At 41.3% G+C, this 135,886-nt stretch overlaps 3 protein-coding genes across 6 annotated transcripts; all 3 read left to right on the top strand.

Annotated features, from left to right (window-relative positions):
* The first annotated feature begins 17,089 nt into the window (after window positions 1–17,089).
* On the top strand, window positions 17,090–34,686 carry LOC139282471 (sodium-coupled neutral amino acid transporter 3-like). 3 transcript variants are annotated; one of them, XM_070902203.1, is made up of 16 exons: window positions 17,090–17,226; window positions 18,353–18,385; window positions 18,609–18,693; window positions 18,807–18,922; window positions 24,149–24,222; window positions 24,389–24,481; window positions 24,701–24,782; window positions 28,851–28,933; window positions 30,380–30,438; window positions 30,837–30,983; window positions 31,871–31,950; window positions 32,408–32,508; window positions 33,045–33,169; window positions 33,313–33,457; window positions 34,022–34,125; window positions 34,585–34,686. In XM_070902203.1, the coding sequence occupies exons 1-16, from the start codon at window positions 17,090–17,092 to the stop codon at window positions 34,684–34,686; spliced, it is 1,566 nt and encodes a 521-aa protein (XP_070758304.1). The 3 variants fall into 3 exon arrangements, with proteins under 3 accessions (XP_070758304.1, XP_070758303.1, XP_070758302.1); XM_070902202.1 differs by having other exon boundaries at window positions 18,600–18,693; XM_070902201.1 differs by having other exon boundaries at window positions 18,344–18,385; window positions 18,600–18,693.
* Window positions 34,687–39,286: 4,600 nt separating this feature from the next.
* LOC139283058 (guanine nucleotide-binding protein G(i) subunit alpha-2-like) lies at window positions 39,287–94,155 on the top strand. The gene is made up of 9 exons (XM_070903001.1): window positions 39,287–40,074; window positions 77,778–77,820; window positions 83,065–83,206; window positions 86,134–86,294; window positions 89,175–89,303; window positions 91,680–91,809; window positions 91,934–92,087; window positions 92,761–92,981; window positions 93,212–94,155. Exons 1-8 carry the CDS (start codon window positions 39,957–39,959, stop codon window positions 92,949–92,951), a joined length of 1,068 nt encoding a protein of 355 aa, XP_070759102.1. The 5' UTR covers window positions 39,287–39,956; the 3' UTR covers window positions 92,952–92,981; window positions 93,212–94,155.
* Window positions 94,156–99,391: 5,236 nt separating this feature from the next.
* LOC139282776 (PAK4-inhibitor inka2-like) lies at window positions 99,392–102,356 on the top strand. 2 transcript variants are annotated; one of them, XM_070902652.1, is made up of 3 exons: window positions 99,392–99,528; window positions 99,633–99,666; window positions 101,242–102,356. In XM_070902652.1, the coding sequence occupies exons 2-3, from the start codon at window positions 99,649–99,651 to the stop codon at window positions 102,235–102,237; spliced, it is 1,014 nt and encodes a 337-aa protein (XP_070758753.1). In that variant the 5' UTR covers window positions 99,392–99,528; window positions 99,633–99,648; the 3' UTR covers window positions 102,238–102,356. The 2 variants fall into 2 exon arrangements, with proteins under 2 accessions (XP_070758753.1, XP_070758754.1); XM_070902653.1 differs by lacking the exon at window positions 99,633–99,666 and having other exon boundaries at window positions 99,399–99,528.
* Window positions 102,357–135,886: the final 33,530 nt, after the last annotated feature.

The raw sequence follows: 135,886 nt of genomic DNA, 5'->3' as shown, positions 1-135,886 counted from the left end.
AGGAGGCCACAAATCAAGCTCCATACTTGTGAGGGAAGCTCCTTAGAAAAGCAGAAGATAGTTTTAGGACAGTAAATATCATGTCAGTTTTAAATTTGATCTCATTGACGGCAATCAAGTGGAGACTAGACAGATGTTTTTTTGTTAGGGTGCAAGATAATAACAGACTTGGGAAAAGGAGAGGATATTCCTCCCCTTTAGAAATAATAGGCTAGTTTTATTTTTTTTCCTAGACCTTCCTTTGAAAAGTCTAAATCCACTTATGTATTAACCACAACTACCAAAGTTATAAGCTCTTGTATTGTTATGCAGGTTTGCCCGACCTCCCAGAAGTCACAGGCTCACATTGTTTTCAGAAATCCATTCAAAGCTGTTCAGAGGGCTGTAATTCTTTGTTGATGTAATACATGAGGTTCAATAGTGTGTGTGTTGCAGTTTGTACAAAGATGACTAAACGCTTTTTTTATGAATGCAAACCACCAGATTCTTTTGGCGAGATAAAGACAAAATTAAACTGCTTTTGATCAACAAATCATGAGTTTTTGTGACAAAAAGACAGGGATGTCAAAAATAACTAATAACATTTTATCAAAACTAGAGCTAATATAAATGTGTAATGTGAAAGTGGCATTGAATTGACCATATGTGGAGCAAGGTGTCTATTAAATGTGTATTTCTTACTTTTTAAAATGATCTTCCTAACCACACTAAACTCATTTTCCTGATATCTGAAAGAAAAACCGTAAACAGTTTCAACCATTCTGAAAAGTACAAGTTTAAATTAAACTAACTTTTAACAAACCTTCAGGTTTTGTGACAAATAATGTGATCTCATAAGAATGAGTTGGCATTTCAAAGGAGTCCTACTGTAATCTACCTAGTACACATGTTGATGCAAAATTTGCCAAAGGGCATGTTTTTAAAGCAGAAATAAAAATAACAAACATTGCATTAGTGTGTGATTTCTCAGAGTCAGAGTTTTCTGTATTATACTGTATTAATTAGTTAGCAGGACGTTAGTTTCATAGGATAAAAGAAGAATCCGTCTGATCATTATGCAAAATAACCAGCCAACAAACTGCAAGACACTGCATTTCTTTTTAGCTTATTGTGAAAACAGTGCTGTCTAAAACTGAGTGATATGTCTCTGCCGGCATTTCTATTGGCAAGCAATTAAATTAGTTGATCAAAGTTCACCTGTGATCGCTGCACAAAGACCAAAGGAATGCAGTCAGAAATTATTTTTATTAACCTTTTGTGTGCCTTTCAGACGAAGTCAATGAGGACAGTAAATATTACATTGCATGTTTTCATCCGTGCTAAAAGAGAATGGCCCTGGTGATGGCCATGTTGGTTATCTGGTCGGTCGGTCCACCACTTTGGTCCAGAGTGAAGTAACTCAAAGAATATTTGATGGATTGCCATCAACATGCTAGCATCGTCATCGTGAGCATGTTAGCATGGTGACTTTATTATTTAGCTCAACACACCAAGCCAAAGTACAGCCTGACAGAGCCACTAGAATGACTGTAGTCTTGTTGATTTCAGTTTTATATTTCTTTTTGTTATGTTATGTGCATAACATTAGAACAGCCATGTGTTGCTACCTGGAATAGATATTCATCTATCCATTTCAGTGTAGTTACTTGATTTAATTGGCTCCTAATGAACCATGGAAGTTACCCTGGCATATGTCATTCGTGAGCTAAAACACATGAATTGCTGCCATACTTTGTCAGTCATTTAGCATATCTGCTCATCTAACTCGTGTTGCAGACCTTTGCTACACCCAGTTTCTATGGTTACACCTTGCCGTGCACTGCTCTCGGCGGTCAGAAAGTCCATGCATCACCTTTCAAGCAAGCCGACAGATAGACGAAGGCAAGGTGAGGCACCATTAAGAGAAGAAAGAACAGGGGGAGTTCACACAGCTGAATGAAAACGCTGTGCCTCCAGAAGCAGTTGCCAGATGTCCTTTGCGTTCACCCTCTCCTTCCTCATTAGTTGACAGTGCTTAAATTAGCACACCAACGTGATATTTGTGAATAGGAGTAGGAGCAACCAGAGCACAGTGCTCTGAGATGAAACCACAGATTTAAAGCACTTGCAATTCATGCACTTGAGAGTCCGTCTTTGAACTATAGCATACATCTGTTGAGCTCCTCTGCTGACCTCTGGGACACGCCAGCCACTTTCTCAGCATCTCTGGCCCTCTCCTCTATGGGTAGCGCTCCCCCACTGTGTCAACCTCAGAGCAGATGCTGAGCTTATATGTCCCACAGAGGTTAAATGTCCTCTGCTTTCCACAAGGTCAGCCTGACTGCGACAGCTTCAAAGGAAATTGTAGTTGCTGGTCAAGAGGAGAGATTGTGAGAGAAAATGCAGAATGTCTCAGCTACTTTTAAATGCATTGCTGGGGTAATGCATGATGATGGTGATTACAGATGGATCACAGGTTTTAATATGACTGCAGGTGTGTGTGTCTTCCTCTGTGAATATGAGCTCGAACAGAGAGAAAAGGAGACGATCCCCGGAGCGGTGTGACATCAAAACGCGCTACCGCCGATGACCTAGAAATGGAGCGTGCGTATCCTATGTGCGTAAGCAACTGTGGGCTTCTGTGGCACATGGCTCAGGCAGCTGTTTACGTTGGTTATTGCGTGTCAAAAAAAAAAAAAAAAGACATTGCAATTGGATCGATTTTTTCTGAACGTTTTCCCACGCGAGTTATAATTTTGCACGCGATTAAAGTTGAAACAAAACAGTAGAGGGGGGAAATGCGTGGCGTGAGTGGTCTCCTCGCGGTCATTCACTGAGTCTCATTGTCTCATGACGCGCGCTCAAGCACGACGATAAACGAAACAACACCATCGACACCATCACCGCGTGACGCGACAGCCACATCTCCAGCATGTTAAAAGCACCGGACACGACCTTTCAACCGACTGACTGGTATCAAATCTAGCGCGAGCGAGTCATCATTTCCAAACGATTAAAAAGGCGCGTGCCAAATAAGGGGTGGGGGGGCCTCTAGTGCCCCTTGCGCGCGCGCTGGCTTCACAACATAGCATACACGCACAACAATCATTTGATTGGAGTCGCTGTGCGTGCGGTAGGCGGATCCCCGGCCACTCTTCAAATCCTACTTTTGAGAATATTACGAGTTTAGTGGGGAAACACATGACAGTAACGCAGCTCGGAGGGAAGGCGGACGGACGTAGAGGGACAGAGGCAGGACGACACGCCACGGGGTCGAGGCAGAGCCGAGCAGCGAGCGGAGGCATCAGATCTGTGTGGAGATATTTGGAGTTGCAGGAGGACGCTGGTACTTCCCTGGTGAGGCTGCCGCACGTTTTAACGCTGTTGTGTAGCCCTCAAAAGGGTATTTAAAATTATTAAGGGGACCTAAATATTTGCCATATATAATATTATCCTCGTGCATGTATGTGCAGCACCCACCTGCTTGATCAGTCCGCGTGTGACATTCAATAGACGAATAGAGTTAAAGTAAAAGTCAAGTCGAGATAACGCTGTTAGGTTGTTTCATTCTAGCGACATCCTCGGTCGCCAGATAACCAGCCGTAGGGAGGAGAGAGGTGACATTATAACCGTGCTGATCTTAATGTGTGTGAGCTGGGCAACATACCATTGACATTCAGTGCCCCCCTTTGGACTACACAGACCCCTTTCGTAAGTACTTTCTTCCCTGGGACTTATCTGAGAATCTGCAGGAATGACTTGCTACAGGATGAATGTTTGCTGTGTGTGCCAGAGGATGAGTGTTGAGAGTGAAACCTCTGATTAAAACAGCTACCCTAGTGTCAGCCTCTCACTGCCATGATCAAGCGGAGTAGCTTAGTGAGATCCAACTTGGGCATTGGAGGGACCTACTGGAAGCTCATCCATGACCCTGTGGACCCTGACCCCCCCTGCTTCTTAGTGTGATTCTCATTTTTCATTTCATTTTTTCATTCATGATTTAAGCCCAAACAAACTCCAAACTGAACACTCTTTTTTTCTACTTTTACTGCATGCATGGCACTCAAGGCCAGGAACAACAATGTGTCAGCGATGCGCGTATGAGGCATTCAGTGACTGAGTTGCCACAAATCCCGGCTCCTGCAACTGCATCGCACAGTTTAGAGCTTCATTTGTGGATTGCCTGTCATAATTTTTTAAGTCGTGCTGGCGGAGCATCCCCAGCTGGCTCACACCACGTCACAGCTCGGCTACAGGTGCCATCTGGTCTTGGTGATCTTGCATAGTCTGAGGGACATACCCAGGCTTTTGGTCGGATGCCAAGTCTCACTAAGAAGGGGGCAAAGCTTTCAAATCATAATGTACATCATATACAGATATATGAACATATATCTATAGCACTTGAGCATTACTTTTGTCTGATTTAAGGCAATACATGTACTGTATTTTCTAACTAGTCAACCAGATTGCATGCATAAAATGACATTTAGCAAGTGTATTTATTTGTCCAGCTTGGCTAGGTGCAAAACACCCCATAGACTGGATAACACTCTAACAGCAGCATCTTTTCTGGAGTCACCTTCAGCAGGAAAAGTCCCAAGTCATTCCCTCCTCCACAATGAGTCATCTCAAGGGCTTGTGGGCAGCAGGTGAGACTGTGACTGCGGGACTTGACAGGCCGGAGCTGATGAGAGCTCATGTCTGGCCCCGCTTGGCCTCTGCTGTTATAATTGACCGACTCCTCTCCCCGGCCCCATGTGCTGCCCCTCTCCTACCCCACCCCAGAGTGAAGTCACAGTGGGAACTGACTGGTCCAGCCTCAGCCAGCATTGGGTGTGCTGAGCTTTTTGATCTGGTGTGTGATTAAATCATGCATTTGTGTGTTTCAGATTGCATTCGTGCACGTGTATGAGAGTGAAAGCATGTGTGTGGTCATGCAAATGCATGCTGAATACTGGAATGGAGATGGAAAAGATATTGTGGTATAAATGTCATTGCCTCTCGAGTTAATTACAAAATATATCGATTGACAAGAAAAGTGGGAAAGAGTGGGGAGTACTGTGCAACAAAGGTCACACCCCTCATTCTCAAATAGAAATGTTTCTCTATTATAGAAAGTGAAAACAACCTGAAGCCATCACATTTAGCCAGGAGAAAAGAAGCCATCAATAGTCTCCTTTAGTATTTTTTTTTCTTCTCTTTCAATCTGGAGGAGAAAAGTTCATGGCTCCTTCCCCGGCCTCTCTTCTTTTCTTCACTATTGGATGAGACATGGACACAGAGATCCACTAAGATACTATTTAATTTAATCAAAGCTCTGTGTCCATGTGAACTATATTCTGATCCTGCAGCGGTCTTGGTTTACCTCTGCAGGAATGAAAAGAAAACATGAAGGGATGGTTCAGTCTTAGAGTGCAATGTAGTTCACTGTGAGAAGAAAGGAACACCCTGCTGTGACTTTGTCGATGGTATTAAACTATGAAAGGACTTCAGATTTTTTTTTTAACAGGGATTTGATTTTGGTCTCTAAAAAGGCAAATCTTAACCCTTTCCTCTCTCTGGTTATAAAAAGGCAATGTTGTATTTGCACGTCAAACGTATATATTTTGTCATTTTTGTAGACGTTCTACTTTGTGTATGTATAAAGACTGAAAAGGATGGGCCAGGCCCTGCCTGATGATAGCTTTAGCTATTGACTATAGCCTGATCAGGCAGCCGAGGTTACGTATCAGGCTAATTGGTGCCAAGGGAAGCTGATCAGTAAATCAAGAAAAATACATACTTAGACCCACAGATTACATTTAATAGTAGTTTCAGTCTGGTCTATCTATCATTTTGAGGGCAAGCAGGCTCGTTTGCTTGTCTAGTCATATCACATTATTTTTACATTTTCTAAGCGCAGACTGGCTCATGAAAGACTTGTGGTATCTGAGGACGTACTGTGGGATATCATAGATGAATTGCAGCTTGCATAAGGTCATACCACTTAGGATAAATGCCAGCCTATTGGTTAGATGAGCTCTGAGTATTATACCCTCAACACTGTGCTGTCCAGTAATCAGCTGTAGACTGTCTCACATCCATGTCTTATGGTAACAGCTGCCTAATGTAATTGAAACTTCATATTGGCTGAAAAATGTACATGTACTGTTTTAACAAAGTGTGATTGCATGCATAATGCCATATTGATATAAATTGTGCAGTGGTTCCTCAAGGGGTCCATATCTATAAGCTGTGAGCACTTCAATTAAAGAGTCTTTTTTCCTTCTTCTTGGATTGATTGATCAGGAAAGTCGTGAACCACTGCCATAGGGCATTTCCTTACTTGCCCTCCTCAGAATAAACGGTCGGTTGGTATGAGTCTCTCTTGATTCTTGTGGGGCTTGATTGAATTGCCCAAGACACTTCCTAGAAGAAGTAACCCTAACCCTTACACACCTCAAAGTCTGAATTCAATCTTCTAGTCTCAGCTCGAGCTGCATTTTTGCTCATTATCCATCGTTGGCCTGTTGTACAATTTTTAGTTCCTATAAGGGATTTGATACTTAAGCCTTACATTGATCAGCTTACAGTGGGTGCCTGCTGTGCTCAGGAGTTCTCTGTCAGTGGATTGGGATTTGGACTTCCGTGGTGCTGCGGCATGTGACAGAGTCAGCAGTGCAACATCCACCATGGTGGTCACACACTGCGTGAGTTGTACTTCCAGCTGAATGAATGCATTCGCCCCCACGATGCACTCTCTTTTTGTTGCCCTCCTCCCATGTGATGAGGAGGAAACAGGAGGGAGAGACGGGTGGCAGATGCCAGGAGAGGATGGCACTTTGTTTTAGGACACATGATTGAGAGAAGACAGAGCTGGCATTGAACAATGTGGTATTGAGGGAGGACTGTCTGGAAGGAAGGCCGGTTAGCTGATTGCATTCTGTCCTATTGTTCTAACTAATACACAACTGGTATACGGTGTCCTCATAGAGGCGGTGTCCTTGACTGTGGCACTGATGTCCTTTATGTTCAGTCCCTAGACAACCTGCTTTTGGAGCCACGGTGCAAAATAACCACAGTTGACTATCTGGAGGAGACAAATGCCAAACAAGACCAACAATGAGTCATTTTTAATCAAATATGCATAAACATTTGATGATTTAACTTCTTGGTCTTACATTATAGTAAGCTGAATATTTTATTATATTGAAAAAATAGTCCGCAGATGAATTGATGATAAAAGTAATTGTTGGTTGTTGCCCTCTAAACAGGGACTTCTTAAAGATAGATCTCAGATGTCCATCCAAAGTCGAGAGACATGGATATTAAGATGTCTTTCATACTAACAACCACATATTACTAACCAACTTGTATTCTTGCCATTATTAAACAGCCTAGTATAAACATACTGTACAGGAAAAGAGTAATGCGACCTCTTAGTCAATTTTACATCATTCACCGTCAATACACCATCACCTGCAGTGTGTTGGCAGCGTCGAGTGATAAGTTGTTTGTCAGATATTTTTGGTTTACATTCATGTAGCTTTACTAAAAACATCTTGTTTTGAAGAGTCCCCTCATGACTTGCAAGCTTCTTCACCCGGCTGTGAGTGTGCTGGCATTCTCTTACAGGGCTGTGTTTGACAGCAATCTGACAACAGGCCAAATTTGATTTGGCATTACCATGTCAGCATTGTGTTACTGTCCAGGCCAGTTCTTATCACCTGTACTTTATTCACTTTAACATGAATGGAAAACAAGTGGCATGTGAATATTTTACATGTCCTCTTTGGCAAAGAAAACAAAAAAGGCAGTTACATCCATCCCAGAAACTTGCTGCTGTGCTAATTTATCTCAGCACTTTTCCATATATTCATCCTGTTTCTCTAATAATGATAGTGGTACTTCAATTCATATAAAGTGTATTAATGATGTATTATTACATGTGTGAATATCTAACTTTGTCTGACTTTTCTCTCCCCCCATGATTCCCTTCTCTGATTGTCACATTATGGGATCATGTTTTTTTGCTGGTTTATTTGTATAAGCTGAGGCAATGCAATGATGTTAAGTCGAGTGTAATCCAATTTTTTTTAGACACAACCTGACACGTGCTTGTTAACAGTTAATTTAAAAAAAAGGCCTATTAGGCTGCACAGCACAGTGTTACTGTGTGCTGCGCAAAGGTGATGAAGGCAGCTCGTGAGCCGGGGAGCCACAGGGCTGAGATCACAAGTCAAGTGAGTAATTTGTTCTACATACACAGTATGTTGTTGAAGCAGATGTGTGAGACTTAACAGAATCTCAATAACCTGTCAAATATTTGAAGCAGCTCATCACCTCAAGAGCAACATGGCATTCGGCATCCTTGCTGTAACCAGTTTTTGTATCCACACTGTTGTTGCCTTGAATGACTGGACTTCTATGCACTTCAGTGTGTGGTTATGCTGCTGCTCTACTGTCTGTGGGGTGTCCAATGTTAGAGTTGAGCCAGAGTGACAGAAAGTGTTGCATGGTTCTATAAATAAATCACATTTTCAGTGAGTCACCAGGCTGGTGCTCCCATGCAGGCGTGTCACGAGACACTAAAGACAAACCTCGCTGCCTCATGGCTCACTCTTTCCTGGGTCCATCCCCACGTTGTAGGGCCGGCCCCCCGTCAACCTCGAGCTATAGCACGCCAGTCAGGCCAGGAGACAAAACGGCAGACTTTTGACCTCTATGAGTCTCGCAGAGGAAATACGTTTGAGCCACCAAACAAGTGACTACCCAAAATCGACAAATGCAGTCTTAAAGAGGAGGTATTATGGAAAACAACAATTGTCTCGTCTTGTTTGGTTATTTCCAAATGTAAATTATAAAGAAATGTCTCTTTCTGATAATGCTAATCTTGTGCATCCGTATGTCGTGTGTTGCGAGTAGATACACAATGCCCAGTGGGAAGAGGGAAAGAAGCTAATGCATTGTATTAGCCTAGCAAGCAGATGGAATAAAGTGAAATATAGCTTTGGGTATCGGTGCAAGTCTCAAATTGGCAATACCAGTCAGGTCCAGGCAGAAAACTGAGACCTGAACACGGCCGTACCTGCATATTTCAGGCCTGCACAGAACTGCATGGTTGTGATGTTGAAGTTATTCTGTTCCCTGTTTCACCAACTTTTTGAATACAATTTTTTTTGTCCATTTTTGCCTTTTTGGACAGTTGGATGATCATTGGACAATCGTAAGGCCCTCGCACAGAACCCAGTGAAGTGGAGCCTGAGGTGGAGCCTCAGTGTGATGATGAAATAGGCTGACAGTTGTCTTCCTGCTTGAACTGAAAGCTTCATTAGAAACGTGTGGCCTGTTTCATTAGAGCAGGGTGTGGAGAACCGAAAATAAACTCTTTCTGGTAAAACTGAGCAACCTTTTGATGGAACAAATGTCACCAACATGCTTTAAAGACATACAGTTGTTTTTACCAATTTTAACAAAAACTTTTTTTACGCATTCTGTAATAGTCAAATAGCATAACTTGGAAGTTATTTAAAATCGGACATGCATTATATATGATTGACTATAGACAGCCGTGTTTTTATGTGCAAATATTTGAGTGCGGTCATCAGAAGATATGTGAGGTGATGTGTATGTGTGAAGCCAGATAACGGTTTCATTGACAGTGTACCATGCTATTCACCATTCCATACAGTATATGCACACTTCAGCATCCATTTGTAAAGAAATGTACGTTACCAAGTCATCAAAGGAAATTGGAGGGCAAATTATTATTATAATCTTTTTTTTTTTTCTCCTTTGAACATACTGAATAATCCCGATTAGAGACTCTGTCTGAAACATTTGACTTGCTGTGAGATAATACCTTCCACCTGATAGTGGATATTTAAATGCACTGCCAAGCCGAGACCACACCCTGCATCATTTCATAGTCTCTGACGTGGGAATCTTACAGCAGCTTATAGGAACCCTGGAGATGAGGAGCATCTCAGAAGCTGACATACAAATCTCTTAGTCAGAAGTTAATCTCCTATTCTCCCTGCTGGCGAATCACAGTGGTATTCAGGCCCTGCAGCAGAGAGGGAGAGAGAGAGCAGCAGAGAGAGAGAGAGAGAGAGAGAGAGAGAGAGATGGCAGGACACACTGTAAGGAAAGGGAAACAGAGGATACTGAGGCCCATAGGTTAATGTCTAATGAACAGTTACAGGAGAATTCTACTGTTTGTAGCGATAAAAGTAAACTAAAACTGAAATAAACTGTAAAAGCTAGTCAGTCAGAGTACAATAGCCCCCCCCCCCCCACACACACATTTCTTTTAAAGGCCCAGTACACCCTGATTCTCCCAGCTTTGTTGGGGGGGGCAATTATACTTTTATCATTCTTTATACGTGTGTGTGTGTGTGTGTGTGTGTGTGTGTGTGTGTGTGTGTGTGTGTGTGTTTGTGTGTGTGTATATACAGTTTTCTTCTGTGGGGCATTAGATTTTTTAAGCCTTCTTTAGAAAGTCAACAGAGGGATTACAAGAAATAATGGGAGAAAGATGGCGAACAACATGCATCAAAGGTCCTCAGCCGGACTTTGAATGGTCATTTGTTGCAGTTCATAGCAGATGCCTGAAATTCCCAGGCCATCAGGGAGCCCCCACCTTTACCATTCTTATTAGTACCTGGAGTCCAGTAACTTCACCTACTTCCCAGCATAGCTCTGCACACCTGAGCAGAGGTCTAATTAGCAAGAGTGATTGCCTACAGAGCCTTAAATGAAACCTTCAGTGTTCCTCAGCATGAATAACAAACTCCTCCTGGATAATTTAGCCATACCTAAAGGTTTATGTTACGGCCATTAGTTTAAATTACTTAACGTCAAATTTCCATCTGTTTGGTAGCTATATGTGGCTCTAAATACAACACTACCCATGAGCCTCAGCCACCATTGCTGTGAAGAAGAAGTCAGTTCAGTGCTCTAACACAGTGGCTCATCCTTTGTACTGCTAAATCAACTGGAATAGTTTCATGCCCATGCTAACATTGGCTATGCAGAAAATAACAAGACTTTTACTTCAGGAACCCTGGATACCCAAAATAATTCCTCCCACTTTGCAACTCTATAATTGGAAGACTGACTCAGCGGACTTTAGCATAGTAAACTTGTTGTTGATGCTAAACATGTAGGCTCTTGTCATATACTCAAAAAGCCATCCATGGCTACATGCATTATTGTTTCCCTATGCATTATCTGTTAAATTGCATATAAATGTGCTATAGATTATTAGCATGTTTTAGTAGATGTTAGTTAGCTTTTTTAGGTTAAAAAAACAAACTGATGAATTGTTGAAATACAGTAGCATCTCCTTTATCTTTTTGTCTCATAGAAACAGAAGATCTCACATATTGCAAACATCTTGGTTCTAAAGCGTAGTGTAATTCTGCAGCGGTCTCAGTTACACATTTTGGCAATGATGATCGCTTTATTTTCTGCCTGGAGCTGTTTGAGCTGTTTAAGTCATTCAACAACAGCATGACGTTTTCCTGTAATTACACTGCATATGTCTATCTGTGTGTGTGTGTGTGTGTGTGTGTGTGTGTGTCATCATGTGTATTCATGTGCATGTTCACCCCTGTGTGAAGAACCAGAACACAGACAGATGGTTGTTGCAGTGTTTACTGCTTATTTCAGGCAGCTGCTGTGTTCAGTGGCACATGCAGCAGCACTTAAACACAGCTTTGAGAGTGACATGACGTGGGGTCACAACAAGGCTATTCACTCCTCTGCAGCTATTTTTATACCGGCGCAAGAGTGTATGGAGTGACCTGAACTGTTTGATTCTGATTTCCTGCTTGTGCGAGATGGGGCCCTAATCTGATCTGCTCTATCATCCTGACTGTCAGAGGTCGAGTCTCAACTCACTGTTTTACAATAAAATGATAGATCTATTAGCTGCTCAGCAGTGAAATTGTGGGCATGTGTAATCTCTTAATCTGCAGGAAATCTCTTCCTGTTCATGGACGGAAAGGGAGGATGAGGAATTTAGATGCTGTCTGTCATATTTCCAGTACAGCAACTGTTAAAAAGCAGGCAAGACAGTTTTGGCAGCTACGGTGCCATAAAAACTATCCTTTAGTAAGTGAGCTTTCATTTTCATTTTGCAGAATTGCTGTGGTGAGATATGTTTGCTGTCTTTCAAAGACGTGATGATGCTGTGGAGGTTTTAAGGATATTTCATATGAATAAAAGGGTTTTAAAGGGCTCTGCTTTTACTGCATCCACGGACCTGAGTGTGAGAAACAAGAGTGAAAAACAGTCAATGATTGTCCACATGCACTCCAGCAGATTAAGAGTCTCAGAAATTACAGTGGAGACTCAATTAAGAAGGCTTATATGGCCAGAGGCCTATGAGAATGTCATTAAGTAGTGTCAGAGGAGGCAGTATTACAATTTGAGATTACTCATTGCATAAACTGCACACACACACACAAACAAAGCCACACGTTTAATTATTCACCGAATGAACTACAAACACAAATGCGCCCATGCATAGCAATAAGTGAGGATGAATCTGCAGGCACAGTGTCGCTTGGCTCAGGTATCAGTTTAAGAATAACAATCAGTGAGGCCGGCTGGCTCAGTTTGCCTCCTTGTGAGATGACGTCTCTCAGCAGAGTCGCTCACGTCAGAGCCAGCGAGCTGAGGCGCATGCACTCGCTGTGTGTTGGCAAACTGAGGTGATGTTTTGGATGAGGGCTTGAATAAACATAGCCTCTGCTGTTGCTGTGAAAAGACTCATTTACTCCCACCAAGAGCATCACAATGTAGCTTTAACTCTTTCATAGGATTCGGAAGTTTGGATATCCGTGGGGAAACATTGGATTTCTAATGACGTTTTTCCATCTAATCCTGCTGTTGTCTCTTCTTTTTCTTTTTCCTAAACTACTGTTGTTTTATTCTTTGTTATGAAGCTTTGTAAAACTGTGATTCTGCTCTTGGGAAATGGGGTTTATTGAAATTATTTTATCTGTAACAGATGGCACAACTGAGACAATCGGACTGTAGAGGAAGATTAATTATCAGACTGTCGGCCTGTCAATGAGTGCGTTTACATGCGCACTTGTGTCCTGGTTATGATAATTGTTTTGGAGTACAGGCGCATGCGAACATCATATCCTGGTTTCAGAAACCTGGATATGCTACCTGGAGACTGTGACATGTAAACACCTGATCCAGGTTTAAAGAACATAGTGACTGAGATGACGAACTGCTCGCAGATGATCAGAAACCTGAATCTGAATAATCATGTAAACGCCATGTCCCAAATAAGATCCAAACCAGAATAAGGCTCAAAACCAGTATTACTAATGAGCATGTAAATGTTCTGTGATGTTGCATTATGCAAGTAGGAAAATAACCACATTCACCACAAATAAACCCATGTTATTTATGCGGATTCTCTCTTGACAATGTTTTTGTTTTGGATACAAGATGTTTTGAAATCAGGGTAAACTGTTTGTGCAGAGAGTTGCACATGTGTTTTTGGATGACATAGTGTCTACAGACTACAGAGCATTTCAGTTTTGCTGAGCATTTCCTTACGGACACACAACTCTTCCTCTGTTTCATGCCACAATGGTGCTATGGTAACTGGTGTTCAAGCCTGTGAGGCTGAACTCAATTGCTTTTGTGCTCGTTTCTTATTTTCCTTAAGTTTCTTGGTTATAATTACCAGATAGTGGTATTAAGATTTTGGCCTATTATATAGTTCGACTTTATGTAAATGCATTTCATGAAATTATATATGTGCAAATAATCTTTACAATATTATTACATAAATAACCATGCATGTCAGTGAAAGTCGTGAGAGCCAATAGGTCTCCGTTAAATATTTCCATACAGGATTTTTCCCACATCATTTATATCTTCAACGGAATCTGTATTATTTTAGTACATATATCTTTATTTAGCAAACAACACCTGATATCCTGTTAATATTTGTGCTGCCAAAACCTTGTCCTAATTTTAAAGGAGCATTTTCCCCACAGTGTTTCAGCTACCAATGCTTCAAACTTGGAGGACTGGAGAACAAGCTTTCTAAAAATAAGAGTTTCTGAATTTGTGTGCTTTCACTCAACAATTTCCAAGGATGTCGTGTATTGCCTTTGTTATTGAACATCATTTTTTGGCTCATTGTAGGAGCCACAACTCTGTCCAATCAGGTCTGCTCTTTCAAGCTCCACTGCTCGAGGCCATAGAAGAGGCACCCTTGTAGCCGGACAGCCCCTCGTGTATTGTCCTTGAATGGCTTCCCCCAACCTCCTCGTGATTTGTAGACTATCTGAGTGGCAGTGTGGTTCTGTGCAGTGATTTGTCCCACGAGAGGGGCCCTGCCTCTGCCATTGCTACCGTCAGCAACTCTGCTACAACTGTGCATGAATACAGGATACTGGCATTTGCTGAATTCAAGGTGGCGTCTTTTCAATTAGAGCCCAGTGAAATACCTTTTCAGCCTCTCGAGTGGCCTGGCGGACTATGGCCAAGGGGGCCCCGGCAGTATAATGATGCCTGGCACAATAGTACCACTGTTCTCCAACCCGTTCCCAGGAAACCGCACAACATGTGCCATTGTGCACTGTGCTTTGCTGCCCAACCACGTTGCCTGGCTTTAGCCAGAGACACCGAGAGGCCTGGCTGTGCAGTGAAGCTCACAGCAACGTGGTTGGTAAGACAGGTTCAGAGGACTGCTAGATGAAGATCAGGGTTTGTTCACCTCACACTGCGTTTGATGTGTTTAAAATAATATTACAAAAAGCTACATTTAAAAGGGCAGGCTGTGAAGCGGAAGAAGCCTGAGGGAAAAGGACAGCTGAGTGGTTGCCAGGAATGGTAGTACAGAAAACCCTGAGCATTGTTGCTATGTTGAACCCTCCTCAATAAAGGAGGAAACCAAGAGAAAAGTGACAAGCAGAAAAATGGAGGCACAAAGACGGCTAGAACTGGTTCGTAGCTGGTCCTAGCTGGTTCTTCTCTGTTTATCTCAATGCTGGGGGTTCAGCCGTTTGTGTGTGAGTTCCTCCTCTATGGCCCCCAACGTGCTCTCCATTATAGCCTCCACTGCTGTTTATGCAGCAGAGTAAAGGAGATCATTGAGGGCCAGCCAGATAGGGGGCTTTGGTCAACAGCATCCAGGAGATACATGTCACGGGGAGCCTTTCTGGGCCCCACAAGCCAGCTGGTCAGTAACGACGCCACAACAGGATACCCAGAAAATAGAGGCCTGACGCAAAGCCCAGTGTGTCATGGTTAAGTGAAAGCTCTGTTTCCTCTGAGCGTAGACCTGTCACTTGATGTGTCAATTATTCATGGGATTTGCCAAAACATCCATTTATAGTCAACTCTATATTTTGACTAACACAGTAGGAGTTGGTGTTTTTGCTTTAGGTTGCAAGTGTTTTAGTCTTACTGTCACTCTGAGCTCAATGTTTTATGATCAGGGTTTCACAAAAGAATTACACACAATTTTCATCTAAATCCCCGAATGACATGCTCTAAATGGGGACAGTTTGAATCTTAATTTTGTCTATGTAGCCTATGTATTAGCCTAACTATATAATTTAGTCCCTTAATTACTTTAATAGGTGTGCAAGGAATTTTCTGTTGTCATCTTCTCTGTCAGCTTTCATAAAGTGATTAGGAGTTCAGTCATGTCTCTGTTGGGCCATAAGGAAGATACAGACTCCCTTGAATGCCCTCAGGGTGGCCTCCTTTATCTCCCCACGTGTCTCTTATTGTTGGAAACCAGGAATTAAAGCGTTGTTATCTCCAGTCTCAAGCATCAATTTGTTGTTATTTATTGTTGCTATCCTAAGAAAAGTATGTATCTCCAAAATGTCAACTTTCCACAAGCTAAGAAAAACGGCTCTGTTTTCAGCTTTGTGACAATGCATTTTTCTCACACAGTCAGGTGTAATACAGAGAATAAAGACATTACAGGTGTTTTCACTTATTCTGGTTGAGACCTCTGCTCAGGTTGGAGGTGGGCAGAGCTGTGCTGGCTATTACGTGAGGTTATCGGACTCTGTGTGCCAATAAGAATGACAAAGCTGTAATTTGTCCCACCCGAGCAGGTACAACAAAGCTATCAGGAGAGTGAGGGAGATGTCAATTGAAGTCTGTCCACGTCCACGCAGTCCCTGAGAAGAGGTCTAATCAGCCAAGTGAAATCAATCTGTTAACAAGTTTGCAATTTAAAATATGTATTAAATATGCCTTCAATTTATTAAACAGTGGTATTTATAATGTACTGAATATCAGTGCTGTCCAGGGAACACTACAAATATCTAAATTTCATGATTTTGAATTGTCAGGCTAAATTGATGGATTATGCTTTGAGAACATCTGCCTATTTTTTATGGGACACCAACCACTTAAAACCTCAGTGGACTAACTGACAAATGCATTGTCACAAAACTGTACACAGGGCTTTCATGGTTCATGGTTTCACAGGAGATAATGTGACGATACATTCGAACAACTCTTTTCATGAGATTTGTTCCGAGGAAAGGTCACAAAACATAACCAGTGTTTGTAGTCCTTGTGAGATTAGTTACTATTATGATTGTATTTAATCGTTTGAGAGAGAAGTTCTGGTTGTTGATTTAAAAGACAAAATTTCTAAAAAGATTCAAAAGACTAAATACATGCCAAAACATACTTGCTCAGAGCTTTCTCCAAGGGGGGGCGAGAAGGTAGTCGTCATTGTAAGGGAGAGGGAATTATAAAGTTTCAAGGCAAAAATAATGGTACTCAAGAAATGATGATATGAATCACTTTTCACAATTTCACAGTTCTGTTTTTAGAAAACACACTCGTCATTACATGAATGATGAAATGAGATGGCCTGCTGGTTGACACGAGTGTGATTGTTCTTAAATGTTCCTGTGTTTTACCTGTGCTCTCAGGGCAGGAAAACGCCTCTTCCATTGCAAAATATTATGCTAATTGCCCATATCTCTTCTTCCACAGATCCCAGGAGGAAAATAAAACCGTCACTCTCGGCGCACTTTTCGAACATTGACGCAGCCTCAAACATTTACACATTTCAACAGACTCATTATTACTTACACACCAAGGCACCAGAGCAGATATGAGCGAGGATAAACCAGCCGAGACTGTGGAAACTGCCCCTGCTGAGGCGAACGCTATTCCTAATGGGAAAGGCCACGAGCCCGGGGAGGAGATCACAGCATCGGCCAAAACACCACCTGCAGAGGACGGTGAAAAGTGAGTATAGCCCCACGTAACACACTCTATGTTGATCTATTGATCTCTTAAGATCAATGTAATAAGTTTATGTCAAGAAACACATGTATTGTAGTTTTTCCTGGCATGAATTTAGGAGGTCACAGTAATCTCTGCAGTATTGTGTCTTAACAGAAATCTCAGGTCTCAAAACCTCTCACAGTAAAAATATTTGCGTGGCAAGAAGCCACACTGGAAGAAAAAAATGCTTTTTGTGAAATACAAACGCTAAATAAATGATAAACAAGCTGTCCGTTTGAGAATCTCTTTCATTTGAACATCCCGTCCTCTCTTAAACGCCTGTTGCCACTATTTAAACAAGGTGATTTGATTCACTGGGTGCTTTCACTTGTCGTCTTAACGTGCCACTTAGTGAAGGTCTCGCATGTCTTCTCTCGCATGCCTCACATCACATTATACGCCGTGTGTTAACAGCACATCAAGGGAAATGGGTGTCATGTGTAGCTTGCCTGTGCCTGTTTCTAATCACGAGGTTACCTCCATCAGCACAAGAAGGACCTGACCCTCACTTATACAGGCAAGATATAATGTACTTTTATTTGGCAGGAATTCAGTATACATCAGCTTGACGGATTATTAAAATATCACTTGAATGGAAGGCCTCAATGCTCACAATACGTCAGGGAGAGGGATGAAAAAAATTGCAGCTAATTGTGTGTGACGTGGTGAGACTGATTAAGTCACGCTGCTGCCTGCAGTGGCAGTTCAGCCTTGCCACTAGAGTGACTCCATAACCGCAGACTCAGTAACAGCAAATACTGTGTGTCCATTAACTGCCTGGTGATGTGCCTTTGAGCAGGACATTTACCTCCGACCTGCTCGCTCATTGCATCATTTGTGCTAGTATAATGGAGTGAGCTAAATGTCTAATTATCTTGTCAATGGTTGTCTAGCAATATTTTTTTGTGTCCTCATTCTATGTAATAGATGGTTTAATTAAAATGTCTCTCTGCGGGATACAGATGATAATTTATAGATGGTCCCTTCACTGTATTATTTGCCTTTATTATATTATGACTGAGAGTCTTGTTTTTCCACTTTGTGCTCTCGTTGGGTGATGGATGGCCTCTCTCTACACTGCTTGTAGGGAAACTGTACCCAATAGTACCCAGAATGCTAGGTATGTATGTTTTGATAATGAACAGAGAAAGTGTTTCAGATTCAGTGTGCTGTCTGTAAGAGTTGTGTCCTCTGTAGAAATGAGCGCAGATGCACAGGAAAGAAACTTGTTCTAAACCAGGAGAAAAGAAATGACATAGTTTCTGATGAATCTTGAGTGTTATTGTTTATTGTGGTGTTACCTCAAGTTCTTTGACAACGTTTCTTTGCATTAGTCCCCACAGAACTGAGAATACAGAGGCCAACCTCCCAGAGAGCCAGGAGTTCTTATCAGACATGGAGGACAAGAAGGCTATACGCTTCACAGATGTAAGTTCAAACGCAGCCTATTGGCTTGTCTCAATGGTATCATATACATATGCAGTGCTTGCATGTACTATTAGATGATCTAACATCTCTCCTCTGTCTTGCATTGGTTATAGTTTGAAGGGAAAACCTCGTTTGGGATGTCCGTCTTCAACCTGGGCAATGCAATCATGGGAAGTGGAATCCTAGGACTGGCGTACGCCATGGCCAACACGGGGGTCGTCCTGTTTTTGTAAGTTATACAAATGCATCTGATACATTAAATAAATAATCATGGTAACTCATGTTTACAGATTGGAAGCATTAGAATGAAGAGTGAATCACGGCTCACAGATGTTGTGTGACTCATTTTCTTCCCGCTAAGGTTTTTTCCAGTGGAGGTCTGCGTACATAAATAGCACCTAATTGTATTGTAATTGTCTTGTTTTAACCAGGCAGCAGTCCCTGTTTATGACACAGGGCACATTTGTTTGATAAATAAAGGCTCAGATTAATAGCATACTGGAAATCATTTACTCGCATTTGCAGTCACAGATGCAGAAAATAACCACGTTGTTTTCCTGTGGTTGATTCTGTGCCTTCAACCAGTGGGCGTATGTACGGCATACATCAGGGGCTTAACATTTTAAAGCCTCCGCAGCAGCATTGTCTGTCAGGATAATGACGTAGTCGACTGCATCTTCCAGGTCGATCATTTATGTCTTCATGCAGATGTTTTTTCCCACCTGATTTAGATGCACTGGAAGTCTTCGAACCTTTGAGCTGCAGTGAGTTCTCACACCTTGACTCTTGACTTCATATAACCCCATGTTGAGGGAAAGATATTGTAGCCTTGTTTCTGGTGCTGCCCTTCTCTGACGTGGTTTACCAAGGTTTTTCCTTCAGACCAGTTAAAGATGGTCCCCAAATCTTGTTGAACTTTTCATCAGAGCCCGTTCTCTCATAGCAAACTTTCTCCAGGTGTAGTGAGCAAGTATTGCGTCTAACTTGTGTTTAAAAGCAGGCGGACAAGCGGCTTTCCATATTGTCAAGAGAGGTATTTTGCCTGTGACCAAACATAAGAGTTTTCTGTACATTTAAAGGTATTTACACTGTATATATATATAGTCTTAGTAATTTCCTGAAACAGCTGGGCACTGTAGTTTTTAGCAAACCTTACTTAAACTCAAGTAAATAGTTCATTTGTTTTGGACTGTTTAAGGATTAAGACACATTTGATGCTCATCAGGACGTTGTATGTGGATTCGACTCAAAATAAACTACAGTGCCATTGTAATGTTCATCATAATGCGAGGAACATGTCTGCCAGGGTAACGGTGTGGCTCACCGATGTGTTTTTTTTTAACAACACTGGAGCTCCATGGCACAGAGAAATAAGCTATATCAGGATTTATTTCTTTAATACTTGTTAGTAGCATCAATTAATTCTTGGTCTTTTTATGGTGATCTGTTGACAGTGAGAAAAAATACAGAACATCTTCAGCCGTGTCCTTTTTAAAGCTTGTAGGCCGGCTAATAGCTTGCTTTCAGGGAATTCTTCTGGCATTACCATTTCATTGTATGCGTGTCATGTACTGTTGTGGCTTAATCATCAGCAGTTTTGTTGACCATTCAATCAGTCTCAGACTTATCCTGCCGGAATCTCCTGCCGTCGGGGGGAGAGAGCAGGTCTACTCTGCTAGATATTACTCACATACTGTGCCATCATTTAAGCTAGTGGGCATAGTTTTGATTTACGGTGGCTGGATTCTGCATAAACATAATGAAGCTCTGTGGTGGAATATAATTCAAACTTGATGGTGGTATAATATGGGAACGATGAACGCTCATTTAGATCTTACATCCTCGTGTTCTTGCAGTCAAGATTTGCCATTGCCAGCTGTTAGGTTTATCTGTTTTGTTGCTTGTTTCTCAGAAATACTCAGGCTGTGTTTTTTTTCCAGAGGGTGATCTCACCAGATAGAACTGGCCTCATCAACACTTTCACCCTTCCTCGTGCTGTTTTGACACCTCTTTCTGATGGTGCTAGATTGTAAGGTGGCTGGTGCTGAAGCTGGCTGATCTAAGTATTTTTCTGTGGAAGATTAAAGGGCGCCGCTGTAAGCTCCCCAGTATTGCATTTCTTTTAAGATTGAGGCAGTGCTGTTTATTTAACTAAGCATCCCTCAATTAAATTACAATGCATCTTTAATTTATGTATCTCTTGGCTTGTTTTAAGTGTATTTGTAAGTGTGGTGAAAAACCAGCAGAGGCAGTTCCTTTGCCAGCAAACTCTAGCAAACAGAAAGGTTGTGGCGTATTAATGTCGGCATCCAAGATTCAAATCAATCCAGCAGAAATGTGAAGCTAGTTTTAATATTTGACAACTGCCACTGCCCTAAAATATTATTCAAGGGCGTTATTTTCTTTTCTGAGGCAGTCATGTCTGGAGGATTTTCCCTCGAGTTAGAGAAAGCTTCTTATTTTTGAGCTGAGTTGTGTGACTGTGGTGTTTCAAGCTGTCTGCAGTCTGGACTGGCTGAACCCTGTGTCACCGAACGCCAATGTCTTTGACACTTGAGCTGAAATGAACTCTAGCTGATTAGTCTACATTTCACTTTGATGAATACACGTAATCGCGTGCGAATGAACTGTACGTGACTGAATGCAACAGAGAGCGTGTATTTATCCACCCTGTTATAGATGAAAGGCTGTGTCTTTGTGTCTTTGTGTGCATATCTGCATGATCTTGTATAAAACAATAGAGTAGCTACTGAGAAATGCATGCAGGGTCAGGGACATACAAAATTGCTAGTATTCTTTTGCCAGATTTGTGCTCCACATTGGACTCCAGGCTGGTGATCGCCTCAAAAAACATTTCATATGTTTTCCTAGCAGTGTACTGTGTCATTCTGAACCCTGGGTACTGATCCTAAAGGGGACAGAAGACCTAAAAATGAGGCTCAAACACAGGGAGGTAAACAAAGGCAAAATAAATGCCTAGAGTGAAAAATATGCCTGTTGCTGAGTATTTGTGTTGTATAGGTCATTCTCATTCTCTCATTCCACTGAGTGGGTCAGTGATCTTCTGCCCATTGAACCTTGAAGGATTATGAAGCCTTTCATTCATCCACTTCAACCTGCACACTGATTTGAGGCAAGATGCATCCATTCACTCCACATACAGTGCGTCAACATCTGTGCGTCATCGTTTATGTCCATTGATTGATAACCAACTATAACTTTGAATATATTCTCAGAAGAAAGAAAATCTAGAGTGGTGTTGTTGGTTTATTGTTCGGGATTAGTTGAACAATGGGCATGTTTATGGTTTATGTGGCACTGAGTACACTCTGGCACTCTGTTTCCCTTATGGCCCGATGTTTCATATCGCACAGATTTTTGTTGGCGGGTGCAGAGGCTTCAGCGGGTCAGTGGCCCCGGCCCGGGCAGGAATGCAGTGGGGTGGAAAGCTGTGAGCAGAGCTACAGTGACCAAAGTGTGTCAGTCTGTCTGATTGTCAGCAGATCTGTCCTCCCACTGCCACTTGACTGACTGAATCCTCCACCGCAAGTCAACCCAGCATTCTTTCACATAGTCTGAAATTAAAAAAAAGGCAAACAAGGAAAGGCAAACAAAAAAAAACCTGTTTAACTGGCCAAGAGTTGAAGTCGAGATGAAAGACGTGCTGTCTGGCTTTTCCAAAAGGAGAGAGGAATGAAGAGGGAGTGTGTGTGTGTGTGTGTGTGTGTGTGTGTGTGTGTGTGTGTGTGAGAGAGAGAGAGAGAAAGTTAATGTCGCCAACGTTAACAACAAAAGAGGAAGGAAAATAGTTGGAATGAGGTCGACTGGGTCAGGGAAAGTCAGTAGATCAGGGACCCATTCACAAAATCTCTTCATTGCTGCGGATTCTAATAGAAGTCTCAGAATTGTGATGTTTCTTGAACGTCTCCCTTGAAAATAAATATTAAATCCCAGTAAAAGATGTGACATGTGCCTTGCAAAGAATTAGCAACTTTTCCCAGTCTCGTTGTTTGGTCATTGATATGAGAAATTTCATCATCATCAGCAGTGTGCTCACAGTTTAACATATTTATGAAGGTTTGTGGATACAGTTAAGAAATCATATTAATTAGTCAGTATCTTGAATAGTTATTTTTCAATACTAGTGCCAATATGATTCTTGAAATACCAAAACAATACATTTTTTGAAACCTCACTTTGAGAAATATAAACATCTCGTTCAGCAAAACTCTTTTTTTCTTCTAATTAAAGAAGCCAAAGGTCTAAAATGTTAAATGCCATCTTAACACAAGCAGCCAAGCTAGAACTTTTCTTAAATACTATACAAAAAATCTGCAACATTTTGATTTAAATCAGGAACTATCTGATCAGGGAATCTGTGAAAAGATCATGAATCTGAGCAGACATTTGAAGCTTTCAGTACTCAACAGTTTTCAATAGACACATTTTGGTTACGTCCCAAAAAGTATTGAGGTTTGAGCCCTCGTGTTAAAGCACTAAGTACGCGAACTGTTAAATTAAATTGATAAAGTACCACAACCTCATACATAAAAGCATCATTAATCAGCCTATGAAGCCAAATAAATGCTCGTTGAGTCTGTGGTTGCAAACATTTTGCCAAAATGATCAAGCCTCTCCAGGGATTTTATATTATTATTATTATTATTATTATCATCATTATCATTGTGCTTGTCTTTTATGTGCACATTCAGGAAGACTTAAGTTATGAGCTCTCTGAGGGTATTTTCAGGATGTTTGTGAATATGGCCCCAGGTTTCTTAGCTCGAGCCACTCCGGATGTTTGATTACGTTTGAAAAATGTAGATCTTGCTCATATTCTCATCTGGAAACATTTTAATGAGAGCCACAGTAGAACATGATTTGTGAGTGGATTACAATTATTCCAGGAATCAAATGGATCCATCAAATGGAAAAGGTAGAAGCTTATCACTGTGGCAGAATGTGTGAAGAGGAATAACATGTAAAAATGGTGAAAATGAGTCACTGGAAAGAGTGCAGTCCCTCTTGAGGAGACACCTCTTACTGAAAATGGAAGAAATGACTGCTGTTGTGACTGAAGTGGGTTATTTCACCACTGAGGAACAAAGAGAAGATTAATGTTTACAAAGGATTTTCCTCATTCTGTCAATCTCAACATTGCATTGGAAACATTTCTTTTGAAACTGCCCATCTGGTATGTGTGTGTGTGTGATTACTTACTGTGGCAGAGGGCAGAGGGGCTGACAGGGCAGCCTCCTTGGCTCATCTTAAGTAACAGTCTAGGGTAAAGGAGAGCCTCAGGGGCTCTGTTCTTCCAACACAGTCTATGTGTCTAAATGTACGCCAGTGCTGCAGCTGTATAAACAGCCTACAGGGTATTCAGTGTATATAGAGAGAGATTTTAGTCTCAAAAATATGTGGTGATTAAAATGTCTGTTTTCGTCTGTCGTTTCAGGGTGCTTCTAACAGTGGTGGCAGTCCTCTCGTCATATTCCATCCATTTACTGCTAAAATCATCTGGTATTGTAGGTATGTATGTAGCCTGATAAGAGGTGATGTTTCCTGCAAATTAGCAAAACCTCAGATGATAAGATCACAATGTGTGAACCCCTAATATCCTATGAGCTGCTACACAACAAGACTTTATGAATTTAGCACATTGATAAAACGCTTTTGTCTGGCATTTGTGGCTCAGGTATTCGTGCGTATGAGCAGCTCGGCTACAGGGCCTTTGGGACCCCGGGGAAAATGGCGGCGGGTATTGCCATCACGCTGCAGAACATTGGAGGTGAGGTCACACCTGTCCTCACACTCACACTCAAGCACACATATTATTAAAATGTCCTCTGATGTTCCTGGAATAACACTCATGGTATTCTGTGATTTGATGTTCGGGATTAATATGTGCGTGCTTATGTGTGAGGGTGCTTTCCTTGTTGTACTGAACATAAGCTTCAGTGTAGTTTAATACTAACTCATCAGTGTGTTTGTATCTCCTTTTCCACAGCCATGTCCAGTTACCTGTACATAGTCAAGTATGAGTTTCCTTTGGTCATTCAGGCCTTTCTGAAGGTGGATAAACCTGCAGGGTGAGTGGTCAATGCACAACATTCATACTATGAAATAACAGTGAATTCAGATCCAGGGAACACATACTGATATGATGTATGGTAAGGAGTACATGTGTGTAACTTAAAAGTATTCAGAGTTGTAATCCTTAAGATTTACTGTAAATCCTGGTTGATTAGTGACACCCATGGTTACTGGTGGTAATAGCAAGTGTAGTTTAACACTACAGCAAACACTCTTTGGACAGCTACTTTGTTAGAAATACAACACAGGAGAAACTGATGTATCTGTTTACAGCGCAGCCAAACAAACTTACATTGTTTTTGTAAAGATGTCGGGCAATAATTGTCCTTTTCTGCAAACTTTGTGCTGCACACAGCAGGAGAAAAGTTAAAGGAGTTTGTTACCTTGCTCAGGAGTTGGAGGTGTGCAGTCCGTTTGCCTGCAACTCTTCAGGTCACTGTGGCTACTCCTTCTTTCTCAATTACTTCCTGCAATGTGGGGGATGGTGGGAATGGCAGACTCCGCCACTAACAATTTGAACTACTTCATAGAGAGGTTGATAACAAAATGTAAACACATTGAAGGCCATTGCTGGAAAAAAAATGCAGATCCTGAATTGTGTCAGTGCTGGCTTGTGTTCAAAGATTTTATGTATGTATGCACAATTAGGTGGTGTTTTTCAGTTAGAAACATATAGTCCACCTGAAATACTGCAGGATGTATTTTTGTACTTAGAGTAAAAACATAACATTTTGAAATAAAAGTGATTCTACACACTTACTACTGTAAATACATCTGGTTCAGTGTAACATTTGTATGCACTGCCATGCCTCCTAAAGACAAAAAAAATTACCTGCTTAAGTTAAAGAAAAAGCAGTGTGATATTCCGTCACTTCTCATGCAGCCATCCAAAGATTGTGTACACAGATTTCAGCCTCCACAGAAGAGTTCTGTCAGGCCGTGCCAGTTGGCCGGCCTGCTGCTGCTCTGGATGTACTGAGAAGCTGGCGTGAGAACAGCTGTGATAGTGACCCTGGAGGAGGAGAGCAGCACGGCCACCGAGAAACACTCACATCAAAACACAGCTAGACTCCACGGCTGAAAACGTAAACCATGGGATATCACTGGCCAGTGCAGGTGGCCTCAGAGACAAACAACGCTCACTTCCTTGGAGGAGATTTGGAGTGTGATGTTACCCCCTTACTCGTTAACCCTTACTCCAGTTAGAGCTTCTCCTCATCTACTTTTCAGTTTTGAGGGAAGTGGGTGAAGAGGAGGAGGGGGGGGGGGGGGGGGGGGTAAGTCTATGTCTACACAACCCTGTATAAAATGAGCAAAAGAGTTTCAAGGAACATTTTGCCACAGAGGGTTTATCCCCGCATATTAAAATACACAGTGGTGTAACGAAACTTTGCCACTTCTCACAAATATTACAACGGAGGTAACTAAAGAAACAAGAGGCTACAGAGAATGAAGACTACCACTATCATGTCTGCTCATGAATGTTCAGATTGATGTGTGCCACCACATGCAGTCACTATTGAAGTGATATACCGTGACAACATGTCCACATTGTTTTCTGGTGTCAGCTCCGTCTTCTCTGTGTAGCAGCGCGTGCTGCTGTTGGCCATAGTCAACAATCACTGTTTATTTGAAATGACAGACTAGATTGTCCCAGTGGCATTTCATTCTGTCAGTGGGTGTGTGTTTATATTGCTAAACTGTACAGGGGGTGGACAAAATAACAGGGGCACCTCACAATCAGATGCAATAGATTACAATAGCTCTGCAACGAATACCACTTTATAATGGAATATATAATGATAGTATAATGACAGAGCTTATAAAAATAAAAATACGTTAAAAATAATTTCAGTTTACAGTGTTCAGTTTTTGTTGACTGCATCTATGGATATGATTTTCATTAGATAAGAAATTCATCTCCAGGAATCTGTTTATTTTGAATTTTCTAAAACCAGATGAAAAATAATCAATAATCCAGAAATCCTGGTGTAATAAATAATAAAACAATACCATTTGCAGAGCAAACACTGACTGTTATTTTATTAATTTGACGGACTGGTGGTGCATAATCACAAGCTGATTTGTATTTTCCCCATTTTCTTTTCTTCACTTTCTGCTTCTGGAAAGTATATAATGTACAGTGTCTGTATCTGCATGTTTTACTGTGAAAATGAGTAAAACGGAAAAGAAGATCCTTATTAACAGTGTCATAGGTTTTAGTTAAACTCTGTGGTGCTCTTGTACTGGCACACTGACACAGTGTCAACAAAGATAATTGTTGTTGCATGACTGTTTTATTGTATTATATGCACAAGGTTCCTGTTATTTTGTTCACCTACTATATGTGTACACGCATGGGTGTGTGTCTATTTGTCTCTGGATGTGTGTCGTTTTTAACAAACCTGACCGTGGTCAGCTCACATGCACAATCAATGACCACCTGAGGCTGTGTCTGTGTGTTTGTGTACATGTTTGTTCAACCAGTCAACCTATCTGAGAGCTGCTGGTTTTTCAGTGTGGAGAGTGCTATATGCATATTTGTATATTTGCTAATCAAGTTTCTGTCACTGTTTCTGATTATTGGTGATTGTGCATTTGTGTGTTTGTAAAGTACTGCATGTTTGTGTGTATATGTGTATCAGTGTTGGTGAGATATTGCGTGCCCGGGCCAGATGGCCAGAGGGCAGGATGACAACAGGATAGATGAGCCTCTTCTTTTTTTTGAGATGTTTGTGTTTGTGTGTGTGTGCGTAGCCAACAGATGTTGCATCTCTGCAGCGTCTCCCACCTGATAGAAGATAAGAAATTAATCACCCCTACTGTGTCGATCTAAAAATAGCCCATAGAGGTTTGTTTCCTAGACATGGCTATGCATGAGACAGTAGCATGTGGTAGGTTGTGTCAGTGGAGTGTGTTTGTCATATGTTTTGCCAAACATCTCATATTCATGTCCTCCATTCAGTCAAAATTGTGTTTTTTAGTTTGGCAGTGGAATGTAACCACACTGCCTTTGCACCATGTTTAGTTTGCATGTTCTCCCTGCGCCTGTGTGGGTTTCCTCCCACTGTCCGAAGACATGCAGGTTAGGTTCATTAGTGACTCTAAATTGCCAGGTGTGAATGTGAGTGTGTTTCTGTGATTGACTGGCAACCTCTCCAGGGTGTACCCTGCCCCTCGCCCAATGTCAGCTGGGATTGTCTCGAGCCCCCTGATGACCCTCAAGGATAAGCAGGTGTAGCTAATGTATGGATGGATGGTTGTATTGGGACAATGTGGGCAAAATTGCAAATCAATCTAGAGGACTGATCGATGAAAATATTGGATTTTTATATAATAGTGTGATTTGTCTGGTATTTCCTTTGTCTAGCGTTTGTCTGGTTATTTCCAGGAAATGCATAGTATCGCAATACAAAATAATGTATTATCTATAGTCTGTAAAATGTTTATTTTACTCTTTTTTTGTTTTTAAGCAAATATAACCAAAGATGATTGTCGAAATGATGGTTCAAAGCCTTCTCCACACTGACACTACACCAACACTGAGACTTTTGTTTTAGTCATTTTTGCTGTCAAATATCAAATGTAAAGATACTGAGTCTAGATTAAATACTCAAATCGGCCACAAAAAACTACCACGTGTAATTTGTGTGTAATATAACTTAAAACCTAAAAACATTAACAACACTGAGGACATGACCTCTGTGTCGCAGCTACAGCCACAGTTCTGAGGGTCCAGTGGTACAGTGAGCAAAGAGGCTTATTTTTTCTACTCTAGATATTTGATTTTGTGGCAACCGGTTAGTTTCTGTTCAGCTGTGAATAAAACGACTTGGCATAGTTGTGGCGATATAGAATAATCCTTACCTCTGCTCTTTCCACCACCTAAGCCTTATTTGTGTGCACCTCATTTTCTAGCTGTTCACACACTTTTCTCCTGTGTCTTCTCAATCGATATCTGACACACACAAATGCTTAACAGAGTTAAGATTGAGAGGAGTGTTTGGGCCAAGTAATTCAGAATCAATACATTTAATTCTCTGTGTCTTTCTGCCTCTCTGCAGTGAATGGTACATGAATGGGAACTACCTCGTGATCATTGTGTCTATTGCAGTAATATTGCCGCTGGCTCTCATGAAACAGCTAGGTGAGTGTGTGATATCATGTCCCTCTTACAGTGGGATACCCATCTCATTAGTGTGTCAGCCTGGGCTTACTCTTAAATCCTGTTTTGGGTTAGGTTTTTGCATTATTAGGTTCAAGCGGAACGTTTGCTGAACAGCAGCCACTGTAGCTAAAAATGACAATGATGAGATCATGTTAAATGCTGAACTACTGGTTAGCATTTAGCTAAAATGCTAAGCTATTGCAACAAAATGCTAAGCTATTGTAACAGCAGTGCAAAAGAGTAATTAATTCAGCCAACTGACTAATGTCAGCAATATTTGCCTTAAATTTGCTAACATTAGCCACCATCTGTGAATATGTCAAAAGTTGCATAGTGTTGCTTCAACAAAAGTAAAAATACTTCTGAAAATACTTCAAGAATTCTGAAAAATCCTTAGATGTAAAAATATTGGAATGAAGCTAGAAATGTATGTTTATAAAAAGTGGTGCATTACTGGTCTCTGTGGGGAAATTCTTCACTTTTCTTTGCTTGCCAACTTACTTTTTCCCATGGAGCTCATAGGGTTTTACGTAGTGACTTGGTCAAGGGCACGTCATCCAAGGGGATGTTTGTCACCATCAAGGCTTGAACCTTGGTCTTTGTGCTTGAATAGTAGTTTCTCTACCCTTCAAACCTTGGTGGCCTCCTAGTCACCTTGGAAATTTGAACTAATGCCATGCCTTGTATTTCGAAATCTTTAGGGGTGGTATTACAAAGATTGGAGACTCACACATGGATGTTTTAGTTTTTAAGGGCTTATTTTAGGATTTTTCAGAACTAAGTGAAACTATTGTCTGTCTCCTCCCCTCCTTTCTTCTTCATCCGTGACCATTTCCAGTTGTCCTCCTTAGTACATGGCTCATGCCCCTGCTTCTTTTAAGTCACAATTGTGTAGCCACACACTGCTAGATTGACAAGAGTTCACTCACTTTAAAATAATTAGTCTTTGTTGCTCTTGTGACACACACACACAAATCCGATGTGTGTCTGCATTGCAGCGCTTCAGATGAGTGAGTACATGAAACAGCACAGAGAGAAAGAAGAAGAAAGCAGGGAGAGCCAGTTTGGAAGTGAGAAAGGGAGGCGTATTGGCTGACCTCTTGTAAGAAGTCTGTCTCCTGCCGAGACATCAAGGACAACAGAGCCAGTCGGTGCAGTCCAGTAATGAGCTCCGACTCCCAGCACATTAAATCAGTCTAATCCACCACAAGGCTTGAGGAACATACAGCAGAAGATACAGTTTAACAGGAGGATGCTGCTTTACCTCACTAGTGATTAGTTGGTAGAGTTCAGCAGAGAGGGGAGATATTATACTTAACTTAAATTAGAATTTTCTACATGTTAGCCTCAGTGCAGTATATTTCAGATTAAGCATGACGATGTAATCCCGGATAAGAGAAATGCTAAGGAATGTTTGTCTTTCAGGATACCTGGGATACACCAGTGGCTTCTCTCTGAGCTGCATGGTTTTCTTCCTCATTTCGGTATGTCCTCTTGACTCTTGATATACATACATGTAAACTCGACATTTCTTGCTTCGTGTTTCTTGTCTGTTGGCAGAAACATCAAGGCAGGATATTCAGATACACTGGGATCAATCTGTAACAAGATTTCCTTTTTTCACCTTCCCACCATCTCTTTAGTATTCCCTACTCTCGCTACTCATTGCCATGGACTAATGTTTGCATGCTGCGGTTCCAGGCTGTGTTGGTTCTCTGTCTTTCTCTGACCTAGTTTTGGCTGTGCGAGCTGTAATCCATGCATCTCTCTCTCTCTCTCTCTTTCTCTGGCTCTCTCAGTGCCATAGTTTCTGTCTGTCTGTATGCTAACTGTGTCCCACAGCCTTTGTTTCTTCTTAACGCCTCTGCTCTGCACTGTACAGGTCATCTACAAGAAGTTCAACACCCCTTGTCCATTTGTGGACTTCGCATTCAATGGCACTGCCAGCGTGCTGAATGTCAGTGCCACCGACCCTGGTGGGGAGGAAAATCCTGCCTGTATTCCCAAAATGGCCAATCTCAACTCACAAGTAGGTTTACGCATGTCACTCAGTCTGAAACTGCAAGTCCACCTCCACTGCCATGGCCACTGACAGACACCCACTTATGTCATAGTCATCTTAAGCATGTTGCCAGTGACAGTTCACAATTGAAGCATGAAAATCACACTTGGTTTGAAGCACTCAGTTGCAATCAGGAGGAGATCAGGGCTTTTATCCAGCAGCTGATGAAAGACAAAAGTCTGCGATTAATGCAAGGCTCAAAGAAGGACAGAGACCCCTGAGCTGTCTGCTTCTGTCAGCAGAGGAATAACAAATTGCTTTGGCATTCTGTTGCTCACAGTGAGATCATCAAGTCTGCCCTTTGTGGGCCAAAGAGATAGGTAATGAGCGAAATGGGAAAAACCTGACATTTCTTCAAGTACTCGTCTTTTTTACACACATACCTTCACAACAGGAGAGGACTCCTGAAAGACTCTTAATCACAGCTAGCTGCTTGCATTTGTCTGATTGTGACATTACTTTATTATTGTTACTATTTACTATTATTATTATTATTATTATTATTGTTGTTGTTGTTGTTTTTAAATCATTTTACTCTACAGAGCAATGCTGATGCTGTTGTTCCTGATTTTTACGAAATCCTATCAAGTGTTCATTAGCATCCCTTAAAGATGTATGAGACTTTCCTAACCGGGTCTAGTAAGACCAATCCCTGCTGCTTAGCAGCTTATAAGTAAGGCATTCTTAAATAGGCTAAAGCTGGTCTGCTGCCAGGCCCAAGTTAATCACAGGGAAACAATTAGCTCTCTGTGATGTGTCTGAGGGAGTAATGGGCAGTAAAGCGCGAGGTTGGTGGTAAGACGTCTGGGATGGCACTGCTGTATCTATGGTGACCTGTTGGGGTTCATTTTCAGACGGCCTACACCATCCCCATCCTGGCGTTCGCCTTTGTGTGCCACCCCGAGGTCCTGCCAATCTACACAGAGCTGCGCAAGTATGTTCTTACGATGGAAAGCTCCGGCTAACTTTTGGACAAGAAGTCAGCTCCATAACAAAAGGGGAGAGCTACTATGTCTGATTTGTGCTTGGCTGATCATAACCTAGTCACATGCACTGCTTTCACTTTATTTTGAAATGCGTTGGCACTGCTTGTATGATGTAGCATGTTGTTAGTTTAAATGTATCATCCTGCTTTGAACCACTGTTGCTTGTGTTTCCTAAGATTAATTGTGACGTGTTTTTGAAATTCCTGCAATGAAAGTAGCCCCGCAGCTGAAGATGGTATTTTACAGTAACTGGGCTACATGCTTTTTATATGAGCATATACAGTAATGTGACAGTGGATGCCCTGATGTTATGTGTGTTTGTTTATGTTTGTGTGCGTGTGTGTGTGTGTGTGTGTGTGTGTGTGTGTGTGTGTGACATCACATGGCAATATCTTCTGATTTCAGTCCTACCAAGAAAAAGATGCAGCATGTGGCCAACATCTCCATTGCAGTCATGTACAGCATGTACTTCCTGGCCGCCCTTTTTGGATACCTAACTTTCTATGGTGAGGCCTGGTCCTCCTCCCACTGCAGAATATTCTGTCTCTCGCTTCCTCTTGCTTGATCTGTCTGTCCGTCTCTCTCTCTCTCTCTTTCTATCTATCTATCTTTCTAACTATCTATCTTTCTATCTATCTAGTCATTTTTGCTACACTGCCTAATGTTGCTTCTTTATTTCTTTATTCATGCTTCTAATTAGTTAATTGTAGCAATGTCCTATATTTGTTTTCATATTGGCACATTCTGAAGACTGAATCTCTGTCATAGCAGCACAGTAATCCTGTCGGCTGACCCCCTCTAGTGGTCATATTGTAGATCTTACAATAACCATTTTTACTGATAACATAATCTACTCTACTGAAAAGACATCATGATTTATGAAGGTTTTATTAGATATAGTAGTTATTTTAACTATATTTAGGATGTTAATAAAGCATGATTTCTGCATGATTCTCATTACTATTTGTTATGATATATACTAGTTAATATTAAGGAGTGCTTGTGGACCTACTCTATTTTCCTCTCTTTTGATCTCTTTCAGGTGAAGTGGAAGCAGAGCTGCTTCACACCTACAGCCGTATTGACCCGTATGACACTTTGATTTTGTGCGTGCGCGTGGCTGTGCTCACTGCTGTCACACTCACTGTACCCATTGTGCTCTTTCCTGTAAGTACAGTTCCAGCACATTAAGTTTACACACGGCAAATTATAATAACTTTTTCTTTTCTTTTCTTCATGCAACGACTCTATGTCGTTTTGAAATACAGTGAAACAATTGAAAATGACTTCTTTTTTTTTGTTATGATCAGGTACGGAGAGCGATCCAGCAGATGATGTTTCCCAACAAGACCTTCTACTGGCCCCGTCACATCGCCATCGCCTTCACTCTGCTCACTTTCATCAACCTGCTGGTCATCTTTGCCCCCAACATCCTGGGCATCTTTGGGGTCATTGGTAGGTTAGAGCAGCCCTGGGACAAGGGTGGTTTTAACACATAAAGCACCAACATTTAGACAGACTCAGTTACTAGTAGAGGCACCCTGACAAATCCTGAGAAGCTGTCATGATCCCTTTAAAGTCTTTATCTGTGGATTATGCAAGTTTGCATATTTCATATGTACACTCTCTTATATATTATTGCACAATCAAAAGAACAGTTCTTATAGTATACCTCCGCCAGAGTCTCACAAGTTAAAGACTGCTGAACTTGAATGGAAGAGAAAAAGAAATAGACATATACAGCAATTAAACCCAGCAGTACTGTTACAGATACAGAGTCCGACAGGCTCATTTACACTTTGAACATTAAATTCAAAAGACTCATATCATCACTATTCACGTCTGGTGGTGGAACCAAATAAATATAAACAGATTATTTTCCCCCCTTTTCTACCAATTTCCAGATCATCACTACAGTGCTGTCAGACTGGCTGTAGCACTTAATGAGAGCTGAAGGGAGTGAAAGTTCACAGAGAATTAGTTTCATGAATAATTTGTTTTTTTTTGTCTGCTTTCCAGGTGCCACATCTGCCCCTTGTCTCATCTTCATATTCCCTGCTGTCTTCTACATTCGTATTGTACCCAAAGAAGAGGAGCCCCTGCGCTCGGCCCCCAAAATCATGGTAAGCATCTTATGAGAATGACAGAAAATTAAATTCAGTTTAGTTAGGTTTATGTGAGGTTAGGTGAGGTTATATAAAGATGATCTGTCTAAAAATATAGCATCAACTGAGAACTGACATTTAAAGTAATGAATTATATACTATAATGCAGCATTTCTTCAGCTGTTCCAAAGTAGTGACAGTTATTTTGAGTTGTCGGGTGTTGATTGGAGCCTTTGTCAGAGGTTTTTAAAGGTATCTAAAATCAAAAATAGTATTGGTTTTGATTTTCACCCCCATAGGTAAAGTAACACTGACAAATTTCTCATTCACATATTCAATGATTTGCTATAGAAGTAAATATCATGGCACTGCCTGAAAGTGATGCATCCAGTCAGTGTCTCTACGATGATCTCTCTGACTTCTGGTCTCTGTCCTTCTGTTTAACTCAGTCTCTCCCTCTCTCTTCTTCTCTTCTAGGCTGCCTGTTTTGCTGGGATAGGCGTCCTGTTTATGATAATGAGTCTCAGCTTTATCATCATTGATTGGACATCGGGCAACAACGTCAGCAGTGGTCACTAGGCACCACCTTCCCTTTTTTTTATACCTATAGACCTGTGTTGTAATGTTACTGTTTTTACTTTGAATAATGTGTGATGTTGAAGATGCCCATTCTTTTCCATTAGAGGAATAGTAGCCACAGAGGAGGAGTCTAGAGTTGAGGATGGCTCTCTTATTTCTGCGCTAAAGCTCTCACTCTAATGACGTTACATTGTACTGTGCATCCTGCCAAACAGCGACTGCAGATCCAGGCCAGTAGACTTTCTCGGAAAGTTGACAGTGAATTTACAAAATAAGCCAGGTGCATAAAGACTGATGTTGATATTTGGAGGCTGTGCCTTGTGAGATGGATGTAAAAAACAGAGGAGTAACACTAGAAAGCTGCTGTCTTTATACACCTGTCCCACCCCTACCTATCCCTCTTGTCCTCAGATCATCAATGATCTGCAAACTGCTGCTCAGATAACAATTTGAGGCACCTCCCTTTTTAACTGTTGAATGACAGAAATGTATTGAATGATAGACAATTATTTTATGATTTGTATGTCTATTATTAATATTATTATTATGATTATTCTAAGTTATTTGAATAACTACGTCTTTGCCATTCTGTGCAACTGCAGAGGAAAGTGATAGTACAAGCTATTGCACAGAAAGAAAGATAGGTTAAAGGAATAGTTCAACATTTTCGGGAAATACACTTCATGTAGAGAATTAGATGAGAAGATTGTTACCGCTCTCATGTCAGGACAGCACATTTTAAGCTACAGCCAGCAGCTGGTTAGCTTAGTTTAGCATATACACTGGAAAATGTCAAACTGTTCCTTTTAAGATGAGCTCCTACTCCACTAACTTGTGCTGCTGCTGTGTATTTTAAGGTTTGGAGGTGTTAACGGTCTCCCCTCTGACAGAGCAAGGTGCAAAACCACAGAAGGTATGTGGTGTGTGTGAGCACATTTATCATAACATTCCTACACAATATGATCTAGATGTATATTTTTGTTATTAATCACTACCTGATTAAAGCCCCAGAAGATGCAGTATGCACTGATGACATGATCCTCATGAGGCGATCAATATCAGAGAGGCAGGTTTCAGGTTGGGAGCATGTTTATATGGATCCTGGCCGCCCAGATCACTATGTAAAAGACTATATTGTGCACAGAGTTTTCTTTTCAGTATTATCGCGTAAATGACAGCGATAAATGGTACTGAAGACCTCATCAGTGGGATTGTACAGATCAGTGTGATAAATGAAATGAAAAGACGAAGGTTGCCACTCTGTTTTTTTACCTGGAGGATTTGATGTGTTGTTTCTGAACATTTACTGGAAGTAATCAGAGATAACCAAAACATGTATTAAAAAACAACAACAACAGGGTCACTTCATGAAGTGGTTAGTAACAGTTTGGTGCCTGTAAATATTTCTGTGTCCAGCACAAGCTTGATCCCTGACAGAGATGACGGACATGGGATTACTGTGTCTTTAACAATCTTGAAAAAGTTGATGGTTAGCAATAGCACTTTCCTTTGATAAGCACAACCTCTTGTAGCCATTAATAAGTTGAAACATAAGCAAATGATTTGTGAGAAATTCACGTGTTTGATAGATGTGATTTAAGGGCATGTCCCTTTTGCGTAACTAAATCATTGATAAATGAATCAATCTCATGTAGATTACGAGATAATTAGCAATGTATCAATGGTGTGATATGGATGTCTTCTCAAACACTACTTGAAATAACGTTATAAGGTTGACTTTCCAATGAGCCCCTGCCATCATTAGTTTCCTCCTCTGGTCCGTTCTGTAGATAAAACGACAAATTAGTTGGATGTACTGTTGGAGGTTTTTAAGTGTCCGTGTTGTTTAAAAAAGGAAAACATGGCTCCACTGTATTTGAACTATAGTATATATATGCATTTGTGTTGTTAAACCTGGACCTATACTCCGATCAGAAGTATAATTCAAGTGTTCGTCTCCTACCATTGATGGATCAACTGTTCTTCATGTTTAATGTTTAATCGGCCGTATCAGTTGAATCTGATTCAGTGATGAAATGCAAGATGCAAAACCTGTTAATGATTGATTTTTTTTCTTCTATTTGTCTTTTATAGTCAGTGGTTTATCATCAGTGGTATAGTTTGGGTCATTTCGGACTTCCTTGCTGCTTCTTGGCAGACAGTAACCTACTAACTTGGAGTTGTTAGTGAGCTGGTATACTTGCCTACGTGTCATCGTTTTTTTAAATTATAAATTCTGTTACACCAGACTACAGTGAGTGCTGTATGGGTAAGTGAGTATTGTCTTGTCAATTTGTTACACAACAAACCTCTTTTAATCCCTTTTTTATTTTCATTGTATCTAGATATTTGGTTGTCTTTGTGTCTGTATGCAGAGGGAATCATCTGAATCAGCCACTGGGGCATAACTTAGTGTTTGTTGTGGTTTAACCAATGCAAGGGTTAAATTCATCCACAACTCCCTGCTTCTAGTTTGACCTTAGTTTTTGGCTTTATGGATGATAAAGCCATTCGGTAAATCTAATGTGTCATAAACAGTTTTTCAATGGTGCACACACACAAAAAACACTTCAAAACCTCACAACACGCAAAAAAAATATAAAATAAGATGCAACAATGTGAACGGATACACTGTGTTAGTGGCTGATACGAGATGATCTCTGAGGACCTCTATTTAGATCATGGTGTTGTTAGTCTCCCTCTGTGTGTGATTTATTGAAATGTGTATGATTGAATAGTAACATATTAAATATTGACATCGGCCAGCATTTATAAATAATGTATATAAATGTATACCCTTTATATTCTATATGCATATCTAGTTTGTACAATGTAAATAGCAATTAAAGTTTTAGCCCAATTAAAAATATAAATGTAATCATTTTCAAAGTGCTTTTAAACCTTTTTGTCCTTTGATTCATGTCGATTTTTCTTGTATCTCTATATATTTTAATATGTTGCTGGCAGTTATTGTACTGTAAACAATGTTGCAATAAAGATAATGAGGTAACAAAACTTTTTTCTCCCATTGTCCTCCACCTCATTAAATGCTCTTGGAAAGAGGCGATTGGACTGCCTTCTAAGACTCCGTCACTCGTCTACATTATCATTTCTAACTGAAACACTTAATTAAAATGCTACAATTCCGTGACATTGAATCTATAATGCATAATTCAGTGTATTGTGTAGATTATCTGAGCGAATAAGCAGAATAATAACAGCTTTAATTGGACCACTATGGCTGTTAATTCTTCTCTTGAGAGTCAGGAGCCTGTCCACAAGGTGACACTATAGAGCTGTGGAAGACATTAGCTGTGGCGCTGTGACCATAAAGTAACAAGACAAGTTAGGGTTTTTATAGAGCATCTACTTAAAGCATTAATTATCTAGTTTGTATTGGCTCAGTTTAATATTTATTCATCAAAATTGGCTGCTATTCTAACAAGTGCTTTAAATAACAATCCTACTCAGCTATTTGTATAAACCAATTTGGATTACCAATATTAAAAATACAGCGACCACTAATGCCGTAATTTTGGTTTTTCTGTCGCCTTCAAATGCTCATCATAAGCTCCTGAGGTTGAAAGTCCAACATCCAACTTAATGCTTATTATATGTTTTTAGACTAATATAGAAACAAATCAAATGATACAATCTGCAGACTCGTATTTAAGTGGTGGACAGTAACTAAGCACATTTAATCATTTACTGTACTTAGGTACACTTTTGAGGTACTTGCACTTGACTTACTTGTACTCCACTACATTTATGAGGGAAATATTGTATTTCTTATCCTACAACACTTATATGACAGCTATTATTGATTACCAAGCTGACTGAGATTAATTCCAAGATTAAACATTTAGATAAACTTATCATCTTAGAAAATATGAAGCATTGTTATAGCAGATTAAACGACCCAACAGTGTATAAAGTAGATGCAATTGCTCCATCTCTCAACCAGCTACAACATTAAAATTGTACTTACATATTATTGCATCAATAACAATAATTAAATATGAATATAACATTTTTGAGAGGGACCACTCTGCATAGTGAGTACTCTTATTTTTGATACTTCAAGTACAATTTACAGAAAATACGTTTGTAGCTACTTGTAGTGAAGTAAAATTCTGAATGCAGTACATTCACTTGAAATGGAGTATTTTTACACAGTGGTATTTCTGCTTTTACCTAAGTAAACAATCTGAATCGTTTTCTCTCTACCACTGTTCTATTTTGTAGGCAATGAAAAGGGTGAAATCCACACAAGACATGGACCAGTTATTGGTGCTATGCTAGCTATTAGCTTGAAATTAAGCCTATTAAAAAATAAACAAACAAAAACGTCTCTTATCTCTCGTATCACATAAGCCCCCGATGTTGCCAGTTGGAACAGTATTTGATATGAACGCGAATGCTGAAGGGCTATTTTCCGACAGCTCTTGAAGGGAACAGTTGACTACATTTCCCATGAAGCACTCGGAGTGGGCGTTTTTTTTTTTTTGTTTTTTTTTTACACTGGTGAAGGTTGGCCCTGCTGCTGCTGTTGAGTTGGGAGGTGACGGCGCTGTCTCGCTGTTTGTCGGGCGGAGGGGAACTTCACGGCGGCTACGGGTGTGGCTTCAAACGTGATAAATCTCAACGCGGGGGAAAGAATGCGTAGCGGCAATAGGGATTAAAACAAAACAAAAAAAGATATAAAGCGGCAAATATACGTACATATAAATGGTTAGTGTGTGTCCGGTAGCCTAACTGGCAGCAGGAATCCGTGTGCTCGATTTTCAACAGCTGGAATACTTTTTTTTGCTGAACTTCGTGGCCCGTTTTCGTGTGTTTAACCTGCGCCGATGGTCTCCTGTAGGAACAACCGACTTAGCTAAAAGTACCCGAAAAAGTTCCCCAAGCTTTCTTTTTTTTCCCTCTCCGGTCTCTGGACAACTTCTCCTCTCTCATAAGAAACCCACCAACGCTGACCAACTGACTGAACAACCGACGAGTCTTTGGGGATTTTCGCACGTTAGAAATCCAAGTTCACATCGCAGAAGAAACTCGTTTGTTTGTTTTTTCTATGATTTTCGTCCCCTCTCGCGAATGAGCTGACTCCGTCACGTTTGTCGCCACTCATCAAAAAGGGAAGTCGCCATACTCAACTTCATCCCTTGTTTTTTTTAAAATAAGGGGTTTTCGGACTCGGCCGTGAATTATTATTTTTTTCCCAGGTGATCTTTTCCCACTAAGCAGCAGTCCTGAAGCGCGCTCTAGGAACCATGGGTTGTACAGTTAGTCAGGAGGATAAAGCGGCGGCCGAGAGGTCTAAAATGATTGATAAAAACCTGAGAGAAGATGGAGAGAAGGCGGCGAGGGAAGTGAAACTGCTGCTGCTGGGTGAGTAGTCTGTCACAACACTCAAGACTGACTTGCAAAAGGGTCATATTAATGGTTACTGACGGATTGTGCAACAGCGTGAAATACTTGACCATTCGTACAAATATGACCAAGTATAACAGACAAAAAGTCTTTAATTTAGCTGCACCAGAACTCTTTGAATAGTTCGGGCTGAGTGGTCACCCACCTCCCTGAAGGGACAAACGTGGCAGCAGCAATACCACCAGAAAGGCAGTTTTTGTGAGTGCAGTCTTGTGCACTTGACTTGCCACTGCACCATAAGCTCACATGTTTAAGAAGTAGCACGTCCTTGTGTACTTTTCCTTCATTCTAGCCTCTGCTTTGACCTAAAACATATGATCTTTATCGGGAATGTTTGGGGTTGAAACAGCACCCTGGAGCACATGTCCTGCAAGTAAGGGTGTTGAATGCTAAACCCTGGATGTTGAGTGAGAGATCAGAGCAGAGTGTCTGATTTTCTTTTTTGACAGGACAGATTAAAAAAAAAAAAAAAAAGGCAGACTTGGAGTGGTTTCCTCCCGCCAGACCTGAACTGAGGGGTCAGAGACATGACAGGGTCTGCTTGATAATGAGAGGGCTGCTGTTTAGACACAGGGTGAACACCCCTGACTGTTCCCAGCACTGGCTAGACCCCCCCCCTCTCGCTCACACACACATGTATGTATGTATATATACACACAAACAACTGATGGAAAGTACTGCTTGGTAGCAAAGAGAGAATGACACTTTCCCAGGCTTTTAACTTTCTGTTTGAGGGGTTGAGAATACTACATAATGGTCCTATACCATTGGAACAAGGCTCCTCTGAGCTTTAAAACCTTACTTGATATGCAGCTCATGATGCGGAAAGAAATGGAGTAGCAATTCTCATTGGCTGCTTAACCAAATGTTTGTATGAATTATAAGTTGAAATCGGTAAATTCCTGCATCAATGTTATATTTCGTCCCTTGCTCATTGATTTACACTCCAGAAGTTACTTCAGTTATTGCCTTAAGGGAATTGATGCAGTTTTCTAACTAAACTAACATTTAGTGTGTTCAGAGTTTTATTGAAGACACCTTGCCGAACATATGCTCAGGTTTAAACGGATATTGATCCCGTGAAGCAACTGGAAAGACTTTCTTAAGATTTTGTTCACTGGATTAACATTTTTGGTCTACTAAAAGATGATGTGGTGGAAAATGAATTTACACCCATTTTCCATCACATGATCTGAGAGCATCCTGTGTTTTGCCTTTAACTAAATTATCAACAATCTATTAAAATCTTTTAATCTTTTCTTTTTTTTTTTAAGTACTTTATTTTCTATTTTGCACCACTTTCAAATGCTTCTCTTTTCTTTCTGTAGCTTGGTTTAAATCTGAAATAATGTGGATATTTAGCGCTCAATACAGCCCATGCATTTTGTAACAGTTTTAATCACTAAATAGATTTTCCGTCCTCTTTCCAGACAGAAACCAGAACATTCTGCTTACATTGATAGGAAACACATACTGTGTTTTTCTCTCCTGGGTCTTTGAAGAGACGGCTGGTTGTTAAGTTGTGCCCCTGGTTAGAAGGCTAATGACATACTCTGCTCTGTACAGCAGGTTTCATATCAGTAATTACCATCCGGTGCAGTGTGTGTTTGTGCGTGTGTGTGTGTGTGTGGGGGGGGGTTGACAGGAGTTATAGGAGCGGTTTGAATTTAAATCGAGGGTTTTGAATGAATTTGTGCGTAAAGACTCGCATCATGCAAGTAAGAGTTTTCCCCTCACTTGTGCATTTTGAATAACACGTCACAGCACGTGAAAGCTGCACCCGGATATAAACCTGGAATGTCTTGTGGAGGATTTCTGGTCTCTAAAAAGTGAAATTTACAGTTATCTGAAGGGTAAATGCAGCTGTGTGTTAATAATACCTTCGAAATTGAACAAAATTCATTGATTCTGTACTCTGTTACAGTTGCATGTTTTTCTTTTTGTACTATCCTGCTGGTAAAGACAGCGTTTCAGTTTAATTTGCATTATTCTTTCTTGGAAGATGTAGCCCTCTGAGTAAAGGGTGGCTTTTGTTGCAGTTTGTAGTCGAAGCTGAAATCGTGATCTATCTATTGAGTAGCAGTATGTGCGATGGAGGTGCGACATCCTTCCAGAGGTGCTACATCACGCCTCCAGGTATGCTTTTCAGCACTCACATCTGCCGCCATGGTATCTGTTGGAACAGCTGAGAAAAGTCTCACTGCTTCCTACACGGCCACACTAAGCACTAAGCAGCATGCTTGATAAAGCAGAAACTTGTTGATTGTAATCCCATGTCCCCTCCTAAAGCAAACCCAAGAGACTCTGAGATGAAGTTTAGATTTGAAACACGAGCCTAGTTTCTACTTAAAAGCAGAGACGGAAATGATGGATCTCTTTTTGAATCAACTCTGAATCACTGCCTTCCTTCAACAAGTAGGGGAAGTCTAACCTCAAAAAGCTTTGTTTTACCTGGTGCAAACAAACACATTCAATAAGGAATTTTCATGGTAACTACTACCTTTCTCTAATTATGCCTTACCAAAAAGAAGTGGGCATTAGATTGTGTTGTTTTGTTAGTTGTCCCCCAGAGAAAGCCATTAGTTAATGTAGCAAAGAGGACTTCACACCGTTGAGGCTTAAGCCTTCATTAACAGGAAGCACTCATTCACAGGCTTCCCCGCTGATTCTGGTCTTTTTGAATGACATTTAATCTCCTCCCCGTCCACAACAAAAATGTTGCTGCTCACTTCAGTTGATTTTTCTCGAGTCTTTGGCTCACTAACCTTTTTTTCCCCCCAGCTAAGTACAAATGAAAAGTTCCTTTTTGGCAGCGTGTTCTGCTTAAACTGTGAGAACAGCAGCCTGGTAGTAAGACATATCTCTGTATGATTTAACTGTATACGCATACACACACATACACACACACACACACACACTTAGGTGTTAATTGTACATAAACACTTTTGAGGCTTGACAGGCATTGCTGTTAAGCAAATACATACTGAATGCATGCAAGTTGCCTGTTGACACAGGAGAAAGGAACGTCTACTTCTAACACGACTGTATAGACGTGTGTGAATGTGTGTGCACATCAGAGAAGTGTGCAGCACATGTGTGTAGTGGAATACATCATGTTCCCCCCACAGCTGTCAGCTTGACACACTAGAGGTGATAAATGAAGGAAAATAAAGACCGTTTTATCAGGCTGCGGTGAAAAAATGCTGATCTTGTTCTTAGAAGAGAAACAACTTGGTCTATTTTAAGTCTTAAAAATAACTGATAAGGCAGCACTGTTATTCATCTCCATAGAGGATAGTAGACGTGTTGTTCTTTTATGGCATGATATACAAGGCATGCACTGCAGTGCACATTATAGACTCAGTTTTTGACTCGGCCGTTGCTGCGGTGTTTTGAATGGCTTGGATTCCATCACATAGTTCCTGGTGGTCACTGCAGAAAGGCTGCCACATGTAACAATGTAAGGCTGACACACTGTTTAGCCCGCAGCCAGATTTTATTCATGATCAAAGAACCAAATGGTTAACCTAAAATGAAGGCGCAGCCTCATGACATCGCTCATACCCTGGGATGGCAGATGTGCAGTTAATGTTTTCAGGCTAAGAATATATTATCTGTGTGTGGAGAGCGAAGTGTAAAGAGAAGCTTGTGTAACTCCAACACCATCACTGTGGCTGTTTTTTTTTTTTTTTTTAACCAGTTGTTATTATGAACCAACATTGAATTTTTTTAACCACAAAAAAAAACACATGACATGAAATCAGTCATTTCCTCTTCCTCTTTTACATCTGGTCTCTGCAGTGTGCGTGAGGATGCTCGCTCATTAATCAGCGAGCTTTGCTAAAGCCTCGGTCAGGAAGTAGAGAAATGGACTCCCAGCGAACATTTAAGCAGTTATTGAAGTGCCATACAAATGCCAAAAAGATCAAAAAGAGTTGGCCAATGTAAATGTGGCATAACTTCCAGTTTTAAAGACTTGCTGATGGTATCTGGGAATTGTTACCCGTTTGTCAAAACACCAGATATATGCTGTTCGTAACAGCTGCATGAAGTGTAAGAACTGGCACAGGCCACAGAAACAACAGTGGAATACCAATAGCTAGTTTTCGATCTCGCCGTCACTCTTTGAGAGGTCTGTCTTGCCTTTATCCTGCTTTTCTGTCTCTTACTGCATTATTTAACCCATACACACAATACTTTGCCCCCATTAACTTGTTGCATGAGGCTTATCAAAATAATGCTTGTCTTGCAGTAAGTGTCACATCACCTGGAACGACGCTTGACCACAATACCCATCAGATAAACTTCTGGTATGAAAATAATTGGAGGTTATCTTTTCAGTAATGGCCTTTTAAAGGCTTAGGCAGTAATGTAATTCATAACAGCTCCTTATAGCTTCCATTTATTTATTTGTAATGTTTTCTTTTATGTGCTTCCTTTTATTGTTTTTATCATTTGTTTCTTGTGCTTTTGCCCGTGTACCCTGTAAAGCACTTTGGGTTGCCTTTGGCTATGATGTGTGCTATATAGATAAATTTCCCTTCCCTTGCCTTTTGAGAATTTATGTTTTAAATGTATGTATTATTGTGTTTAATTTCCTTGTTGCAGTGAAAAGCCACAGCCGAACACATTTTATCAGGTTTGAACCACTGTTGCACGTCTTCAAAGGCAGTTTCCTCCTGTGGGTTCCAGTAGGACAAATAGCTACCTTCATTTCTCTTAAACGCTTTGATTAGGCAACTTTCTCAAAGCTTAGCGCTGCAGACGCAGTATTGATCAGAGAGAGAGAGAGAGAGAGAGGGCCTCTATCGACTCTTGCCCAGCCACTGCTACCATTCGTGAAAGCCATCAATCTATGCTGAGCTGAGCTGGGAAACCTGAGCTACAGTGAGATAGTATGGTTAGAGAGGCAGGGAGCTCCAACCTCGCTCTGATCTGATCCTGTTATTACCCCTTTGCCAGTTGGTGATTAGAGGCGTTTGACTGGTCTGTAAAATTCTGGAAAGCTGCTCCCGCCAGGTCCAATTCCCTTTCCATTTCCTCTCATACCTCTCCGGGCTAAAGGGGTGTGTGATCAGAAACACACAGAGAGGTAAAACATAGTAGGAGTTTAACCTTTTGCATGAGGTTGCAGTATTTATCCAAAAAAATATCCTGAAATAACCGTGAAGACGTTTTTCATATCACATAGGTTTATTTTGTGTATCTTGTGCTGGATGAAAGAGTTAAGTTTTGTAGCCCAAACTTAAACCTCTACCACAGTCACGTATTTACTGTAGATAGTCATGTTTGATGACAACACAAGGTGACATGTTCTGCTGCTGGTCAGCTCATGTGGTCAGTGCTGCATAGACACTGAGTTCCTTCTTCTTGTTAAAGCCTGTCTCTGAGTTTTAGTGGGTGTCAGGTGTAATTACAGTTGGCTGATTATAGAGACCTGGGTTTTCTCTGGCGAGTCAGACTGACCTGTTCCTCAGGTATAAACAGCTCTACGTCTGAGTGCCTGCTCTGGCACTTTCACAGCTCCCCGAGAAATCTCATCTGAACATCAGCTACTTAGCAGCTGCATTATAACTGATATTTACAACAAGCACTACTGGCAAAAAATGTCTATGGGATTTATCAAATGAGCTGCCGCCCTATGTTTTAGGGTGACTTGACCGTGTTTACTCAACAGTCTGTGCCGCAGTGCTGCCCAATTAGCTGTATGACGCACTGGATAGCAGATCTGCGAGTGTGTATGTGAAGGGGCCGAATATCCTGCAATTACAGGGAGAGCTCCGAAGATAAAGCCTGCTCCTGCAGACTGTGTGTCTCAGTGCGAGTCTACTGGGACATGGCTGCACTATCCTTTCTGATCTGGAAATACTGATGGCTCAGAAAATCCACCACCACTGCCTCAATCCCTACCTTTACACATGTTTGCTTTACACCTACATTATACATACAGTAGCATAGAGTTGAATGTTTTAGTGAGGAAAGGCAGTTTGTGGACTTTTTTGTGTGTGGCTCTCGAGGTGTGTGAGTCTTAACTGTTTCACCGTGGTTCTGGTCACCGCAGGCTGTGAAGATGTTTGACACAGGACCAGATCAGAAGCCTAATTCTCTGTGCACGTCCTCTACATCCGATAATGTGTGTAGGAGGGGGAAGTAGATACTGCAGCGTGCCTGCAGACAGCCCTGCACAAACACCGGAACTGTTGCAAAATGCAAAGCTGTCTGCACGAGAGACACAAGGACGTAACACAGGATAAAGAACGTACAAATGAGTTTTCTTGATGTCATTTTTAAAGTGTCAGTTCACCCAAATTACAAAACTATCTTCTAGATCTTCTCTACTGACACTTCTGGAGTCAGTCCAGTACAATGAAGGTGAATGGCATTTCCTTTGTGTTGCTCAAAGCACTGAAACATTTATCAACTTGTTTTGCCTGAGTTTATGTAATTCTGGTTATTTTGGACACCTGGCACACCTCACTTTTCAATAGGAACTGTTTTCTACCAGAATTATTAAGATTAAAAAATGCTGACAGCTGACTGCTTGACAGGGGTGGTGAGGAGATGAGAGCTGATGAGCTTTGTAAATGTTATTCTTCAATGATGTGAGAACCACAAACAAAGTTACATTCACCTCCATTGTATTGCGGTGGTGGCAGAACTGTCAGTAGTGGAGATCTGAAAACTTGGGTAAATAAAACCAAATGTATCTGCATGACTAGATACCACTAGTGTAAAAGAAATTTTTTATTTTGTGTTTTAGAAGAACTGACCTGCTCATGCACATGAGTGAGTAGTTTATTCCATCTTTCTTCCATATTTTGCCCCAGAGCGAGAAAAACCTTTTTATGTTCCAGCTTCAACCCAAACCTCATTGACATTATTCTGCTAAGTCCATACAGTGCTTCCTATTTATTTTGAGTCCTGGAAAAACACAATTCACTCCTCAGGTTCATGACCCTCCCTCTCCATAGCATCACCAGAGATGTCAAAGTTCCCCTCTTTATATTGCTTACATTTTCAAGTGCCTTTGTGGAGCGGGGGCTGGGGGCGGCGGCTTTCTTTGTCTGACCATGTCATTAAACACACATACAGCAAACCATTATCCCCTCTCTCCCCTCCCACAATCCATTTCCTTCTTTTTCTTCTCAGTATAGGAAATGAGCTCACTTCACTTCCCCTCCATTCTCATCGGGGTTATCCTGTCATTTTTCTGCACTGGGAAGGTCTGGTGCTCCTGGGCTTCCCCGGGGGGGCCAGCAGCAGCTCTCAGCTTTGTGCCTGTGTATATATGTTGAAACCAGCCAAAGTACAGTTAAACAGTCTAATGTCAAAATGTTACCCACAGGAAGAAAATGGATCCAGGTTTCAATGGAGGCTGTGACTCTCTGGTGCATCCTACCCTCAACAGTCTTGGAGGAGAAGTGGGTGGTGAGGTGGGGATGAAAAGGGAAGAGAGAGAGGATTAATTTAAATTACGACAAAATCACAGTAGAAAAGCTCTGTGAGATAAGGATGGAAGCGGAGGGTGGGCCACGCTTCATATTTAATCAAGTGGACAATTGAGCATGTCTGTATAATCAGCAGGGCAACTTCACTCAACCACAAATATCCCTGCTGCCCTCGTTCACAGCGCAGTCTTGGTTTGATCCTCTCAGTCTCTTCATCTGCTGTTCAAACGTGTTCTGAAGAAAGCTCGGAAGGACGAGCAAAAAGCGCGCAGAAAAGGGAAAATGAAAAGGCAAGACAGTTTCTATCTGATGAGAGGACGAGCTACATTAGAGATTTAATCTTTCAAAATGTCGTCAACAGGTGGTGTGTCTCTGTGTTTTGTTCTGAGTGACAGTGTGCTGCAGCGATGTGAGGTGGTGATGTAGTGAAGCTGTCAGAAAGCAGACAGCAGTAGATTTGTAGAGGATAGGGGGAGGTGTCACTCTCCCAGAGGTATGGGGTGGAACTGCTTGTAATCTCTTCCCTCAGTGTGCCCTTCTTCACTTCTGTAAAGTTTTCCAGTATCAGATTGAGTTTTTACCCGGCGGGACCTCGCTGCTGATCTGTCACATTTGCTTGGCTTTCACATGCTTCTTCTGGTGTCTGTTGTTTTTGAGTTGTGTGCTGTGGAGAAAGTGCATCAAGCGAGGTGTCTAACATAACTCCAGCAGCAGGGGCCCTTGTGAAGGTGATAGATGGTGGGAATAGTTTAGATCTCACACTGTTTTTTTTTCCCCTCCCAGGGGGGCTCAGGGTGATAATGTTGTGACAGCTGCACTGTCAAGACCGTAATTGAAAGGTCAGTCTGTTGCAGTCGTATTGGCTGTCCTCAGCTCTCTACTATCTGACAACTGGACAAACGTAATCCATGAACTACACTGGACTCTCTGATCTGGACCTTTTCTTTTCAAAATAAATATTCAATATGATCAGTATATTTAAAACAAGATATTGCATAATTTCTATATAAATCTCAATGAATCCAACCTAAATGTGGTCAACAGTAGACATTCATTATGTCACTGAGATGAAACCATACTGTTGCTACGCCCATGTGGTTAGGGTTTGTGAAAAGAGTTTATTCTAACATTGTGTCAGCTTCACAAATATTGGTCATATGTTTACTGGCTCACTACAGTAATATTACAGCCTTCTAGAATGAATGTTATTGATCAGAAGCAGTGTACTGTTACACCCCTACAAGCAGTCGTATCACATTCATGCCCTTTTCAGAGCACCTGAACAGGCAGCTGTTAGTGCTGTGGAGCCCGGCGTGCTCTCCAAATGTATTTTTCTTATTGCTTCAGTTACACTTGCAGCTAAATGACCTCAGCAACATTAATGACAGAAGACTCAAGTATGTGCTGTGAAATCAAATTATGCCAAGACGTGACGCTTGGGTTTTGAAGGAAATGTAGGATTTTTGTCTTGACAAATTATGTGGCACAAAAAAGCTGTGTTCACCTTCCAAAACCAATCAGAGCTTCCTTCTGTTTTATAGATTATGATCCTCTGCGGGTATGAGAGATTTCACGGTTCTCAAATAAGAACGGCAAACATGGAGAAGAATTTTAGACCATAATCATCTATTTTAGATTTCCTCATATTCCTGAAGATTTTCGAATCAGTTAATAAGGTTTCTTGTACTTTACACACACTAAAGTAAGTGATTATGTCCCATGTCAAATAGATTAAGCTTGGGATTCCATTAAAAACTGTTTTTTTTTCTTTTGCTGGCGTGTTAAGATCTCTCTGTCTCTCTCCTCTCTCGTTTACCATCTTTGATCATGGTTAACTGTGTTGCAGATGGAATTGATGTCATTTCCTGCCCCCCCACCCATCAGTCACTTCCTTTTTCTGCTGGCTGCATGTAAAAGAGAAGTAGATGTTAGTCCTTTGTTCGCTTGGTTGAGGAAACCAGCACCCATCCTGTGTCAGCTGTCTGGTTCTGATCCTTGTACTGTAGGCACCACTGTCTCTCTGAGTCTGTGTTAACACAAAACAATGAGACCCTGAAATGCTGATTTGAAGCATTTTTGCATTAAACATCCTGTACTTACAAAGAAGGAGAGCAGCCGCCCTCCTTCTTTTTTGCTCTCCATTTTTTCTCTGGAAATTATTGTAGTATTAACAATACTCATGCGTCAGTGTGTGAATTTCACAATGCAAGTGGCAGACTTTATGCTAAGGGGAAAAAGCATGGAAATTAACATGTATATGCGCTACACACCCCTTTAATGGCCAATAGCATTGGCGTTTAAGAAAGTGTTAGCTGTGATGCTTTGGGACTGTTATTACTCATCTTTTACACATAATACTCAGTCACCATCGTTATTTGAATCTGAACACACCCCTCAGGCTAGCATAGATTTTTGGAAAGAATGTGGTAGAACCATAAAATATGTTTGTACTTTGCTGTGTTGTTTTGTTTTTCCACCCCATAAAAAAAACAACTCTTAAAGCAGCAGGGCACAAGTGTGTGAAACCCCATACCAAGCTCTCTTAAAAAAAATAAAGAATCCCCGGCAACGCAGGCTGGGCTGTGCCACTTGTAATGTGTGTGTGTGTGTGTGTGTGCGTGTGTGTCGGGGAGGGCTTTCGTGTGGTGTATAATTTGGCATGTGGGAGGCAGGCTGACATTTCGTCACATACGACATACGAACTAGTATACAACTTGAAATCAGTTAAAAATCATGTGAGGGAAATATTATTAGTAGGAGAGTTTAAAATAAAAGCACATATTGAAATACAAAGTCAACAACAATAGAACCCTTTACTACTTAATAGCATAGCGTCTTAGATTTAGCCCTCTGTAGCCGTGACACATGACAAGTGTCTCTGGGATGAAAAGGTGATTTATTAGTTGTGCGTGTCAAAGCATGCTGCTGTGTCTCCTCCCCACAGAGACTCTGCATGTGGAGACGATATACAAACAGAACAGTTGCTGGTGTATCTATTAAAAGCAGGTGGTTGAAATGGTTGTTTAAAAAAAGATTGTGATTTTTTGATAAAATGATCTGTGCAGTGAATATGACTTTCATGTGAAATCTTGAATGATGTTTGGTTCCACAGAAATATTATATCCACCGCAACACAAACTAACACACACAACACCTGGCTATTAATGGCTTTAATTTTGGTGGAAGTGAGTTAAATAGGAGAGGCTTTAAGAAGAAAGGTTTTCATGTTCAAGGGAGTGGGGAGAAAACGCTGACTCAGCTCCTATCTTTCACTGGCTCTCTCATTGACGGGGGTGATGTTCTCCAGGAAGGCTTTAGTCAGATCTGATAGCAACTTGGGAGCTGCTTTCACTTTGCTGCTGTTGGTTGTGTGCACGTGTGTGTGTGTGTGTGTGAGTGCATCTCATGAGGCCAGAAACACAGATCAGCTTTGTTTTTATGGTCACATAAATGTATGTACAGTCCCTATGATGCTTCTGTGGGTGAGAGTGTGTGCTTATAGGGGAAGGAAAGCACCTTATTGTGTTAAAAATGAAAATATCTAAGGCTAAGTACCACCGCGCTTCCCTGTGTTTTTTTTTTTTTTGTTCAATGTTCTGCTGCAAACTAAATGCTCTAACAATAGCAATGACTCTGAGGTAAAGAGCTCATAACTGTGGGAAATTCCCGGGGGAAATTAGTTTATTGGTTCCTCTCAAACAGGGTTAGTTTCCATGAAATGACCTCACCAATAATGTCAAACAGTGTTAACATGCCAAGTAAAACAAGATCTTTCTCCCTCAGTTCTGGTGTACCAGCATGCTGCAAGTCACTTGGACTATTTTCACAGGAGCCTAAGAATTTGAATACAAAAATTAGATTTTATGCTTTGGGCTGTAAATCCCTTTTTAAATATGACAAACTGTACCTCAATCCTCACTTTTACGTCAGTCCATCTACATTCTATTATAATGTCAACTCTGGATGTTACACTAGTGTAGCGCTTTCCACTTAAATAACTCAAATTGCAACAACTGTGCCAATGGCTCGAGGAGTTGCCCTCCATTCCCAGCGTGGTTGTCGAATGTTAGTGAGCCGGAGGTTAGGAAAACTAATAAGTAGAGCATACGATGGTCTCATTCGCATTATTAAGAATTCCTTCCCACAGACGGGGAGTTCATTGTGGTTCAAATGATGCTTGTGCCGGTGTAATCACAGCAATTACACTCTGACAAAAGGAAAATAACAACAACAGCCGAGGAGATATCAGCGAGTGTGTGCCCACCATTTGGTGAGTTCCCGATAAAGAAAGGAGAAAGGAGAAAGGAGCAAGAGAGAAAATGAGCAACAGAAATTGTGTTTGACAAAGCCACACTTCTCCTAGCACCCCACTGCTCACAGCTGCAAACATAAACAATCACAATGGCTGACTAATCAGGTGTGTTTGAGATAACGCTGAAGCTAGGTATGGCCTGACTCACATGTTCATATAACTATTCCTCTTTATGACCCTCTATTTCCATTTTTGACCTTTGAAACTTTGGGGCAAGACCTGGATGCTGTATATACTGTAGTTACAGAATAACTGGATAATGATATGGACCATGACAGGATACAGCAGAAAGAGAAAGTAGAAAGAAGTAGTGGATGGTGTTTGGATCCATGGATATACTGTAGTTCACTCCCTGCCAGAAGTGGAAATTAAGTCTGTTCACTTAAGTGTGAACAGCAATGGGGTACTTGCACTTTGCCTTCACTTCCACTACTCCACTTTACTTTGCTGCATTCATCTGCTAACTGCACCTACTTCATAGATTAAGATTTAGCTTGAAAAAACATACAATACGCTCATAAATAAACTACCCTTTGAATGCTTTGGTATGTTTTTAAACCATGACTTAAAAGTATTTTTTTCATGCCTCTTTTTTTGTACCTAAGTTACAGATTGTATTGTTTTTTCCACTGCAGCTCTGGGGACTCATCTCAGATGCTGAGGGCAAATTTAGATGCTATCACATTCAGTTGAGTCAAAATATGTGCAACTGTTCCAGAAACAAACTTAACACTGTGTTTGGTTGCAGTATGTTTTTGCATAATTATATTTAGTAGAGTAGTTTCAGTGAATGTGTCCCTGCAGCTTCTGTTATTGATGTTTTCTGTGCGCCAAGTCTACAAGTTCAAACCAGTTAACACTTTATCATTTGGAGCAATGATTATTCTGCCCTTGCTTAAAACCGCCTCGCTTGTTAATGTGAGACGAAGGCGAGTGACTCTGTTTGGTGACCCCAATGTCAGACCACCACTGATGCTCTGTAGGAATAATGGAACCATAATTACCTTTTAACTCACTGCACAGATTTGCCCCTTTACTCTTGAATAAGGTTTAATGATTGGCTTAGTTTTGTTTGCTCAAAGCCGGAGCTTTAGCTCTGTATTAGACTGTAATAGGTCTTTATTGCTCTGGCACGAATTATTGGCTAATAAAAGCACATTTCTGTGTTTCTGTTCAGTGCTCACTCAGAAAGTAAACTTCCCTGCCCTGTTAGTGTGGCTGGTACTGTACATTGATGCCATAGCTTATTTACTTGGTGTTTTTGAGCTTGATACCATTTGAGGAGGATAAGCTGAAGTCTGGCAGGCATTTGAACACAGATTCTTTTGTCCATAGATGTGTTGACTGAGGTGTAAATTGTCTAAGGTGAGTTGTGCAAAGAGGACGGAGGGGAGAGTACGATTTATGGCAAGGACAAGAGAAAGAGGGAGGGGTGAGGGAAGGAAGGAGGGCAGGGGTTAGCAGACTGAAAGAAAATGGTAAAGGAAGGGGGGCTGTGTAGCTGTAAGCAAAAGCCTCGAGTTGGAGCAGAGCAGGGTGCAGCTGAGCCTCTGGCAGGGACACAGCACTGAGGGCTTTATTGTGATTTGTAATTATGTGGTTTTCTGTGGGGCCTCAGTTTGGTGCGCTCCCACACTGAGGCTCTTTTTAGCCAGGGAATACTGAGTAGGAGAACAGAGAGAGAGAGAGAGAGAGAGGGTGGGGCCGGGGTCACTGTTAACTATGTTGAACCAAGAATGAGCAGACATGACTGGAGCTCCAATTGAGTGTTGAACTGCAAAAAGCAGTGACTCAGAAACAGTCAGGTTTATATATACATGTAGACTTAACTTCTTAGAAAAAGGACAACTTTCCTTCTCGCCATTTCCTTTGTGGGATCAACATGTGTGTTAGTAAGATATTTGAACTGGACCAACTCTACATTTGTACAATCACAGAAAAAGTAGCGAGAGGTCAATAATAGAAAAATCCGCATGACTTGACAAGCTGAATATAAATTATTGGTATGTATACCATGTTCAGTAACTGAAAACCGTACCTGATGTGTTTTATGAGAGGTAAGTGAACAGGTATGGGTATGAATGTTTTCTGAAGCCGGAAATCCTCATTAACAGCTGGCTGATACAGTGTATTTACTGGTGCAGTAAAATTAGAGCAAATTATAAACTTGATCATCAGTAATTCTTCAATCTAAGGCCAGGGCCAGATGTTGTTTCATAGAGGGTTGACTGCCATAGATCTGTCTCTGGTAATTGTGGTGGGCAGAACTTAATGCAAATATCTTCATTCATGTGTTTTACAACAAGCTGGTGGAGTTTGAAGAGCTGTCAGCCATTTGCTTGTTTTTGCATGAGTGATGGTGGTCTGCTCTGGAGTGGCTCAGCTTTCCCCGGTCGTGTGCTGATTGAGACCTGAATCTTTATTCTTGGCAGCCTCTGGAGAATGACAGATGATGCCTTTTATATAAATTTGGAGGAAAGGACAAATAGGCTGCAGACAGCAGAACAAACCAAAAAAAACAAAGATGAAAAAGAGAAGGGAAGTCACAAGTTTAGGTGTCTTCCAACAGAACATGAAGGAAATGATGAACCGGACTATGAAGAAAGGAGCTTGAGGGGAGAGCAGAGGTGATAACAAAGTGTTGCAGTGTTGAATTGCTGTGCTGCATGTTTTGCTGTCAGTCAGTGGCTGGCTGTGCCTGTTAAGTTGAAGAGCGCAGACAGCTGCACCAAGATGAGTTTGAAAACAGGGCAGGAGGAGCACAGCTTCATCGGAAGCCTCTCCCCTGTGTTATGCCCGCTAGCCACTTTAATTGTAGTGCCGGCAGAGCTGGACATTTATCACTATAAGGTGCACAACTGAAATAGCTTATGAAGTTCGTTGTGATTTGTTTTATATTGATCTGAGTTTGGTTGAAGGCTGAATGCTTTTGAAAGTACTGTTCGTAGTTTGTTAGTTTTAAGTCTAGCATGCTGTGTGTAGCCAGTGACTCAGAGCCTTTCTGTGTATCTGTGTATCGATCTGTCTTCTCAGAGTTTGCCCTTTAAAAGCAGGCTGAGCCAAAGGCACAAGTCCATGCATTGACTCAAACCTGGCCACAAAGGTTGCCGGTTGCAGCAGGTTGATTTCCTGTTTTTCTGCTTTCTTTTTTTTTGCCTCTGCGAAACACTGCATGCACTTAGGCCTACAACTGTCTGTGCATCCACATGCAAATAATTATCAGATCAGATTCATGAGATAAGTGTAGGTTAAATTCAGCCCTCGAAGTTGCCCGTACACATTTTCCGTTTGGCACAGTTTTCTTTGATTTGCACATTGTCACGTAATCTGTTAAAGTAGACCCCCTTTCTTTAGCAATTTCAATTGTGGGCTAAGGCCTGTGGTGAAAAATGGCCTGCCCTTTCCTCTCAAGTTTGATTAAAGACTGGGGGGAAATGAGGCATCGAGACAATGGAGGATTCTGGGCTGCAGCAGTAGCTTGGGGGAGGGCCTCCCTGCTTTCTCTAGGGGACCCTAAATACAGCTTTTCCCATCTTTACAGGAGAACTGTTTTATTAACATTGTCACTTCTCAATTACAGCCCCGCTCAGCTCAGGCACATCTGTAATCCTGATGTTTTCCAAGCTCTGATTCTCAGCGTTTTTATTGGCTAGACAAAGTAGTTTGGGTCTGCAGTTTGTGAAGCGTGAGGCAGATCAGTGCTCGTTGTGAGCTGTAAAGTCTTCAGTTTCAATGTTTTTTTTAAGTTTAGTGTTTTAAAGTTCATTGTGTAGTTACTACACACCCTGTAAGATAAAATGATCCGTTGTCGTGTGATGTTCTTGTGAGGTGATTTGGGTTAGTAGGTGGTGTTTGAATTTGAAAAGAGAGGAAGAAACGGACATAAACCAGGGAAAACTGTGTGTGTGCATGAATACAGGCATAGGGAACAGGAAGGGCAGGGCGAGGGCTGTGCAGCGTGTTTCCTGTGAGGCAGGAAGTGAGCAGGGTCAGACCACAGAAGCACTATGAGTTATTGCTCTGAGCTGCCGCTGCCAAAATCCAAAATAAACAATCCGTTGGTGCCTCACTCTTCCCTCTGATTTCGGACTTTATTCCGATTAGACTACTATTCAGTTTCGTCTTACTGGCCAGTCAGCAATGAGGATACAGGGAGAAACTGACAGACTGGTTCTTTACGAAGTGATCTACACTAAGTCTCATCTCATTCTGTCTTTTTTTCTCCTCAGACCTTTACACATTCCTAAATTGCAAAGGAAACACACAGGTCCCAGGTCCCTATACCTGGAAACACCTCTGCGAAAGTTCCTGAATGCAATAGAAAAGAGCTATTAGTATCAGTAATGCAGTATGAGGGAGAACAGGGACCCGACATTTGTCTGAGGATCAAGCCGTGACCTTTCACATGAAAAGAGGAGAGAATTAAAGGAGCAGAGAGATGGATGACTCAGCTGTTTGGGTCTAGTCTGTTTACGCTGAATTAAGTAGTGGATGGGGTATGTGCTTCGTTGCCCCCCTTTTTGTGTCATATTCACACACACACACACACACACACACACACACACACACACACACACACACACACACAGAAAGTCATTAGTGCAGATGGGTGTGTACTGGACGAACAAACTTCTGTACTGTTTTTTGCTTTAATTTTAGTCATTTATTAAGGTACCTGCTGAACACCAGCACTGCATCAGCTATGGATCATAATATTATATTACAGGAAATGCACAACAAAAGTTAAGACACCACTCAGCATGTAAAAGCATACCCAACATTGTTACAGACTTAAGTGATGTTCTTTCATAAAGGATTATCTTGTGTTTGCCTCATTTCCCTTTTTGAAAATGTGATGTACAGCTAAGCAAATAAACATTGTTTTTCATCATGTGACGTAATTGTGACATATCCTTTTCTCTAGAAATTGCAGAAAGCACGACAGATTTATCACAAAGGTTTAAAGTTGAGGAAATGTGGCACCTCAACTATGACCTACTGAACTCTTTAAACAGCAAAGTTAAATCATGAATTTGGGCCAGTTGGCCGCCTTTTAATTCTCTTGTGTGGATATATGTCTTTGTCAAATTGATGTACAGCCTTGAGTACTTTCACCGGTCATAAATTACTGACTTTGTGAAACATTACACCAATCTTTTTACACCAACGTCGCTGTTATTATACTATACCGTTGTTCGGTTTTCAACCAGCAAACAGTTCTCATATCAGGGGCGCTCTCACAGTCCAGCTTTATTCTGCTTATTCTAAATCATTCTCTGTGGATTTGTAATTACTGTGATGTATAGCTGCTATAGCCAGACTGAATCTCTTACAATGCTCCTGTGAGATCATGAGTTTTGCAAATTTAGACTATTCGGACGGATGGCCCCTTAGTTTACAGGGGGTTCTTTAAAAACCTTTTATTACCATAACCACATTCACTTGTGGGCAGTTAGCCCTGGGTCATATGTTTCATTATAGTGCCATTGAAAGTGAAAATGTAGTGTCAGTATATTGATATATTTAATCCTGGACACAAAAAGACTGACTAGACAATTTATTTTTATTTTTTTTAACTGAAAACAACTGAGTAAACAGCCTAAAGTAATAGAAAATGTGGCATGGCAGAACCAGCAGTTTAAGAGGGTGTAAACCCCGACAAACCACTGCATCAACAGAAATCTTCTGTAAGCTCTGCTGTTAGTTTACAGCAGAGAGAAAGAAAGAAACACATCTTTGTGACATAAATTGTTTATTTGCAACCATGCAGTGCATATATGAAAACGTTACTCAAAGTGAGAACAATAGAGAAAATATACCCTCTGAAAAACCCAGTCATTTATTATCCTTCCTCTACTGTAGAATCAGCAGGAACTCCTTCTTTTTTTTGGGAACACAAGTGTTTGTAACAGGACATGAAACTGAATGACAGATGTGTTTACTCTGCCCCAGTTTCTGCCTTAAAGCGCTCCTCATAAGCTTCGACTCTTATTTGGAAGTCAGCGATGGACCTCTTATCGAAACTCAGCTTTCTTAACTGGCACATTTTATCTTTCTGCTTCATTGTCGAAATGAAGAGAAAGTCAAGAGGGCGTGTGACTGACTTATACATTCATAAAATACAAACAATTGAATTGATAGACAATTATTTTTACAGCAGATGCTGAACAGTAAATTGCATGTTGTTATCATTGGTTACTGGCATTTCTTAAAATGCTCTTCACCACCACACTTTCTAAGGTGCGCTTCCACATTTGTTGGATTGTTCTTTATGGCATTTTTATGCGCACATGTCCCCTGCTTGTTAAAAGGCACACAAAGCTCAATCTCACTTTGAGTTTTGTGCATCTTCACATGGACATGCATACGTGCAATATCATCTAACAGAAAGACCAGGTGTGCATGTTTTAACAAGGTTTTCCTACCATGATCTATGACTTTCTGCTTAGAAAGGGGAGACAACTCCCCTGCTATGTATTACATCAAACATTTGATCCTTCGGCTGGCCATGCCAAAATGATTTTTTTTATTAGTCCAGTATTAGGACTTTCAACTTGGGTATGTTTTGTCATTACAGTTTGGCGTCAACTTGTTTCCTACTTCCGTGCCCTTTTTTCTATGTCAACCGTTATACCAAAAGACCCACAATCTGCTATAGACCTGCGTTTGTTGCCTACCCGGAGTTAAGACCACACGCTGTAGAACCCTGACAAATACTGCTGCAGAATAACATTTTGAATTACATAACACGTGACAAGGATTCTGCTGTATTTGCATCAGCAGAAAAGATCCTTAGCATCAAACCCAAAGTTGCATCAGCAACTGATAAGACTGCATTGCACCACTTGACAAAATGTGTAAAGGCAGTTGGAGCCGAGACAAAAACGCTTGTAATGTAGGTGATGGAGATGAAGGAGGAACGTGGTGAAGGAAAAAGATTCAGAGGAACAACAAAAATGAGAAAAGAATTAGTCGTAATCAAAGAAACCCCTGTGGTGATATTGAAGAAGATGAAGGAGAGGAAACAAATGAATCTAGCTCAAGTTCAAAAACAATAACAGAAAAATGCACATCTCTGAGTGAAATAGCGATTCTCATTTTATCCAGAAAATTCTGCAAACTTGCTGGAGAAACATATGCATGTGTGCAACTTGGGGGAAAAAAAGTATTTATGGAAATTTCTTTGTTGGATGTCTATTATAGACAAAATGGGAAAGTGCTCCCACACCCAAATTCACCATCATTTTCTTTCAAGACCTGCAGAACTTAAGATGTTTCTCTTCAATCCAGATCTTCAACACTGTTAGACAGGAAGTTAGTGCAGGGTTTCACAGAGGGTTAGGCTTAATAATTTGCTTCTTCAAATATTATATTTTTGTGCATGGTAAAACCTTAATCTCTCATCATGGATGATGACAGGTTTGCTGGGAGATTTAATGGAATATGAACACTTGAACCTCTGAAGTACCGCGTCTGTGTGCCTCAGCTTGACCTTCACAAGGGCAGGCAGAGCAGTCTGCTCTGACTTCCTGTAGACTGTGTCAGAAAGAGGTGGGAGTTTAGCATATTGGGTCCTTTGACGCCAACTTCCCCTTAAGCAGTGAGCAACCTTTTTTTGCCCTGTGACAGTGAACTTGTGAGTGTAAATTATATGAAATGGCTTGCTAGATGTGTAAGAGATAATGCGTCACCGTCAGTCTTTGGAATACAGCGGTGGCCTAAAGAGAGCTTGTGATTGAAAGGTTGTAATAGATCTGGGCAGGGAAGTGAATGAGCAGCACTGTGGAGGTGCCCTTGAGCAAGACACTTAACCCCTGATTCTCCATTGGTGCTGCTCAGTGGCCATCAGATCAGACTGTGGTTGTACTGGACAGCTTCCAGAGCGTGGGATGTTCCTGTAAATCAGCGTTCATGCTCAGTGAATCTACTCTGGATAAATAAGGGTCAAAAACTGAGAAAAAAGTCAACAGTTATATACACTCAGCAAAGAGACCTTATCTCCACCTTCTCTTTATACCATGTCCTGGATGAAGCCAGAGGGCCCCGTTGCCAGGCTGCGTTGTCAAGGAAATTGTTTTGTTGTTGAGAGTCAACTATGAGGCTTTGCTCTCAGTCTAACAGTGTTAATAAATTAATCTGCTTTGTCTGGTCATCTTTGACCCAATGTTTGATGACAGTCTTGTGCGTGTCGGCTTCAGTGAACTGTAATTGTTAACGTGTGGAAAGGACCGGGTGGCTTAGGGTTTCAGCTCTCTGGTTACTATGGCGATTATCACTGGAGCAGAGTGTGTTTTGAAAGCAAACAGGTCTGTTTTGGCACTACTGGCTGGGAGGATGTCACTGACGGCGGCAATGAAGGTGACTGTGTGCGCCTGCATGTCTGTTTTTAAAAGAAAATGTCTGACTCGGGTCCTGTTTTTCCTAGTTTTGGCCATTGATGGATTGATTATGATAATGTAGAGATGTGGCATAAGTTGTGGTGTTTGATTTATGATGATGACTTTTAGTTTTCTAACTACTTTGCAGATTTCAAATACTAATGTCACTGAACACATTTACTGGATTACATAAAGACCCACATTTTCCATTGGTTCCATGAGGATGGAATAAAAGCACAAATTAACATTTACTGTATGCTATGGCTGTGCTAATCAGATGCCAGTAAAATGATCTCAACAGATTAAGTTTTTACTAGCCCTTTCATTCAGAAAAACATGACCATCCTTATATATATTTTAGCATGTGTGTGCCTAAACTTGTGTCTCCTTCAAACCCAGTTACCTTTTCTGCCCTGCAGCCAATATGAGTAGCTGCTGTCACTGTAGAGTCCTGTCAATAACTGTTACTTACGTGCTGCTGCCGTCCCTCTGATAGCTAGCTAGCCAAAACCCTGTGCCAAAATATTGCCAAAAATAGACTGTGTTCAATGACTGGACAAAAAAACCCAACTTGTTTGTGTTTGTTGGCACGGAGCTCATGGGTTACGTACAGGATTTCACTGGTCGGACACACCTGGGCTTGAGAAATCCTCTTTCCCAACATTGTTTTATTTTTCAGTGAGAAAGGACGGCATTGGTTGTTTGCAATTAACAAACTGCCTGCCTGTCTGGCTCTCACTTTCTCTCAATGAGTCTCTTTCGCTCCCTCTCTCAGAGTCCGGGGCCATCGCTGTGGTCAGCTGCAGAGAGAGGAACCTGAAAGGAAGTCGCATAAACAAAAGCAAAGTGAGCCACACAAAGCTGCAACGAGGCTTTGGTAGACATGCTGGTTCAGGGGCAGTGTGCGCACACAAAGAGCTCTCTGTGAGAGTGGTAGTGCTCCGTATTCCTGTGGAGTACTCACTCAGTCACACAGGCATTACAATCACACACACAGCAACAGTGCACGTAGATAAACTTGACTTGAGGATATTGTTTTTAATCTTTTAGTACAAATGTATTTTTTATGGTGTCATCCCTTAAGTTTAGCTTAAAAAGTGTCAACAGATATCTGTACTCGCTGCCAGGCTCAGTCAACACTCACCATAAGGAAATGCTAACAGAAACAAGCAATGGTAGTCATGTTCCTTATGGATACTAGTCATAAATTAAATTTGGTGTCATGCTTGTTGACATTTGCTCGCTCTCTCTGGGTCAATGGTTAAATAACTGTTGTTTAACTGTCAAAAATATTAAAAGAAATTTACAACCCTAGTGGATACCTAGGTGAGCCTATGTCTGTAATGGAGGTTAAGTTGCCATCATGTCAGTAACGCCTCCAGCAACAATTCATTCGAGCTGTAGTATTAGAGTTAAACCTTAAATTCTCTGATGACTGTGGCTGTGTTGGTCCTTTTCAGCTGATTTATGTTTCTAATCTGACTCTGATCTGCTGGTTGCAGCACTTCAGTATTGCATCATAAACATGATTAACACAGATGACCTATCTTGAATCTTATAGGCAACTTAAATGACAGAATTATGTGCTGAGCTCCAGGAATGTACAGCGTTGAGACTAACCAAAGTGGTTTGTTTGCTAGATAGACGGCATGGCACACCCTGTACTTTCTAAAACTTGAGCCATTTTATGCTGCTTACTTTTTTATCTTTCCCCCTCTCAATCCATCTCCTGCATTTCTTTCCGGATGTGTACAGAGGTCTATAGCATAATGCTAGAAAAGGGATGGGTACCAGCCGTGTTCAGTGAAGTGTGGGTTGGTGCATAGCTTTTTCTCTGCTGATGTATGAGGTTTATTGCCTAAAGTGCAAAACTACCAGCCTGCATGCTGTCTCATGCAAGTAATGGAATATCAGAAATACCTGGATACCATGGATTAAAAGCAAATTTTGAGAGGAACCATTGATAGAGAAAGCTTTATTATTCCTCAACCTCACACTATGCAGTATCAATTAACATATTGCAATCAAAATTTTTCTAAATGTAGCTGACAAAAGTACATTTGTGTTTTGGGTAAAGCTGTGCAGAATCATTGACACCAAACATATCTTGTACATGCTGCTAAAGGACAGCATAAGACAAATAACAGATGGAAGGCCATGCATATCACTGGTGTCGAATATACATGCATACCTCATATGTAGTCTGTCCCTTTATTATGGGACAGTAATGCGTGACTTTAGTGAACCTTGAGATAGCAGAGTGGCAGGAACAGCTTGAAAAGGTCAGTTATAGCCGCCATTGAACAGAAAGAGAGAATTCATGAGGCTATAAAGTGGCAGTGTGTACAGGAGGTCGGGCAGACACTGTAAAGCAGTATCTGTCGTACATGAGTAGCAATAAACGGCACGATCAGGAAAGTATATGCAGAGGAAACGGGTTTACAGCACAATGAGTGTTGAGAAGAGAACGCAGGTTATTGTGTGTCAGTCTCAGAAATGTCAATGAAATTAAAGTTGTCTTTCTACAGGCAGGTCAAAGCCCAGGGTTTCGTCCTGAGAACGCATGCACATTTCATCATTGTTGATGCAGTGGTCTTTTAGTCATCTTTTAGTTAAGTGAGGCATATTTTGAAAAGAGGCTCTCTGTTAGTTTTTTTTTCACAGTTAATATCTATACTTAAGGTGGCCTGCTGACACAGTTTTTTTTCTATTGCCCAAAAATGAGCACAGGAAACACTTTTTCCTTTTTTCTTTTTTATAATGTTATCTCTGTATTAATGCAAATTCAACATTTCCTCTGCAGTACATACTTTTCACAATAAAAGCCTCCCAGTGAAGAAATCCTGTGACTGGAAACCCAGCTGAAGTTGTGGAGCATAAACCTCAAAATACAAGCGATGCAAACACCACGTTTGTTTCACAGAGTTTATTTCTAAACCAACTTTCCGTCAACCCTGGATTTGGTGTAAGTGTGATGGAATTACGGAGGGATAGCAGGTGTCTGTTCGACATTTCAAACAGAGATAACCACAACCACGTTGTCAAAGAGAATTGGTAGAAGAAAAGTGCAACTGTCCATCAGCAACTAGGTTTGAGTGATTGAAAGAGCAGAGCACCTTTTTAATGAATCTGCAGAGGAGAGAAACTGGTTGGGGGGCCTGTGTAGACCGTGTCACCAGCAATCCTCCCTGCTGTTTTGTCTCGTCTTTCATGGTGTCACGCAGCGTCTTGATAGTGGACAGCTGACAGTTAACGGCCCACTGACTAGTGAGGACAACTCAAGGTTGTTTGTGGACCAGTGATGTGTGTTGTGAGAATTCAGGATTCTTTCTGGTATAAATTGTCATTTGCAGCAGGTAGGACATCCTCCACAGGTGGTGAGCAAGAAGGTTCTTTGAGTTCCTTGAAAGTCATGTCAATGATGTAATATCCTAACACGCATGTATGGCTACAGTGCAGTGCTTATTTGCTGCGCTAGTAACATTGTGCCCACTGAGCCAACCAGTCAAAACCTAGAATATCAGCAGCTCAACAACTTCCATCATGATTTAAAATAGGGGGGCTCAAACACTGCACAAGAACCAGAATTGAAGGGTTTCATTGCACTCGTCTTCATGATGTCACAAGTCAACTTTAATTATTTCATTCAGAGAAAGGTGTCAGTCAGCAAAGCAAGTTTCAGCTTGTATGCTATGAGGAAAATGAACCGTTGAGCTACCACCCATTTCACCCCTCCCCTTTTCATTTCCTGTGCTTTTTTTTCAATTTGCAAGTTGAGGTTGCTATAGTGACGCGGAGATGGAATAAACTTCCTGTCTGTTTCCTGTGGTTAATTGCGGCCTCTTTTGGCTCTTTTTTTTCTCTACAATCTCATGCATACTTCAGATGTGTTGATTTCACACTATTCATCATTTCATGTAGATGATTATAACGTACATTATCAGCTTGCTTGATGAGTAAAACACATTTTCCGAACCTTGTTTTAAATGTGGATCTGTCAAGAGTATTCCGTTATGCGTTTCCTGATAAATGATCTTTTCAAGACTTTACCAAAAGCAGGGGAAGAAACACGTTGAGAGCCTCCTTTATAACTGAACTGACATCATGTAAAGTCGAGTCAAGTCAGTTGTATATGTTATAATGCCCAATATCACAAATGACAAATTTGCCTCAAGGGGCTTTACAATCTGTACAGCATGTGACATCCTCTGTCCTTAGACCCTTGATTTGGAAACACAACCCCCCCCCCCCCCATTTTTTGTGAAACAACCCAGCTGTTAAAATCATTTTCTCTGACCTGTAATTCTTACAAGTCACCTCTCACATCAAATGTACTGACAAACTGTTGTATTTTAAGAGATCTTATGTGCTTGCCACAACACACCCTACGAAATGTACCAAAGGCTGCGTCACTCTGGGTTATTCATGTCAGTTAAATCCTAAAAACCTTAACTTCCCTTCCCTAAAGCCTTTAGGCACTTTACTTCATGGGCACTGGCTTTCCTCATCTCCCCTCCTTCAATGCTAATGTCAGTCCAGTTTTTAACATCAGACTAGTCTGAATAAAAATACATGTGTTCAAGTATTTTCAAGATTGGATGATTTTACTTTGTTCAGTTCTGGATCAGATACTGTTTAGGTTCAGAGTGTCGCAAAGTACACAGAATATAAGCAAATTATATTTCAGGAAAGTAATTAGAAATCATATAATATATTAGCATCTCTTAGATCATTGATTCTAAATGACATCTCAGCTTTAACCCAAGAGAAACGCCTTGTCTTGGCTTGGATGGTTATATCACATGTAGTATAATCAGAATGGTTTTATAATTGCTTTAGTTATTATTTAGCTTTTAAGTTAATCTTGAAAGAGGACAGGTTTTATCTGAGTTGAAATTGGACTCAGTGACTCATTTAAACTTGAGCTGAAATGCTGAGCGATGATGTTTGCTCTGGTCATGTCAGGTGCATTGGTCTGGTCGGCCTTTCATGTCTGCAGGCTTCAAGGCCAGTGCAGCCCCTGATTTTTAGGGCTGTGAGAAGGCCAGTCGTCTCAGGCAGCCTTGTCTGCTCTTTGATCGATGGCCTTTCAGTTTGGAGTAATTATCTCAGGCCAGACTGGGAGGCTGGTGACTTTGTGGACTGCCGTGTCCACACAAAGGCGCATAAACCTAAAAAAATTCTGATTACATGCGTAAATGAGTTGCACCCAAAGCAGAGGTATCAGATTATTTTCAAAAGGTCCACTGCCCTAACTGAAATGCCAAATGAATGCCTCTCTCTGTTGGCAGACAACAAAATAGTGCATTACAGTGTCATCTGCAGCAAGTTTAAACTGTTTCACCTCCTACTTTCTCTGATCATTTATGTTGTTTCAATATAGTCAAACATTTTAATTGATATTTGTTTCTAATTCTGTTGTTAAAAGTATAAAATAGGGATTTAATCGCAGCTCATAAATTCAATCTGTACCACAAAGACGGTTGAATAAATCACTATGTTCTGGTTATGAAATTGTCTGACATTTGAACTTGCCTTCACATTCAGGAAAAAATTGATTCCACACCTCAAATGTCTTGTTTTGTCTGACTAACAGTCCAAAGATAATCACTTGACTGTCATATATGACAAAGAAAAGCAGCAAATCCTCATATTTGAGAAGCTAGAAACGGCATATTTTGGGCATTCAGATTATTCAGTTATCATTGCAGCTCCACTCTGCTTTACCTCCAGGTTTTCACCTTGACCATGATAATGTATTAGGACAACATTCAAGAAATTTCTGATTTTACTGTTTCCTCACTGTCTGGCTTTTGTTACCAAGCATGTTTTTTTCTAAATGTTTATACCGCGCCTCTTCCTCAGCTCATTGCTTATATTTTGATACACCAATCCATAATTCATTGAACCTTTTCCCTCCATCTCTCTGTCTGTGTGCCTGCACATGTGAATGTGCGTGTCTGAGTACAAAGGTTAGTGCACGGGGGGGGGGGGGGGGGGGGGGGGGGGGCTGGTAATGGATGCATGTATAATGCATCAGCAGTACATTTCCAGTTGCCCATAGCCCATGATGCAGCAGATGCCTCCAGTGTGCCCAAGACCACCACTCTGTGTCTCTGTTCTTCTTTGCCAGTTGATGGTGAATAAAAAAGGGGTTTTTCCTACTATAATGTGCCTATGTGAAGGATCAGAAGAACAAATCCATGCTATGAAGTTTTCTCATCAACCGTATTGTATGCTAGCTCTCCTTCCCATGGTCCAGCCTCATCACTGGGAGGCTGCAGCTGTTGTGACTGTGGACTGCTAATGCCAGTGAGAAACGCTAAGCTCCCGGCTTTGTTTCGCTGCTTGAAGTGAGACTGAAGCTCAAATAATGATTGTGTGGAGTGGCTCCTCCTGTGAGTGTGAGTGTGAGCGTGGAGTGGCTTTCTGGGTAACACAAACACTGCAGTATGAGGCAGGACACACTACTCTGGCCCAGTGATCCATAGTTTTCTGTCTTAATGTATCAAAATCCTTCACATAAAATCCAGCTTATGCAAAATTGAATCGCTGTCACAGGGCTGCCAGATACAGTGCTGCAAGCAGATCTTTATATACTCCCTGTGAATCCAGGTCTGTTTTTCTAGGGGTGTTGCTAAGGGAGAGGGCCAAGAGCTGGACGAGGAGCCTGAAATATGCCAGCTATTAAAGATATTTGTCAAAGCTGTTGTTCAGCTGTTTTCAGGGGGGCAAAATAAATAGTGTCCCCTCTGCGATCAGCTGTTGACACACATGTGATTGGGGGAGTGTGCAATTGCAGATTACTATGAAGCATTTGATATGTCTCAATAGTCTATGCCAAATACAAACATCAACTTTTAGTCATTACACTGTGGCAAAACAGTTTCACAAAGCAGCCTTTTAAAGTGCTTCTCTTGGAACATTGAATAAATGCCATGGGAGAGGTAGACTGTACATATCTGCACAGAAACACATTTCAGGTTAAGAAAAGTAAAAAAAGATGAGACAAATGAAGCCAGTCACTTTTCAGTTGCTCATAATACATTCAGTTTTAAACATCTGCCACTTATTCAGTTAGAACGTTTCATACAATTAAATGTAGATATGTAGAGAACAGAACACACAGAAACTGAAAAGGAGGAGGAATGTGATGTAAAATTAAGGAAATAAAACAGAGCCAAATGACGCAAAAAGCACAGGAAATCGTGTCACATTGTTGAATAGCAGGCAAAGACGTGTGCAGTAAACAAAGCTGTGTGCTGCTTTGTCCTTCTAAAGAAGTGTTCATTGTAGCAGATTGAACATCTGTATGAGGTATTAAATCAGTGTCTGACCCTGGTTCTAGACCATGGTGCTGCTTCAGATGAAGGATAATGTGCCCGTAGTTGGTGCGTGTATTTGTGTGGGTGCATGTGTGTTTTTGCGTATGCAGAGGGATTGTCTTTCAGTACCCTTGATGCTACCCCCAGGTCTTTGTCTGAAGCTCGGGCAGCAGCACAGTGTCGGAGGTCACGTAACACAATCCTAAATCTGACCTCGACAGATGTCTGCAAGATGTAAGCTCCGATTAAATTATACGGAAGTAGGCGTCAAAGAGGAGTGAGGATGCTCAGGACAAAGACACACCATGGCTCCCAACAGATGAATAGATCTAGTAAATCTAGACAGATGTGTGTTTGTACTGGCCTTTTTAAAATGTGAAGTTTACTTCAATAACTGGTAGCACAGATCTATCTGTGCTACCAGTGATGCAGTACAGCTGTGTGGAGGGAGCTTTGCAATTAGATTCTTGTTTCCTATATGACAAGGCTGCTGGTCCCTCAAAATGTCTTATTAGATGTCATATGAACATTTTGAGTTTGTCCTGTAGTGCAGCTGGCTAATTCCACTGGAATTTAGAAGTTATACGATCATTTTGGCACTTTTCTAAATCACTGAATGAACCAGCTACTACAGTATGTTAATCATCACTGGAGAACGTGTTAGTAGTAGTGAATTTGAAGGTCATCCTTTATTGGGGAAAAAGGCTTGTTTATTTGTAGTACGCGTACCATGGCCAGGAAGCCTGCTCCAGATGTTGCAGCTCATTACAAAAACAAAGCTCACAGGGTTGCAGACTTTGAGCACCCTTCTGCTTGACCTCCTTCATCCCTGCAAACAGTTCGAAAAATCGACATTAATTATGAATTCATTCCATCTGGTGGGCTGCGATTAGTGCTCCTGGCATTGTAGCGGGCCTGATAGCCACTCCTGCTCACAGCTCCGTCAAATGGTTTCACTACTAGAATTCAGAGTGGATGAAATGAGGCAGGAAGAGACACTTGGACCAAAGCCAAGAAAGAAATGAGAGCGGGGGAGGCCTCACCTATTTATATATATATATATATATTTCTTTTGCATCAGCAAATTTAAGGAGCATGACTGAGTCATTTATAGCAAATGTTGCCGGACTCAGATTGGTTCCCCATCGATTGGAACTTCCCTTTTTTATATTATGTTTCTGAATTAGATTTTTATACCCCCTCTACTCCTCAGTGTTGTCAATTTCAAGGTTGTTTCAATCATTGGCAGTTAAGAGCAGGGACCGGGCAGTGGGACCTCACTCTAGTGTCCATCAGGGTCTCTAAACACTGTCTCTCCTCTCTTCACCTTTTACTCTCCTCGGTTGATCTTCTCTGCTGTCTGCTACGATTAATGGTTTGCTGTCCCACTCTCCCACTCATCTCAGTCTCCCATCTTCGAAACTCTCCCCCACTGACTTTGTCCTACCTTTTTTTTTTCTTCCAACCTCCAAAGAGCCCTTCACCTTCAAATGTAGCACTTCTGACTTCTACCACTCTCTCTCTCTCTCTAAGCAGGCCCCAGCCTCCCCTCCCTGTAGACCAGAAAGCAGGTGGTTTAGAGATATCACCTGCTCTACATCCCTTTTCCATCTATCCAATTAGTGAAACATAATTTCCAAATTACTTTAACAAATCTACTTGTGTGTGTGTGTGTGTGTGTGTGGGTGTGCGCTTGCATGCAACATATGTAGAAAAGGCCTATAAGGGAGAAGCCGTTGCCAGGGGAGTTGAGCAAGTTGCTTTTAGAGATTGGTAAAAAGGGCAAGGCATGGAGGTACCTAAGAGGGTTCAAACTAACCCCCGTCACATTTCTCCTCGGCTGACACCTGATGCTACATCATTGAAGATCCTCACATCACAATCTTATCTTGCTGAAGAACGTAAAATTGGAATTTCTTCATCTTTGACTATAAAAATAAGATGGACAGTTAGAAGTTTGTCGTGTGACGTGGGTCCTGATCAGCTGTTTGATCAACTGTCAAGGTCTGGAACGGAGTGTAGAGATTACTAGCAGGGAGCTGCCAGTCTATCACAGAACCAGCTGCTGTTTCCTTCTTTGTGCTTTGCCCTCCACATCCCTCATGGGAGTAGAGAGACAGAAGACATTTTGTTCCAGAGGTCCCAGTAGCCTGTCAGAACATTATACCTCTCACACACTTTCGAGGCTGACAGAGTCCTGAGTTCCTGCGAGCTGCGTTATCACCTGAACGTTTCTCAGACACGTTTCCACATGATTCCTCCGTGTTATTATCATCCTCTCTTTTATTTGCTTTTCCTGTCTCAGTGGCCCTCTACGTTTTAGTCCTCTCCTGACGGAAGCAGGATGTCTGTGCAGCATCCTTACCTTCATGGAAGACGTGGTGTATTGCTAGTGGGCGTTTGTATCTAACCTCTATGACTATTCAAGACGTCTACGGTCTGCAATCCTAAACAAAAACAATACAGATATAGACTTGGATTCATGTATCACATATAGAATTCGATTTTATCTCGCTCCATCCCTGACTAATGTAAAGCCTGTCTCCTTCTTTCTTTCCCCCTTTCCTCTCTTGATTTTCTGATAGGCATTGGTTAATCTTTACACATTGTGCATTGTCCATGTGGTTCTAATAAAAAGTTTTTGACTAATAACATCACACAACTACCACATATTGCCTCAAGCTCAATTGATTTATTTTCTGCAGGTTTATTGTCCCATATATGAGTTTTCCTTTCTTTTTTATGCCTTTGAATATGTGACATTAATGATTGATTGATTATAACCATGATCAGAGCCTTGCTGATGGCGGGGTGGGAGAGATTTTCCATGCACAGCAAAACACATTGCAAACGATAATGTTAAAGGTCAGAGTTCTCCCAAATTGGTCCTTGCAGCTCTTCATCTAACCATGTAATTATGGTTGCTTTTCCATCGAGGAAAAACGCGCATATTGTATTTTAGGAGCTTAATGATTAATGGATAATGGATTGTTTCAGTGGCTGCTGATTGGTCGAGGTAATTTACATCCTGATACAGAATTGGCATCGAATGCACAATGTGAAGTGAATACAATTTTTTGTTTCTTTTCATCTTCCACCATCATTAGTGTTGCCTCACGTTCACGCAATAAACATTGAGGAAGTAGACTTGGTCTTCTTGCCTCTCATCCCTCTCTGCTTTGGCAGCAGTTGTCAGTGTGCTGTCCAGACTTGCTCTTTGCCGGAGGCATGGTAGCCATCTGTTGGAGGAGACTGAATCTCTCCGTCCCTGTCTTTTAAACAGACAGATATGCCCGTGTTTGTGTGTGTGTGTGTGTGTGTTTTTTGTTTACACGTGTTCATGCAAGCTGCTTCCATTTCCTCCTTGATTGGATCTGAGAATAGGAAGTGGCACATGTGTCTCTCAAAGGGCCTCTGGTCTTGAGTCTGGATTGGCACATTTCTCAACACATAGCTGAGAAGAACAGGCGGCATCGGGCCGCCTCACGGCTGGTGTGTAGGCGGCCGAGGACGGTGGGAGGAAGAGTTTGAGAAATTATGGAAATTGAAATTAATTAGATTATAGAATAAAGAGAGAGAGTGAGGCCATGGGGAGATGGAGAAGTGATTAAGGCTGTTTTGTTGCGTATGAGATATCTGTGTGTCAGAGGGTTCAGTATATTGAGGCTGCCTTGTCTCACTGGATCCTGCTGCAGGCCAGAGTCGCCAACTCAGCACTTTATTATTTTTTTTCCTCACTAACCCTGTCCCCTTGTTTTCTGCCTCTTATCCTTGAGTTCCCATTGCTTCCTTTATCACTTTAGTTTCTCATCTTGGCATTAACAGATGCTGCCTCAACATTTTTCCTCTTTCATGTTTAACGTACTGTATATTAGCAGGGAGACTGAGAATTCAAGCGTCTCATTGTGTTATTTGTTTGAGTCTCAATGTGTCTCAGGCTGCTGAGAGTGAGAAAAGAGACTGTGAGAAGTCTCAAGTCAGTGAGAAGTGATGTCTAACAGTGAGACAAGCCTTGCCTGCACTGGGACCAGCATTTATCAGCACACTGAGGAAGCGGGAAAAATCGCAATACAGTGAATATTGACTTGAAGCATCTTGGCATCCAGTGTTTGCCTATGCTGTCATCACAGTTGAGCTTTAAAGGCAGTGCATACTTGATAGTCATGGCTCAGCCCGTCACCAAGGGGTCAGATATTGATTTATTTAACAGATCTGCTCTAAAGTGGGGACAGGAAGGACCAGCGGGCCATCCCATTATAGATTTAGAGGATGGACTGAGCCTGACTGAAAATATTCTTGTGCTCTTTCCAGTGTTTTTATGCAACTGTCTCTTTGTTTGTTGCTTAACTTTCTCTACACTCACAGTGGCAGCACAAGAATCAGTCAAATTATTGTCTCATTAAAGCGTGCGACATTCATTTTTCACACAGCAGAGCTGATGCTTTATTAATTTTTCAGTAAATTGTCTGCATGCCTGAAGGTTCAGTACAAATGGCTGCGACAATTATCTCAGTAATTACACAAAGGCAGTCTATTGTGGACATTTTGAACAGCTTGTAAGAGAGATTTAAAAAATACATGAACATACTAGGGGTGTAGTATTAAACAACCCACTCCTACAGAATGTGGACGCCGTGTCACCTACAGTATGCAGTTTAATGCAATGCAAGGAAAACTGTCTAAATAGGGAAGAAAAGATTAAATGAAAAATGCTTATTGTGTCTTCTTCAGCTTTACATTTAACATTAAATGTAAACATTAAAATGTGTCTTTTGTAATACACAGGCAAATTTAATTTCTCTTTCTCTCATCAAAACACCAATTGTTGAGCTAGTTTCACTCTTTTACTAATCAAGATGATGCTAAACCTGAGCTTGTCTTAAGTGCTTATTGTCTGAACTCATTTCACAGTTCAACATATGTTCCTCTCTTCAGCAGTGAGATTTAACTTTGTCAGTCGTGTCCCCCTCAAGCCGTTCCTCTTGCCAGTGGCCATAAAACTATTTGCCGTGGCTGGCGAAGGCAGTTGTCATGCTGAGGGTGAGGAGGCGGAGCCGTGTGAGTAACTTGTGTGAGCTGTGGTGCTGATTGGAACGGTCCAGGCCTAAACATCAACAGCAGGCCTGTGTTCTCAGCTAGCAGGGTCCCACACTGACGCCTTTGTGTCCTGCTCCCACTCTCACCAGGATGGGTCACACTTGCTCCAAACACATGCACATTTATTCACACACACAGTGTAAAAGCCTTGATACCATGGGAGGCAGACCTTTGAGACAGTTAACATTTTAAGCTTGACGAGGCTATGGCAGCAGGATGCTGATGCAACACATAGCCTCCGCAGGAAGATAAAGAAATAAGTTGATTGTTTTAAGCTGTTGATTCTCTGACTTGACACAGAATAGTGGGAAGTCCCCTTCATTTTTTCCTCCTTTTTTATGTCTGGACTTGTCAGTTTCATCATGTTTCACTGAATAACGAAACTCAAGAGACGAGCATGCCAGGAATTCTCACAGAAGAGCTGGCTGGCACACTTCTTCCTCTCGGCAGATTTCATCACTGGTCAAATGTGGGAGTCGATAAAGCTTTGTCAGTTCTTCTCTCAGATCCTATTTCTGCATATTTCTGCATTCCTCATTAGGCTTCACAGTTAGACAGAAATATGAGTGTAAATCTGAATCGATTGTACTGTTTTCTAGGCTTGTTGAGTAACCCAGCCCTCAGCAGATGGTCAGCTGGTTTTTGCTTCACTTTTGCAGCATCCAGTAGGCCAAGAAAGCTTCTTAATGTTGATGGTTACTGCCCTGTTTGGAGCATATGACACCAAAAGACCGGTCAATCACCACAAAGCACAGGTAGAAACCTCAACAAAGTTCTACACCGTGGATAGTGACAGGTATTAGTGCTGTGTACCATTTTATTACCATCACTTTCTCCCTATCAAGACAAATGCGGCTTTAATTAGCTCAAAACCTACTGATATAGTATATATGACTCAAGCTAGTCATTTGCCTGTGTTAGCGAGGTGAAGTTCAGCAAGCAGTGTGGTATTGAAACACTAGCTGCTGGTTCATGCACATTTGGTCTACTGCCGGACTTCTCAACTTGTAGCTTCTCACCTATGCTGGATAATTATAGCCAAAAAAAACCAAAAACCACCTGTTTTTACAGTGGAAACAGGCATATGTCCCTTGGCATGTTAATGATAAATGTATTCAATTCCCAGGCGACCCTAAGCAGCTACCTGCTCATCTCCGAACAAAGGTAGATACCCAGTTACAGTTTTACTCATTTGAGTCCTAATGAAGTACCAAATGAGTCCCATGTTGTCTATAAATACAAACAGGAGTAATTTCCTTTATCAGCTCTCTAACAATCAAATTAATGAAACTACCAGGTGCCCTGGGGCAACAACACACTCCCTTCATCCCTTTGGGCAACACAGCCTAAAGGGATGAGTGTATTCTCTCCCTTTTTTTTTAGCAATTAGCGGAGGTTCACTTTAGTCTGTGGGCCACCTGGGACTCGATCAAAGCTGTTTCTGTTTATATGTGTTGATGTAATGTGCGTAGGGAATGCATCCAAAAAGGGACCTTACTCACTCACTGTGACTGTCATCTGACCCAGTTGTGTAACTATTAATGACACCCCCACCTGTGAATACAGTCCAACCATCTTGGGTTAGTCCCAGGCTCTGTCCTGCAGCAGCTGGACCCCCATTAATCCAGTGGGCTCCCTGGCACAGGTTTTCCTGGCACCCGTCTCCGTGTTGGGTCTGCCAGTCACATTGTGACCCATCGGTAATCAGGCAATTTCCTGAGTCTTGCTGGGAGATTTACAAATCCCCTGCTGCTCTCTCCTCGTACTACATATCTTCATGCTAATATCCCGTTCCTCCCCAACACACACACAGACGGATATTTAAGCATGCACACACACTCACATTTTTCCTCTTTTCGTCCATTTTCCATTTCCCTTTTGTATTTTATTAGTTAGGGGGAAGGAATTGTGACAGACATACAGAAGCTAACTAATCTCGTTCAAATGAAATTGAAGACTGAGCTGGCAGTCCTCTTTTTTTCCCCTCTCTTCCTTTTTTTCTCTCCACATTTTCTACCATGAGTCAAAGACAACCACAACTGTCGTACATGTTGCCCAGTTGCTAGGCAGTGGACAGTATTTATTTTCCTGCAAACTCAACTTTTCTTCATCCCCTGCTCCGCACAAGCAGTCTGATTCCTTACCGTCTTGGTGTTTAGTTAGTTTCATCTTCCTGTCAGTTCCGTTTGTTTTCAGAAGGGATGAGCTAAAGGTCAGCTTAGTTTTGTTTTAGGTTAGATCAAGTTTAAGCTTAGTGTACGTGCTGAAAAAACATTAAAACAAAGTTAAATCTACCACTTGGTTTGTTCTACTTTGGCATTGTGTGAGATCTGATTATGACTATAGTCTATTCAGTCACCATGGCCACCAGTTACAGCTTACTGTAGGGAGAAGCTCTGCTTTTTCAGCGCTGAGTCATAAAATGTTTTTCCTAACAATCTTTGGAAAGTACTAGTATCAATAGGGCATGTGGAAATGGTCTGTGTGTGTGTGTGTGTGTGTGTGTTCATGCAGCTGCAGTCCTGAGCCTCCATGGTCCAAAGGGAGATATGGCGATAATGCAGCATTAGCCACAGATCAGACAAAGTTTGTTGTGTAATGGCGACAGGATCAGTGGTATCAGTCTGACTGTCATCAGGCCTTGAGTTCCTGCCACAGCTTTTCCCCGCAGAGCCACCAGCAACAAACGCTTATTGCCCCAATCTTGAGAGTGATTGCCACTCATATCACATCAGTGATCATGACAAAAGCATCCTCTATGACCCCTCAGCAGTTCCAGCTGTCCTACTAAATTAGTGTGTGTGTGAGTTTCATTCACTTAAGGTTTTATTAGTAGAAACAATGTGTGCCCAGTCCTCTAGGAATTCTGCAAACCGTCTTATTAAAGTACATGTACTTGTACAGTTGCTGGCAGCCTTTTACCGCCAGCTGGCAAATATGAAATATTAAAGCGAAACTGACTTTATTTGCCTCTGCATATGTGTATGTGTATGTGCATTGTGGCCGCTGAAGTACTAATAAGGATTACTGCAGCAGCAGTCCATTGTTCATCGCTTTTGGGGTGTACATAAAACCCCACTTTAAACTGTAAAATATTTAACTGAAAGCACCATGGATTAGAGTGTGGTCCTCTCACATTAAAGTTACTGTCATGTGTAATAAGGAACAGACTCTGTTTTGCAGTGAAATCATTTGAACTACAGACACATTCCACATGCTTGGAAATGTAGAGGTTATGTATATTTGTGTGGTACAGTAAAGAGAGCTGCTACCTCTTTGTTAATCAAAGCAGCAGTGGCACCAAGGTATGTGCCACAACTTCACCGCTCATTTCTAACTGTTAGCAGCTTCAGGTTCACTGGACAAACTCCAAAGGGCATGTTTACTACTTTCAGCAGAGTGTGTGTGTGTGTGTGTGTGTGTGTGTGTGTGTGTGTGTGTGTGTGTGTGTGTGTGTGTGTGTGTGTGTGTGTGTGTGTGTGTGTGTGTGTGTGTGTGTGTGTGGTGAGAGAGAGGCCCTGGTCAGTCAGATTCATGAACTCACAGGTCTACAAAGTATGTTCTGGCAGTTTGGCTTCGGACTCACATATCTGAGGCCGAGCCACAGAGGCTCCAGGGACAAACTCTGTCCTGTCTGTCTTACTGTGTTTCTCTCCTCCAGATCAGTGCAAAATTATAAATTATTGGTTTCCTTTATTGGTGCTTAAACCCTAAGAGGTTGTTCTAATAGATACAGTTATAAAGAGTTGGTGTGTGGAGGTTTAAGAGAAGACTGTTTGCTGGCCTCTTGGCTCTAAACCAATATTGTGGTTTTAACAAGCTTAAGTAGAACAAAGCTCGTCTGTGGTGGCACATTATGATTTATTCACGGTTAAGTATCCCATCTGCATTCTGACAAAATAACTGGATTGCCACACTGCCCATTTCCACTGAATCAGTCTGCATCTTATTTACTTCCCTTTTTTTCCAGCAGGGGATCTGTTTACAGTTTTCAATTCACGCTCAAGGTATGCACTGAGCCAGAGAGAGCATCTCTTTCTTCGCTTTTCCTCCTGCTTAACAATATGGCCCACAGACTGTACAGCAGATGGATGAGCACTTCATCACAGTGCGATTTGCAAATTGCATGGTGGGGACTTCAGAACCATGAGGTGGATGTAAAATGGAGAAAGCCACAATGTGTTTGTGTGTCTCAACAGAAAATCACTCTCACATTAGTGTCCATGTCCACTCATACACTTTTGGTTTTGTTACATTTTTGTCACATATTCAGCCTTAGCACACAGCAAGGTACGTGATGACACACCTTTTAGACTGTCAAAATCTGTTGGATACTTGTTAAAGCTGTCTTTATTTCAAGGCAAGCTGCACGTTCTTCTCTATTAGCCAGACTGAGTGCACATACCACGGGGAGCAGGAGCTGACAGCTGTCTGTGGAAGCTATCTTGGCCCATTCCTACCCTGGGGCTTCACAGTGCATGTGCGTGCTGCATGCTGCGTAGTAGTGTATTTTGAGGGTCATCCCAGAAAGACTTCACCCGGGGCAAGTACGATTGGAGAGTGCACTGACAGGCACCCCTGGGTGTGTTTGTGTGTGTGTAGTGTTAAATTCCTTGTGGCAGATGAGCTCCCTCTGGTCGCCGCAGGCTGTTAGAATAAACATAGCAAGGGATAAGAAAAGCCTGTATCCTGTCAGTGCAAGACGTTTCCATTAAAATGTTAACCATGATAAAGTGACTCGAAATAAAAAGAGGGGAATGGTTTTAGTTCCTTTTTAGAGGTTGAAAGTGGCCGGGGTGTTTCCCGTGAGATTAAAACACCCCTGTATTATCATATGAATTCAGACTTCAGATAGAACTGACTGAGTTATAATTAACAGGCACAATCCCTGTAGGTATACAGTGAGAGAGAACAGGAGACTGGTCCAGGATGAAAATGAGAGCTGAGGTCTGTTGCAGCGCTGAAGCCAGGGCTGGGAGGTAAAGGGAGGGCGCGCAAGACGAGGGTCCAGATGTGAGACGGCCTCGCGGGCTGCCTGTTTACATTTCTCAGCTAACAGGAGTGTATTTTTAACCTCTGCCTGTTTTTGTTCTCCCTGCAGGTGCTGGAGAGTCGGGGAAGAGCACCATTGTGAAGCAGATGAAGTGAGTGACTGCTCATTGTTTTGCTTTTCCTTCCATCATCTCTGGCAAATGAATACAGCACAACTACATGTATTATGTATATTGAAATATAGATGGTCTTCCAACATTTATTCAAGCATCAGTATGTGCTTCATAAACAGAAATTAAATGATTCAATGGAGAATGGAGAAGCACACTCATTTGTGGATATTGAAGCAAGTGTGCAGCACAAATGTGCCTCCTCACAACAAAATATCCTGGGTTTCCATCCCAGCGCCGGTCCTTTCTGTGTAGTGCTGCACAACATAATACCAAGTTCCCATGAATCATCATGTTTTATTTTTAGTGTGTCCACCTGTTTTTTTATGCACATTTTCAATTTGCTCTTAAAAAAATACCCTGAATGGCAACACAGACTAAAATTTGCAGCAGATCACACATTCAGATTGTAGAGTGTAACCTTCCTCAAATGAATACATGTAAAATGTAATCAGGAAAACTGAAGGAAGCAGGACTGCAGCATAATTTGGAAGGTTTATCTCCGTGGTCCACATCAGTTAGATCAGTTACCTCTGTGATCAGTTAGATCTGCCAGAAGCTCTGAAAATTGTCACTTTTTTCACATTCAAGTAAAGCGTCTTCCAGTGTAGTTTCTATTTGGAAACATCCTTTTCTGCTCTGTCAGACACACACACAGACGAGCTGTATCTTCCTCTGCACTGCAGCTGACATTGTATACAGGGATGCCCCCCCCCCTCTAGCTCACTGATATGGTGAGTAATGTATAGAGTTTGGCTCAGTTAGCTTTGCCCAGAGCCAACAGGCTTGAAAGAGGCCATTAACAGGCACCATGAGCATTTATCACCGGCCGCATGGAGGAGAGAAACAATTAAGTGATTGACCAAATCGATTGGAGACCAGTCACTGCGCAGAATACACATATCTTTTGACATCTGTACTGCACTCTCCCGCGCTACATGTGGACCACAACAGGTACCAGGGTCCATCTGTTGGATACATATAATTCAGTGACAATACTTCCAGTCCTGTTTTTGCATGTGTGCTATCAAGAATTAGCCAAGCAAAGAAAGCCCTCCATTATTACTGTGCTGATTGTAATCTGACATGGCTTAGTAAGCGTTTTCTAAGGACAGACATCATTTCAGTCAGAACAAAAGACGATTGAAAGTGTTCCTCTGCACTAAAACATCAGCATGAACTTTTCCTACACCTGATTGGACTAATCCACCCCTCACTGGACTGTCACTGGTTTTTGCTTTAAATAAAATAAAAACTAGAAAGAACGTGGAAGCTGTTCTTGAAACGTTGTCAAATTTCATATTCAAGTATTCACCAAGATTGGATTCTGAATAGATTTAAGGCAAGAAATTGGCCGTGCATTTGCTGAGTTGTGGTCCATTTTACTTCACATTTACAATGCTGAGCAGAAATAGTTACACAAGCACACAACGTTTGAGAGTTTCGAGAGGCAGACAGTGAGTCATGTCATCATGTAAACCGCGTCTCTTGGTTTGCTGATAGTTCCTTCTTCCTGCTGTACGGTTTAACTGATTCACAAAGGTTTTGTTTTTTTTAACAAAAGTCTTGTAGGGAAAACTGTAATAGCCTCACAACGTGAAGATTTCTGTCAATAGAAGAAAAAAGCTTGATATGTACAAGCTGGCATGACCTGCGGCAAAGAATTTGTTTAGAAACGGTCTCAAAAGATATGAGAAAAGATATGAGCAAGGAGGAGTACAAACACTAGTTTTCGTTGTCTTCTCCAGAGCCTAGGCTCTGATTACTGTGTATTGAAGCATAAATGAAACCGCTGGTTTCTTGGCTATGAAATGTTCCTGCTGTCAGTCTCTCTGAAACCCTCCGTACTTGTCCTTTTAAAACAAGGGTGGAGAAGCTGGTGCTAAGTGTGCATTTCCACAGCTGATGCGTATGAATGAAAGCTCCTAGTGTTCCTGTTCTCTAAACTCCTCTCACATGAGCTCATCAATGAACACCTACACGCTTGATGCTTTTGCTTTTGGTACGTCATTAACAAAAGCACACATCCAGTCCCCACATACACATGTACGCCCACACACACCAAACACAAAAGCAAGTGTCTCCAAATGGCCAAATTATTTCTCTTTATACATTTTGGGATTTTTCTTCTGAACATTATGTTTATTTGTTTTTGGCATTGAAAGAACATTGTCATACATTGACATTTGTAAACACCCCCCCACCACCAACAACAAATATTCAGGGAAGAAGGGAAAGAAAAAGAGGGAGAGGAAAAAATAAAAAAAATATTAAAATAATAATATAATATTAATAATGATTAAAAAGGGCAGAAAATACACAAGTAAATAAAAATGAAAAATAAATGTTTTAATATAGTATATATGTAAGAGGTATAGTACTTTTTCATAGGTGCTGTCATTTTATCTATCAGTTTCACTCATTCATTTCAGCCTGATCACTTTCCAGGAATTGCATAGAGGTGTTCCATATTTCCTTGAATGTATTTGATTTCCTCTGGACACATACGTTAATTTCTCCAGAATGAATGTCGCTGTCCTTTGTGCGTTATTACTAAGATTTCAGAGAACATCCCGTAGCGGAGCCCCATGGATTGTAGCTGTCTTTTCACTCCGTCGAATAGCGTCTGTTGTCGGTGGGTCTCCGCTGAATGGTCTGGGTAGAATCTAACGTTGTGGTTTTCAAACCGCACTGTTCTGTCTCCGGGCTGCTCACGTAGCGCTTTCCTTTTCTTTGTAGTTAAGGAACCTTATAATCACCGTTCTTGGTTTCGGATCCAGGCCAGCGATATGTCGTCCTATCCAATGCGCTCTCTCAATGACTAGTGGGGTGGGGAAGGTGTCGGTGCTGAGGGCTCTTGGTAGCCAACTCTTCAAAAATGCACACATATTTTGACCCTCTGCTTTTCAGGGAGGCCGATGAGCCTTAAGTTGTTGCAACACCCCCCCGTTTTCCTGGTCTTCTACTTAATTTCCAATTTGGCACATTTCTCTTGTAGCTTTTTGATAGCGCTGTGCATGGAGTTACGACTTAAAGCCCTTCCAATTCTTTCTTCTGCTTCTGTTATCCTGTTAGCTTGGTTTTGTAAATCACCCTTGAGTCCACTTATTCCCAGCAGCACATCCTCAAATTTCACATTGCATCGAGCGTATGGCCCATCCGCTGCCTCCGTTGTGGTGTCTTTGCTAGCAGCAGTTGAGCTAGCACTCGCTTCTAAAGTAGGCGCTGGTACTTTCAATGTTGTCGAGTTTTGCTGAGCTGTTTTCTGAGATTTCCCCACCATGGTTGACTTGTAGTCTACTGTTCAAGTATATGTGTGTTTGAGCTATTTGTGGTCTTCTAAATAATCAATTCAATAAATTAACTTTGGAGCCTCACAAAGATGTGCCTCACCAGCACCATGTTTCACTTAAACCCACCTATATAGACTTATTTTTCAGAGGACATGACACACACAATTGCCATGAATAACAATGATTCATACAATACCAGGGCTGTGCAACTGGTTAAGCCTATTGGTACGTATGCAGCAATTATTCGTGTTTTTAATTTATACCTGTAGTTTTCCTGCTAGGAAATGTCAAAATGTCTTAAGGGAAAAAGGTCTATCGAGCCCTTTAACTGACAGTGACGTGAAAAGAGCACAACACCACTGTGAATTCTTTTCAGCTTCCTAAAAACTGAGAACAAACATAACTTACTCAATTGTAATCTCCCAGTCCCAAGCTTTTTTGTAAGATGGACAAATAATAGATTTCAGAGATACTATGTGTGGAATTTTCCTATTCTTAATTCTGACACAAGGATAATTATCCTTGCAGAAATGATTCACAGGAAATGACACCACTAATGATGGGGTTTCATGTAATCTGGTTTTGAAATTCTTAATAGAAATTCAGGCACTAGACTTGGTTGACACTGGATTTGTTGTTGTGACAAAAAAGGACAATTCTGCGTGCAAAAATGTGACAGTCACAGCGTATGACAGCATTAATGATGGGATTTCAATTTAATCCAGTTTTAGAGTTCTATTAAAAATGTCTCACTGGTTGACTCTAGAAGTTATTTTTAGTAATTGAATATTTAAACGAGAAGGAAGCAGCTCACAAAGTCCATACGATGTAATTACCATTGCCAAGTTTTCAATTCAGTTTGTCTGATTCAGTTCAAAAGATATCTCAAAAGTGGTTCAGTGGTTCAGAGTGCTTCCGGCAGTAGTTCTAGATAATTGATCTCAGTTATATGTTGAAAGAAACTCCACATACATTCAGTTAGATCGGGACATAAACAAGTTATTCCGGTGTGGAAAGCACAATTACCTGATGCTCTATAAGAGCTACACACTATGTATCCATGTATGGTCCACATGTGCCAGCCTAATGTTTAAGATTTTGATAAAAAAAAAAAAACTATTTAAATAGTGCTTTGTAAAACAAAGTGCCTCACAATCAAATCAAAGTCAATCAAAAGTTATTTTATGAAATTATTAAAAGTAATGTTTGGATGAGGGGAAAACACTGTGGGCCTTCAGTCGTCTTGGCTGTGGCTCTCTGTGTTTCACAGTGGGGTCCCATTCAGCACATCACACAACCAATGAGCATCCTGGCTGTGTGACGCTGGTCTCTGGGCTGTGACGGGCCAGGGGAGATTGTTCTGTTTGGTTTCCAGCCCAGCAGCTTGTGTCTCAGCCCCATGCTTTTCCAACCACATGCCTCTTTCTCTCCGTCTCTTTCCACTGCTCCAAAACCAAGTAAATATATGTTTTAGTGTCCTCTAGCTGAGAGATCTGAAAAGGGCTGAATTTTCCCAGTAAAGCAACCCAGCAGTGTTGTGATTTGTGATCCCATACATGCGGGACTAGATCACCTTTGACGGAGCTAATGAAATATCAATTAAATATGTAATAATAATCTCTGATTAGGTTTATTGTAGCAAATGATGAACAACATTTTCACAATGGGATGAAATATTTAGCAAGAAAGTCTTTATTTTGCTTTTGAAAGTACTTTTTTCAGCCCTGAGTAGCGCCTACAGTCTTCCTCTCAGGCTGGGTGCAACTGACTTCCGACATCGAGAAGTAAAGGCAGAAAGACAGCCTGTATGTTGCCTGAGAGGCAAAAGCCTGGGCAAAAAAGCCAGAAAACAATATGTGTAATCATAAGTAATAATGTCAGTGTTATGTTTTCTCTTTCTCTTCCCCTCCCTCCCTCCGGTCTCTGTTTTCAGGATTATCCATGAGGACGGATACTCAGAAGATGAGTGTAAGCAGTACAGAGCAGTTGTCTACAGCAACACAATCCAGTCCATTATGGCCATCATCAAAGCCATGGCCAACCTTAAGATCGACTATGAGGAACCCACTAGAGCGGTAGGTCTCTGACAATAACGTTTACACTGAAATCTGTAACATTTTAAACGTCGTCACCATCTGCAGCAGCAAGATGCAAGTGAAATAAAGCAAAGATGGCAGCGTTGTTGTAAAAAGAAGATTGAGAGGCTGTTAGAATAAGCCATTACAAAACTCGAGACATGCCAGCTAGAGAGAGTTTTTGTTTTACAATACTCTGTCCTACAGATGGATTTGTTAACAGTATATTATAGCCTAATATAGCAGACATAGCTTCAAGTGCCATATTGTTCCCATGCAAGGTAGTAAGGGACAGGTTCTGTTAAGGTAGTAACAAAACCTTCTGGGAACCTCTTAAAGTATAGTGTAATATAGCTGCACTCAGTTCAGTGATATCATCTCTACTAATCACCACCAAAGCCTCCACTCTGGCTCCATCCTAACCACCCATATCTAGCCTTGAGGATTTGAGGCAGCAGAAATTATGCAGCTCAAGAATTTCCCCCGAGTGCAGTGTGACAGTTTCTACTTGGAAATCAACTCTGGGTAGCAGATGCTTAAGATGGACTCCTGCAGTTCCATGTATATTTTTGTCCCTGCATGTCTGTTTGTGTGTGTGTGTGTGTGTGTGTGTTTGTGTGTGCTGTTAAAGGAAAGTGTAAAGAAATGCCTTTCAACGGGGCTCCACCCAGGGAAATGATAAGATCACAGAGATAAAATTCAGGCATTACTCATGAGAGGAGAAAATGACATTGCTTTTTCTATGGACTCATTGTCTCACAAATGTGATTCATATATTCTATTCAAGGGATATTTTAGTTATAGAGGATGAAGCAATCTGTCAACTCTTACACCAAAGTTAATGTGAAAAGACAATTTAACTTAATGCCACATATTTTAATTCATCCTCTGTTTCTTTTACTATTAAATAAATGTAAATACTGACCTACCTCATCCTCAGACTCTCCATCTTGCTGAATTGGAATAAGTAATAAAGCTGGTGAATAAAATGACTGTACTTGGTGGCATGTTACTTAAACAGCATTTCACTCTCCCGGGTGACCTTCATTCCAGAAAAGTTGGATAAACATGGTTTTATGTGGAAAGAGCTTTTTGACTGCCTGGTATATGTCAGGATTGGCTCTGCCAAGGTAGCTAGCACTGCACGACAAGCTCTTCTGGACAGATTACAGTGTTTCATGAATGAGTTTATTTGAGTCACACGGTCCCCCCACTGGAGTGGCCCACAGAGAGCTTCGAGTATCCTGGAACATTTTGCAGATTTAAATTAAAAAGACAATATTTGTCTCACAGCCTGAAGGGACACAGTCAGCATTCAGCTATATTTCCTGAAATCAGTGTGTGACTGGACTGCTGAACAAGCTGCTTTCATTGTTTGCCAAACATGACAATTGCTGCAGACAATTGGTAACTAAATACTAGCACAATGCATACCTCTGCCAATGCCATGCACTTGTCCAGATATGTCACGTTGTGTCTTTACCAAACGTGTATTGTTTCTTCCCGCTGTCAACTGATTTCACACCAGAAGTTGCGTTTTAGACGTTGATGTTCTTTAATTCTAAATGAGTTGAATTGAGCCTCGTCACTTGACTCTCTTTGGCTGCACCTTACACAAACGTGTAGGTTAACCTGACAGTTGGTCAAGGAGAGACCATTTAAAACAGCTTGTGCTATATCACAGGATTTTAATTACTATCACGCGGTGCACAGTAAAGGGTAAACTTACTGTGACCTACAGCTGAGATGTAGAGTAGAGGGTCAGACAATGATTAACTAATACATGACAGTCTGCTCTCAATAGCTGAAGTTTATGTAAGCGTATGTCCAGTGTCAAACACAAAGGGTCAGAGTGGTGCTTCAGATGGCTAAGTCGCAGCTCAAATAGTTTAAACAGTGAAAAAGTGAATCTCAAGGTTTGCGTGTTAATGCAGAGGTGTGTGCATAACAGTCCCCCTAAAATGGATAGAAGACGAGAACAGACCTTGTGGTTAAATAAACTTTCTCATAACCCCAATGTTCCAGGTTTAGCTGTGTCCATCAACAGCAATCTGCAATCTTAAACTGTTCTTGAACAAGACATTGAGCACCAAAAGCAATGGTTAAAAAAGAAATGCTAGTATGGGACCAAGACGTCCTAAAGAGACAAAACTAAATTCAGCTGCAGAATCCCAGTGAACGCTTCCCTGTTCATTGATTACAGCTATCTCTGGGTAATAAAGACAAGTAAATACTTCAAATATTAATGTAAATGTGTAAACATTAATTTACTGTCTACCATTTGATGCATCTGTTTTTCCAGGCCACTGCACCTTAATGGATGGATTCATTACAGTGCAAAGTTTGATGGTAGATGACTGTGTGATGCCCGCGGGCCAATTCAATGATTAAAACATTATTTCTGGTCATACTTATCCTCACTCTTTGGTTTACATCTCTGTTTCTTCACGTCTCTCTTGTACAGTGTGATTGGTTGAGAAAAGCATATCTGCATACAGTTAGCCATAAAACATGTCACATCTGACTTGTATGGAGTGCAGAGGGCCGCAGGAACTTCAAATGACATAACATGGAAAGAAAAATGCTGTTTTTCTACAAAAAAGTTACATCTGGAATTTTACGATATGTTAAAAAATATACACTTTAAATTAAGAATGAATTCACAAATAATCAATGAAGTATGTCATTATATTTTTCATTTTTCACTCTAACATACACTGTATAGTAATCAAATGCATTCAGGGCCACCATTACTGGACCTTGCAATAGATGAGTAGAATACCAGCCATGTGGAAAGAAAGTCCTAAATAAATTCCTGCGGGGTCAAGCTTATCAGCTTTGTGTAGTGAAGAAAAATAATGAGGTTTAATAAACGTTAATTCTTTTTTTAACAGTCTATCTAATGGTGTGTGTGTGTGTCTTGTCAGGACGATGCCCGCCAACTGTTTGCCCTGTCAGCAGCAGCAGAGGAGCAGGGCATCCTGCCAGAAGACCTGTCCAACGTCATCCAGCGACTGTGGGCTGACGGAGGTGTCCAGAGCTGCTTCACACGGGCCCGAGAGTACCAGCTCAATGACTCCGCAGCCTAGTGAGTGCCTTAATATAACATAAAATGACCAGACTTTTCACTGATAACCACATGTCAGAAATGAATAATGATGATATATTGATAGAAGTTGGGATAAGGCAGCTCTACCGGTAAGTTGCCGTTGATATTAATGTAGAATTTTCTTGGGCAAGAGTAATTTGGTTGCTCCTGTGATAAGAGCAGGCAGTGTGAGGAGTGTATAAATATTATATCCTCCTCTCTACATTTAGAGCTTAGGATTGTTTTTAATACACCTATAACTTGCTCTGTGTGATAAGTTGGCCAAATATCCTTGTTTGTCACTGTTATTTTTTCCTCCACTTCTCTATATTTATTACATCAACACCATACTCCTTAGTAGTTTATAAGTTTTCTCAGTGCTGGATTCAGTGTTATTATTCCTCATATTGTTAGTATATGTTAATATAGCTGTGGAGGAGGTCCCTGTGGAGCGCAGCTGCAGTTATTTACAGTGAAGACGTTGCAGTTTTGTTTAAACAGTGACTTTTAAGACCAGTGGCGTTGCTAATGTGCAACAACACAGCAACCTCTCAGCCTCTCTCCTCAGGTCTTAATTACCTCAATTACCCTCATCTCTGAGTGCTCCATTTGTTGGCCACATTGTTATAATGTTCCAGTATAATAACGGGTGGAGCATGCTGTAATTGCGAGAGGCTGCTGGTAAGAGGTGAGAGGTGGTTATCGCTCTGACCCTCGGGGACGCGCTGCTGCTCTGAAATGGAAATCCAGAGGAAACGGAGAGCCTCAGCCTCATTCGCCAGCAGCTGCCTGCGAGCTGCAGCAGGAATTAACTGCACTGATTTCTGTTTAATGCACAAGGCCCTTGATAATACTATGACACCCCCAGAATGTGCTGCGAACTGTCAAGGGAGTGTTAAGTGTTTCACAAATGATTGCTTTGCAGTCACGACAGTATTTAACTTCCACAGGGAGTGATATTGTTCTGTGTTTGTGTTGGCCAGCGTAATCATAACTTCTCTGTCTCTGCTTCGCTGCTCTCGTTAAAGCCGAGGGGACCTGGAAGCGGTGCTGCTAACACGACCTCACATTTAGTTTAGCAGGGAGAGCGGACAATGTAGGATGTTTCATCATGGCTCTGTAGAGTGCTGAGAGAGTCGGTTGCTATAAGAGAGGACTAAATGAGTCTGGCACTCGACCATAATCCATGTCTGAGCACCTGCTGAGAGCCAGAGAAAGGATGGGGAAGATAAAAAGAGAGAGGGGGAGAGATGGCACAGCTCACATTAACAGAGACCTCTCTCTTCTCTCTCACTGGTTTAATAGAAAGGGACATGTACTGTACACTCTGAAAATAATGGATCCAGCTGCCATTATTTGAGGAAACAAGACTAACCTTTTCACACGTCTGTGTTTATAGAAACACCTTGCACTGTAATTGTTCTGTGTGCACCAATATTTGCTATTTACACTGAGTCTACTATGGCTCCATAGTAGGTCACTTAAAATTGTTTACTCCAGTGACAACAATCGAGGCAGTTTTAAGATATCTTTTAAAATATCTTGTAAAACGACCATCATTTTGCCATTGACGATTCTCTGTCACAGTCGAGTGCCTTTTCTTATCAGAGTGTAAGCCGACCAAATTCAATTAATCTTCAAGGCTTATGAACCCAATGGCCAAATCAGCGTTACAATATCTGATGTGTGGACTACAAAAGCAGCCTGAACCTCTGTGGGGAGCAGGATTATGATTAAACTGTCCAACGCGTGGCATGAAGTAGTTGTGCGGAGGCTCTAATATCCACACCCAGGCTGTGGCGTGTATGGGATTACATCCAGCGCCAACACTTTGTTATACAACAAAGTCTTCTTTTTTTTATGCTGTTGAATATTTTGCTGAAAGATTTACAGAAAATACTTTTGTGTTCCAGCTAAGAGAAAATAGAGAAATGGGAGTTTGATAGTAATATTTTAACACTGAATTGGGTGCCATGTCCTGTCTGCACTGTTTGATGTCTCTTATCAAAGAATATCAGAGGATTTAAACAAAGGTCGCTGTCTCTTGTGCGCGTTCATGTGGATATGAAAAGGAAAGCGTCTCAGTGTCGCTTGGCAGGATTTAGTGTTTACATCGCTGACCATACAACGTGATTTTGTGATTGTGATCATGAAGAAGATTTAATCAGAAAGCATTCCAGCTTATTCTGCAGAACTTAGGTTCACTTAGAGGACTTAGACTTAGAACTTAGAGGAAGTATTATTTGTAAAGGCTTTCTGAAGATTTTAGACCATTTTTATCAGTGTTGTATGTGAGAAGCTACATTCATTTGTAACTGAGGTCGCTGTAACACATGGCTGAGATGCAGTATGTGATATACATCTTCATTATCTCTGTATTCAATAGCGTGGTTGGTTCTCAGGGACAATATACTGTATGCTCCAATTATCAATGAATGGATAGTAAGCAGGGATGTTGCATATCTTAAGGCGTTCAGAATGTCAGCAGATATTAAGTTTCAGAAAACGTTTCCTTATCTTGTACACAAATGCGTTGAATAGAAATTTTATTAAATGATTATTCATGATGTTTAAAAGTGAGGTGATCTTCAACCAAGAGGAAACTGCGTGAACTTTAGTGTGAGCTGGAATTAACAGAGGTGAAGCAGCAGTCCTGTGTTGTTTCATGACGGCACATTAACTCATGTAAAGTGACCGGACTGTGTTGAGACGACACGGTGCCGCCAGTGCTGTTAGAGGGCCAGCATGAGGCTCTTCTGTTCTTCTCATGTCTGTGTGAAGGAACAAGATGAGACCTGAAACAACCTCCCATCCATTCTCTCTGTGAGTTTATAGGACAGTTCTCTTAATATATATCGTTTGTGTCCGTGTTCCCATCAGTTACCTAAATGACCTGGAGAGGATAGCCAAGCCAGATTACATCCCCACACAGCAGGATGTGCTGCGGACCCGAGTGAAGACCACCGGCATTGTGGAAACACATTTCACCTTCAAGGACCTGCACTTCAAGTAAGACCCCCTTTTTTTTATAAACACCATTAAAATTGTTATCACCACATCAGTTTATATTGTGCAGCACAACATTTCATTTTAAATGTACTCACTTGCCCTACCAAGTGCTGTGTTTAGTAGCAGCACGGCATTAACAACCGCCTCAGCTAATACACTTCCATGATGCCATTTCACACAGCAGAGGACATATACATTTAATGGCTGTTTTTTAGATTATCATTTAGTAACTGAACTGATCAGAGAGGGTGAGGTGCAATCAGGGCGCAATCAGTTATTTGACTAGGCTTAATGCTCACCACCTGAAATGCATCGACACATTTTAGTCTGAATTGTTCCGACGGGAGCCTGAAATATTTTGCATGTGAGGATTTACACAATGAGCAGGTTTATAAAGGCAAGTCATTAGAAAAGCAGTGAAACCCAGTTTGATCCCTAAGACTTTCTTAATGCGTCACTGTGTTATTTGAAGATAACAGACTTTAAACATTATGTGGAAGCAATCAACTGTTGTTGCAGAGTATTTCACTGCATTTTGACAATAATGACCCTCATTTGAGGATTTTGCCAGCTGAGGAAAATTCATTTGCGTGTACACTTATGAGTCAGTCATGCCTTTATGTTTGTACTAAAAGTGTTATGTGTGTTTGCCGGCGCTCAATGTTTCCCCCTTTTTAGGAAAGTCAATAAAGTTCACAGAAAGGAAAACATTTGTTTTTTCCGATTTGTGGATTTGTTGTTTTGTTGCCGTCTCATTTCAGCAACTTGAGCTCAAGATGTCCTTTACCCAAACAGCTCGTCCCACTCGATACTGTTACAGCGGGGACTCTGTTCATGTTACAGAAAAGAAGAGGGGAAAACCCGTCAACCATAAATATGAGTGAAAACTCACACGCAGATTTGTTTTCTTTTTTCGTATCCCACACAAACAATATGCACATGTGTAGGATTTTAGTGACCAAATAGTTATCACAGCAGGTTTACACATATTACTAATGAAAAACTGTATTAGTCAATGCAAACTCACTATTACCCCTTTAGTTTATTACTTGTTTATACTATGTGATTGTTTAGTCCTTGTGTTTGTGTTCTGATAATGGTATATTCCTCACCCCTCAAACCACACACAAACACATTATACTTTATATCTGATGGAGACATTAGTCACTACTAAGGCTCTGGAAACAACAGAGGAAATTGTTTGTAAAATATCAAAGATCGAAAAACACTTTCAGTCAGACTTTAGTTGCTTTATCAAAGCAGTGGAAATGAAAAGGCATGTGTGCCTGCTGTGTGTAATATTTGAGTCTCATATTTATGTCTTGATTCATTTTATTTCTTTGGGGAAGACATAAATCAAATCCAGCTAGCATATGTTTACCTACAGCACCTCTTCAGCGGCGTACTGCTGTGATATATTTAGCTTGTGTAAGCGGTGCTGGAGACAAGCGCACTGTTGAGGTAAACAGTCTGAAGTGTGTCACTGTCATAATGAGCTCTGCTTACTCAGCCTGAAGCTGGGTGCCGTCCGCTAGAGGCAAAGTTCTGCTCTGGTGAACCAAAACTCTGAAAGTGAAAACTGCTTAGCAGCAAGAATGAAGTGTCATGACGAAAGTGTGTCACTCTGAGATGCTACAAATGGCTACGCTCTACCTTTAGCTGCCGGCTGAAAAGCTCCCTCTCAATATTAGATGGAGAAACTCTTCGAGTCTGGCACCGTCCAGAGGAGCATCCTCTCTCATCCATCTAGCTGCCCTCCATCTTCATGAATAAGTCATGCAGGATCTTAGAGGAAAAACCTGCCGCTGCAATGCCTCAACCTGTCTTAAGGACACCTGTTTTAATGCAACATTTTGTCATATTTTTTGTGGTGGACTTGCTGAAGTGCACAGACAGCTTCACACATGTTTGTACTGTTGTTATGTAGGAGGATTAGATTGCAAACATAAACACAATGGAAGTACTTTGAATAACGATAACAATAAAGAAACCATATGGATGTTATGATGGTGGATCATTTCAATCATGGAGGCTGGAGAGGGGGCAGGTTTTTACTGGAGCAGACAATGCCTCCACCTGTCTTAAGGCCGCCTGTTACCACAGCAACTGCACTGAACTAAAATGCCAACAAATGCCAGGAAAATGACAAGGTTTTTGCAGCAAACACCCTGCCCTGAAGAGACAAAGAGGCAGAAATGTATTCACTGGAAAGAGAGGGAGAGCGCACACAGGTTTCCAGAGGGAGACCTTGAAGCTGCTCGGCTTGTCTGTCAGTGTGAAAAAGTGTTGTTTCTCCTGGGCTCAGTCCCACACGGCTCTCTCATAAAAAAAAAAGAAAGAAAAAACAGCATGTTTAAGCTGCGTGTGTCTGTGCAGGATGTTTGATGTTGGAGGCCAGCGGTCAGAAAGGAAGAAGTGGATCCACTGCTTCGAGGGAGTCACAGCTATCATCTTCTGTGTAGCCATGAGCGCTTACGACCTGGTCCTGGCTGAGGATGAGGAGATGGTGAGTTATAAGCTTATACTCATTTCACAGAGCCTGTTCCCATGGTCATTTAAATGGGGGAGGGAGGTTGGGGGTGCTCTCTAACAATTTCTCTATCTCCACATTTGTGCCCCGTCCCGCCCAGAACCGGATGCATGAGAGCATGAAGCTGTTTGACTCCATCTGCAACAACAAGTGGTTCACAGAGACATCCATCATCCTGTTCCTCAACAAGAAGGACCTGTTCGAGGAGAAGATCGCCCACAGCCCTCTGACCATCTGCTTCCCCGAGTACACTGGTACAGTCTGAACACCTCAATACAAGTGCAGGGCACGTCAAATGTTCTGTCAGTAGGGTGTGATACGTCCACCAGCCCCAGTTTGTGCCTCTTATGTATTACCATCACATTGAAGTCTCAGAGATAAGCATCTGTTTCTCTAAAGAAATTATTACCCAGCAGTCTTTGAAAAACCCAGAAGGTTGTTTAACAACATTTACTGCTGTTCTGAAATATTTTCAAAATCCTTTAAGACTCTTCTCTCTCTTTTCTGCACAAAACCCATTTCTTTATTTTCTTTATATGTATTTCCTAATCCAGGTAGCCAGAAATTACCTTTCCTGTTTTTATACAACACAAGTAAGATATCAGTGCATTATTCAGGTGAAAATGTAAAATGATAGCAAGTAATCATTATAGACGAGGTGAGATCATATTTCTTTCATCCAGACGGCTTGATGGGTCTTTGAGGATTCTGGAAAGTGTTGTTAAATGACCCTCTGGCTTCTTCAAACATCGCTGGGTAGTTATTCTTCAGAGAAACGAATGTTTATTTGTGTTACTTGAATGTAATAGTAACACAAGAGGCCAAAAAAGAAGCAAAATCAGCAAATGAATGAAGTGAAACTGTCTCATCCCCTCAGATTCTTTCACCAGCTCTCCTAACGGCCCCCCAACTCTCTCTGTCCCTCAGGCCCAAACAAGTACGAGGAGGCCCAGGCTTACATCCAGACCAAATTTGAGGACCTGAACAAGAAGAAGGACACCAAGGAAATCTACACCCACTTCACCTGCGCCACCGACACCAAGAACGTGCAGTTTGTGTTCGATGCCGTCACTGACGTCATCATCAAGAACAACCTGAAGGACTGTGGCCTGTTCTAAAAAAGAAAACGTGTCTGAGAAAGTGTCAAGGTGAGTTGAGAGAAATGACGGAGAAAGTGATTCAGCTCTCTTAACAAGTCACGAAATGAAGCCTGTTTTTCGAACTGACTAATTAGTGTGTGTGTGTGTGTGTGTGTGTGTGTGTGTGTGTGTGTGTTTATGTGTTTATGTGTTTATGTGTGTGTGTGTGTGTGTGTGTGTGTGTGTGTGTGTGTGTGTGTGTGTGTGTGTGTGTGTGTGTGTTTTTGTGCTTTTATTAGATTACTTGAACAGTTCCGGTGACCATAAAGATAGGGGAGTATACACACATCACGACTGCACTGGCCGACCACGATATCTGCTTTGATCTGCTTTTTATAAAGACACCTAAGAGACTGAAAACCCGACGAGCCTTGCGGAATTTCAACGATTGCTGATCCAGTCACTCGTATTGTTAACTCTTTGGGCTATGACCACAAAAATCAACATTTATTATTGTATTTTTGTTCTTTTTTGTTTTGTTTTTTTTTCTTCTTGATTCTCAATTACTAGAGGAAGCAAAGGAAAACTTTTTTATATAAATGCATTCATTTTACTTTTAGAAATTCTGATGTGCAAATTATTAAACTTTTAATCACATGAAGCTTATTTTTTAAAAGATGAAGCACAGGCATGGACATAAAATATGATTGATAAAGGAAAGTGCTTTTTTTATATATATATAATGTTTACATAAGTTCATCATTCATAGCCAAACCGTATATTGTTCTGCATGACTCAACTTGGCAAATATTAGCTCTGTAATCTGCACAAATTATCTAACATTCCTACAAAATGAAAATAAAAAATATTAAAACGTTGAGAAAAGAGAAAAAAAAAAGCTTCACATGCAAGGAGAAATGACAGCTAAATTCTCACTGATATTTAAAGTATGTGTGTACCTAACATTCTCTCACTTTTTATAGTACCATTTCCGTGTCTGTTGCAGTATGTTTGTGCCTTGACTTCTGTTTACAACCAGTTCCTAGATATGCTTTCAGTACTGTTTGACCTACTGTGCGCCTATATTTTTCTTCCATTTTTCTGCCTAGCACCTATGAATATATAGTGATGATTAATGAGAGACGAAAATCTAATTCAGAAAAAGGTTAGTGTTTTTGGTAAATATTAAAATGCTTTAAAAGTCCTATATGATTTAATTTAAATAAAAGTAGAGACCACCTGACTTGTTTTTTTTCTCTCCATTTTGTTACTTTTATGTGGTCCTGCTGAAGTGCACTGACGACTTCACACGTTTGTACTGTTGCTACACAGGAGGGTTAGATTACAAACATAAATACAATGGAAGCACTTTGGAAGGGGGTTAGAACGAAGAATAATAATAATAAAGTAACTTTATGGATGTTATGAAGGTGGACAGTTTCAATCATGGAGGCTGGAGAGGGAGCAGGTTTTTACTGGAGACAGTTTCACATCCTCAAACAGGAAGGAAGCAAACTTTTGAAATAAGTGTCTGTGGTGTTTGGTTGCAATAATAAAACAAACAAACAAACGAAAAACTTAATAGTCACTTGCACACGAGTTGGAGTAACTAAGATATATCCAGTGTAGTTTGCTCCTCATGTGAAGCCCCTTTTTTCCATTCAAGCAATCAATTCTCTCTGGTAGTTGAGCTGTAAAGGTAACAACCCTGAAACGTTGCAGAAACCACGTTTGTTTATGTTCACTTTAGGTTTAAAGCCAGACCATGTAACTTCAGCTGGACGGCAGCCATTGTTGCTACAAGTGACGAATGAGGGATCGTGGAAAATGCTAAAATGTAGTGGAATAGTAGCACAGAAAGTCAGTAAAACGATCCAATATTGTTAGTTACAAAGCAACATCTATCTAAAGTTAGCTAACATTAGCCACTGTAAGCTACTGGTCAAGCAGCAAAACCCCTGAATGTAACTTAAGGAAGGATGTGGGTTTTTTCTGCTTATGAGTTCAACTTTTCATTTGTAAAAGGAAGAATGAGTTGTTTAGTGACATAGTCTCGCTTTAAGCACTCATTTCATGTTCTTGGCCTTTTTTTTTTTTAATGTGGTATATACATATTTTGTATAATAATTATTCAGTTTTATGCAGACTGCACACACAGTTCAACCTTACCTCAACTCCCTACTAGAGACATGTCTTTAAACTGTCTGACGGCACCATCTAGTGGACACAAAAAATATATTCTACACATAGTACCCGCTGACTTAGACTTACGTGGTCTGTCTCCATTTTGCCTTCAGGTATTCTTGGTTTTTCTACAGAATCGTGCCTATAATTATGACAACCTAATCCGTAATTAACTTAAAGCACCATGTCAAGGACATCACACTACACTGTAAAGACATCTAGTCACCAACTGATTGTCCAGATGCAGAATTGAATGTTATCTTTCCCTTTAACTTTTTAATGAAAAAATATTCTTTGAGATACGCTTGAGAGACGCATTGCTGTTAGTGGTGTCCATGTCTGCCTCAATGGTCTCAGACACCTCCAGGCTATAACATGAAGAGAGACTATATCTGTCTCAGGACAACAGCAGACATCAAGATTCACTCTCGGCTTTAAAGTATTAGTAGTACAGAGATGCAGCTACAGGTTGCTTCAACTCTTCTTATGTCTGGATGTCAGGAGCATTTAAAGTAGGTGAGAGGCTGTTCATGGTGTAATCCATATCGCACAGATAACAGGGCTAATTAATGACGCTTGTATTAGCTTAATGACTCCCAGTGCACCGATAGTGACACTCAGACGGAGACAGATTGAGAACAAGTGACACACGACATGGAAACTGGCAACATACATACTTACAACATACTTTCCATGCATTTATACAGTGTGAAAGACTGCAGAGAGGGTGTCATTGTGGACTCGGCCTGTTGAATACAAAATCACTAATAGAAAATATTGCTGGCCATATTTTGGTGGTTCATTTATGTCCTCATTCACATGTACGATCATAGCCAGATGCAGTTACCACGGCTAAATGTACACTGTGTAAACTGACCCTCTCAAAGTCTAGAGCAATCTATAAATGATAAATAAACACAAAGGCAGACACATGACAACGTGTTTCATCATTATCTTTCCTTTCTCTAAGTTTGCCTTAGTGGTTAAGACACATATCATATATTGTCATCACAACACCTCTGGTCCGATTCCAGCCAGTCTTTTCCTGTCACTTCTCTACTGGCACCCTGAGAACTAACTCAGAGGAAGACTGATGAGTGTATGAATAACTGTACACAGTGTTTTTCTTAAACACCCCCACCTGCATGTACTGTAAACTATGTAAAACTGTAAGAGTTAAAAAAAAAACATGGATGAATAATAGAAGCTCTATGAGCTCCCAGAAGAAGTGAATGTTGTCATTCTTACCAGAGTTATATACATATCTATAAGACCTGCTCACATGTCTTGCAGTCTTGTAAAGTAAAAACATCTTTGCAGTCGATTGGGTGCCGGTGCACTGACTTGCACTCTGAACTCAAGAAAAGACATGAGTGACAGAGGTGTGGCTGCTAAAGCACTGCAGTAGCTTAGTTTTGTGTTAAAAATAAGATCATGGTGAGCTACTGTATGGGCTGAAACATTACCAGCTGTGAACCAGCAGCAAGATCATTAAAACCATTGCTTTAACACGGAGGTGAGGTTTAGGTGAGGTTGCTCAGAAACTCTGAAATTTTTCAGAAGGGTTTTAATGACCAGTGCCTTTTCAGCCAGTTCGATATAACTTGCCGCTGGTATGCTTCAACTGGAATCTGTCTCTCAGTGTACTTGTGAGTCTCTGTGAACTGTGTTACTGATATGCCCCACGTTACCAACAAAACTGCTGCTGATTTCAACTTGAGCTTGGTCTGCAGGCAGGCATTAACACCCAGGTGACAGGAATACACTGATGACAATGACCAGCAACAATCAATAGTCAAGGACATAAACGCAATATAAAATATACCGTTTATATATAAAAAATCAGAAGTGAATATAGAATATTTATACAATAAAATATAATGAATACACCTATATAAACAGCAGCAGGAACAGTTTTACCATCACATACAGAAAAACTGCACTTTAATGTGATTGAATCCAGTTTTTTAAACCCTTCAGCAGTACTCTCTCTAGAGGGCGCTGCAGTTCTACATCTGAGAGACTCTGCCAGTCCCGCTCTTCCAGTCCAGCATCTCGGAGACACAAAACATCTGGTTTAAAACCCCACAAGTGTAACATTTCAGTGTTTGTGTACCCGACTGTAAAAAAAAAGAAAGTTCTTTCAAAGTGAAAGTACATTTCAAGCTTAAAGGTTTCTCCGCACAATGACAGGTTTGACGCATCAACTCGAGCCACCTTTGAAGCAGACAGTTGATGTTGAAATTCATTTGCTGAGCCATGGCTACAATACATATCTGTGGAAATGAATGATTCTCACACAAAGCGAGAGAGACTCTGTGAATGACAGTGAGATACAAACATAAAATCTGCTGCTTCAAAAACTACATCCTCACAAGTGTGTTTTGAGCCTCAGACTTAATGGCCATCAGCACTGCAATATTTATGACTGTGATGTCAAGATAACAAAACACATCAGCGTGATTATAAAATCAAGTATTATAAAGAAGGACAGTAAACTACTCACCAGTGACCTTAATGGCCATGGATTGTGTTCAAGTACCAGCTCGTGTAATAATTACATCCATTAGGCATTCGGAAAAGCAGAGATGCTCAGAATAAAGGTCAGCCTGTGTGGAAAATAGAAATAATCACAATTCCATTAGCAGCCCTGTGTAATGATTTAATGCATAGTGGAGCAGAGTGTATGGGCTGGTGGATTTTAGAGTGGAGGGCTTTTGGAGGCACCAGTCTTAATGTGTGTGTGTTTTCTTTTCTTTTTTTAGAAACATAATGTTGTTATAAGTGAAAGCCTGGAGTTCTCAGGAACCTGCACTCTGACAAATGACTATTTTCATACTCATGTCAGTCTGTACCGTAGCTTATACCGTACATTGAATCTTTATGTGCATTAGATAGATTATTCAAATTATTATTGTTTTCTGTATTAAAGGGCTTCAAATCAGCAGCAGCTGAGTATGATAGAACAAATTAGTTTAATCGTGCTGTCATAATGTCATGCCTTACATACATGTTCGGGTCAAGTTGGTTAAGCAGGTTAGGGCATGCCACACATACCTGTATGTTAATGTTGGACTTGCTGTGGAGACAAATCTGCACTTGAACAGCCGGCCATCAGATCTGGATTTACCCCCCAACAGTAATGAACAGATGCATTCCCCTCAGCCCATCACATTTGCATAAACATCCATTCACTGAATAGTGTGAATGGAAGGTCGAGTACTAAATGACTGTCAGGGCTCAGTGCCCAATTAGGTTGCAGATTATCACATTTACATTTAGGTATTTTTTGTTTACGCTCAGTGATTCACAGTGAGACACCAAGCAGGACAAGCTTTTATTAAACGGATCAAATTACAAGCAGACAGAAAAAAAGAGCAGACAGTTTGGTTCTCTGTTTTGTTTTTTGTTTTTTTGCAATGTGACTTAATAATAATAATCATGCAAAAGAAAAAGAAGTGCCGGGACTCCTGCCTGCATCTTCACATGGTTTAATTACACACATACATGCATCATAATTGAGCTGGAACAATTTGTTAATTACTCAGTCAAGTGACAGAAAATGTATTAATTGCTTGTAAAAAAAAGATTTCAGAAAAAATGCTCAAAATTCACTAATTCCAGCTTCTTAAATATGAATATTTGATGGTTTTCTGTGATTGTAAACTGAATGTCTTTGGATTCTTGGTCACAAAATGTTGTTTAGCCTACAACATTTTTCTGCCATTTTGTAGATCAAATGATTAATCGAGAAAGTCATCTGCAGATTTACCACCAAGAGAGATCATAATGCAATAAATCAACAACATAACATTTACAGAGACACACAATTACAGAGATTTAAGCTTCGAGACACAAAACAACCTCAAATAGACTTCATGATCATTGCTGATCTTTAACTGAGATCTTTCACTCAATTCAACACAACACAGGAAGTGAAGTTCATTTGAAGTCACAGATTTGTTCCTGGTGATCTCCTGCACTTAAACTGAGCTTCGATATCTCTTGAGTATGTCAAGTTGAGAGTGAGGAGGGAACTATCTGATCAGAGATTTCAGCCTCCGTGTCATTGTCACATTTTATTTATCCTGTGGTGGTATAAGGTCTTATTTACAAGGGTTTTCTTTTTCTTAGCACCTCTTGCAGTTGTGTTTCGCAGAGGTGGCTTTTCCAAATGGCTTGTGTGAGCTCTCCTGCGCTCTGATTGGCTCATTCACACTCAAGTCGCTGTGACTGGCTGCGGAGCGCGGCGCTGTAAAAAGGAGGCGAACAGGGCTGAACGCTTCACTCGACACATCTGCCTCTGTTCAAGACGGGCTCCCTGCTGGTGACACTGCAGCACCTCTGAACCGAGCGGGACATCTCTTTTTTTTTTCTCCCCCCTCTTAATGATCCACATTATTTCCTTTGGACGGACTCTGTCGCACCTGAAGTGAGTGTCTGCGCCTGCTTTTACACGCATGTTGTGATTTCTCATAGGGTGATTATGTGAGAGTGTGTTGTTGTTTTAAAACTGCTCCATCGTCTTTCTTGCAGGATCTGAGTTTTACAGATGAGAGGAACAGAGATGGTGAGTCTATTTTACTAAACTTACTCCACTATATCTTGAACTAAACTCTTCTATTTCAGAGTGCGGTTACACTTAAGGAGCCTTTTTAGTATAATCTGTATAGCAGATCCGTCTGGTAGTCCTCCAAAATATGGAGAGAACATCTGCCAGTGCAGCAGACGGCTGATGCGATGCCTCCATAATATGAGTTTGTAAACAGCATTGTTGGAGTAAATAATGACAGTTGACCCTTTCCACAAAGTTCTGCAGCAGATGGAGATGTGTAACTGTTTAACAGACATCCACTGCTTTTGATGAGCAGGAATGCAGTTTATTTTCATAATATGATGAGATATTATGCAGCTTGTAGTGATTTTCCTTGCATTTCCTGCTTTGCTGTTCCATGACTATGTGCCTCGGTTACTTTCTCAAGTTCTTGCAACATCTCGCAGAGTTATGATGAAAACCAAGTGGGGGCAGGAGGTCTTGCGGCAGGGTCAAATGCTTCAGACTGTACAGTGTAGACTCAGAGCAGAGAGGGCCATACAGGTTCAAAGGTTAGTGTAGAGGAGGGAAGAAGTGTGCTGTTGTGTTGCCTTGTGCTGGATGTGACCTCTACGGCCACATATGAACCTGTATCCTCTGTTTCTCCTCGGCTGTTTTTTTTTCACATCTCACCTCTCTGTCATCTCAGTCTCAGTCAGTTTTTATGGCAGCGTCGTTTTCAGCTCTGATAATATGATTTAAATGAAACAAACCCCATATATGAAAGCAGCACTTGCTCATACGAAGCACATATAATATGTTAATATGTAAACAGGAATAGGCTAGACTGTGTTTACAAAGAATATGAGACCTCATCCTTCTTCCTTTGCTTTACATCTACTCTTAAACTCTCTCTCTCTCTCTCACACACACACACACACACACACACACACACACACACACACACACACTGTCACATGATCTCTCGAGCCCTGTTTGAGTTTGAGCCACCGCTGCTCACTGGCTGATTCTGGCCAATCAGCACTGTGAGTCAGAGAGGAAACAGGAGTATTATATTCCTCAGTGGTGAATTTCATAGGCAGGCACGCTGCACCCTTAAAGAGGCAGGACCCCTATAGCTAAATCAAGACCCACGAGAGACCCAGTTAACTCCTTGATATAGTGCAGGTGTTTTTACTGTGCTCCTGGAGTTGTCTCAGCTGAGGTTAGACATTCGTGCAGCTCTCTCTGTTACAACATCTGTCTGGGTTTTCAGTTGAATCACGCCTGAGTCAGTGAAGATAGGGCGTTCACTCACGTTGTTGGTGTGGTCGAGTAAATTAACGGACAGATACAATAGATTTGCTTAGTGTTTGTTTGAAGATTGAAGAGCCGTGTTGGCCGGCCTTCAAGAGTACAATAAGAGAAAAGGTGTTCTTTCAAAGGTTGAAATGTACTGCGAGCAAGCCCGAGCGTGCCCACGAAGCAATCCCTGTGATACTCTGTATTTACTCAACCCTTGTTGTTACTATTAGAGCCATTCTGCAACAGTTCATCAGATCTGTCCACTGATGTGCCTTTTGTCTGACTATTTATCCTTTGTCTCCCCAGCTCTGTCTACGTGACTCAGGCGAATGCTTACGGGAGCAGATGCAGTATATGATGAGGTCACTGCAAGACCTGAAACAACTACGGAAAACCTGCCCTGCAGCCAGACGCCCCCTCGCTCCCATCAGCGCCCAACTCCCAGCCTTAGTGCGCCACTCTGCAGTGGCACGGGCTTGTCAGCAGCGAGCACTGCAGCGAGAACAGCGCACACGCCTGCGGATGTCTGATGCCAGCACGGCCAGCACCTACGACTCCGCCTGCTGCCTGGCGAGTCCTCTGGAGGAGGAGGATGAGGAGGACGACTCCAGCAGCCGGCTGGGCCTGAGCCTCAGACTGAGCCTGGGCTCCCCCAGCAGCCATAAAAGTTTGGAGTTTGATTCAGGCTACTCTGAGGCATCATGGCAGGATGAAGGGGTGGTTCTCCGGAGGACGAGGAATGTGCGGGTGTCAACTTCTGCCTGCCTCCGCACAAACAGAGCACCAAGCGGACGTATTCGACCCAAATCCACCTCTGACGCCTGTCTGGAGAGGTGGACGTCGTTTGAGGTCAGCGACCCAGAGGACTGGACAAACTCTTTACTGACCAGAGGACGCAACCGCCAGCCTCTGGTTCTGGGCGACAACAGCTTCGCAGACCTCATACAGAACTGGATGGACTTGCCAGATTTCCCAGAGTCCACCGAGCTGAAGCCAAATTCAAGAAGTAGACTGGGAAGAGGTTTCTTTGTCAACATGAGGAGGAAACTGGCTGGGTTTTCTAAGAGCGTGGAGGACAGAGTGAGGATGAGACCCACAGACTCTGCCCACGTGAATAGAGCTGTGAATGCTCCAAAACGTCTGTCCTGTCCAGTCGTGGCGTCGCAGCCCAAAGTCCCTTTTTTCCACCAGTCGCACTCAGGCATTAATGAGCTGGACACCGATTTTTACCACTTTGCAGCCCTCATGAAATCAGGCAGCCGACAGCCCATAATCTGCAAAGATATCATTGGCTACGTCTGACTTTTCATGTAAAGCCATGTACAGACTGGACAATCCTCAGAGTCACTTTATTTTTATATGTGTTTTTTCACTTTTTATATGCTTTGACTATGGAAATGGAAATAAAGATGTTCTCATTATTTAAACTCTACATACTCTTATTTATATCATTCATGTCTTGCATGTGGCACCGGATATGTGGTTGTTTGATAAGATTACGTTTTATTTGAACAAAGCTTCCGCTGTGGTCATCTGAGTTTCATTACAGCTCATTACAGTCAGACAGTGACTCCTCGCTGCCAGTTTAGTTAAAGGAGGCTTTTACTGTCTCTGCAGTAAAGCAAATGAATGTAGATTCATTTGTTTTCATTAGAGATGTAATCCTCCAGGCATGCATGGTGGAGTTTGGATGTGCAGCGTTTAGTATAATTGGTGTATAATAAAAAAAGACAAATTGAAAACATGATAGTATCTCAGATGTGCAGGCTTGTAGTCGTTCCAGGACTAATAAGGGCATCTGAGTTTGTAAAGTCCATTTTAGAACGAGATTTTGGGGCGCGCTCATTAGACTGCAAGAGACTCAATGTTCCCAAAAAAGTTCTGTTCTTACTCAACAAGAAGTTGAATCTTTTGGAGAGGCTTTAAACAGGGCAACGAAGCTATTTACAGGCCAGAAACAGAGGCTGTATCAACACTGCGCGCATGATGAGGTAATTCCCCATGTGTCCGTGCAGAGAGAGGAGAGGCGAAGCAGCTGGTTGCAGATGTAGCACAAGTTTACTCTCCCCTCTGCTTTATGAAGCATAGCATCTGACTAACAGCCCCCTGCCTCATTTAACTCGGTCTCTGCTCTTACTGTGTTCAAGCCTGACAGGTGGCACCAACTCATCCACACACATTGGTTAATGGTACTATTCTACGTCTGAGGAGAGTAAAAACACAGATACAAAGGAGTGACATATGCGCCAAGATAAGCTAATGATCACTTCACCTTTGCCTTTACATATTCGCTTTGTTCATCAATTCAGAGGAGAAATAGCACCAGACATTATAAAGATAAAGAATTTTCCCAAAAGGGATTTCCCATGCTCCCTGCTGCAACCGGCCTCACCAATCATGTCTGATATCGAGGGCACGGGGGGTTACAGAAGAGAGATGGTTCTCGCCGTTTGTCTTAGCCTGTTTATCTAGGTCTCTTGGTGGAATATCACTGAGGCACACTTCTGAGCACTCAGCTGGGATGTAATGAACAGCTGTAACATCCACACCACAGTGGAAGAAGTGTGTGATAACCCATGATGGAAAAATAGAAAAATCTTTTGCAAAGAGAACTTGGATCAAATAATCTTTGTGTGTTCATCTTTTCCTGAGATTTTTCTGGCTCTGCTGCTGATTTTCCTTTTTAGTGCGCGCTGGTTCCCAGTGGTTTGCAGCTGGATAAGTGCCTCAATACATCACCTTCTCCAGCTGACTGAGAGTTATTCAGGGAAAGGGGATATGAGGAGAAGAAAGGGGGAAGCAATGGATCCAACCCATTATTCAAACTCATCTCAACAGCACACGCTCTCCAGAATGTAGTCCCCTATGTCTGTCTGAATAGAGAGCTGTAGATATAAAGCATCAAGTAGATTAAACCATACACAGCTGTAACAGACAAACATGTGCATTTGTGGGTTTAAGTGTTGTTTAAGTGACTGCTAGTATCAAGTTGTTGAAGCCAGTTTATTGGTTCAAATATATCCTCATTGTATGTCATTGTGTTTATTGAGTCGAGAACTCTCTAGAACGAGAGAATAGCGAAATACAAATACAACAATATCTGCGACACTACAGTTAAAGAGTCAACAAGCAAGCATGCTAATGACAGATCAGGTTAACGCTGATATGCACATGCAACTTGTTGAACAGCATCAGCTGCAGAAAAACATGTCAGATTCAACTCCAGCGAGCCAAAACAAAAGAGAGTACACAGCAACAAAATGCCGTTTGATCAATAAATTCTAAAAAAGAATTAAAAAAAATCTACTTCAACAAAGTTGGAGTTCACGATGCAGGCTGAAGAATCTCCAAACAGGATATTCTGCTGCAACGCAAAGCATCAAGAAGACTCCACGCTGAATCCCTGTACAATGAAAAGTGTTTGAGAACTAAATGCTCTCCTGGCAACCTTGTTGAACTGTCGGTTGTCAGTTGTGATTGTTGTTGTGGCAACGAACTTGACGATGGGACTTCTTGGAAACTTTCAGGTGACTTCTTCCTACCGACAGAGAATTGCAGTTGGATTTTTGACTTTCTTTTCCACCTTTTGATGTCGTCTGACCTCTGCCACTTGTCCTCATTTCAGAGGGACACTTTTCAGTTGGCACAGAGGTAAAGAAGTAAAAGTCTGTCCACCAATACTTAGCTTTCAAACTATAAAGGATAAATGATGGCTGCCACCCACAGTCTGCTTATAGCAAGTGAGACCCATGAGTACTTAGTACCAGTTGCCATAAACATTATTCATGACTTTGGCACACAAGATGATCTCGAGCAGATCTGCTGAAGCATCGCACAGTTACAGGGTGGCCCAGTCTAAAGTAGTGGACACACAACAAATCTCCTGTTAATTAAATAGGAAACAGGAGGAGAAGATGGGCCATGTGTTTGAGCTTGGCAAACTCCTCATCTCTGTGATTCTTGTGTGTTGATAGAAACAAGCTCTAATTAGAGCCATATTGAGGATTATTGCACTGCAGACCTTACGTTGATCTAAGGGGGCTTTGAATGTCCTTGCCTGAACTCACACAGCAGGATGTCGTGGATGCGGATGTCTGTGCCGCTGAGTATAGTTATTCAAACTAACTAAGGCTGTTGAGATGTCACATTGTTATTTCTCTGCTCCTGTTGGACTCATGGGAAAGATATGGGAAAGGGTCCAGTGCTCAGGTGAAATGTGTGAACAGAGCCACAAAGTATAGAGGTTAATGAGCTCAATCTCTCTCCAGGAAAACAAGAAGTGGGAGAATGACATAAAAAGACCCTGTGATTTTCTTTTCATTGTGTTAAGAAGAAGGGAGCCACTGTTTTTGTTTCTCCAACTTTTACATTTGCTAACTCTGATTACGTAGATGTGACATCATGTGGCCATTTTGACATTTAGCTGGAAGCATCTCGGCATCATGTGATGCTTCCAGAGAAAATAGGTTTCCATTTGAGAGAAAGGAAACAGCAGGAGGGGGAAAAAATGTTGTGCTGCAGTTAAATTATGACACCCAGTTATTGAGATTTTGGCTGATAGATAACAACATGAATATGTATGATTTACTCTCGGCGCTCGATGAATTCCAGTGGACTCACTCACCAAGTTGCTTGCGTAACTTTGACCTTCAGGGCTTCATGTTGCAGAGAAAGCAAACATCATATTCATATTGTGTCCTTCAGGGGACAAATTGTGTAATGATGTTTATGAAAGGCTTTATCAAAATGTCTATGAAGCTGTGTGGAGTTTAAAATAGTTGAGTTATGTGTTGGACAGATGCCCAGCAGTGTTTGGCCTCCATATATGTCACACAACCAGACAACGACTACAAGTCTGTCTGCTGCTCAGATAGAGAGAAGCACCTTATCACTTCATGTCGCCTTTACTGAAGAGGGACTCCTCTCATGACTGCTGAGACACACACACACACACACATAATATAATAATAATAATAATAATAATAATAATAATATTAATACACTTTATTTATATAGCACCTTTCTAAAGAAGGGTTTACAAAGTGCTTTACAGGGTAAAAACAACAAACAACAGGAATCAGTGTTAATCAAAAAAGAATAAAAACAATAGCACCATCAATAAAACAGGAAGAAAAAAAAGCAATAAAACATCAGTGATAAAAGAATAAAAGAAAGAATAAAAAATTAACACAATAAAAACAAATGGTGTGGGAAGGTAAGACCAACGGAACACAGGACGACTATAAAAGTGCGTTTTAAGAAGAGACTTAACTGAAGAGATAGACTTCATCCACCATCCGACTCTCTTCTGGAAGATTGTTCTGGAGGCTCGGTGTTTTTGCGCCTTGATGGCAAACATCACCTTCGTTTTTGAGTCTGGATTTAGGAACCACCAGGTATAGCTTGGGTTATACTGTTCCAGGCTTTATAAGTGATAAAACAATTTAAAATCAACTCTGAAACTAACATGAAGGCTCCTTTAACCTATCAACTAGCAGAGTGTGAGACAGGAAGTGAAGTGTGGGGGGTGTTTCGCCTGCAGTCTGGCAAAGAATAATTGTGATTAATGTTCTTTTTTGTTTTCTTTCTTTGGCTATGAAATAGCTGGGTAAAACTCCCACATTATAACTTGGCCAGAATTAAAAAATAATATCCGGAGTCATTAATTCCCTGTTGTTCCTATTCATCTTAATAAATATACCGACTGACACCAAGTTACCCTTACAGTAGGATTTCCAGAATTAAAGTACTTTATTGAAATTGTTTTGTATAACCTTTCAAAAATATTTAAAAAAAATTATAATAACATTGGAATATTCCCCTTTGTTGTGACCAGATAAGATTTGAACACGGGGGATCAGGGAATCATCACACCAGCTTTATTTAGAAAACACACAGCTGCCTTCTTCTTCTTCTGCTTACCATAAACCGGACCACGAGGTTCATGGGAATCATAACAGACGAGATGACACCGGCGAAATATCCCAGAGGACTTTGCTTTGGTTCTCATGGCCAAACAGGGCCTCTCAGGTCAGACCCTACTTCCTCTGTTCAGTACAACACACGGCTTTACAAGCAAACCCACAATCCCATAGTGTAAATAAAGCTGCCTCATTAGAGGTTAAAAATAACTGTTTGGTGCCTGTGTCGTTCATTGGTTGTTTAATTAATGGCATGAGCACAAAACAGAATCAGTACAGGCTCCATTTTTTTTAAATGTTCCTACATGAGAATTTTTTTTAATCAACATTAAACCTTTGCTTATACAGTAATTAAAAGGAAAGGGCAGAAAATCATATTGGCTTTCTGCAAAATCAGCATAGTTTCTGCATTGATATGCTCTTTAATAATTATATGTATAATAATAATGATAATATTACTGCTAGGTATGATCCACTGTGTGGAATCCATATATATCTAATTCATCATAAGCATGATAGTATTAGGTCTCCATAAGCTTTTTCCTGCAATGAAGCTATTTCTCAATTCCTGTAATATTAGAAAGTCATTCTCTGCCGTCTTGCAGATTTTTTAAGCCTGAATAAACAACCGCCTTCTCAGGAATGTAGAGATATTCTTTGCCATCTATTCTTACTGTGAATCACTGTACCTGCATGTGAGCACGGACTTGCCTGAGCCTGCGTCGTGTCACGTCCCAGTTCAGCCAGATTTGGCTCAGTTAGTGACAGGACCGCGGGGCCTCTGCAGAGCCTGCAGCCTGCTGCCAACGTGACGTCTCCACACTCTGCCTCGGAAAAACAGAGAAAAAACACCACAGTAAAGAGAACGGAAAAAACATTAGCTTCTCTGGAGACAATTAATGGTTTTTCTATTTCTTGCAGAGCGTCGTGTTTCAGCACTCCCATAAAGCAGCAGTTTCCCCCTCTCTGTCTAAAAAAAGATAGGGCCCACAGGGTCCGCTTGGAAAAGGCAATTGTTTGAGACAATGGGACAGAGACTCGTATTGGTTTTTGTTTCCAAGAAGATTAAACTTTATCATCACGCAGCTCTCTCTCACTTTACAGAGCTAAAACTGGAAAAAAAGTTTGAAAATGTATGTTTACAACAAAGAAGACTTTCCAAACAAAACCCGTGGAAGAGGCCAAAGCCACATATGGTGACAAACCCTATACATAACTTCAAGGAGTCCATTCACAACCACAGGGCCCAATGTGTGTTTATAGTCACACAGGCAAGGCATCAACTCCAACAGCCCGGTTAAGTCAAACACACACACTTTCACTGCCAAACACAAATATTCACCCTCGCATACACACAAACATTGTCACATAGTTTACCGTGATACAATAGACACAGAAGGTTACAGTCAATAAACCAGAGACTCCTCTGAAGGACTCCTAACCCAGAAACAGCCTTTCATGTTGTGTTTGTATGAAAAAGCAGATTGTTTTTCAAAAGAACACACACACACACATATACCCCCAAATTCTTCTGATATTAAGGCATAACGGGGCATTTTAGTAGCCAGCATGTGACCCTCCAAAGAACTGCCTTTGGGCTTTAAATGGCTGCTAAAAAAGTCTTGGCTGAAAGTAGCTCATGTGACTGACATTCAAAGCACGGGGGAAGAAATGTACCCTCATGTCTTTCCCAAGTATCGCAGACACAGGAAGCATCATAGACTTCAGCAGTGTGGGAGAGCGTGCTTGCCTGGCTCATAGTCGGACGAACTCAAGGTGTGGAGAGATAAGAAGAGGTAGAGAGAAGAGACATAAATCCTGAGAGGGGAAGGGAAGGAGCGAATGCTGACAAGGAATAAAATACCAGAAGAGGGAAGAGATTTGTCAAGCAGATTGCAATAAAAGCACTGTTTAGGATGTGAGTTAAAGTGGAGTTCCTGGGTGGGAAAAGTAATCAGAATACAAGCCTGCGAGCTGCTCTGTCGCACAATCTGTGATTCTGGTGAGCAGGAAACCCGAGGTCAGAAGAGTGACCTTGATAAGTCGTCTTCCTGTGGTGCTCCACAGCATGATCATGCCACTAACTGTCCCTCTGCAGCTCCAGACAGAAAACCCTCGTTTAGACGTCCGCACAATAGAGTCCTTCTTCAGTCAAAGATGGGCTGCACTGAGGGGACGGACAGAAAGAAGACATTGTGTGGTCTCAAAGATCTCTCAGTCTCCCGCTTCCTCCAACTCTTTTTTTCTCTGACATTTTCACTTCCTGCTGACACCCCCCATCTCATCTTCTCTATCGTATGACGTCCTTTCAATTCACAGCAATAAAAATGATAAACTGTTAACATTTTAACTTTGTCCCACCAGAGCCGACCCCTGCAGGTATTTGTTAGTAAAGATATGCTATTTGTTCGCGCAGACTTTGCTTTACTGCGCTGTCGGACCAGTTGGTCATGGCTGTCTTGCTCTAACGCTGTGTCTGGCCATGGATAATTTGTTATGACGGCTGAACTTGTTTAGTGACCTCTTGTCCTGATGTATGCCAGAGCAGGCAGAGTGTAAATAGAAATGTTGAGAAAAATGAGAGAAAATGTCATTGGAGGCTGTGCAGTCACACACAAATTATAATCATAATGATACCCCACGGGTTGTTTGTTTACATTTTCAGAGATTTATTTCTCATTTGATGGAGTGAAGAGAAACTGCAGTGTGGCTCCAGATATCAGCGTTACTGTTGGCCTACTTGGACCGGTTTAACCAACGTGGTTTCAATGTAGAAATCTCCATTAAAAACAGATGTGTGATTAAGCTTCACCAATTTCTTTGAAAGTGCTCCACTGTTGTATGACAAACCTTTAAGAAGTGCTTTCATTCTTCAAGGAGATGGCATCTGACACACAGCAAAAATTTAAAAAGCCCTATCAAAAGAGCAGTGTTGTATAAGTTCAAATCATGTGTCATCGAGGATCAGCTGGGTTGATGGTGGGCCTGAGGGCATGTCGTCATGTGGGTAAGGAGAGGGTCAGAGGGTGAAGTTATACTATCATGTGAGAGACTAGAGGCCTCCACCCTCAACCAAATTCACTGACAATACTATTATTTGGACTTAAAGGACTTAAAAGAATAGTTTGACCTTTTGGAAAATATGCTGCTTATTCACTTTCTTGATAGATAGATCGATACCACTCTCTTTACCGTTCATTAAATATTAAGCTAAACCAAGCAGCTGGTTAGCTTCACTTAGCATAAAGACCGAACACAGCTAACCCGGCCCTGTCCAAAGATATAGAAATCCACTGACCAGCACCTTTAAAGTTCACTAATTAACATGTTGTACTCCGTTTGTTTAATCAACGCAAAAACTGAAAGGCAAAAACAACACGGTTTTACTGGGTTGTTTAGCTGTTTCCAGTGTTTATGCTAAGCTAAGCAAACTGGCTTAAAGTAGTTTCATATTTTCCGCACAAACGTAAGGGTGGTATTAATATTCTCATCTAACTCTCAGCAAGACAGCGAATAAGTGTATTTCCCAAAATGTCAAACTATTCTTGTAAGCAAAGTTATCTGGAAACTATCGCTGACCCTCACACTTCATAGTATTGACTGTAAACCATTACTGTAACTATTATTTGCAGCCATTGTAAGTGGCTATAAAATGCTTTGTACCAACATACCGAACATGGAAAAACACTGTAAATCATTAATAATGCCATTTTGTATTGAGCTGTTTTTAACTAACGTAAATGTAAAGTACAGACATCAGCAGTATTTCAGGTAGAAGCTCCTGGCTGGCAGAGAGGAGCGTCCTCCTCGTGGCCCCTGTGTCAACACACGGCCCAGTGGAGGTGGGCTACTGCAGGCACCAGATGGCCGTCTGCCGCACCTGGACTACTGGTGATTTTAAACAAAGCTGTCAGTTTTAATGCAGACGGCAGGAGTGAGCCCCTTTCACCTTTCACTCCCTCTCAGCTGACACACACTGTACACACTGCTCACATTGTCCGGTTCCAACAGTTTTACATCCATTTAAATTGATTCAATACTGATCACTATCAAAATAACTGTAAGCTACTAGTTTGTCAGCAAGAAAAAAACAAAGCTGAAGGCAGTGAGGCAATGATTATCGTCATTATCAATGAATCCACTGAGTATTTGTTTTTAAATGAATCAACTAGTTGTTTAATTTACACAATGTTAAAAAGTGTGAAAAATGCCCTTCACAAGTTCAAAGACATCTTCAGTTTCCTTGCTTTGTCCAGCCAACAGTCTAAAATCTAAGGATATTGATATAAAACAGACTAAAGCAACAAAATGCTGATTTTAGAAGCTGGAACCAACAAATGCAGTTTTACTTAAAATATATTTATTGATCATCTAATTGTTGTTAATTAAATCTCTGATCCTTTCAGCCTTTTAGCCTTGAAGGTCCCATTGAGATACAAGATCTCTTCTTCCAGGGAGTGCAGGTGAATGAGTAGAGTCAGAGTGAAACCAAAAAAGCAACCTTAAACGTTTGTCAACAGCAACCAGTTTCATAATTTCAGAACCAGAATTTCAAGCCTTAACGCAGCCTTTGACTTTGGTTGTAAACAGTTAGCTGAGTCAACCGTGCACAGGAAAGTGAGACAGGTTGGGTGACAAAAACATTGTTTTAAATGTGCAGATTAGTCATTATGCGCGGGAACAGTTACTCTAACTGAACGACTGCTTTCATTTTACTCATCAGTTTTGGTTTCTAAGGGTTCGTGACCACACAGCGTTTTCTTCTGGCAGAAAAGTGCAGGCAGGGTCGTGAGATGAAGCGCTTGTGCAGTGAGAGAAAAAACACTGTTTCCAGTCAGTGATCACTGACATTAAACCAGTTACTTTAACTTTAAACCAGACGGACAGTAGCATGCAGGGAGGTGGTGACTGTTGTTGTTGGACCCTCTGATTGGTCTCATCTGGCAACAGTATTTGAAAATTAATCAGCAGTAATGAATTCTGCAGACTAATTTAATGTAGAGGTAAACCCTGCCTGGCAAGACACATGACCAGCCTTGTTCACATACATTCATAAACAGACACACACAGAGAGGACAGGAAACTGAAATGAAACAACCCAGAGTCCAACACGATCTCAACATCATGAGGATGAAACCTGTGCTTTATACAGTTTTTCCAGAAATGTCAGGGGAACAGATTTGCCAATACAGTGCCACTGGAGCAGTTCCTTTCTCAGCAGTCACCATCCAGTCACCAGCTGAAATAAAACCGCAGGTGTTGGCTGTAAAATTAGACACATTCTGAATCTTTGTTGGCCTTGATTTCCTCTCCACCAAACTGCCACTGCAGATCAGTCCCAAAATAACCGGCTATCCCTCCTCTACCTGCTGCCACGCCTTCTGTCCCTTAACAAGGACGAGAATGGCAGGATAACAGAAGATTTGATTTGGAGGCTGAGTCAGGAAACGGGCTGGATCACTATTACACCCAAGGCAGCAAGGCAGAGCAGTGTGGGAACTCCAATCAGACTTAAGACCGGCTGAACCAGCCCAGTAACGAGGGGAAACGGCAAGCAGGATGCAACGTGGGAAAAATATTACAGGTGTCACTGTCACGTCACTCATGCATGGATGTTGAACGTTTAGGGCTCAATAAAAATTGCCCCTGAGACCAGATGGATATGTTAAATGATAAAACAGTTTTTTTAAGCTATGCTAGTGTCATGGCAGCTGTACTTTGTGTTTGGAGCTAATTAGCAATGTTTACACTTGCACACCAGAGCTCCAAAAGTAATCAATAATCCACTGAAATGTTGTTTAAGCACTAAACAGATTATTTGACCGTATCATATTAATAAAGTCATGTGTATATCCTTTGGAGCTGAAAGATTAATCAAATTGTCGATCAACAGAAAATTAATCAGCAACTATTTTGCTAATTGATTAATTGTTTTAGTTATGTTTCAAGCAAAAGTGCAGACAAAAAAGAGTTGCTTGTCTTTGTCTCATTTGATAATGAGTTGAATATCTTTGGACAGTTTTGGAATGTAATTTGAATTTATCATTTCCTGCTCCGGGGAAATTGTGGCATTTTTTTTTTTTTACTATTTTTGCGACATTTTATAGACATAACTCACCGGTTTATCAATTTGTTAAGAAATTAATCGTCAGATTACTCAATAATGAAAATCATTAGGTTCAGCCTGTTCTTTTGTCATGCAAAAGATGTTTGCTCAAAATTAACAAATCAAATACAGACAAGAAGCATGAGAACACACTTCATTTGGCTAAAATGACAAAATTACATAATACTTTGAATGACATAATACTGACTTGCTGCAGAGACACAAAGGTACACACACACACACACACACACACACACACACACACACACAAGAGCAATAAGCTTGTGATGTCGGCCACTTTATGACCGTGGCAGCCGTGGTGACCCGTGGCACCGCGGCGTCTGTGTAGCTGCAGGGCCGAACAGTACAGCAGCTTTTACGTCTGACACCACAGACTGACCACTGTGTCGCTAATTACTCTGCCGTTGAGCTCTGTCACCTCTGTTGCCCCTTGTGACATGTCACCACCCACCACACAGCCACCAACCCTCCCCCAAAACACAGTGCCTGACCCAAGACAAAAGTGAAAGTCTTTGACTAAAACTCTGACTCAGACCTGAGGCATGATAAAATATGCAGGAAAAAGCTCTAGCTTTTCATCTACCAAGATCATCTACTGCAGAAAAAAAACCTTGGCTGGCACGATATATATGACAATCGAGTCTCCCACTGGGGTCCCTGAGCACAATATCAGCTCAAATAACAGCCCTCATTCACCCCTGCATCATCTTATCAGCACTATTAATCACATAAACACTGTGTGATCTAATCAGGAGTCCATTTCTGTTCCATTTTTGTTATCTGCGCTGCCTTTTCACCTTCTGTATTTGAATACAAACACATACATCAGCCAAACTAGAGCAAATAAACCCCAGATAATGCTTGTGTTTACACAGTGAACTCAGGCTGTGCTCTTGGCTGGTTTTCAGCGATGTGTCGCTCTGCAAAGGCTGAGTAATGCATGTCGCTTAGTACAGATCAAATACACTGGCTCAGCGGCAATTAACATCCACATTCCTACTGAGTGGTAAACCCACAAGCATGCTGTGTTTGATGTTTTTCCTGCAAGTTCAGCTGAATTGAGTCAGGAATGGGTTTTCAAGCTTTCAATCAAACTGCAAAAAACTATTTGTTTTTTTAATGGGATGTAAGGGTACTGTAGCGATTTGGCAATAACCCCTGTGTTTCTTCAAAGGAATAGTTCTTTCAGAGAGTTAGATGAGAAGGTTGATACCACTCTCATGCCTGTTCAGTAAATTTGCACCAGCTAGCAGCCGGTTAGCTTAGCGTAAAGACCAGAAACAGGGGGAAACAAGAAATAATCCAGCACACAGTCCCCAACATCTTAAAAAGTTAGTTCTGTTAGTTGGATTTTGTTCCCCCTGTTTCCAGTCTTTATGCTAAGCTAAGCTAACCAGCTGCTGGCTGTAGCTTCATATTTAGAAAACAAACATGAGAGTGGTCTCAATCTTCTCTTAATCTGTCAGCAAGAAAGGAAATAAGAGTATTTCCCAAAACGTAGAACGTTTCACGTTACTTTAAGAGGATCGCTGCTGACAATATGACATAAATTCACCTCACACCTGCAGGGCCTGTTGTGGAAGTGTGTTATGAGTGTATTGTTTTCTTTCCTTACTTGTGCCACGACATTTGTTGTTTTGTCTTAAGCACATATTGTACATGCTTAGTCAGTTACAGTTACTGTAACTGCTTAGTCAGTTACTCTGCCTTCGACCACAGCTGTGAAACCCAGATGTGTTAATTGAGAATTATCCTGTTATGAGGATTTCAACTTGGGAGTTGTCATCAGCATTCAGTCAGCAAAATATTCTCTCATTTGACACGTGTCTCTCAAAGAGGGTTTCATTAATTTCCTTAAAGTGGGTCCAAACTCTTTTTTCATGTATAAATCCCACAAACAAAGAGTCAAAGAGTTCAGAGATGCTGCTGCTTATTTACTGCTCTGCCCCACTTCCTCCATTAGGAAAATGAGAAACCACACGATCATCACAAGTATAAATGTACATCGTCTGCAAATGGAGCAGTCTGAACAGCTGCCTTTGATTAGATGCTAATGTCATTATCACACTGGTATTTGAAACCCTCTTCTATCAGACCAAAGAAGTGAATACTATCCTTTGTGTACAGCTGCTTTTCTCCACATGCACTCCACTAACAGGGTTGATGTGATCACATTAGCTCCCCCCCCCCCCCCCCCCGACTCTGCAGCCACGTCCTGCCTCTGTAGCCCAGCAGGCAGCAGTGGGGATGTGATCCTCCAGTCCTGACTCCAGCATGACAGAAAGCTTTCATGTCACATCATCACACCACACCAGACTCTGCTTTCTCTTCCTCACATTCTCTGTGCATCGCTCTTTCTCTCTTTCTATATCTTTCTCTGTCTCTTTCTTCTGACCTCAGGGGACTTTCTCTCACCCACAACAAACACAGAGCGGCCCCAACAACGTCACTAAACCACCAAAATAACTCAAAAATGAGCTGTGCATACTGGACTCTGACAGCTAAATGATGTGTTATGCATGTCGTAAGCTATCCTTGTCCTTAGGCTGTTGGTAGTAGAGTGGGGACATCACCCTCACAAAGTCTGGGATCTTTTTAGGTCTCAAAAAAATATTATCCAGTTTAATTTTGTTGAGATTTTGGCTCTTTTAAGGTCTTGGATGCTATTCTTCTAATGGAGGATGTGGTTGTTCAAATTGAAACCATAGCAGGGATGTCTTATACCTGGACAGATAGTTTCATTTGCTGGTGTGCTTTATGTTGGCCGGTGACTTCTAGACCTCATTCACAAGCTCATCAGTCTTTCATTCACTTTGTATGTTTCAGTGACAGACTGCACTGAGGACTTTGTCAGGTGAAACATCTGGTTTGGGGTGATGCTCTTTGGTCTTTAATGGCCTCTGCGAGAGGCCACATCAATGGCAGGGATGATAAATCTGAACAATGAGAGAGCCAGTAAAGCAGTCAGCAGGGGTTCGACGATGCAGGCTACAGGAAGTGTGGCTCCTCTTGACCCCTGAACCCTGAGGTGATGTGTGCCCTTCAGTCTGGTCTCTGTGCTGGGATATCTGACGGCTGTGTGCTATACAGTACAGACGACGGGCTGCACAGCATATAACGATCATAGTGATCTAATGAATAATTTTTTTTTACATTTTTAGTGTGAGTCAGTATTCTCTGGATTCTCTGTCGTTTCTTGATTGGATAATGCAACAAATATGTCATGACACATTTGAATTACAAAACAATTCTTTAATTCAATGCTCCATAACATAACCCCCCATACAACCGCAAAATGTCATTTTTACACTTAGATTTTTGTATGGATTAAACAAAAGAAATATTACATGTTAATTTTAACTATTCATTTAAGAGTTTAAAATGTTAGAATGAAAACCTTCTTTAAAACATTTATTCTGGCAGATGAAATTAGACATCCATAAGAAAAGATATGGCTCAGTCAGCATATTATTTTTTATATGGAAGAGAATAATACAAACACTTATTTAGACTTCTTAACTTGGCTTTAGTAGCTGCCAGTAAACAACACTGACTTGTTAACGCCATTGAGAGAATTACTTTTACAACAGTCTGGCACTATAGTGGCTGACAGTTGTACACATGAAACTTCTCTCAATTAGTGCTGAGCAGATGTCACAGTAGTTGGAGAAGATCAATAGGGTCAGTTGTGACAGACTGGTCCTCAGTGTGGCCTGGCATTTTACAACACAGGCCTCTACAGACCACTGGCACTTTAGTTGCTAATAATATGAGAGGGAAGTGTGGCAATATTAAGAGTACAAGAACAAAAGGGGCTCTGGCAAAGACAAAAGGGTCCACTGGAGCTAAGCTAAGGCGCCTGCAGCCAGTGACCTTCTGGACCCTGAGAGCTGCCCTTTCAGACGGTCTCACTGTCCACTGCTCTGGAGGAAATGAGATGCTGCAGCCAAACAAACTGATGATCCAGGTCTATATATGGAGAAGGCCGAAGAAGCACTGAAAGCTGCTGAGTTTAAACAGCGTAGCTAACTTCTGCTAGTCCTCCCTATGGGCAGACGTTTACAGCAACTTGTCTAAACAATAGCAAGTGAGGCGGATATAGAGAGGAAAGGCTTCACTTTATGTATCCAATACCATATTTGGATGAATGTGACAGCTGTGGCTTATCACACTGTTTATGGGTGTACCTGAGCACCATGAGCATGTCTTGGATGTTTTGAAGCAGACACCCTCTCTATGATTTGCAAAGTACGAGAAGAGCACCCTTTTCTGTTATGTACAGCAGCTTTGAATGAATCAGCATTTTACTAAACACTTGGGCTGCGGGAGGAAATACTTCTTGTTCTCAGATATTATTGAGTCTGCTGCCTCTGGAACCACTTGTCCAGCGCTATTTTTCAAGATGAATGGGCTGCCCCTCCAAGGAAGTAACACATCCCACATATTTGTTTTTACTGCAAACCCCCTTTTGGTACAAGCATCAGGGAAATGAGAGTACTCGGCTTTACCACTTTTGAAAATTGTGCACCATTTTGTGAAGGAATCAGATTTCAATTAGTCTTGCTGCGCAGAACACTAAACTCTAATTTTGTTGAGTGAGTCACAGCTGGACTACAATGCCCAACTCCCTGTACCCCCTCCACTACCCATCTCTTCTTTCAGGTCTTTCCATGTGGTCCCACACCTGATGGTGTGTGGTTTTGGTGCTGGGATGTAATCACCTTCACACAGCAGGCCCTGTCCAATCAGGATAATTGGCACCAGACTGCAAACTACAAAGGAAGCTCTAGTATGTGTTTATTAGTGGATAGTCCAGGCCAAGAGAATGTACTGGCATCACTTAAATCAATATCTATTCTCAACTATATCGCTGTGTTTCTGTAGTTTTCTATCTTGATCTTTATCTTTTTACATGTTTGCAAAGTGTGGTAGACATCTGCTGTAAGTTGGCGAGAAAGCTCCTGATTCAATATTAGTTTTGCTTCACAGCTTATAAAGATAAGACCCATTTCTAAATACCAACAGCATACAAATATGGCTTGAAATGTGACCACAAAGACATTAAACATCTAATACCAGCTGCTACATGCACATCGTTTATTAAACAACCAATCAAGCCACCTTTAAAAGGAATATTTCAGTGTTTTGGGAAGTACGTTTATTTGCCCTCCTGCTGCGAGACGATTGATACCACTCTTATTTTGGATGCTATATATGAAAATACAAAAACTTCACCCTCATTGTGACAACAAGACTCCAGGAAGGCATTGTGCCAAGAAATAATCTCAGCATTTCATTCCACATAAAACCTCATATTGTAATTTTCACATTTTTTTGTATAAATCAAACAAATGAGATATAACATATTTATTGGTGAGCTTTAGAGGTGCTGTTTTTTTTTGCTCTACTATTGCACAGATCCTGGCTAGCTGTTTCCCACTGCTCTCAGTCTTTATGCTAAACTAAGCTAGCCGGCTGCTGGCTTTATGTTTAGTGTACAAACATAAGAGTGGTATCTATATTTTTACATAACTCTCTGCAAGAAAGCGAATAAGCATATTTCTCAACATGTCTAACTAGTCATTTATTAATGTAAGCCTCTGATAAGATGTAAAATAGATGTGGTATCCTTTCAGGTCCAGTTCTGATCTAACCCCAGCTGGTGAACAGTTCATTATAGCTGTTAATAGGAGTGTTGCGCTGGGCTGTGCCTCCCCAGGCTCCCAGGTGTGAAAAGCTTTTGAATGCAGTTGGGCACTGGGCCACTCTCCCTGGAACCAGGCCCATAAAGAAATCACCACCATGTGCACTTTCAGGTTCGCACAGGGATGACGAGCCTCGACGAGATAAAGGTTATAGCGAGATGGGAATACAAGATAGAAAATATGCGGAATGAAAATTGGAAGTGCAGTGAAAACATAGCGGGAGACTTCTGCTTCTGTAACTCAGTTGCTTTTGCTTAAAATCACTTTGCTGAGCTGAAATGTTTTGCCTCCATTTGCATTTCTATTTTAAACAGATGTATGTTATTTAGGGAGACCTCCTTATCTTTTAAAAATGCATCAGTGTTTGCCCTGTCGTACTCGATAAGGGACAATGAAATGTTGTTTTTTCATTTTTTATCGTGACAAAACAAGTTCAGCATGAAATGCATAACAAAAAACACTTTGCATACAGCAGCCTGTAAGATAATAGCTCTCATCCAGCTGTGACCACATGGCAGTTTATGAAGTTTGGGGGGATCCTGGCTTGTGGGGAGAGATTCCAATCTGCTCAGCTGCTCTCCTTTCTCCCGCTATTTAACCACCAGGCCACGCCAAGGAAAACCTCCCGATCTGAACCCAGAGCAAAGCATCTGGTTTACCACAGTGGCCATTCTCATGTTCAAATATAGACAAGAGCAGAGGCACGAAATGACACAGAGAGCACATTCTTTCCCAGCAGAAGGTTACAGCACACACCCTGAAGCCTCGTCCAAAAGTCAACATGTTGTTTGGCAGCGTGGCACTCCTGTGAATAAAATATGATGGAAGGGAAACCTCTCTCCCACTAACTCCTGTTTAGAGCTCCCTGACTACATGTTTAGGGCTTTGTGAACACACTCACCCTCTCCCACAAGGAGAGCTGGAGAAGCTTTTTCTTTTCATAGCCTGCAGCAGATGCACCCTCTCTCTCTCCTGCGGTTTATTCCCGTCCTCGGTGGGTTTTAGTGCGTGTGTGTGTGTGTGTGTTGCTGCATGAGGTTGATGTCAGGATTGCGCTATAATTAAAGCATGGATGCAGTTATGGCATGGTGGGAAAACAGGATCCAACAGGAGAGTTGTTTTGAATGATTTAAGGGTTGGTGATGGAGGGTCTATTGTGCACCCACATCTGCCTCGGCTCCCAAAGGCGCAGCTCGCTGCCAGGTTGCTAGGATACCTATGGCTCATTTAGAACACCTGGAAGGTAAGATGATGCCTGGCCCACCAGCACGGCAAGACAAAAGATGTGAGGTCGACCAAACCAGCACACAGCAGGAGAGAAGAGGACTGTACTGACAGAAAAGGATCCTGAGTGAGATGAGGATTAGTGATAGAGAAATACAACACAAAGAGGAAAAGGTGGGAAATCCTCAGGGATTGAGCACAGCAGCAACACTGCAAACCCCAACTGACCGTTTACTAAACCCCTCCCCCTAGTAGCGACTGTCCAATCATAGCTAAGCAACTGTGACAAAGGTAGCTGCAGTAAAAGCGACATATGCATATAAAGAGTTTAGATGGTGGTTTCTATTGGATTTAGAGAAGTTTACACTAACTGAGACAGCATTACATTCATTAAATCTTCTGTTAGCTCTCATCTTAAAAGCCATTTCTCTTGTATTGTTAAAAGTGAATCTAACCCCTGTCTTGCTTGTTGAAGTAGACTATATAAACTAAACAGCCAAACAGAGTTATGTTAGAATGAAATCTGAATTTACATTATTCATTATCATACTTATTATAACACTAGGACTAACTAGCTCTACACTGCAATATAAGAACAATGCTGTTTTGTTTATTTTACACGTCTTCTACATGGATCATCAGCTGACACGCATGCAGCTTTAGCCTCAGTCTTTCAGCCTGATTATCATAGATGTAGACATCAAGAGCATATTTAAGATTCCTTTACACGCTTCTCCATTTTAAAACAAGTCGGGTGAAAACCTTCAAAAGTCTGCCGGAATCAGCTTGTTCAGCCATGCTAATTAGCTTGCAAGATGATAATCTGATGCTGATGATGATCTGTTAGCAACAGTTGTCATTTCAGCCAACAAAATTGACATTCAAACCAAGAAATGAGATGTCTTTTGTGTAAATTGGCCTTGTTATCATTGTAAACTACATGTGCTCTGTGAGAATGAAAAGCAGCAGTAACTGAGGGGGATGGAAACAGTCAATTAAAATAATGGAAATGACCTATAGATTGTGCAGACAAATATAGATTGAATTTATCAACATTTTCTTCATACCACACAAATCTTACATCTGTCACAGAGATTAAAGAATAATCACAATAAACTGAAATACTTGAGAAACCTCCCACATCGTTAAACACTGAGTTACTGCAAACAGATAAAATCCTAAATGTTTTTCATCAGTGTTTAGCCAATAACATCTGCACTGTACCATGTTCCTTTGGACAAATATTTTCTAGTAATTTCCTCCCCAAAAAGCAGACTTCTCACTCTCCCTTAAATTTGTATTCTCCTTGGTCCATTTGGCCACTTTAAAATGACATGAGGTAAACAAAAGTCTCCAGAGAGGTAACAGCGTGGCCCCTGGGGACCCTGCCTGCAGTGTGGGGGGTCCCGCCCCTGGCACACTTCCCTTGACCTCGGGGTTATCACCATGGTAATCCCGGCTACAGCACCCATGAGGAATGATGGTGGCTACCGGGTGATACCTGGACAGACTTAAGCAGCTGTACTGGTGTGGTGGTCACTGAGGAGTCATACACAGCATCAGTGTAGACATAAACATATCACATTCTCACATTAGGGTGTTAGTAGTCATGTCTCATCTTAACAACAGAACCAGACAATAAATGCAATAATATGATAAAAACAGTTTGTTAGAATAGAAACCTTGCATTGGCAGTAATACATTTATGCAAAAACTGATTGAAGGTTGGATGTTCTTACTGCAGTAAATAAACCTCTCAGCCCGTACTGTACAAACATATACAAGAAACAAATGTTTAAGAGAAATATGTTCTCCTTTATTTCAGATCCAAACAACACATTGTATTCACTCAAGGTTTATTTTAATGGCCTTTCAGTGTTGTATAAGAACGTACCCATGTTCCTGCATGTGCATAATCCCAACATGTGTGTCTCCACATGCAGCCTGCAGCAGAGAGACTGTTTGGGTTGAGTCCAGGGTCAGTTGGTTTCTCCTGACAGTTTTATATACCCAATAGATGACTGGCTGCTTGCACTGCGACGCTCCGATGTTAACTTCCTCTGTTTGAGGGTTTAAAAGCGTGCTGTGATGGTGTGTCGCATGCTGTATTTATGTTTGGGCCCTGGCTGTTCCGTCTGACCAGGGCTCTGCATGGACCCTCACTGTACCACTGAGGCTGGGGTAACTCCTCCGCCCAGGCAGGCTCCTGTGTGTTGACATTTGAAAAACCCAAATAGCACTCAGCAGTGAAACATGAGCCCCACACGAGGAGGAAAGGGCAGCAGTTTGGTGAGAAGAGTGAAAGAAAGAGAGAGAGAGAGAGAGAGAGAGAGAAAAAATATGTGGTCGTAAAAAAGTAAAAAAAATAATGAAGGAAATACCCCACACCCTGTAAGATGAGGGAGATGAGTTTCAAAGCTGCCCCCTCCCTCAATTTCTTCCTCCTTTTTTCTGTGTGCAGGCTGGAGCAGCTGAGAGTGCTTTGGCTCACATCAACTGTCAGAGAAAATCTGTTTCCAATATGAGCGTTTCCTGTGAACGCAGGAAATGGTCCTCCACACAAAGCAAAGCCTGTGAGGAGTCACTGCACTCCTCTCTCTCCCTTTTCCGCCCTGTAGCCTGCAGTACCACTCCAACCCAACAGAACAGGAGAGGAATTTTTTTTTAATGAACCCACCCTTCAAATAGATGGTTAATGGGAAGTTATGCTTTGAATCCTCTTCTGAGAAAATGTGGAGTCTTAGTGAAAGATAGTAATATTGGCTGGAGGGATACGTTCAAGACATCCAAAAGGATTTCCTTCTCCCTAGTTCTTCATTTCTCTTATCTTCATTTACGATCAGCTATGAAAGCTTATGGATGGGCAGACTGCCCTCCCATCCTTTATATACTATAATCCAATGTAGAACGAACTCCAAAGGTCTTGTGGCCAGGATCTATTCACTCCTGAATAAGGTTCAGTAAAAGCCTCTCTCCTTAAACTTGGAGGGCTAACATCCAGCTTTCCGCAGCAGGTTTGAACTGGCAACTCATTTGGAACAATATCTCAATTTCGTCTGGCAACCCCAATCGCCAGTTTATTCATCACAAATTTGTGCATAGAGGATTATTTCTTGTGAAAGCCAGAGTGCTCCTTTGATTAACAGGGTTCTTATATCATTATTATATTATGTTATTTTGTTTTTGCTTGTTTTTTTGTTTTGTTTTCCTCTTTTGTTTTATTTTTTATTTTTTCTTCCCCCTGTGGTTGTATTGGATTTTTCTTTGTTTGGTATTTCCTTTTCCATTTGGATGATATAATGTTCAAAGGCACTGATGAGGCAGACCCAAAAATAAAGCCACGATCTCTGGTGGCCAAGTAAAGTTTATCATTATTTGATGTATGTTTGTTTTTCTACCTCCTCCAAATTATCTGGGCTTATACTTTTATTGTATGCCATTGGAGACTTATTGGTTGTTTTTATTCTCCTTTTCAGATGGCTTATGCATCCAAATGCCTCACTGTGTGCTATCATGTGGGCCTGTGCTTTTTTACTATAAGCACAGGCCCAGTTAAAGGAAGGAAATGTATGGAGGAGTACAGTATTTTGACTTCTCTGTTTCAGCATATGATGACAAGGATTATTATCCCAAATGTGACATCAATACCCCTCTTAAAACCACTGCCTTATCCACTGATCCAAAAATCCCTGCACCAGACTATCCTGAATCCTATTTCTGATCTGAAAACCAGCAGTGTAACACAATATTTCCCAGGGGACACGCCGTCATCGCACCCACCACATACCACAACAGGCTTCAAGGCTCCTGGCTCAGCCCAGAGGATGTGACAGGAATCAAAGAGGCTTTTCCTGCTGTTTAAATCAGCAGCTCCAATGCTTACTTACTTGTGCAGAAACTCAAACCTGCTTTGCTAACCAGGATTTGCCTTCAAAAGTCAAGGTCAGATGACTTGACTTTTTTTACAGATAAAATGGGACTCCCTCATGAGCTACTGCAAGTAATATAAAGACCACTGTTCAGAATGAGGATTTTGAGCGATGCAGTTTATGCTTTTTGTGTGTTGGCTTAAAAATGTACTATAAAAAAACATAGAGTATAATCTAACATCTGAAAGTTGCTTGTTTTGAGCCGATTAAACTGATGGCCTTCAAGCACGTAACAAGACACATCACATCAGGCCACAGCTGGACAGTGGTCGTTGTAATTGTGCTGTATGACAGCTGCACCTACTGAGGCCCCATCCTGTTCCAGATATGAGACAATGCAACAGGGAAGGAAGGGTCTTCGGCTGAGAGACACACATCATCAGCCCACCAGTCCTGCCTTAACAAGGAGCGCTGCTCATTAATGATCCTTTTCTCTCACGTTTAGCTTTATGACTTATAGCCACTTTGCTGAGTAGTTAATCCTGAGGTTAAATAATATGCACATAATCTCTCAGAAAGTCTGAGAGGCAGAGTGCAGCTAATTCACCTGGTAAAAGGCTTTTGCACTGATATTATTCTACAGATAAAGCTGTATTATTCAACCTCAGCTACCCCATTTCAGGTCTCTAATGAGAGAACACAAGCTGACAAATTGTCTTTGACACCATGTGAGCACTAAGTGACCCAGTGAGTCTGGGCACAGGATCAGATACAGACAGTGAACATGAACACACAGTTTTTTTTTTTTTAATGGCTACAAATGGATGCACATACGTGGCACATGCCTCTGTTTTCGCTGTGGTGTCCTCTTTTAGTTAGGCCATAACAAATGTTTACATACATGACATCAACCATGCAGTGAAACTTCAACCCCGCGGCCCCACCATCATCATTTCTTTCTGCTCTGTCGTCCTCAGTCTTGTGCTACCAGAGGCGTCTACACTGAACTGCTGGGATACACTTATTTAGGATGGTGTCATTAAAAAAATGGAGAGGTATGAGGGTTATGTTGAATGTACTTGGGATGAGTGATTTTAAGACAGGTCACGTTGCCTGTAAACTGAGAGTGCTGTTAGAGTGTAATGGTCCTGTGAAGACTGTTGCTTTTTCTTCTAGGATCATTAAGCTCATGGACATCAGCCAGGCGAAGACCTTGAGAAAGGGAGCAATCACTTTGTGCTGAGATGCTGTGCAGAATAACTTTACATAGAGTAGCGGGTGAGAGTGTGCCTCTGGACATGCTCTATCAGTCGGTGCAGGGCCTAATTTACACCAGGCTGACATCACATGCGCCTCTTATTCCCATAAAAAACACGCTGCACATGGAGGCATTTCAGAAGCACTTTCCTACATGGAAAAATGAGGTACCACTGGGACTTCTCTCACTGGATCCTTTTTCCAACGGAGCTGAGATGCCTATGTGTGCATATGTGTGTGTGCATGGGTTGTATGTAATGGGGATCCTCATGACCATCCTTATTCATACGTGTCATGCCTCCATCTGGATCCTGCTCTCTGGGCACATGTCAGGTAAGTCAGCACCGAGTAACTGAATACAGGCACAGATGATGAGCTTTTACGTGGAGCTGACCTGTCACTTATCTCATTCTCCACGCCAGGTCAAGGGACTGAAACTATGGGGGTCACGCACACACACAGGCTTCCTTCCTGTCGAAGAGGAATAAACAGACTGTCACATGTATAAAGTTACATATAACATGTAGAGCTTCTTGACATTTTCTATTTATGGCAGAAATTATAAGAATAAAACTAACATTAGACCTTTCAGCCTAACTTCGTATGAGATATAATAACGGCTGCTGATGTGAGAAGTGCTTTGATTGATAAGTAATGAAAACCAGGTGAGTGTCAGTCAGGCACTCCGATCCCGACACAAGGTCACCAGAGGTTGGGGAAAGAGGTCACTCTACCTCAGGGGGCTGATGGGGGGCAGAATAGGCTGAAACTCAAGGAGTCGGTTTTCAATTAAGTCACAGCTCAAAGTGTCACAAGGATATATGAACAGCCCACTGGCTTTCCTTAAGATGAAACTCCTAATCCATCTTTCCATCTCAAGCTCAAAGGACTCAAAGAAAGCTCATGTCTTTATCAAACATGACCACGACTCTCCCATCCTCGCTCGTCCGCCTATCTATCACACTTTATCACTCTGAGACATGTGCACTCCCCCTGTGTGTCTCTGATCACATGCGGGACGCAGCCTGATCTTTGCTTTGCCTCCAAATCTCTCTCTTATGGTTCATAAAAAAGAGATTTTTAGCTTCAGCACATCTCTCCACACATTGTCAAATTTAAATAAATGAAAGTAATGCAGTGTGTGATGTATTGTTACTCTGGTTTGCATTATTGCTCTTTGTTAACCTCAGGAAATGAACTTTTCCCCTCAGTCTCTGTGCTACATTAAATGTGCTCATTCGATCTGTTTTTATCTGCCTGTGTACGTACGAATGACAGAGAAAGAGCAGCGAAAGAAACCCACAGAGACAGAGTTGAAGACAGAAACACTAACAGAGAGATCCTGAAATACAGGAAAGAGAGAGCAAAAAAATTCAGGAGACCTCTATCTCACTGATGGATGGCTCCATCTTGGAAACATGTGAGCCAGATGGTGGACAGGCTCGGAAACAAGACTCTGCTGATGAATAGGATGACAGTGAGGTTCACGTTTTATACTAGAGCTCTCCCTCTTATTCGATTTGCTGATGACCAGTCTCAAGGTCTTGGACGAATCCGAATTTCTTCGTCAAATGGTAATTTTGTGTTTTTAATGAGGAATGAGCATTTAGATATTAGTTAACTAGTTAAAATCCCCGGCATTACGATAACATTCACCTAATGCTTTGGTCTTCAATCTGAAGAGGCCCCTCTGCATTATTACATTCCTCTGGAAAGCGGGAAATAATGCCGGAGAAAGAGCCTGACAGAGTTTTCAATCCGTTGTTTGCCGGCACGTGACTAAGATGACGCTCGAAATTCAAAATGAGGCAGGAAGTGAAAGGCAGAATGGATGGGATGGAGGAAAGCCCGTATCGTGCTCGTTATTGTTTACTCATTGTGTCGTCCCAGTCAACATGTGTGTGAAATCTGGAATTGCCCAATTAATTCTTAAATTATGGCTAAAAACCTATTTTGAGGTCATAATGACCCTTGACCTTTGAGTCAAAAGTGTCACCAATTCATCTGACCAACTGTGAAATATGGTCATCAATTGATGATGAATTGAGTTGTGGTCAAAAACATGTTTTGTGAGGTCACAGTGACCCTGACCTTTGACACCCAAGTTATAATCAGTTCATCCTTGAGTCCAAGAGGACCTTTGTGCCAAATTTGAAGAAATTCCCTCAAGGCGTTTCTGAGATATTGCATTCACGAGAATGGGAGGTACGTATGGACAACACGAAAACATAATGCCAATCACAGTATAGTAGTGTTTACAGTGTTGTTTTTCTATAGTTAACAGTCAAGACCCCTGAAAAACAATGTGAACAGGCTACATTGGTTATAGGAGAAATCAAAAGACAATACTTTTATCCTGGTTTGATGAAGAGTCATTTTAAGTGCCTTGGGCTTTTGGCACCAGAGTGAAGCAGATATTGCTGAGCAGGAGAGCCAGCGCCAAAGCAGCAGAGTGAAACATGACATTGATTAATCAGCAGTAAACAGATAGCGTCCTCATTATCTGGTCTCTAAGGGCTTAATGATGGTTTGAGCTTTGCGGGCGTAGGAGGAAAGAAAGACTCATTCTCAGGGTATTTGTATGAGTGACTTTTTCTTGGTTCTTTTGGATTCCACAGACTTTCTGCAATTTGTAATTGATTTAAAAATGAGTTTTTTCTCCTCAAGAGGTTTCACAGCATTATGACCCCTCTTCTAACATGTCCCCTTCTACATACTTTCAATCAAATGGTCCAGCATGTATCCCACAGTGGAAATATGAGTGTGATGTTCCCAGAAGTTGAGGTAAGCCCAGGAGAAAGAAAGTTCATGAGAGAACTGGGGGCACAAGAGGAGGGAACCATTTCAATCCATTTCAAGACTTTAACACACTAAATAGAAAATATATGTCTTTCTAGCAACTGCAAAGTCATTGGTAGTGCATACACTTTCTCAAATTGTGAGAACATTTTGTAGGAATGCAAATGTCAGACAGTGTCAGCCCTAATAAGGTATTTTTCTCATGAGTGTGGTTTTGTGACCATATCAATACAATGATACTGAGCTCATGAAGCATTTTACAAAAAGAGGGGTGAACTCTGCCCTGACTCCTGCCTTAAAAAAACAGATTCTGCTCTGGGGCTCGTGGTCGGTCTGAGTCTGGCATGGGGATTGTGGGGGATGTGGGGTGAGGGGCTTGGAGGGCGAACGGGAGATTGTACACACTGCAGAGAAATTAGACAGGTTGTCAGCTGGGTGTGCAGCAGAGCTTTGGCGGCCCGGCCCTCCCCTGGGATCTGGAGGAGAGGAGTGTGCAAGCTGTGCACGAGGGGTTGAGACACGGTTTCCTGTGTGTATTTCCTGTGTGTTTAATGTAGAGCTCAGGGCCACAGCCTGTTTCCTGTGTGTGATGGGTGCCAGGCCCAGGACCCCGGCACAAAGACAACAAGCCACGAGAGCCCACCAATGTCAGTAACAGGCCAGGCAGCCGGTACACACATCAGGACAGTTTCACAGGCTTCTATATACAAATTCAGAGCTTCAAAGTTTACCAAATGTAGCTATTGGGAGGCAGAGCTCTCTCTCTCTGTGTCTGTCTCTCTGTCTGTCTGTCTTTGTCATTACCTCTAATGGGCAGAGATCCCAAGACCTCTGCCTGGAGGGCTTGAAACAGGTGTGCCACATAAATACTTTGGTGGAGTTATAGTAAGACACATACAGTTGAAGGATAAGCCTGATGTTATTCTACATTTATCTTACTGTCAACAAATACCATAAAAAGACCAAAACAAACAATGTGATACTTTCTGACTTTCATGCCCTGTTTGTGACACAAACCCATTTGTTCTACTGAGGATGTCAATCTTTAAAAATAAATTCATTTAGATAGATTTTTTTTTAAAAAAAACCTAAGAAATTCCCTAAAACAGCTGGGCACTGCAGTTTTAGCAAATATTACTCAAACAGGAGTAAGAACTAAATTTGTTGGGGACTCTTTTAAGCTGTGGATTGATTCATTGTTGTTTTTTTGTTATTTCATGGGATTTCTTTACAAAAAGAAACATCTAGAGTATTGCCATCCTCATTTAAATGCATTGTATGTCAGTTTGTGGCCACAAACTATTGCTTATTTACACAGAAAGTTCAATATTCACTTTTCTTTTAGTTTTATTTAAGTGAAATATCAGCTGCTAACTGCTCCACTATGTTCATCAGCTTGTTGCTGGTTTTGTCGATCAGTTGGTGCTGAGCAGGTAGAGTATTGAGGGCTTTCAGAGCTTTTTCGCTGAAAACAGCTGCGTGCTGCGACTAAACACAACGCTGACAACTAATCAATAAGCTGAAAGATGCTAAAAAGCTCCGTAGAGGTGAGAGGAACTGCAGTGATAATTCTCCGCAGGTTCATCACCACAAGCTACTTCTTTCACATACAAGTAGTCCATGTGATCCGTTGTTACTACTTGTTAATAGAAATATTGGTTACAGCCGCTGGTTATAAAGTTGTCTGGACAAAGAGTGTGTTTGAGCTTGTTTGACGTGTGTGTTTGGACATGTGCTAGAGTGTGTGTGTGAGGGTCAGGCCAGGAGCCCTGACAAAGTGACAAAACCTCACTCAAGAAAACGGAGCATGTTTGCCCAGTAAGAGAAGCCTAAAACACACAACCAATGCAAACAAAGACCCCGAGCATATGGGAGGACAGGCAGACGGTAAAGAGAGGACAGAGAAACCAGAGAGAGAGGGAGAGGAAGGTGGGGATGAAGTGAACATGACTGAAGCTGTTAATTCACCACAGACAAGCACAGACACACACACTGAAACTGTGACGCACTAAATGGCTCCTTCCTGGAATTCTCCACTTTATATGTGAGTGAGTGAGGATGATCTGCGCATCCAGGGCCGTGACGTATTATGGTTGTGACTGTGTAATTACTGGTCTTGTTTACTCATTTGTTGATTTCCCAAAAACAAAACCTGAGGACAAATTCATAAAGCCAAACACAAACACATATTGACACAGACACAACTGGTGGAACACAAACACATACTGAGCGCACAGTGATTTATGGGTGTATGTGGTGGTCAGCCAAGAGCCAGGGTTATATGAGTCTATCAGACACACACCGATAGGTTGGCCAGACTGCTTCCAGAGGGAAGGCCTCTAGACAGAAAGAGGCTGCCAGTCCTCTGTCATCACATGTCAGTGCAGGGAGGCAGACTCTTCTTCTGTACTGTAAAATATCAGAATAAAGGTAAGAGGCAGTAGTTTGAACATGAAAGCAGAGTCAACAAGGGAGTGAAGGCCAGCTGCAGCAGCAGGGCTGAACACAAGCTCCACCATCAGATGCACTGTTCTTCTGTTATATACCCTTAAAACTTCACTCGCACGCAACTGCCAATATTGTGTTTCTTTCCTGACAGCATCATTGCAAACTCTCACATTATTATACTCTAACCCATTACTCCAACCAGGGTTACATTTAAAAACACACAAGCAGCATAACAAGTGGCTGTGAGGCTGATCTTTAGTATATTTACTGACACAATAACTGGTGAACTGGTAAACTTTGTTTTTCGATTATACAGGACACACCTCCAACAAACCTGAGTCAGTTGCTACACCTTGACATCACGAGCTGTGACTGAGAGTGCATGAAAAGTAGTTGGCAAGTGAACAGAAAGGTTGAAATGGATAGCTTCTGCCACTCCAAGTGGTACGAGTATGAATGTAAATGATATCAATATCCATTCATCACTTTATACAGGCCTAATTAAAAGTGTTAGATAATATCCAGTCTGACACATTTGGCCACAACGGGTGGCCCCTCATCAGCTCATCTGATGAGGCTTTGGTTGTACATCAGACAAAAATCGTTGGAAATCAAGTGTTTAAACGGCAATCAGTAACATGCCAAAGTATAATTTAGCTTTGCAAGTTTTAAACAAGGTGCAACCAGGAGCCAAAAATGATGTAAATACACATTTTAACAATGACTGTATATTTTATTCATGCTGCGAGAGCTGAAGAGATGCAGGTTTGAGCTCAAAGACCGGCTGCCCCGACACACAAGTGTCTGAAAACAGTCACAATCACAGGTTACTACTATAACCCTCAAAACTCCGCATCACATCCATAAATCATTGACCTGAGCAGGTATCCGAGCCTAAGATATAAACCTTATCACAGACCGTCCCCCATCACTCAGCTCTCAACTCTTTTATGTACATTTGTCCACCCTGCAGTTCACTGGGGGGGGCTGCCATTCATTGAAGTGTTTATTGCACCAGTGTGTGTGCATGTGTGTGTCCGTGTCCAACAGGGCTGAAAGGAAGTCTATTCAAAAGGCTCTTGAGGATAGAAAAGACCTCTCACCCATTACAAGGAATCCCCAAAGCCTTTTTTTTTTTATCTTTTCCTCATGCATCGTTGTGTGCTATTTACTACAGAACTCATTTATCAGAGGAATGAAAGGAGCACATCTCGATGGGTGTGTGTATTATTAATCTTGGTAAGAAAAATCTATTCATCTGCTCTCACAACATGTATGACTGATAAAAGCACAGCAGCAGCTTAGTTACCAGCTGTGTGTGTCTGAGGACTGTAAATATTCAGAATAATGATGCATCAATAACTCATTAAAACCCAGATTCACTTTCACAAAAACATTAGGATGGGCAGGAACTGGGACTCTCTAATCTACGACATGCCCATTATTGCTCCACTTTTTGCAGTGTCACGAACTGACAGGTCTGAACACGAAAGGTGGCAACTCTGGGCAAACGCCAGAAGGGTGGAAAACAAATGACACTAGTGTGTTCAACAGTGGAAAACTTCACCCATATACAAGATGTGACAGCTTATTATACATTCAAAATGATTATAACTGCTTAACTTTTGAATCACTTTAAATTAAATAAAGAGTCAAAATGTGTTGTTGGCCTAATGCTGAGACAATAACACACTCATCCTCAGCTGATCGGACAGCTTAATGTTTCTGTTGGTTTTAGACAAAAGGTCAGGGAGACTTGGCTTTACTGTCGCTTTGTTGTACAACAAAACTTGTCACTCTGCTTTAAGAATCTCAATCCTCTGAGTAAACCGAACTTTGACATTTGCAGGATGACTTTTCATCTGGATACTCTGCTTGGCCCACATTGTTGTTTTCCTCACATTATATATATGTGATCATTCTGTATCAGTGACAACAAACTGTTTGAGATTTGATCAGCACAAGGCTATGTGAACAAAACTACGAGTTGATCTCACAGACACTCAAAGTCTCTGGCTGAATCTCTGCTGCTCTCTGGGGGCAACATGGTTTAAGGACATGTTCTTTAAAATCAGCACTGTGCAGGACTGGAAATGAAACAAGCTGTTGTTGTCCTGTGGTTCCCTCTGCTGGTGGTGCAGGATAGTTCACATCAGGTGACACAAAGAGAGTTTATCAAATTATTACATTTTTAAAAACCATTTACGTCATAGTAAAATGCCTTTATTAGCTTTTTATTACATATTATATATATATATTACATAATATGCATCATATATCATATGTAATATGTAATAAGCTAATAGAAGCATTTTACTATGACATAAATGGTATATATATACATATATATATATATATATATATATATATATATATATATATATATATATATATATATATAAACACACTCCAATATCCATGCATACACACTCTAACAAGCACACAGTATTACCTTTACTTACCTACATTCTGTTGGATGCAATGTAACCTGCACTTGTGGAGGCAGTTGCTGCTTCTCTTAGACTCAAACTCATTGCTTCATTCATCATACACTTCTAATATGAATACAGGCTCTGTCTTCTACTGTATCCTTAATTTATTTTAGCATGTACATGCACCATTAATAAAGTCAAAACATTGCGATTCACACATCAGCCTCAGTGACTCCTTCAAAAGTGGACACTGGCGAGGAACGTTGATATAAACCAACACTCCAGGCCGTCTCTGCAGGAATGGCTGATGTAATCCAATGTACTGTATGAAATAACACAAATGAATCTGTACTTCTGACCTGAAACACTAGAGGACCTCAGAGAGTTGTTCTGTTTACCCGCCGGCTCTAACCCAGTTATATTAAAATGAGACAGATGTGTTTGTTAGAAACCCACAAAATGTCTGGTTGAGACAATGCAGAGTGAGGATTTTCTTAGTCATCTGTCTGAAAATCAAAGAAGGGATTATACAGTCACTACACACACCCCTTAAACTAAACCTCAACAATTCCCACCTGTGAATACCAACGTTGATTCCCTTTCATGTTTCTGTCTGGTGTAAAAAGCTCAGTATAAGCGATTTTGTTGCTAAGTGTCAAATGCTGATTTTCTAAATGTTTGTCTATATTTACCTCATTTACAGTCTCTTAGATATTTCCCTTAACATCAAAATAACAAGAAAAATATATATATTTTTCTCTTTTCTTTAAGAAAGATAGAGAGGTTGATACAAGCAAGAAGTAATGATAATTAGTACTTGCACATGTCCTGAAAAGTGTCTAATGCATATAATGACAGCAGTTCATAATGAATGGATGCTTCATATTGATAAACACCTTTGAAACTATGGAACATGGGACATCACCTTAAGTAAGGACTTTCTATGACAAGTTTCAGGCGTATTATATTTTCAGGCATTTAGTGCGACAGTATAGCACGACAACAAATAACAGAAAAGGGGAATAACATGCACCTATAGGGTCATAGCTGGATTTGAACTTTATAACTTGCAGGGGTCTCAACTGTTTGCCTGGCAACTGTTACCGGCCAAGAAATAGCCAAGCAAGTAAATTGTTGTTTTTACACTTTGGTTTTTGGTCGTATTAAAAAAATAACATGTTAACGTGTTAATCAGCTTTGGTGGTGCTGGTAGACAGATTTTGTTTCCAGGCTTTGTGCTAAGCTAAGCTCACTGGCTGCTGATTGAAACTTCATATTTACTGTACAGACATGAGAGTACTATCGATCTTTTCATCTAACCCTCAGCAAGAAAGCAGAGGTGGAAGAAGTTCTCAGATCTTGTACTTAAGTAAAAGTAGCAATACCACAGTGTAAAAATACTCTGTTACAAGTAAAAGTCATGCATTCAAAATTTTACTTGAGTAAAAGAACAAAAGTATTAGCATCAAAATATACGTAATGTACCAAAAGTGAATATATTCATTATACAGAAAGGCCCATTTCAGGATCATATATATCATATTATTGGATTATAATTATCGATGCATTAATAATAAGTAAATCACTTGTTGAGGTAAAGGTGGAGCTAATTGTGATCACTTTATATATTGCTCTGTGAGAGTTTTATCTTCATCTACAATGTTACAGCATCATTAATTTGTTGATTATATTTTTCTATTATCAATCTGAATCTGCAAAATAACTAGTAACTAGTTATCGAATAAATGTAGATGAGTAAAACATAGTAAATAAAGTAGTAAAGTAGAGGACTAGAGGTATAAAGTAGCATAAAATGGAAATGTGTATCTGCAGACACACACACACACACACACACACACACACACACACACACATAACTCTTGTAAGCAAAAGCAACACTGCTCTGAATGTCAGTCACTGGTATTTGCAAGTCAGCCCTGACTTTAAAGCCTCTGAACCCTGTTGTTATAGAGAGTTATGGGATGGCTTGAAAGGTAAAGTGGTATCATTTTAAAAAGCTCCAGTAAAAGCAGGACCACACCCAAAATGTGAAGATATATGATTTCTGAAAGAATGGAATTAAAATGATGCAAATGTTTATCTGAAGTAGACAACATTTGAAGTAAGGTTGTAAATGTTTCACTAAAATGTGAAAAAACGTTTTTTTTGGAGGCTCAGAGGTACAGACATAAAAGGGATAAAGGGTGCCAGACCCAATGTGTTATTTTTCTTCTTTTTCTTTTATTAAGGATGTGCATTCGTTTAATCCTGAGGTTTTGCTCTTAAATCTTCTACATGTCAGATCTTCCAGCCAAGAACAACGATGCCCACCACTACAATTACTGAGGAAATGAACAACCAAGCCAAAGTGGTGAATCATCAAAGACGATCCCTTTGTCTGCATCAGTTTGTTCAGACATGTTACCACTCTGTTATTATAAATTCAGCATTAACATCAGCTGCAGCATTCAGTCTGCCCCTCAGTGTTTCCACTGCAGGTCAATGGGAACACACAGGGAGTCACAGAGTTGTAAAAGTCAAGTTGTTACAGCAAATGAACTGTGACCGACAAAAAATTGGAAAAAGTGTTGATCTCTTTGCCATCTAGTCTGTAGATTCCCCAACGCATTATGATTGTTTGGAGACAACAACGGTGTGCCAAAGCTTGGAAACACAATGTGGTGTTTCGGAAACAAATTATTTTTGTATTTTTTTTGGGGGGGGGGGGGGGGGGGGGTCAAACCCCCTAACCAGCGCTACCTCCCGTGTGACAGTGCTAACCACTGCACCACCATGTCGCTCAAATATGTATACCAAATATGAAGCTACCACCAGCAACTGGCTAACTTAGCTTAGCATAAAGACTGGAAAGGGGGAAACATCTAGCCTGGCTCTGTCCAAACTCCTCTTACCAGCGCCTCTAAAGCTCACTGATTAACACTTTGTTTTACAAGGGGTTTTGTACTACACTATTTTCTTGGCCGGTATCAGTAACTTCCTGGAGTCTCCGCCAGTAGCCTGGCAACCAGTCCTGGCCCTGGACTGACCTAAAGGCTGAACCAACTGGTCTGTATTTCTAAAGTTAACCCTAACCCAGACACTGAATATCTACAGACCACTTTTCACATAATTTTGTCAGGTGACTTTTGTGTGAACAGTGTATCACTTA

Source organism: Enoplosus armatus, chromosome 3, assembly GCF_043641665.1.
Source record: "Enoplosus armatus isolate fEnoArm2 chromosome 3, fEnoArm2.hap1, whole genome shotgun sequence".
Classification (NCBI taxonomy): domain Eukaryota; kingdom Metazoa; phylum Chordata; class Actinopteri; order Centrarchiformes; family Enoplosidae; genus Enoplosus; species Enoplosus armatus.
This window is presented reverse-complemented; position numbering and strand designations above follow the sequence as displayed.

Coding starts and splice junctions, on each gene's coding strand:
- LOC139282471 (XM_070902201.1), top strand. CDS start 17,090: ATGAGCGAGGATAAACCAGCCGAGACTGTGGAAACTGCCCCTGCTGAG. Junction 18,694..18,806: donor AGGCTATACGCTTCACAGAT/GTAAGTTCAAAC, acceptor CATTGGTTATAG/TTTGAAGGGAAAACCTCGTT. Junction 32,509..33,044: donor TGGATACCTAACTTTCTATG/GTGAGGCCTGGT, acceptor GATCTCTTTCAG/GTGAAGTGGAAGCAGAGCTG.
- LOC139283058 (XM_070903001.1), top strand. CDS start 39,957: ATGGGTTGTACAGTTAGTCAGGAGGATAAAGCGGCGGCCGAGAGGTCT. Junction 77,821..83,064: donor ACCATTGTGAAGCAGATGAA/GTGAGTGACTGC, acceptor CTCTGTTTTCAG/GATTATCCATGAGGACGGAT. Junction 89,304..91,679: donor TTCAAGGACCTGCACTTCAA/GTAAGACCCCCT, acceptor GTGTCTGTGCAG/GATGTTTGATGTTGGAGGCC.